At 40.7% G+C, this 137,273-nt stretch overlaps 2 protein-coding genes across 2 annotated transcripts; both read left to right on the top strand.

The window, feature by feature from the left end:
• Positions 1-54,993: 54,993 nt before the first annotated feature.
• On the top strand, positions 54,994-55,788 carry LOC126260453 (uncharacterized). Its single transcript, XM_049957782.1, has one exon. It carries the CDS (start codon positions 54,994-54,996, stop codon positions 55,786-55,788), a length of 795 nt encoding a protein of 264 aa, XP_049813739.1.
• A 4,990-nt stretch (positions 55,789-60,778) lies between these two features.
• On the top strand, positions 60,779-127,322 carry LOC126260883 (odorant receptor 43a-like). Its single transcript, XM_049958325.1, has 4 exons — positions 60,779-60,809; positions 84,369-84,470; positions 114,855-115,010; positions 127,138-127,322. Exons 1-4 carry the CDS (start codon positions 60,786-60,788, stop codon positions 127,192-127,194), a joined length of 339 nt encoding a protein of 112 aa, XP_049814282.1. The 5' UTR covers positions 60,779-60,785; the 3' UTR covers positions 127,195-127,322.
• Positions 127,323-137,273: the final 9,951 nt, after the last annotated feature.

The raw sequence follows: 137,273 nt of genomic DNA, 5'->3' as shown, positions 1-137,273 counted from the left end.
CATCCGGGAGAAAACCGGGAAAAACCCGGGAATTTTTTAGAATTCCGGGAATTTTTCATTGTTTCAGTTTTGAGTTAAATTTTTGTAACTTTGACTGGTAAGAACCAATACTCTAACAAAGAATATTACTGTATCTCGCCACTGCAGCAATAAAACACGAACGAGAGAAAAAAAAAAACGAAAATAAAACTTGAGTTGTAAAGGAAATGCACCATATACAAGAACAAAACACAGCGCTCATACAAGCGTCTGCCAACAGCAAAATTTGTTAAAGGCTTTACGAAGACTGAAATGTTTCATAACAACAAATTGCCTCCGATGAGCGTGACGTCACAACTGTTTACATTTGATTCATTTGAGCGGTTGCGAGCGAGCTTAGGCGCAAGTGCGGTTGAGTCGCGTATGAGTAGTACCGGTAACTTCTCCCGCTTCTTGCCTGGGAAGTGTGGCTGTTAGCTGTATAAGCAATTGCACAGCAAAAATCTTACTGATGCGTCTAAGCTGCCAGATTCACGTATGCGCAACAGGCCCGGAACTAGGGGGCGGAGGCAAACCGGGCTATCTGCCCCAGGCGGCAGTTTCAGGGGGGAGGGGCGCCAAATTCATATTATTGAGGAAAAAGACCTTGCTTCACAAAGCGCCTGGCATCCAGCGCACGTTGGTCTATCGATTACTTATATGATTTTGAACGCATCCCTGTTGGTTTTTGAACATTTTTGATAAAATTCTAAGTTGATTTCTGAATGCGTGCATAGTGTACGACACGTGATGTATCTGCCAGGGGAATCCCCGTAAAAAAAATTCCTGCAGACAAAAGGGGACGGGTCTATACGAGCTGAGCGAATAAAGTCGAAAGGGTGAATGACAATCAATGTTTATGTGGTTGACTGAGTTTGCAAATGATGAGCATTGTTATAATTACTAGTGAATTCCAGTAATTGAGACTCCCAGAGCGGAAATAAACGAATAACAGGAATAACAGGCAACAAAGATTACGTGTTGTCTTCTCCGTGTATCCAAGAAAATGAATTTTTGACAAAATTTTTGGCCAGATCGCTACACCACTAAGGGACAACTATTCAGTCCCCGGCTAGCAGCCGCTAAAGTTCTATTCTAGGAGTATCGCGGAAAACGCGTTGTACGAACACGTAATAACGCCTAACCGGAGAATAAATGCGGGATAACTAAACCGGTGATTGTGGCAGGGTTAGTGAAGTTAATCAGAGAATAAATTTTGACACTGGCAGGAATAGTTACAGAATTAGTGATGACAAGATTGTCTGTTAGAACGAGGAAGGAGAAGAAACGCACTCACACATATTACGGAAGCATATGACGATTTAAATTGATATAAAAATTTCGTACTACTACTTTTCGATCTCATGCTTCAGAAGCTAGAGAGTATGAATGAAATGTGGAACTATTTCCTAACATAAGACTTTTTACTTGTAGTAGGCCTAATAGGCATTTGATATTGGTACGTCGTGAATTATATTATGTAGTGTTATAAAAATGACCATTTGTGCCAAAACAGTCTCGTTTATTTGGTGTGTGTTACAACTGCTGCAGTATTAGGCTGGCCTGTTTCGTTTTATCTAGCACACAGTGACAAAATACACGTAAGCAGCTCGAGAAACCACACCAGTCTTCGTACTATTTGTATTAACAACAGTTTTCCTAGTATTAGACAACGACATTTCGTTTTTTCATGTAACAAAACGTTGACGAACTTTAATCAGGTAATAGATTCTTTCCCAAAAATGAAAATACGCCATATAAAGCTGTAGCAAGATTAGAGAGAAAAAAGCTAGGACTTAAGGATTGAAGAAATGTGTACTATCTTGCTTGTCTCTTGTCTTCACTCGTTTTATGTATCCTATATTTAATTTTATGTCACACAAAACAGCAAGTTATCAGCTAATAGGCAGTAAAGACCCCAAGTTTTCTGAAGAGTTGTTGTTCTGGAATTTTTTTTAAAGAGGGGCAGGATGTCAAACCGGCCGACTGGGAGCAGGAGAGGCACCACAGGACATTTTAACTTCCACTGGCCTGAATATAGTTTGATGGCACCCGTTACAAAATATTACAAGTTTGAATTCCACAGAGCAAAATACCGAGACTTGCAATGGAAGAATGCTGTGTGAAGAGGCGTGGTACTGCACTTCGGCACACTTAAGACCAAATGACATGTCTTACGTTCCCTCGAACATATATGTTTTATGTATCAGACTCTTCAGAAAGACGTGCGCTACAAAATGAAGATATTTTTGAAAAACGATTTTTTAAATTTTTGGCGTCCTACCTCAAACGCTCGAGGGAGGGGGAGTGCCACTATTTAATATAGCCCCGGACCGGAAATGTCGTAGATCCGAACGTGATGCACAGAGCAGTCTGAGTTGTAGTAGGGAGGTCGTAGTCTCCACGTGACCCGTGTTTACGTTAAGTGATTTTGCTGTTTCTTCTTCGTTTATTGCTCTCATGTCAAATGAAAACAAAACGGATTTCTGTGGCCGGGAGCTATCAAGTGAATTAAAATACATTCACATAATTACGGAAGGCTAAAATATGTTATTAGTTTCAGATTTTATTTAGTTTCCACCTTTCTGACAGGCAAGTGTTAATCGCCTTGCAGAACAATGAAGTTGTTTTTGTCGGTTTGTCAAAGACATTTGACTCATTAATCTTTTCTACTGAGGCAGTCAATTTATTTGAAACGAAATGTTTAATTCCACACAATTGGCTAGTTTCAACTGTTTGCTGCATTTCAAATTCACGTTTTCATCTTCTAGCACGTATGGTTATTATGCCATAATAAAGAACCAAACATCAGATAATACGGTACTGGTACTCCAAGAATATTTACATCTGAATCTGGACATACGAATGTGCACTTTAAGCCGAATTATGCATTTTAGTATGGTTCACAAAATTCCCATGCTCTTGGAGTATCCTCTAATGTCTTATGACATAATGTAAGATCTTTTAAAGTTTTACACGTGCGAACGTACAGGCTTCTTGCGTCATCGTAGCTGCGCAAGCGCGGCGACGCCTGTCATCTGGCGCAACTGCTGATACGAATCTGTTTCTAACAGGTCGCGGGAAAATATTCCGAATAGTTGTTTGAGAAGCGTACCTTTCATGTAAAGTAAATTTCCTTTGACACAAGATGAACTCTGTGCGCGGATGTCCGATGAATTTCTTAAATCACAGAGTGTTTGACTCTCCCTAAAAAATCAAATCTTTGAGGACGGCCATTTAGAATATTTTCGAGCCCAGAAGATCGGACATTTATGTCGTTGTCAAAAATTTTACTGGCGCATTTTTGTGATGTATCTTAAAGCGTAACACGCACAGAAAAGATCAACGTTATGTGTGAAAGCTTAGCTTCTCTTGCAGCTTATTAATCTTGGAGACCAATACTATACGTAAAAGCTTTTCTTTTGTTGTAGCGACACTATGTATATCAATTTAAACCATTAAGTTTTCCTATTTGTGTGTTCCCGCTACTTGACTGTGATGTTGCTATTCGCTGACTACATCACGTGTCCAATGCTCTAAATATCCGCTGTCATCGGCTGGCGAGATAGCTTGACATGAGCTACGACTGGCTTACAAAACCGCATCACAATCTCTATTTCAATCCTTCGGAAAGAAACAAGCGATGTTTGGTGGAATTCGAATTTATACTTTCGTAATATGCAGTGTACATGTTGCTGCACGTGTTTCTTTCCCTGAGTTTCGTTTTCTAAAGTGCCGGGAAATTCTGCACTGGTGTATAAAATCACAACAATTGAAAGGATTGATAAATTTTGCAGTTCCGAGGAAAAGTATACTGTTACTTAAACGGAAAAAGCATATTTTCATCAGGGAGAAAGTATATTTTAACCGGGAAATCCGGGAATTTTTTTTCCTCGTCCACGTAGACAACCTGCCATCAAATCTCGTACATACGAGGTACGGGGGCGAATAAGCTTCACTGCCATCCTTAGCCTGGCGTTCCTCCTATGGTGTGGCCAGGGAGGGGAACGACTTGGAGTCATATTTCTTAGCATTAAAGTTAGCCTTCGCTCACTTGGAGACTGCTGGCGAAGACCACCAGCAAGAGATGGCATACTAAATTTCATGGCGTGTCCTCTGCCCTGATACTACCCACTCCGACCAGGGGCCCTCTCTACTGGCGCCACCCAGCCGCAGAAAAGGTCACCTGGCAGGATGGCCATTGCCGGGAGTCTCGATGCCCCAGGGTGACAGGCATCTACTCCTTGGCATACATGGGGAGTTAGCGGCACAGGCATCAGCAGAGCGATCCCTGTGTTGTCAGGGGGCTACAACCAACAGGGTTCATGGCAGCCCCATCACAATGGACTGGCTACTGTGCTGGATATGAGGTGCAAACAAGTCCATGGTCATCGTTGGCACAGAAAGTGACGCTGCATAGTGCATGGTGGAAAACGCACCCAGGAATGTGTCCTCAACCAAGAGATGGAGAATGGGCGGGACTGCAATGCGACGATGAGAAAGTGGGCTAAAGATCTCAATGCATGATGGACAGATCCACCATGTAAGGCACCCTTCCCCAATTGGCTCGCTCTTCGGCAAAATTTTGAAGAATGTAGGTCAAACGCTACAGGGGACCATCACAAAGGCCGAAACGTGTGAGACTTCTTTTAGTCACCTCTTACAACAGGCAGGAATAGAGTGAAACTGGCACTGGGGGAGTCTGACTGTCATGTTGTAGTGTGTGCTCTGCAACAGCATATTGTGCAGTGCCTGTATACACCCTCTGCCTATGCCCATTCATCATGACTAATAACTGGGGGGTAGGCATCTTGATGCAGAAGGTGAACAGTTTTTACGTAACAGCTGGTGTATGACGTGTCATTTCACACGTGGCTCTCCCTTTGATATCATATGTTTTGGCAGTTACAGGGTTGGTATAGGTGGTGGTAGGAGGGTTCATAGAGCACGTCCTCAGTGGGCATGATCACAGGGATAGGAGCCATAGGGTAGGGAGATGGGTGATGAAGGAGCCTATGATGTGACAAACATGTTGTGGATGTTGGGAGGGTGATGAAAAGCTATACTAGATGTGGTGAGCAAAATCTCAGGGTGGATTTCATTTCAGGCCCTCCTGCCACCACCTTATTTCAGGGCACGATTTTAGTAAGCCATGGCCTTATTGAAGTAACTGATTAATATGTATGTAATACCTTTTATGTGTGTTTTCTCCTGCCACTGCTTGGTGAGTAGATTTTTTTATCTATTCAATTACATTATATTTTCAAAAACTGATTATTTTTGTTACTATAAAAAATGGAATGTACAACAAAATCTACATCTTACTGTTTGTGGCAGCTACCATACATTGGTTTTAGTATGATGTATAGTAAAAACAGATTTTATTTGCTATTCATAAATTCTTAATCCCTTTAATACTTCTGACATAATATTTACCTGAGCTGGGTGACACTATCTTTATTTTGAGATAATATTATGTTATGGCTCATAACATTGTATTTTGTTTTTCCCTATCTTCATAATTTGTCACACTGCCATTTCTGGTCAGTGTGCACTCTGCTGGCATCATTGGAACTGTTTTGCATTCTCTTTGCCTTTGTTAACAGGTAGATTTATAAAACAGTTATTTATAATATTGTGAGTTGGCAGCACAATATGCAGAAAGAGGTTGAGCATGAAATTGTCAGGTCGCTTCACGTTTCCCTCTTCGCAGGTCAGTGTGCAAAACTTGATTTGTTGCTCTTAAGCATGTGCATTTGTAAACATGTTTTGTTCATCAAAGCGATGTCTTTGGAATGATTCTGAACATATCGTTTTGTGACCAGGGGTGTGTAAGGATGAAAAATACTATGAAATATCCAGCGAAAGCAGTGAAACATATAGTAGCATCATAAGTGACTCAGTGGACAGCAAGCTCGACAAAGTAGTTTAATTGTATACATTATTTGATTGGCAGGATGTAATGGAGCTTATAATAGGTGTGTTTGGATAACATTTGTGTAGCACCAACAGGATGTTCGTTTAATGTAAATCCAGGACTGAAAGTCACAATACATAATTCAGAGGCTGTTTGGAAATCTGATTCTGAAGAACAAGCCAAATGTGGAAGATAGAGCTGGAAAGTGAGCTAGTCAAATGATGATCCTCTCTATCATATTGAAAGATATTCACCAGCATATGTAGCACTGTCAAAGTATAGGAGAATCAAATAAGAAGGCGCACTGTTTGTGCATCAGAAAATATCAATAGAATAACATTACCAATGCAAAGAGTATGATGCTGAACTGTGTGCAGCTCCCTGTTTAGAAACCTACAATACATAGTGAAAATTTTCTGACCAAGATTTTTTGTGACTGTGATGGTCTGAATCATATTTGAACAAACTGCAAAATTTCATGACTGTATATCAAATATAAAATCACTTTTTGTGTATCCATCTTTTCCTCCAGTGTATGCCCTGAGAATAAAACAAAGAGTAATGCGAGTATGTCCTTAATTGAAACAGTTGAGCGATTAATATTACATAAATTAGTGATGAAAAGAAAAGGGCTGAAGTTTGTCTTTTCCAGGGATTGTTTTTATTACAATTTTACTTTTCGTTTCATTGCTTTGAGTGAAGAAAACTCATTATAAAACTTCCTGGCAGATTAAAACTGTATGCCGGACTGCGACTCGAACTCGGGACCTTTGCCTTTCGCGGGCAAACTCATTATATCATGTAAGTCATGTTTAGCACCTGTGCCATATTGTAACAATAAAGCAGTTAAATTTGACAGTCTGCTTTTACTTATACTTGAAATTAGCAATCTCTTGTCATTAATTTGCTGAAACGGCATTTAGAATGTGGTTCCAATTATTTTGTAAACTAGGTCCTCTAGCTGCCCAGTTTTCAAGATAAGATACGCAACTGTCACTAAAAATTGTACCTGACAGGAAATTAAAGTCAGGGTGTATACGACCTGGGACAACCGGGAGATCCGGGAAAAACCTGGGAATTTTTTCATCCGGGAGAAAACCGGGAAAAGCCGGGAATTTTTTAGAATTCCGGGAATTTTTCATTGTTTTAGTTTTCAGTCAAATTTTTGTAATTTTTACTGGTAAGAATCGATACTCTGAAAAAGGATATTACTGAATCCCGCTACTGCAGAATAATGCTGCAACAATGAAACGTGCCGAGAAAAACAACAAAAATAAAGCATAAATTGCAAGGGAAATGTGCCATATACAATAACAAAACACAGTGTTCATACAAGCGTTTGCCAACAGTAAAATGTGTCAAAGGCTTTAGGAAGACTATGCAATGCCTCGTAACAACAAATTGCCTCTGTTGAGCGTGACGTCACTACGGTTTACATTTGATTCGTTTTAGCAGTTACGAGCGGGCTCATGCGCACGCGCAGTTGAGTGGCGTATGAGTAGTACCTTCTCCCGTTTCTGGCTACAGAAACAGGTCTGTTGGCTGTGTAAGCAGTCGCAGCAAGCAGCTAGACGCAACTGGGAAAAATTTTACTGCCGCGCCCAAGCTGCCAGATTCACGCATGCACAGCGGGCCCTGATCTATGAGGGTGGGGGTGGGGGGTGGGGCGCCAAATTCATATTTTTGAGGAGAAAAAACATTGTTTAACAAAGCGCCTAGCATCCAGCGCACGTTGGTCTATCGATTACTCATATGATTTTGATGCGCATCCCTGTTGGTTTTTGAACACACTCTGTAAGTTGATTTCTGAATGAATCACGATTCGCGCGGCTTCCCCGTCGGAGGTTCGAATCCTCCCTTGGGCACGGGTGTGTGTGTTGTCCTTAGCGTAAGTTAGTGTAAGGTAGATTAAGTAGTGTGTAAGCCTAGGGACCGATGACATCAGCAGTTTGGTCCCATGGGAAAAAAAATCATAAGTTGATTTTTGAATGCGTGCATAGTGTACGTGATGTCTCTGTCAGGGGAATCCTCGTCGCATCTAGAAATAAACTTTCCTGCAGGCAAAAGGGGACTGGGCTGTACAAGCTGAGCGGAGTGAAGCGGAACGAGTGAACGCCGTTCGCTGTCTGATTATGTTGTTGTTTGGGTTTGCGAATGATCAGCGTTGATATAATTATTAGGGAAATCCATAGATTCAGACTACCAGAGTGGAAATAAACGACTAACAAGAATAACAGGTAAGAAAGATTACGTATTATCTTGTCGGTGTATCCAGGAAAATGAAATTTTGTCAGAAAATTTTTGGCCAGATCGCTACACTAACAAGGGCCAGTTGTACAGTCCCCATCTAGCAGCCTCTTAAGTTCTGTTCTGGATGTAGCGCGGAAAATTGTTTGTACGAACATAACAACGCCTAACCGGAGAATAATGAGGGTTAGTGAAGTCAACCGGCGAATAAGTTTTGACAAAGGCAGGAATAGTTCCAGAATTAGTCATGACAAGATTGTTTGTTAGAACGAGGAAGGAGAAGAAACGGGGACATCACACAAATTAGGGAAGAATATGACGATTCCAAATTTATGTAAAAATCTTGTACTGCTACTTTTCGATCTCATGCTCGAGAAACTGGAGCGTATGAATGAAATGTGAAACTATTTTCTAACATAAAGCTTTTTCCTTGTAGTAGGCCTAATAGGCATTTTATGTTGGCCTTCGTGAATTATATTCTGTCGTGTTATAAAAATGACCATTTGTGCCAAAACAGTCTCGTTTATTTTGTGTGTGTTACAATTTCTGCAGTGTTAGAAACGCCTATTTTGTTTTATTTAGCAGACAGCGACAAAATAGACGTAATCAGTATTGGGTACTATTTGTATTAACAGCAGACAACGATATTTCGATTTTTCATGTAGGAAAACGTTTGACGAACTTTGATGAGGTAATAGATTCTGTCACAGAAAGGAAAGTACGCCATGTAAAGCTGTAGCAAGATTTGAGAGAAAACAATGCTAGGAGCTAAGGATTGAAGAAATGTGTACTGTATTGCTTGTCTCTTGTCTTTACTGGTTTTATGTATCCTATATTTAATATTACGTCGCCCAAAACAGAAAGTTATTAGCTAACAGGCAATAAAGAGTGCAATCCCATCCAGTATTAATTGCGAGGTTTCTTTTCTTTTTTCTTTTCTTTTTTTCCAAAATTAGGGACAGGGTGTCAAACTGGGCGACTGGGAGCAGGAGAGGCACCACAGGACATTTTAATTTCCACTGGGCTGAATATAGTTTGATGGCATCCAATACAAAATATACACGCTTCAATTCCACGGAGCGAAATACAGTGACGTGCGATAGAAGAATGCTGTGTGAAGAGGGGTCGCACTGCACTCCGGCACACTTAAGACCAAATAACTTGCCTTACATTTCCTCGAACATATATGTTTTATGTATCAGATTCTTCAGAAAGATGTGCGCTACAAAATGAATATATTTTTGAAAATTCGATTTTTTAAATTTTTTTTATGTCACTTGCACTTGCTTTGGCCGTCTGCTTCCATAGCCCATTATCACCAAATCTCAACACACTGTTCAAATGTATAGGTCTGCTGTATACCCCAAATTGAGTTCTATAGTTATTTCACACAGTTTTCATTCTCTTTTAGCATTGGCAACTCCATACAAATGCCATTGCTCTTGGTCATTAAGTAAAGGCCATCAGCCTCTGCACTGCCTGTGGTGATAGGTAATGCCTGAAGTTTGTTATTCTGGGCACACTCTTGACACTGTGGATCTTTGAATATAAATTCCATAACAATTTTCAAAAAGGAATACCCCATGCATCTGGCTTCAACTACCATTCTGCATTCAAAATCTTAATTCCGATCATGCAGCCATAATTATGTCGGAACCTTTTTACATGAATCACCTGAGAACAAATTTCATCTCTGCCAATGCACTGTCCTCTTATACCTTGTGTACATGATACCATCTGTATATGTTATCGCTATCCCATGACTTTTGTCACCTCAGTGTAGACCAGTTATAATACCCAATATTACAGGAACTTCTGAGTATATTAAGAAATATTGTGTGGAACAACACTTTAAGACATGTGCAACAGAGGTAATAACTAAATTCTATACAATAATAGTGTTAGCTGTCGCATCTTCAGGTGACATCAAAACTTTTCTACATATAATGGAACTACTGCCGACAGGCGAAATTGCAAAAGCAAAGGATATTGTAGTTTTAGGTGATTTCAATATAAACTTTATGACAGAAAATAAGAATAAAATTAACTTTGAGATTGTGATGTTGGTAATAAACTTCCCAACAAGAATTACATCCGAGTCCCAAACTATGATAGATAACATTTTTTTAGATGTAAGTAGACATCAGAATTATACTGTCAGGCGGGTTATAAGTGGGCTTTCAGATCATGATGGACAAATTCTCACTCTTTATGATGTTAATATGTTCAAGCAACAATTTCCTCAATGGAAATTCATAAGATTAATGAACGAAGAGGCAAAAGAAACTTTCAACCATAGGTTGCAGCAAATGGACTGGTCTTTAGTATGTGGCCTTGATAATGTTGATACTAAATTTAACTGTCTTATAAATGAGTTCTGTGTTCTTTTTGAAGAAATGTTTCCAAAGAAATGGGTCAGAAACAGTGCTTCCAATTCTGTAAGCAAGCCTTGCATTACAAAAGGTATAAAACAGTCATATAAAACCAAATGGGAATCTTATGCTGCAATAAGAGTATCTAAAGACGTAGAAAAATGGGAACACAATAGATTATACTGTAAAATTTTAAAGAAACTAATACAGAAATCAAAAGCCCTTTATTATGAGAAGAAAATAGGTAATTCTGATAATAAAATAAAAACAATTTGGAGCATTGTAAAAAAAGAAGCAGCAAGAGATACAACAAGCATAGAAGACGTAAATAAGATCAGATATGAAGGTACACTAGTAGATATCCCCAAACGTGTGGCTGAGATTTGTAATAAGCACTTCCTATCAGTAACTCAACAGATTGGTTGCAAGCCCAATGTTGATGAAGCTGTAACTCTTTGTCAAGCTGTATATTCAAACAAAATTTCAGAAATGCACCTTAAACCTGTCACTGTAGATGAAATTAAAAAAATCATCATGTCTCTAAAAAGTAAGAACCCTGCGGGGGTTGCTAATATTTCTAATAATTTAGTGAAATATTCTTGTGTGTGGATAAGGGACATTCTCTGTCATATTTTCAGAAAGGTGTTTTCCCCAGTAGACGTAAGTATGCCATTGTGGAACCTGTGCACAAAAGGGCGGTAAAACTAAACTAAATAACTATTGACCTATCTCTTTGCTGACAGCTTTCTCTAAAATTCTAGAAAAGCTAATATATGTAACAATTACTGATCATCTCATGAAGAATGGAGTTCTCAGCAAGAGCCAATTTGGCTTTCAAAAGGGCTGTTCATTAGAAGACACAATCTATGCCCTTACAAATGAAGTCCTAGAAACCCTTAATGAAAAAATGCTGGCACTTGGTGACTTCTGAAATTTGTTTAAAGCATTTGACTGTGTTGATCACGAGATTCTCTTGCAAAAAGCGATGTTGGTAGGGATAAGTGGTGTTGCAGGCAATTAGCTAAAGTTGTATCTCCAAGACAGAAAACAAAAAGTTGTCTTGAATAGCTTAGGTGGAGCATGTGAAGTTTCCTCACATTCTGAATGGTGTTCCACTACATGTGGAGTGCCTCAAGGCTCAATTCTTGGGCCACTATTATTCCTGGTTTTTATAAATGATCTATCATCATGCACAAGCCTGCCGTGAAAATTTACATTATTTGCTGATGATACCACAATTTTTATGAGCAGTACAACAGATCTTGAGGAATCCATTAATCATATACTCTCAGATGTGGTTAATTGGTTCAAGGTGAATGGTCTCTCATTAAATTCGAGCAAGACCAGCTTTATTCAGTTCTGTACAAAAACAGAAAGAGAGAGAGAGAGAGAGAGAGAGATAAATGTGACATGTGGTAATCAGCCAATAGAAAGAATGGAAACAACAAAATTTCTTGGAGTGCACATCGACAAGAAAATGATGTGATCTTCGCATATTATAGATCTCTGTAAGAGGCTTAGCTCTGCTATGTATGCTTTACAGGTTGTCACTATATGTGTTGAACCTAACAGTGCGAAAGTTTCTCCTATGGCTATTTTCACTCACTCATTGAATATGGCATTATTTTTTGGGACAACCAGCCATTAGCAAGGAAAGTGTTCACTGCTCAGAAGCAAGCTTTAAGAGTTATACGTGGATTCTGCCCAAGAGACTTGTGCAGAAATAGCTTTAGAAAACTCAAAATATTCACAACTACATGGCAATATATTTTTTATCTCATGTGTATTGTCCATAAAATTAGAGAGATATTTCAACCAAACAGTAATTATCATGAGCATAACACACGGAGGAAGAATGACATACACAGCAAGCATAGAAATTTGGGCTTGGCACAAAAGGGTGTCCACTACCCTGGAACAAAACTGTTCACTGCCCTTCCTCCTGAAATAAAGACAGAGATTCATAACAAGAGGACGTTTAAGAAAGCACTAAAAATATTTCTGCTAGAAAAAGCTTTTTACAGTCTAGATGAATTTTTAAGAAATAAATTGTAAAATTTTAATATTATATAATACATGCTGACATAATGCCACTAAGAATGTTATTTAACTTGAGCTCTGTATCTGTGTGTGCTCTGTATTTGTTTTTCTGTAGTGCTTTAATGATTCTAAGAAAATATGTATCGTCTTTTTTCTGTATTGCTGCTCAAAGAATTTACTGTATAAATTTTTATATAATTATGTACTCAAATGTCTGTATATGCTGTAAGATTATCATACTCTATTTGTAAAACAACGGACTCATTCCACGTCCTTGTGAACCCAACACAGATGGACCTATGGAACACGAAATAAAATTGAAATCAATCAAATCAATCATGAAATTTCTGGACTTGTTTTTGAATATGAACAAAAATATGCATGGAAATTTGACATTTTACTGTCTCTTATTTTAAATCTTTTTCAGTTAAAGTATTAACATGAATAATATTTTGGCTGTTTATGTTTTCAGTTTTAATCTTACAATTAACTTATGGAATGACAGTTTTGTCTCTGACCTCTGACTCCATTTCAGTCACTTCCAGTTCTACTGTTTCCAGGTTGGACTGTGTGTTAGCTATTCTGTCACCCATCTAACCTACTCATTTGGTGAACTTCACTAATTTTTCACTTATAGTCATTACTTGGCTTCCTAACTCATTTCTTACCTCATTAATTTTAGTACTCAGTACAGTTTTCGTTTGTACACCAATTTATTTGTTTTTGGTATCTTGGTTTCCACTTGAGCATATAGCTCCTTTCTGATTTCTGAAACTTTTTCTCTATACCTATAATCTTGATGTAATCTTACTGTATGTTTCCCAACATTCTTTCAAAAGTTTGGTATCCATTTGATTAAGTTCCTTAGAATTTTTGTATCTGAAATTTAGTGTCTATGCTTTTGAACATCTGAATCTACTACATGAGCCTTGATGACAACATGCCCTATAATTTCAACTGGTAGATAAGCCCACTGAAATACACCTGTGCGCAAAACTTACAGGTGAAAGTATCTTCCACAAGATGTTTCACTGCCAAATAATGTAATCAATGAAACTGGGCCCATACAGTTGAACAAAATACAAAAATACACTTCATGGTAAGTTTCACCAAAGTAGAAGCATTACTCTGGGCAGCAGATGTGGCAGAATGTTGTAAGACATATGATAAGTTTGAACAAACCTTTCTAGCAAATTTTGGTCTACTGGTGTTCAGAAACGATTACAGTGAGAAGTGTTTGACCTGCAATTGTTCAACAGTAAACAAGAGGTATTGAAAAATATTTCGAGAAATATATAAATAAAGAGAAATGCTGGAGTAAACCTATCTCACATGTAGATGTGCTAAAAATTTTAAATGGTAGATTTGTGTTGAATGTCTGAGAAAAATTAGTCAGTATACCAGAAATAGATCTTGAGTATTTCTTCTCTATGTTGGACTACAGTGACATAATTTATGGAAAAGGAAGAGGTCAAGGAAGCAACATGCACATACAGTCAAACTTTCAGGGCAGTGGGAACACACAGTTCAGTAGTAACAACAACAATATCAATGACTTGCACCCTTATGCCCTAAAAATTCTGGTTATTGAGGAAATAACTTTTATCAAAATAAAGGAGATTGTAGGTACAAAACTGAGTACCAGAACCAATTGAAAAATGACAATAGAGGTCAATATAACAACTGGCAAAGTGCTCTGGACAATAGGCAAGTAACCAATGAGACATATAATGAGCATAGGCCAATGAATGCTGGTCTGATAAAGAACAGAGAGGTCAGACAAAGGGATCAAGATTTCTTCAGTAATCAGGATACTAACTGGCACAATAGAGAACATGTGGTCCACATAGTTGAAGTGGGGGGCCAATAGCGATGTTACTCCGCCATTTCCAATGGAAAACACTGACTGGTCATGCAAAGTGCCCTGATGACTACTGATTGAAATACTGCGGGCACACAAAGTGAATATATACACATTTTACGGTATGACTGGTAGCAGGATATTGGAGATGAATCATATTCAGATGATGTACCCAATAATGAAGGAACTGGTAAAACTGTACAAATGTTAATTTTAAGTTTAGAGTTAAGAAAAAAGACCAAGAAGGGAAATGTGAATCATTATATACAAAAATCTGAACTGCACTATACTACAAGCTATTTAAACTTATAATATTTACAAATATGTGCACTAATGGTCACAAATAACAACTTCAGTAACTCAAAATAGCTAAATACAATGAATAATATGGAAAGAATGAGTTATGATTTTGAGACATAACAGTACATCATACTATTATGAAGCACTTACAATATAATTCAATGAGAAAAATACTGAAAATTAAATTCTACCGGTGACAAATGTAACAAATTGTGCAGATTATCCTACCAACACAAGAGTTAATGTGTGAACACATTTATGGACAGTGGAAGTCATGGAGGATAGATAACATTTCACACAAGTGGGAAATAATGCATTGTAAACTACTCTGCAAATATTGTGCTCAGATAGGAATGGCGCACTGGCTAACCTATGGGGAGTCAAGCACTTAATTATCTTGTTTCGTGGTAAATTTTATTGAATGATGCAGGTGCACATACCAATTAGTAGAAGAGGGTATGTGTAGATACGGTAGTAAGAAATGTATAATTATGTACGAACATATGAGTGTGTGTGAAGACAAACAGTATATGGAGTAGCAAAGCATGTACAGAATGAATACTCATTATTGTGGCTGTAGAAGTAATGATAATTACAATGTAAGAGGTGAAAATGTATGCTGGGTGTTCTGATATGTACAGTGAGTCATGGAAGATCATTGAAGAATTGAGTTACACAACAGTCGCTAGAGTATGTTTTCGCTGAAAATGTGAAAATGTTTCACAATATAGAGTAAATTTAACCTTTCATCCACAATCAGGATGTAACCATTTGCATTTCACAAGAAATTGATACAGAACAAGTTCAGATGGTAAAACGCCTGCATAAAATACGTATTTTAGAGCTGTGCACAACAGTTACACTAAGTAGAATACTCTGTGTTGCTTGTGCTTGAAGGGATTACATTAGTACAACAGTCATGCATTTCTGCATAAGAATGTGAAAGTGATACGGATTACTATGACTTGCTACATGGGAAAATGAGATTAATTATGTAAATATTTATAGTTACAAAAACGACTGATGAAGAAATGATTGAAGGTAGACACACATACTTACTGCTATTAAAAAGGTGAAATGACAGTTACAACGATGAACAATGTTTGCTTATGTAGAAAACATACTGAAGTTGGAAAGGTGCAAACAATACAACCAATGCAAATTTGAAATAACAAAGTGTGAATAAGATGTCGCCTCCTATTCGGAATTATCCATGTAAACATGCACATATTATAAATGCTCATTGGGTAAATGTCAGATTACTCTAAACTATCCGTTTTAATGTCTGCTTCAGCAACACATTCCGACTGCATCAGTCATGTCTTTTCTATTTGTAGAAGATTTCTGCAACAAAAAAAGGCTCCAAAGTAGATACAATAGTAAACTATTCCTTAGATGCTGTCAAATACAATTGTTGTTGTTGTGTGGATTATGGATTTTTGGTTAATATTTTCTGATAGCCAATGTGGAATTGATAACACACAGTGCAATTAATTAGCCCACTGTCCCTCAAGATTCTATGAATTAACAGGTCATGAGAAAATAGACAACAAAACAGATAACAAAAGAGAACTGTATGATGTAATTACTGTAAAGGAAATTTTTCATTGTAATGCAAAAGTAAGAACTTGAACTTTAATGTAACTTTATATGTAAAGATCACTGTATGTAACAGTATATATGAAAGCTGTACTCAGCTATCACTCTACTTAACTATGACAGTTATCAGAACATTGAGGGAGGGATAAATGAGACTTAGATAAAGCGAAGTTTGTAGAAAGGAAAAAACGTTACAATTTTCTGGTGCATATCTGTAAATGGTTCTCAATTAAATGATAAATTGACTTTTGCAGTGAAGTGTAGGGTTCAGAGTAGAATTTCAAGCATGAGTGAAGCTATGTGTGTGCTGTGCTCCTACAGAACAGCAACCAGTGCCCTAAGATGGACTACGTCAAAGTAAATTACAATTCTGTGGCAAACTTAGCAAACTGATATCTTGGCTTTATATACAGCATCTTGTGCCGTCTTTGATTTCTACCAGGCACTCACATGAACTGAAGTACTGACAACACTATGCATTCCATTGGTTGGTTCAAAACAAATCTACTTGAAAGGAAATGGTGTTAGACACAACATAACCATAAAGCTGTATGTACAATGTTGACTGACCTGAACTAATGAAAATTTATGAAGTCACTCCTTAAGAAATAACTGAAAGACATTTTTATATAGGAAATGCTCTCCTGTAAAGATACAGCAAAAAACTGTTCGAAAATGTTAACCTGTGAGTAGTATTAAGATTTTAAAAATGTTGTTTGCAAATTTTATGTTTCTGTTGAATTTTAGTTTTAACTTTCACTTGGACCCTACATGTGACAATAATGAAGAAAAGTTACAAACAATTCCTGATGCTCCATACATATCCTTTGTCTAATAATAAAGGCATTACATCCCCAGACGATGATCCTCACCTAATGGTATTCAAGAATGTAAGAAAGGCAAAATTGTACCTTGTAAATATAAAAACTAATTAGAAATCTGTGTCAGTGTTTTATGGGTTTGTGACTGTAGATGCAAGAAATTGTAATTTTTGGTTTTCAGTGAGGTATGCAACTACTGTCTACTATCATCGACGAATACTGATGTTTTTACTTACAGCAGACAGTGGAGGCATATGTGATATAATGTCCTTTGTATAGGAAAAATGACACAAAAATGTTAATGACAAATGGTACAAGGACTGATGATAAAAAGAAATTTTTATTGACAATATGTAATTATATTGAATAAAGATGTACAGGAAAGCTAGGATATAATATTGCGACCGAAATATCGGCGGTTGCTGGAAGTGTTACCTGGCTGAATTCCCGGAAGTTACTTGAAAGGAGAAACTCAGGTCTCACATTGTTTACCTCTACGGGGAGGAAATGTATCGGTTTTTACGTAAGTTCGATAAACTTCGTAGCTGTCGAGTTAGACTGCAATGTGCTTTGTCGTTTTTATTGAGGTGTTGTGATGAAAATCATGTCCCAACATTTGCTAAGGTTATTAATTCTCCTGCCGCCAATCGTATCAAGCAACGTGCTGGCTTGGCTCTTGTCCGCGAAAGGATTCGTTTTACTCGTCGACGTTTGGATTCTATTTCCAAAGAATTGTATCGTTTTCATTTAATGGTTGCATCTGAAGTGTCTGATTTCACTTGGGATTGGTTGGACGGTGCCTCATGGACCCAAGCTGACTGGGAATACAACTCCGTTACTGCCCGGCATTTGGCAAAGTTTGAACGTTTTCATCGCGCGGAGTCGGATGTTATATCTCGACGTTCTGTGGATAAATCTCACAGAGAAATCTTTTGACGACGCAACCTTATCCGTGCTAGGGAAGGGTTTAAATTTTGCACCCACTCCGAAGAATTTGCCGGTAGTTGATTTTATTAGTTCAATTGAACAGGCAGTTTGCAAACTACCTCCTGACGTTGCAGAGGAAGTTAGGAGGGAGGCATGCCGTGTTTTGACTAGGGCTCGTCCACTCAAGAGTAAAGTAACAGCAGCAGAGAGGGCTGCTTTACGCTCTCTCAAAGCTGATCCTAGTATTGTTATTTTACCTGCTGACAAGGGCAATGCCACCGTTGTTTTAAATAAACATGATTATGTACAAAAGATGCAACGTTTACTATCTGATTCAGCGTATCGCAGAATCGATGCTGAACCCAAGAAAAGTGTTGAGAGAAAGACCAACAGCCTCCTGAAGAAAAGTGGTTTGTCGCAGGACACTATCAAGAGGCTTAACAACTATAGTGCCGTTCCCCCTAAGTTATATGGCCTTCCAAAGGTTCATAAGGAAGGGGTTCCTTTCCGTCCTATAGTGAGTAACATCGGCGCTCCGACATATCGTGTATCCAAGCATCTTGCTTCTCTGAGTCCACAAGTAGGACGGTGTGAACATCATATCAGGAACTCAGCTGATTTTTCACGTCGTTTGGAGGGACTGAGGCTGAATGACTCTGATATTTTAGTGAGTTTCGATGTGGTCTCTCTCTTCACTGGTGTTCCTCTGTCTGATTCGTTGCGGTTAATTGAGGCCACGTTTGGTGCTGAATTAACTAATCTCTTTAGGCATGTGTTGACATCAACTTTTTATTTAATGACCAGTATTACGAGCAGACAGATGGAGTTGCGATGGGTAGTCCGTTGTCTCCTGTGATCGCAAATTTGTTTATGGAAGACTTCGAGGAACGTGCATTGGAGTCGGCGCCTTTGAAACCTGCCTGGTTCTTTAGATACGTTGACGATACCTTCGTTGTTTGGCCTCATGGTAGGGAGAATTTGAATGTCTTTCTAGAACATCTGAACTCGATCCACCCGAACATTCGTTTTACGATGGAGGTCGAAGAGGATGGTTGCCTTCCCTTTCTCGACGTGTTGATTAGGAGGAAGGATGATGGATCATTGGGACATGCAGTCTACAGGAAACGTACTCACACCGACTTGTACTTACAAGCTAATAGTTGTCACCATCCGGCTCAGCGTGAAGGGGTACTTCGTACCTTGGTACACAGGGCACATGTCGTTTCTGACGTTGAGACTTTGCCAGCTGAGCTGTCCCATCTTGAAGTTACATTTCGTCAAAATGGTTATAGTGATAGACAGATTGAACGTGCGTTGCGCTATCGACCAACTGTACATCGAGTGATTGATGATAATTCTGAGTCAACACCTAAGTCTACTGCCTTTTTGCCTTACGTAGGAAACACGTCCAACAAGATCGGTCGTATTTTACGGAAATACGATGTGAAATGTGTTTCCGACCTCCATCTAAAATTAGAGCACTTTTGAGTTCCGTTAAGGATGATCTTGGACTGCGTAAGGCGGGTGTATATCGTATTCCTTGTAGCTGCGGCATGGCATATATTGGTCAAACTATCAGGACCGTGGAGGACCGATGTACTGAGCATAAACGGCACACACGATTACAGCAGCCAAATAGATCTGCTATTGCCGAACATTGCTTGGATACTGGTCACCCCATGTTATATAATAACACCGAGATATTGGCATGCACGTCCAGCTATTGGGACAGTGTTATTAGGGAGGCAGTTGAGATTAAATTAGCGAGCAACCTCGTTAACAGGGATGGAGGTTTCTGTTTAAACTTTGTTTGGAATCCGGCTCTCTCCCTTGTCAAAAAACAGAGGGACAGAGTCAATGCTGCCACACCTGTGAATTCATAGTCTCACTATCGATAGCTCTGACTTTGGTCATCTTCGGTGGCACTAGTGTTCAGTGTGTGTGTGTGTGTGTGTTATCTTTCCTGCTTCTGTCCGAGAACCGAGGTATTAAATTTGCATGTACGCCGCCTGTCCGTTGCAGTTTGCCTTGAAAATGGCGGGGTGTTCTCCCGCCGAAATATCGGCGGTCGCTGAAAGTGTTACCTGGCTAAATTCCCGGAAGTTATTTGAAAGTTGAACATTGTCTGAGAGTTACTGAAAACCAGCTAACCAGTGACAGAAGAGAAGAAAGTACAGCTATTAATCTCAATGTAGTTGAGTCTCAGTCATAATTTTTTGTGAGATATTCCCATGAGAATAAAGAACATTCTGTAAAATTTTCACTTGTTTTCATTCAGTCCCTTTTTAGATATTGACCTGCAAAAATTGACGTTAGAAGGGTTTTGGCCATTTTTGAAAAGCTCTAGAAAAAACAGGAGTGCATTCTCAGGACTGCAACTTTTACTGCAGGTAGTTATGTAAGTACACAACACAGATATAACATATTATTAGTGAGTCTCTCTTCCTTCATGAAAATTGAAGCCCTTAAAAAGTGAAGATTGATAAATTTTTTCAGTCTTTACAGAAAGAGTTTGAGTGACTCTCTTGCATGATAGAAAAATTAAAAAAAATTATGCCTGAAATTCATTTCATGCTGAGCACACTGGGTTTTGAATTATTCTGATATCTTTTAAAATAACTTGGCAATTAAACTTTCCGCAAACGTCGATTTCCACTAAAATTTGCCCAACCGCCATTGTAAAAACGGCTGCCAGAAAAAAACTATGACTTACAAATATTTTTAAAACAGTGTTTTGTGAATGTCTGTCTATAGGGAAGTCATGATAAAAAAATCAAGAAAATCAAAAATGTTGAGCAACATCGCCTGGGTGATTTGAAATGGATTGACCCAGTAGTTGTCTTTGATTAAAAGCATAACTGCTGTACGTCTCACTGTGCATTTCTTTCAGTTATTTTCTGTACTATCCTGTAGCAGTTCTTTCTATACGTGGTCCAAGTTTCATCATGTTATGTCACTATGCAGTGAGGCACCATGCAAAATCTACACTGGTAGCATAAAATTATGACATAAACGTAGATATTTATTAACAACATTCCCCATACTTCCACAGCCCATAACACAATACAGAAATGTATGCTTGACAACTAAAAATGTGGGCCACTGCTCACTACAGACAACATAACATAGCTGGGTCACAGGTCCTGTAAATGCTGAAACCTGCAGGTTTTGTCGTTTGACTACACATACTGGTTACCACAAAGGACCACCAGAGAATACTGTTCATGATACCAATTAGTTCAGATGTAAATTAATACCATGCTAGAACAGGTATTCGAAAAAACATTATTAGAGATGAGACAGTCCCTAACACTTGTAGATTAAACTTTATTACAATAAATGACACTACAGAAGTCTTATCAGTCATTAAAAGATGAGTTTTTGTTCATGATCTGAATTTGAACCCACCATTAACCAGACAAAGCTTGTGTGTCTGATTGAGACTCAACTAGGCATAAAGAGATGTTAAATATCGAAGTTTTCAGCAGTATCAGTTTACAAGGCTGAATGTCTGAACCTGGAAGGAAATGACGATATGTTTAGTAACGCACTGGGAATCCTATGAAGCTTAAATTTCTCCTGAGAAGAGCCAGGAATGGTATGTAATAAAGTGCAATGCACAAGCGTGAATCACCTGAAGTTGAGGTGTGGTGATAGATGGGGAGTAGAAACTGGTATCTATATGAATTGTTAACTAAGCACAGTCAGATGCCACATATTAAGTATGTTCACCAATAGCGTGATACTGGAACCTGAAATGGTGATGCAAATAATTTTTGCCTAAGAGGAATTTGAACCTGCCACCTTTTGCTGTTGTCTTATAGCTACGAATAGACACGGAATATTTATTGTTTCTTTACCAGTACTGTGAAATGAATAGTTCTGTGCAGCCTTGGACTCCAACCCTATGCTTATCATCGTTGTTGACCTCATATATAGCAGTTGTGTGTAGTGTGCACCGAAGGCAAGATGAAAGCCAAGTCTTTCCCCAAACTGAAAACAGAGCAAGTGAATATCTATGTTATTTATTTATTTCAAGTTCCACAGATCGATATGTAAACATGTCACTGGATATAGACCGAGTCATTTTTTACCACTTAAAGTTTAGTTCGCGAGTGTATTGAGCTTATTATATTGATAATATGACGCAAATAATAGAAACTAATAAACAATTCAACATATAAGCTACCCTACACGACTTCACTTGAAATATACAGTATGCATAATTTAAGTTACTGTACACATAAGCAAAGAATGATGTACCCGCCATATAGGAAACAAAAATAGATTTAAACATACTGAGGAAATATTATGCACTGTCGCTAAGAAACTCATCTGTACAATAATGAGACCCATCTGGACGTAACTGCCTCGTTTTTTCTTGAAACTTGGGCATATTCCGAGCCAGATCTTTATGTGTGGTGAGAGGCCATTAAAAATCTTTGTGCCACTGTACGGGACCCCCTTCTGCACCCTACCTTTTTTTTAGATGACAGTGAACGTTAACTTTCCTATGGTTTTGAGCAAGTCACTATTTTAGTAACGAACACATCTGGGAAAAAAATATACTGAGCAGTAGTTGTAAACAAATTTCTTCATGAGTCCCTAGGATAGATTTCACACACAATTCTTATAGCTGACGTCTGTGCATGGAACACTTTTTTTTTTTCCTTTTTTTTTTCCTAGCGGTTGACTTTCCCAGAATATTATATCACAGATTGTAAGTGGATGAAAATAGCGGAAATATGCTCTTTTATTTTCTCATCTCCCTAGTGTCAGGTATTATTTTAAAGGCTTAATCTTTTGCAGAGATCTTGGTTATGGTAGTGACACTTCAGTTTTCTGTCGATTTGTAGATCCAACAACTTTCAGAACCCACCTTTTTAAGTCTCCAGACCACTCATTTTTAGATTTATTCCATGTATGACTTTAGTACTGTAGAAAAATTAATGTAATTTATCTTTTTGAAAGACTTCATTCGAAATCAGTTTACTACATCTCGAAATACATTATTTACTACCTCACTTAATATGTTTCCTGAAGGATTATTAACTGACATAGCGGTGTCATCAGCAGATATGCTGATTCTTCCATGTTCTGTAGAGAGAGGCAAAGCAGTGGACCCAGTACTGAGCCTTGACACACTCCAGTGGCAATAGAGACCAGCCTGAAGATACATGACCTCCTGCATTCCTTCTGTGTTCACCGCATTTGATACACAGTGATGTAAGTTGTGTCTCTGGCCTGCAGTCACTTGGAGTGAAATATGTTGTCACAGTCAATGATGATTACTCTAGATATGCGGTAATATATTTACATAAAGTAAAAAGTAAGTGTTCCATTCATTCAAGGAACACAAAGTCTATGTCGAAAATTTTCAGAAGAAAACAACAGGATTGCTACATTCGGACAATTTTTGAGACCAATATATGAGTAAAAGATTCGAAAAGTATCTGCGAAAAGAAGGAATTTGGAGGAAATTGACCACCCCTGCCACGACTTAACAAATAGGTGTCTCAGAATGATTCAACCAAAGCAGTTCAGATACTGTGCAATGTATGCTTTTGGAGAGTGAAATGTCACAAAATTTCTGGAGTGAAGCATTAGTAACGGCAAATTACTTACAAAATAGGCGCCTGACGACAGCAAACGATGGAGTAACTCTCTACAAATGATGGATGGACGAGAACCTAACAGTAATCATTTGAGATTAATCGGATGTTGTGCATGGGCAAAAATGAAAAACGAATGTGCCAAATTTGAACCAGAAAGACAACCTTATGTAATGGTTGAATATTCAGAAATCATGAAAGCTTACAGACTGGGCATCCAGAAAAAGGGAAAATAACATTGGCTAGAGATGTCTTCCCTGCAAAATTGAACAAAGTGTTTCAAAAGTGTTTTGTCTGAAGACCACACAGATTGCAGATGATGGAGCATAACAGAATTTTTTTTTATCTTATGGGACTTAACTGGTATGGTCATCAGTCCATAAGCATAACAGAATATTGATATTAAGGGAACAGGAGAAGCACCTGATGTTGAACAAAGTAAAGATTTGGAAACAATCATGGCTTCCGAACATATGTAGAAAAGGTGACTGCAAGGGTGGGTGAGAATGTTGAGAACAGTTACTCCGCAACAGATGATGATAACTGTGAACAACAAGAACCTGTAATAACGGAAACTATGGAACACATTCTGGCTGAGAAGTCAAGCCACCGAAATGGTTGGTGAACTCCTAGGAAAATGAAAAGAAGAAGGTGCAGCTGAAAAGGTGGCTATAATAAGAGAAAGAATTTCATTACAATGCTCAGCAATTTAAAGGAAATAACATTGCACAGCTCAGTACCTTTGTTTGCCAACTGTATTGTATTCTGAAATGATGAATACTCTCTTGAGGTAATGTGTCTGTGAAATTCTTTTCTTTCAGCCAATACCTGTAGGTAAATGTGTGCTTTCAAACTGTATTGGTTCCCCTAATTTACAAGATGTGTCATCAACATGTTTCTTTAACTTATCACACTGTATGCGATTTATTTCGGTACTGCTACCATTACTATTAATACTGATGTTAGATAACCTTCATCTAGTGTAATGTTTGTGCAGAATTGTGACCTTTCTTCTTTCCACTACCATTTTCACTTTGGGTCTCTATAGACTTCAAATTTTGGTTACTACTACTTAGACTGTCTTTGAAATGGTTAAAAATACTTCTGGACACTTTCTCCACCAATCTGGATACAGTTGTTTGCTTATCTCTGCCAGATTTTTCCAAAAGGACTTGATACAATGCTCTTTTCCTAATCTCGTCCAAATGTTGTAAAGAAAACTTTCATCTTTTCCCATGTCATCACCAGGGTTTATGAATAATTACTTTTGTTTAGTGTTTAAATGATCATCACTATCACTATCAGACACATGAGTAGAATTAGGTATTTTTAAGATGACCAGACTTCAGATAACTAACATCTTCACCAGGATCTTCCCTAACATCGAAAAATTTCACAATGGTCCCAGACAACAAACCACTTCAGCTGGAAATAGTTTTATTGGTTCAATCACAACTGGTTTTGTGTGATTATAAGACCAGCTTCAGGTGAACAAGGCTGCAACAGGAAAATGGAGAAACTATGACAAGATACTGTTTGTCACTTAACACTTGTTTGTTATAAGAATAGTGGGAATACACTACCCAACTATAAATATGAAACTGATGTTGTGGGGTTGGTCATAATGAAACATGGTATCACACAAGATGCTAAAAAAAATTGGTTACAGAAGTGAGCAGCCAAAGGAATAAAAAAGGGGACAAAACTAAGAGTTTCAATGAACAACGTTAGAGAACTTACACCATGAGGTGCGTGGCCACCGTACATTGGACTATAGGTTGCAGGAGGTGACAGCTGCACATGAACCTGAGATACAGTGTGTTATGATGGTAGAAAGATGTTGTTCACGAAAGCTAATTACCATCACTTGCAAGGGAAAGTAAAGCCCTCTATTGGCAAATAGCGTCTGAGCGACTAGCACGATCATTAGCAAACGGATACATAATGCGAATATGTAACTGAATGAAAGATGGTTAGACGTTCATTGTCAAAATAAAAAAAAGTAATGTAATTGGGTATAAATAGTGCCAGCGTCCAACAGTCTGTTAAAAATTATAAAAAGGTAAAATTTAAACTTAAAGAAGCCACGAACGAGCCCATAGTGGCAAGCTAGATAAACAACTAAGCATAGCGGCAAGTAAATATATACAAGGAGAAATAGCGCCAGTTGGCGACTAAAATAAAGGGATAAAAAGAAAATTACAATTCCTTTAGGAGAGAAGCTTAAGCGGAATATTGATGAGGTCTGAGCGCTATTTCAAAAAAGAATAATAAGAATGTAAAAGATACATGTGTTTCAGTGTGGTTTGCTCATTTCGGATTGTTGAAGTGTTCTGGTGTAAGCTGTGCATAATTTCTATTTCGTTTAATAAATTAATGATGTGGCCTTTGTGGTGACGATGGAGGATAGTCAAATTGGTATTTTGTCACCAATGAAATGGCCCTTGAATTTCAAATGACTGGACAAAGTGGACTTAGAATTATTATGGTCTAGATGTTCCTTGAATCATATGATAAAAGTGCACCCAATCTTCCCGATGTAGAGGCATTGGTAAGCATTGCACTTAATTTGATTAATGCCTGAGCCTATGTGGTGGTTTGGGTCTTAGCTTCATGGTAGATAGTGTCGGAAGTTCCATGCGGCTTTTCGCGGATGATGCTGTAGTATACAGAGAAGTTGCAGCATTAGAAAATTGTAGCGAAATGCAGGAAGATCTGCAGCGGATAGGCACTTGGTGCAGGGAGTGGCAACTGTCCCTTAACATAGACAAATGTAATGTATTGCGAATACATAGAAAGAAGGATCCTTTATTGTATGATTATATGATAGCGGAACAAACACTGGTAGCAGTTACTTCTGTAAAATATCTGGGAGTATGCGTGCGGAACGATTTGAAGTGGAATGATCATATAAAATTAATTGTTGGTAAGGCGGGTACCAGGTTGAGATTCATTGGGAGAGTGCTTAGAAAATGTAGTCCAGCAACAAAGGAGGTGGCTTACAAAACACTCGTTCGACCTATACTTGAGTATTGCTCATCAGTGTGGGATCCGTACCAGATCGGGTTGACGGAGGAGATAGAGAAGATCCAAAGAAGAGCGGCGCGTTTCGTCACAGGGTTATTTGGTAACCGTGATAGCGTTACGGAGATGTTTAATAAACTCAAGTGGCAGACTCTGCAAGAGAGGCGCTCTGCATCGCGGTGTGGCTTGCTCGCCAGGTTTCGAGAGGATGCGTTTCTGGATGAGGTATCGAGTATATTGCTTCCCCCTACTTATACCTCCCGAGGAGATCACGAATGTAAAATTAGAGAGATTAGAGCGCGCACGGAGACTTTCAGACAGTCGTTCTTCCCGCGAACCATACGCGACTGGAACAGGAAAGGGAGGTAATGACAGTGGCACGTAAAGTGCCCTCCGCCACACACCGTTGGGTGGCTTGCGGAGTATGAATGTAGATGTAGATGTAGATGGTGCCTATACTGAAGACCAATTCTGTTGGTATAAAAAATGCCATTGTGACCCCAGATTTTTTGTGGCATTGGCCAATCTAATTTGAAATAGTACCTAATTAGGGTATTTTAGTGTGAATTATACGTTTTTATCATATATTCCTTTTCGCTAAGGGGTACTTTGGTAGCGTGGTGTACCATTCCAATTGTGGTCTAGAACCATCTTTAGGAGAGCGAGAATTTCATTAGTTATTGGGAACTCTAAGTTAGCACGTTGCCTTAGACTGGATTCTGTAATTGGTATTACTTCTTTCGTCGGGATATTTGTATGCATTTTGGTGAGATGGATAATGGTGGTTTGATTTAAAAGTTTTACAGGTTCGTCCAAATTTGTCACAGTTTTAGAGGCTGGAAAATAATAATGCCTGCTCAGGAAATTACTTAACTCTTTAGATAAAAGATAATCAGGAGAATCGATTCCATCAGACGGGTACCATTCTTATGTATCTTAAGTGTGCCGCACAAGGTGGCTGTTCTGGGATTCAAAGGCACAATGGTCTGTTTCTGGAAAGGGGTTAAAAATTTCTTATTGTAATGACATTCTTGTTTCGCCAACGAATTTAGTAGTAGGATCAAAAGTGCAATTGAATACACTATTAGATGATAAAAATTCTTGTGCTTTTTTAATATAGTCAGTTTCCACATAACAGATGTATGGCGTGTATCATGAGAACTTCGTTAAGCTGAAGTTTTTTATTATTTCTACTTAAAGTGACTTGATCTTTTTTGAGAAAGTGATCGCAGGAGCCCTATGGAATACTGATCCTGCCCATTCAATATTTTCTTTTAATTCACTGGAAATATCATTATTAAGCTTAAGAGTCTGGGTGCGTGAAATTCATGGATGTTTACTTGTTGTCTTTTTCTTGTAACTGGTTTGGTTTAGTTTAAGGAATTGTATGTACGTATGTTAAATTTTCAATCAACAAAGAGCTGAGTATGAGCTAGGGACTGCTTGTAATTGTGCGGCCTGACACCATACGTTAAATTCATGACAAATATTGATTGGCAAGTTGCCTGATAAAAATTATGGGTGGCTTATGGCCATTTCACAGTTTTCCTCGATGTATAACTGGTTCTTCGTTTATGGGTGACAGGACGTTGCTTTCTTGACTAACCCAAGTGGGACATGAATCTTATGTCACTAGTCGTGCCCTTTACTTGAATTCTTCTGACTGTTGTCAGTAAGGGAAAGGAATAACTGTTTGTTCCATGACAAGGTCTGGAGGTCACTACTTTAACTGAATGTGAAAGAAATGTTCTCTGTTCTAAATGTTTCTGCTGTATTGCCATTTATTTAGGTTCTTGGGGAATATGAATGAATGTAAAGTTTCTGACGAACGTATAAAAACTAACGAAGTTTGCTAAAGAAAGAGACAAACGTAGCAGACTGTTACTGGAGTTTGTCTGTTCCATTTCAGTAAATGTCTAGATAAGTTTAACAGGTTATACGCTAGTTGTGTTTGGCTTGCCCCAGTGTGTTAATTGTGCTAAAGGAGCTTGGTAATTTCTGACTGAAAATTCACTTAGGGAAGGAAGTAAAGCGTTCAAATCTTGTTGGAATGTGCTAATGCTCGGATTGAAATGAATGTTTTTTAGTGTTGTCTAAATTTTGATGTATTCCCTCTCAATCCACCACTACCCGTATCAACTGGGATTCTATCCTCGTTACATATACATTCAAGACCAGCCTCCTGGATGCACACCTTACAGTCTGCTCTTCCAACAGTTTGAGGCGGTGCTGAAGCAGATCGGAGACCACAGTACCCTTAACGACTAACAGTTGGCACCATCGACGAATAATTCAATTTCGTTGCTGATTTGTATTCTCCATCATCAGTTCTGTTCTCCAGTCTTCGCAGACTTTGTTCAGCACTCCTGAACTGTAGCTGAATATGATGACCTCAGACCAGAGAGGTTTCGAACACCGCCCGAACGTATTTTTGATATGAGTCGGAAGACGTCTTCATGTAGGCTTTCATGAAGTGCTCCTACTGTGAAAAACAAATCCGTTTCTGGCACTTTATACTCTGTGGATGGTCATCCTTGTAATCTTTTGCCACCCTAGTTTTTGAATTCTGTGACTGAACGTTGTGAAATGCAGTGTAACTGTCGATGGCAACTATTGTGTCCATATTTGTACTGTAAATTTAAAAGTCATACTCAAACCAAAACTTTGTTGCAACTGCGGTCGCAACTTGCGCTAGCTTTGTAGTTAGATATTTTTCTTTTTCTTTTTTTGCGAGGCTGCAGGACGATGAACACTGTAGCATTGACTGTCTCTTGGTCTCCTGATCGTACTGCCAGCACCATGTCTCATATCCCATAATGATGGCTTCCAAAACCTGCTGATTTCGGTCTGATATGTCGACAAAACCTCCTGACGTTTCCATCAGTGTTTGCTTCTGCTCGTCTGCCAGGGTGTGTAATGCAAACCCGTGACAAACGTTCCGTTTTTTCAGATGTTCGTGAACAATAGTGCTTACACTGTCTTTGCTTATCTTTGACTCTTGTAATATCATTCTTAAAGACAGCCGTCGATCATTTGTAATGATCCGTCGCACTCGGCTGATGTCCTTCGAGACTGTGCTTGTTGACAGTCGACCCAAACGCGGCCCATCCTCGACGCCTTCATTTCCGTCTCTAAATCATTTAAACCACTCAAGAATACACTTTTTACTTGCTGTTTTAACACCGTGCACTAGCTGCCTACATGAGTCTCCGTCACCGTTTTTCCTAATTTGAACAAAACTTCACTTTAACGTGTTGCTTCATTTTGCAATGACACGAGTTCCCACACTGCCTCCGTTAGCTTGGTCGCAGCGGGCACCATTACTTCACTTCGATGATTTGTACTATGAGTATAGAAGGAGATGTGTCATGTCTCTCAGTGTGTGTTCTACCCAGGGCGGTTTTTAACAAATGAGGCCATTCATCGATTTTTGAGACGCACCTTGTATTAGCTGCACGAACAACAACAGGTGAAGAACCCCAGTTTTGACCGCCATGAACACCAATATTGGAAAGCACAACGTTTTATCAACAGCAACAGATGCACCAGCGGAGTCAGAATACGATGACACAGTCTAGAACAACTTTAATGTCTTGTATGCGATGACATCTCTGGGAGAAAAGTTTTCAAAACAGTAACTGCGTCAGTGTTATTATTAACTACTCGAACAAGTATTAGAGTCTCGGACAATATTATTACGTGGTCCTGCAGTTGTGTGTAGTATCAAGTTTGACTTCGTGCTGACCTACTGTTCTTAAGGGCGGTCAAAATTGGGCTAGTCGTATGAATAAGAATAACAGAGACGAAATTACTGCTTTGGAAAACTTTCCTCTCTGTGATGCCGTCGTTACAAGACATTAATTTTTGTTTATGACACAGCAGCAGATGAATTAGCTAAGGCTGAATACTACCACACAGCATCGCACAATTGCAGGACCACAGAATAAAGGCTGATAGGCAGCAGTGGATCTAGCAATATTATAGACTATCTCATAGTCGTAAAGTTGTTGGTAGATGGTAGAAAGCCGGTTGTACATACTATGAACACGTCGTGGAGACACCTCGGTGACTAGAACTAGAACGTGCTGAAAAGCAATGCCTCCTAAATTTTTTATGAATACTCAAAGCTTGTTAAATAAAACAAACGTTATTAACATTCTACATCTTTATTCTTCATGTGTACATACTTATTTCTGAACATAGTCACCCTCGTGGTGAAAAGATTGCTCCGAACGAGAGACTAGTTTGTTGACACGTTCACTGAAGAATGTGTGAATTTTTGTCACAGAGTCACAATCTCACCTCTGCTTGCATCGCTTCATCACGATCAAAGTGATGTCGTCGAGGGGGTTCTTAACTTTCAGAACGATGAAAATCAGATGCGGCCAAGTCGGGACTGTGTGGAGGATGATCGGCGACAGTGTACTAAAGGTGTCGGGTCGTTGCAGATATGCTGAGCTCGTGTGCTGTTTGGTATTGTCATGCCGAAGGAGAGGGTGCTTCATGTGTGGCCGAACTCCTCGAAATCGAAATTCGATTACAGAATGCTGTTTCTCACGCACCGACACAGTTATGTTACAAACCGTCATGTTATACGCTACAATTCGGAGCCCTCTAGCGGCAGACACGAATAGTAAGATGTAGAAAGTTAGTAAAGTTTGTTTTATTTTAAAAAAGCCTTCAGAGTTTGACGTAAAAAATGAGGCATTAGTTTTCAGCGCTGCCCCGCAACTACGCAACTCTGTGGTTACTTATAGTGCATTTAAAATTAGTTGCAACTTTTGATGTTTGGCTGGCCGGAGGGGGACATGACGCCGTTGCCTAGGTAACACCAATGGCGAGCCGGCTTTCCCTACCACGCCGCCAGCGGTTCGGCTGGCAAAGCGCCCCTCGGACCTTGGCGCCCCTGTTGCCAAACCATGAGTGAACAGTACCACGTGGTGTCACACTGCAGATGCATCAACGTTTGTCAGCTCTCGTAGTAAAGTCATATTTTCTGGCGTTGAAGAGATTGGTAGTCGTCAGGTATTGTGAACAAGTGTTTTGTGTTGGCATTCCATTAATGAGAACAGTGCAGTACATCTGAATCTTCGACCATAAATGTAATAGACTGGCCCTGACGTCATTTTCGTGGCTCCAACATCTCCGGGCTAAAGTCACGTGAATGTTGGCAAAACATGGTTGTTTCGTGTTGCGCTTATGGCTGTACTCACGTGTAAGTGTTTCTATGATAGTGCAGATGCATTTATTGAAATCTGCTGAAGTGACTTTTATACGTTTTTTACACTTGAAATAGAGTATCACGTAAATTAAAGTGTTGAAAGTGAAGCCTGTAAAGTCAGACTCATATTACATTTTGGAAAGTATCTGTGATAATTCGGTTACAGAAGTATTTATAATTGTTTCTCGTTCCTACCCATAGCTTCCCTACGGATGAAAACCGAAGGCAGCTTTGGATACAGCCCCAGAAACGGAAAAACTTTAAACCATCTGCACATACGCGCCTTTGCTCGAAGCACTTCGCGGAGAAGTGTTTTGATAGGTTAGTTATTATTTACAATGTATATTTATAATTTATATTTACAGTGTCTGTCATTTTTAAACCTCTGCTCCAAAATTATTTTCTGAAACTTCAGAGTCTCACCTTTCATCTAAAATATCATTTTTTCAAAACTGATAGTTTAAACTATTGTAAAAATAGTGGGAACTGAACCTTTGGAGTCCACCTAAAATTTATACTCTAAAATGGACGTGGTCCTAATATCAACAATTTCGGCACCTATAGTTGACATAATTCCCATATCCCATTTTCTTTTATAAGTGACTCGAGCTCAAAACGCGGCGAATCCAATGATTAAAGTTTTGACATGAGCCCACTCTTACTGTTTAAAAGAATTTTAACATTTTACTTTAATTGATAGTTTATAGTAATTTCGTCCCGCTGCCCACCAGAGTGGCGTTCGATGTATTTGGTAGATTTTACAAATGGTACTGTGAACAAATCCAGGTCAATTGTAGTTATGGCATAATTTATCACAAATAAAAAAGTAATTTTTGTTGGAAGCGTTTGGCAGCCAGTTGAGAAATGTGGGGAAAATACGATACAAACATAGGATGTCAGACCGCTGGTTTGAAATCCCGCCACGTTTTGCCAACAGTCACGTGGTTTATGTTGGAGCCACACCAGCCCTATAGCTTCTGCACAGCAAGGCCAGTCTACTAGTATCTATGGTCGAAGATCTGAATACGAGATTCGCAATAAAAGTGTCGTCCAAGAACACGTTCAACCGCTGGGAGATAACGTTCTGCTGCGAAACGTTCCTCGGAATTCGACAATAGTAATGAACGAAACGCCATACTACTCTGTTGTGGTGCATAAAGCTCCAAGAATGCAACGGACGAAAGCGGATATTTTGTTCTCGGTATGAAGAAATGTTCCATGAGATGAAGTTTAACCTAGCATGTATAAGGCAAAGTTAATGGAACTTCACGAGAACTGGCAAACGGTGAAGGACATAGTTTAATCAGTCTACATCCGCATCATACTCATTTAAAATCGACAGAATATACGGGCCTAGGTGAAAAGTAATGTTGCAAGAAACGCTCACTGTGATTGAAATGCTGATAAAAGAAGCTACTGCAAATGTTACACGACAAGGCTGGTCTTGAGTTGTCAGCCATAATACCATGAAAGGTAGTTGAGGAGACATTGATTCATGATGGACTGCGACGAGTTTTGAGGAATACGTAACTTCTCCTGCTGCCACTTTAAAATCTTCTCTTGTTAAAACACAGCAGGGACTAGAAATATTCATTCCGCTTACTTTGTAATGCAGTTGAAATTGCGACATAGTCCTGAAATAGTGTATTATTAAACTAACAACTGAGTGCAAGTCAGTTCAGTAGTTTATGAAACAGCAAATTCTCAGTATAAAAGTAAACGTGTAACTTCTTCACTTATATTGTTACAAAACCCACAGCAGTTCATTTCACCATTGCCCTCAATAATTAAATTATTTATTTGAAAAAATCTGCAGCCGCTTGAATATCGCAGTAGATAGGGAAATTCCGCATATTAATCATATGGCAATACAGTCTTGTAATCGTTATCATTCGCCAAAATCTTGTTTCGATAACTCAAAACATTTATGAGATACGAGGAATTTATGAATATTTCATTCTAGTTTTTTCACTGACGCACGAGTTCGTGCCGGAGTGCTCTATGTACATTCCATTTTCTCAGGATTGGAAACAGACAGCGATATCCTGGCAAGTTGAAAGGATAATTCAATATATTATCTACATTTAATACACAGCAACATGTAACCTAATACGCATCAAATCACAAATTCATAGCGACACCTATTTTTCACTGCAAACTAAATTTCTTGTAGTAATTTACCTACTAGCGAAATATCACAATAACTATGACCATTAACGAAATGATAGGTGGTTCGTCATGAAGCTGACGACTTAAACTATAGGATGTGAGGGAATGAGAGTTTATTACCGAATGGATTCTTTAAAATCGTTTCAAAAAGTTCGCAGATCTGCCAGGTGCTGTTGATGCAGTCAAGCGACCCGGCCACGTTCCGCGTGTGGTCATCTGCTGACGCGCGCTACACAAGCTGGCTCAAGTACGCTTCGCTCCACTCGCTCCGTGCTGAACTGTCAACAGTCGCAACTTATTTGAAACGCACTGTATATAGTAATCCGAAAGCAGGATGACGTCGTTAACAGATAACGGACTTAGAATATAATCCGTCCCGTGACGTGCCGCGGAATTCGGGCGGCTACACACTCTATTACGTCCGTCATTAGACACCAGAAGAGTCCTGAACTTGTCGGCGATGAGAAATAGACGCTGTAGATCAAAGCTCTAGTCCAGGTGTTTCCTTGTCCGTCTGTCTCATTCACCACAGTGCCGGAAGTTTTGTACTGTTATTCGTAATGGACGCCTAGAGGCCGCATTGATCGTGTGTAGACGGTTGCACGCTCTCTGTGACGCCACAGCCATCCTAGCTGCCTGTAAAAAAAGTCAGAGCGCATTTCCGTTGTTTTCTCCACAGAGTAATTTGAAGGTAGCGGTGATCAACTCGAGTTGTGGATCTCGAACGACCACTACGAGGCAGATTTACGCGATAGTGGTTGAACATTCGAAAGACACTGCTGGAGTGTACGGATTTCGGAGGATACATACAAATGCTGACAACCCACCTTGCCTAAAGTGAGAATGCGGGCACGGTCCAATCGGAAACTGACCCTTCGAGACACGTTGACAAGTTGAACAAGTGTACACAAGAAGCATTGTCCTATTCACGACTGGAGACAAAGCGCGCTCTGCTGAACTGCGTTGTGATTATCTGACAAGGAACCTTCTGAGTGCGAGGTCGTAAAAGACCAACGATGTTTACGGTATTCGACGCTCCACATATTGTCTACAATGCAAACACAATATTGACTACTAATGGGGGCGGGGCTGGAGGTATCCAACAGCGATCACAGTGTTACGCTGTGGAGTGTAGTTGAACTGCTTAGACGACGAGTAACACTCAACAGTGCTGCTGTGCTTGTGGCATTGATTCAGAGTTGAGCAACGGCAACGATAAACAAAGCAAACATCGTATTGTATGTACAACAACAGTTGCCGAAGTTGACATTTCGTCAGAAAGGAGTTCAAGGAATTTCGCAGAGTGAGAAAGACGTGGCAGATGAAATATTAGCTTTGCTGCAAGATGAGTCAATGCAATGTGTAGTGTATACGCTCGACTGTGCGGACAATGAACATGAGGTGCACAATAATGACAATGAGTGGTTAACAAGTGAGAGTGACATTGAAACAGGTGTAGGATAGGGAGCCACAAATCCCTTCTCCAGTGAAACTTGGCAAAGGAAAACTGTTGTCCATGGAGCGGATACTAAACGTAATTTCGCACGTGAAAGATTATCCTCAGCATAGTAAAAAGACCATTAAAAACAGATTTAGAATAAATGCACAGCAACATGACCGTGTAGTGCATAAGAAAAAACTACGGATATTGAAGGGAAGACAAGGCTGACTTGTTACAAAAACAGGTGTTTGCGCGTATCAAGGATGCCCCATACAATTTACACAATGAGCATGGTAGTGAGCTGCTACGTTATGTACATTACGTGGTGCGCGGTATAGATTACAGTGGTTTGAAGGGAAGCGGATCGTCGCGTAGCTTCAGACAGTGCTACACAAATGGAAGACGTAAGGTAACGAAATTCCGAACCAAGTGTCAAATTGAAAACCCACAGTAAACTGCGGAATCGGCCCGAAAATTTGTAAGTGGCATAAACAAACTTATCTCGTCGTCCAGTAAGGAATTGGTTTTTAACATCGACAAATCAGGTTTTGAAGAGGAAATGCGTATGAAAGGAACCCTATATATTAGAGGTACCAAGGGAGTTGTGTCAAGATCAACTAACATCAATGTCTTAACGCATTCATATACATCTACATCTACATTTATACTCCGCAAGCCACCCAACGGTGTGTGGCGGAGGGCACTTTACGTGCCACTGTCATTACCTCCCTTTCCTATTCCAGTCACGTATGGTTCGCGGGAAGAACGACTGTCTGAAAGCCTCCGTGCGCGCTCTAATCTCTCTAATTTTACATTCGTGATCTCCTCGGGAGGTATAAGCAAGGAGAAGCAGTATATACGATACCTCATCCAGAAACGCACCCTCTCGAAACCTGGCGAGCAAGCTACACCGCGATGCAGAGCGCCTCTCTTGCAGAGTCTGCCGCTTGAGTTTATTAAACATCTCCGTAACGCTATCACGGTTACCAAATAACCCTGTGACGAAACGCGCCGCTCTTCTTTGGATCTTCTCTATCTCCTCCGTCAACCCGATCTGGTACGGATCCCACACTGATGAGCAATACTCAAGTATAGGTCGAACGAGTGTTTTGTAAGCCACCTCCTTTGTTGATGGACTACATTTTCTAAGCACTCTCCCAATGAATCTCAACCTGGTGCCCGCCTTACCAACAATTAATTTTATATGATCGTTCCACTTCAAATCGTTCCGCACGCATACTCCCAGATATTTTACAGAAGTAACTGCTACCAGTGTTTGTTCCGCTATCATATAATCACACAATAAAGGATCCTTCTTTCTATGGATTCGCAATACATTACATTTGTCTATGTTAAGGGACAGTTGCCACTCCCTGCACCAAGTGCCTATCTGCTGCAGATCTTCCTGCATTTCGCTACAATTTTCTAATGCTGCAACTTCTCTGTATACTACAGCATCATCCGCGAAAAGCCGCATGGAACTTCCGACACTATCTACTAGGTCATTTATATATATTGTGAAAAGCAATGGTCCCATAACACTCCCCTGTGGCACGCCAGAGGTTACTTTAACGTCTGTAGACGTCTCTCCATTGAGAACAACATGCTGTGTTCTGTTTGCTAAAAACTCTTCAATCCAGCCACGCAGCTGGTCTGATACTCCGTAGGCTCTTACTTTGTTTATCAGGCGTCAGTGCGGAACTGTACCGAACGCCTTCCGGAAGTCAAGAAAAATAGCATCTACCTGGGAGCCTGTATCTAATATTTTCTGGGTCTCATGAACAAATAAAGCGAGTTGGGTCTCACACGATCGCTGTTTCCGGAATCCATGTTGATTCCTACATAGTAGATTCCAGGTTTCCAAAAACGACATGATACTCGAGCATAAAACATGTTCTAAAATTCCCGTCAGGTCCAGTGGACTTTCGTCTGTTGAGTGATTCCTGTTGCTTTTCTATTCCTTGGACACTTATTTCGATGTCAGCCATTTTTTCGTTTGTGCGAGGATTTAGAGAAGGAACTGCAGTGCGGTCTTCCTCTGTGAAACAGCTTTGGAAAAAGGTGTTTAGTATTTCAGCTTTACGCGTGTCATCCTCTGTTTCAATGCCATCATCATCCCGGAGTGTCTGGATATGCTGTTTCGAGCCACTTACTGATTTAACGTAAGACCAGAACTTCCTAGGATTTTCTGTCAAGTCGGTACATAGAATTTTACTTTCGAATTCACTGAACGCTTCATGCATAGCCCTCCTTACGCTAACTTTGACATCGTTTAGCTTCTGTTTGTCTGAGAGGTTTTGGCTGCGTTTAAACTTGGAGTGAAGCTCTCTTTGCTTTCGCAGTAGTTTCCTAACTTTGTTGTTGAACCACGGTGGGTTTTTCCCGTCCCTCACAGTTTTACTCGGCACGTACCTGTCTAAAACGCATTTTACGATTGCCATGAACTTTTTCCATAAACACTCAACATTGTCAGTGTCGGAACAGAAATTTTCGTTTTGATCTGTTAGGTAGTCTGAAATCTGCCTTCTATTACTCTTGCTAAACAGATAAACCTTCCTCCCTTTTCTTATATTCCTATTAACTTCCATATTCAGGGATGCTGCAACGGCCTTATGATCACTGATTCCCTGTTCTGCACATACAGAGTCGAAAAATTCGGGTCTGTTTGTTATCAGTAGGTCCAAGATGTTATCTCCACGAGTCGGTTCTCTGTTTAATTGCTCGAGGTAATTTTCGGATAGTGCACTCAGTATAATGTCACTCGATGCTCTGTCCCTACCACCCGTCCTAAACATCTGAGTGTCCCAGTCTATATCTGGTAAATTGAAATCTCCACCGAAGACTATAACATGCTGAGAAAATTTATGTGAAATGTATTCCAAATTTTCTCTCAGTTGTTCTGCCACTAATGCTGCTGAGTCGGGAGGTCGGTAAAAGGAGCCAATTATTAACCTAGCTCGGTTGTTGAGTGTAACCTCCACCCATAATAATTCACAGGAACTATCCACTTCTACTTCACTACAGGATAAACTACTACTAAGAGCGACGAACACTCCACCACCGGTTGCATGCAATCTATCCTTTCTAAACACCGTCTGTACATTTGTAAAAATTTCGGCAGAATTTATCTCTGCTGACTGTTGACCTGGATGGTAACTTGTCTGGAAAGTCATTTATTGTGCTGCGAGAAGTTGGAGTTGCTATCCTACGATTCTTCCTCGTGTGCGTGATCTTGCAATTTACGGCACAGCAAGCGAGAGTAGAAAAATGGGCTAAGAGGACTACAACTGTGGTATGAGCGCTGCTTCTTGCCAATAAATAGCTGGTCAAAATAAATTACTTTTGCTTGAATGCTGGTCTGCGTCTAAAAGTATACGTCTTTAAACTATCCCTCCTGAAAAGTGTGTGACGTAGAAATTCATACCTCCTGGAGCCCCTGGACAAATTCAGCCTCTGGATGATTGTTTTTTCAGTGCCTATAAAACAGATTACCGCACTACATCCAGCTACGCATTAAAGTATAGCCAATTATAAGATAATCTACACGACAGATTGTTCCGCATTCGGTTGCATGCCATCACATTCCATCAGCTCTGATCACCTCGTTGCAACAAAATGATTCTATATGCATTCTTTAAGAATGGATACCTAGGTGAACGTCCTGCACGCTTTATAACTCACAAGGAGTTCGGTTTTGATCTTCATGGTCCGAAGCTTTATGATCAGTATGGTGCGCCATTTTTCAATCGATGTTCATGGTGCAAGTTAACATTTCTCGAATGTCGAAGATGCCCATTTTGTGAAGTGTAATACGTACATCCAATAGAAGACTGATCTCTGCAGATCCCAGACACTCATTTTCTGTCGCCCTCTAGATACACAAGGTGATTCGTTAGCAGCTAATATTTTTCCTGTCGTAATTGTTAACACAACACTTTCAAATGAGCCTTAATAAAGACTGAACTTGCGACGTCGCACTCAAAGGATTCTTGGTAAGTTAATTTTTACCTGCAGTATAGGTGGCGTAAGCAGCGATTTCCTGTAGCCAATGAGTATTGAGATGTTTCCGGAAACAAAATGCGAGTCACTTTTTCAGTTTTTATTTGATTCATAACAACATTCATAAAGCAAAGGAACTGCCACTGAGTAGCCTGATTAATGCAATGCATTTACCATGTATAATGTATAAAATATCGAAAGGTCTGTTTCTGTGTGAGATTTGAAGGCAATAAAAATAGAATAGTCTCAAACAATGCTGTTAATTCCAAAGCGTGTTTAACAGTTTTCGAATCAACTTATCGTTCACTGTGGAGAGCCTCAAGGCCAACAACTTGGATCGACGTGTAAGATGTTGTCAGAATTATCACAGTCGACAGAAAGAAAAGTTAGACCAACGCTAACAATTACATAAGCGTCTTGTCACAGAACATTAACGACAAACTTACCTTCAGAGTCATATTACACAGAGACATAATCTGTTATCTTGCCACTTTCCGTGAATCCATACATATTACAAAAATGGAATTGTAATTAAATTTCACAGATAAGGATAAACTTAGGTTTTGCACACCAGCATACAGCATGAGATTAATTGCCACTAATGAGCATGAGTCAGTAAAGGTGCTTAAAAGCGTCAACTGCAAACTGTGAGCTGTTGTAGACGATGTACCAGTGTCACTTATTACTGACGTTGCTTCACAAATTGCACAGCCGTTTGCCCACATTGTTAATTTAGCATTCACTGAGGTTGTATTCCCTCCTTGATTAAAAATATCGAAAGTGGTATCTCCATTGAAGCCTGAAAATAGCCAAATAGTTGAAAACTACGAACCCATTTCACTACTCTCGAGATTTTTTGAAATAACTGAGTGATAAATGAAACAACGAATCGCCTAGTACTCAAACGGCCACAGTTTGCTGAATAATAATCAGCTGGGTTTTTGTACAGGCAGGAGAAACAGCGATACGGAATTACATAGATAAAACAGTTAGTAATCTGGTTGCAACAATAGTGTTGTGGGATAATTTACATATTTCTACAGCTTTCGATACGGTTAGTCATGAAGTTGTTCCAGGTAAGATGAATGCAGTGGGGATAAAAGAAATAGAAGACAAGTGGCCCGAATCATATTTGCAAAACAGATTACAGGTTGTGGAGCTCGTATCAAGACATGCTGATCACAGAATCAGAGTAGTATCTGCCGGCCGCGGTGGTCTAGCGGTTCTAGGCGCTCAGTCCGGAACCGCGCGACTGCTACGGTCGCAGGTTCGATTCCTGCCTAGGGCATGGATGTTTGTGATGTCCTTAGGTTAGTTAGGTTTAAGTGGTTCTAAGTTCTAGGGGACTGATGACCACAGATGTTAAGTCCCATAGTGCTCAGAGCCATTTGAACCATTTTTGAGAGAAGTATCTGATGAAAGGAAAGTCGAAATAGGTGTACTCCAGGGTGGTTTGTTAGGCCCCCTTCTGTTCCTTATTCATGTAAATTATTTACACACCTTAGACATTGCAGCCAGACCATGTTGTTTGCAGATAACGCTAGTGTAATAGTGAGTGATGTTAAGGATTCTCTGTCCGCTACAAGTCAGAGTCCTTATGTCCTGGGATTTATGGTTCAATGCCAACAGGCTGACCTTAAATGTGAAGAAAACAAACTGTGTGCAATTTCCGAAGACGATTCAAAACCAAGGTTTCCATCTGGCACTGGGTAGAAATGAGTTAGAAAGGGTACGATGCACAAAAGATTAGGAATGTGTGTTGACCAAGACTTGAACTATAAAGAACATGTGACTAATTTTTCCCGTTCTGCGTGTTTTGCTCTGAGAACCATTTCTAAAGTTTGTTTCTCAGATGGCTTATTTTGGTTACTTCCAATGCCTAGCAGATTTTGGAATAGTTTCCTGTGATGAAATAAATAGTCGATTAGATGAAATTTTTACATTACAGAAAAGGGCTATTCGAATCATGTCACATGGCCCGGATAGGGCTCATTGCGAGCCTCTTTCCAAAGATTTAGGCTTTGCTTGCTGCTTATTGTACCCTCTTCGTACAAGTACGAATGTGTGTTGATGACAACAGCTAGATTTGCTGATATACTAACCAACTCCGGTTTCTACACATACAACAAATTAGAACAATCCGCACTCAAAGATATGTAATCCACTTTAGTGTCATTCATTACTATGTACTGCCAACATGCATGAAGAGGTTTGGAGATGGAAACGGTATTTAGACAGAGTAAAATCATTTCTTGTTGAGAAGTGTTTCTACAATGTAAATGAATATGTTATTTTATATGATTGCTAACAGTTTAGCAAAAAAAGAATGGTTCAAATGGCTCTGAGCACTATGGGACTTAACATCTGAGGTCATCAGTCCCATAGAACTTAGAAGTACTTAAACCTAACTAACCTAAGGAAATCACACACATCCATGCCCGAGGCAGCATTCGAACCTGCGACCGTAGCGGTCGCACGGTTCCGGACTGTAGCACCTAGAACCGTTCGGCCACTCCGGCCGGCTAACAGTTTAGCAGAGTGCATCCGTGGTCTAGGGATTGCGCGACCCCTCCCGCCGGAGGTTCGAGTCCTCCCTCGGGCATGGGTGTGTGTGTTGTTCTTAACATAAGTTAGTTAAGTAGGGTGTAAGTCTAGGGACCGATGACCTCATCAGTTTGGTCCTTTAGGAATTCACGCACATTTGAACATATACATGCAAACAAAAACAAAAGTACGGTTATGTAACTTTATATAAAAAAACAGCACGCGCGGTAGCTCGGCGTGTTCAGTCAGAGGGCTACCTGCCGTCTGTAATAAAAAACTGAGTGAATGAATCAACGATGAACTTGAACGAGCGTCATGGGACGTCCGCCCAGAACAAATACAACGACCATTAACGAATGAAATGAGATCAACAAAAAAGGGGCAGTCTAATTATTAATCAAGACATTGTCAGTCCCGGGTTCGAAACCTGTCACCGCTTTAATTTTGATTAATAATCAGCATTGGCTGCCGAAGGCTTCCGGCATGAAAAGTCACCCTCATACTGCCAACGGCCTTGTCAAAGGGGGCGGAGGAGCGGACGGAGGCTCAGGACTCTCTCTTGCCCTTGGGGTGGGAAACTGCCTCTAAAGGCGAAAGAATCAGCAGTGATCAATGGCATGACGATGAAGAAGGCAATGGCAACCACTCCTTTAGAGACACATAACGTTTATCGGCAGGACATGCGGCTTGTAATTGAAAAGTTTCAGGATGATTTATCCACTGGCAAAAGATTCCGGAATAGTCCCCCATTCAGATTTCCGGAAGGGGACTGCCAAGGGGGAGGTTACCATGAGAAAAAGATTGAATAGCCAACGGAAGGACAACGATAGTTCAAGTACGCATGCCGACGTCGCAAGCTGAAGATGAAGGGATAGAGGAAGTATATGAGCATATAGAACGAGTAATTTAGAATGTACGAGTAAATGGAGATGAAGACCTAATAGTCATGGGGGAATGGAATGCAGTTGTAGGAGAGGAAGGTGAAGAAAAGGTTACAGGAGAATATGGACTTGGGATAACAAGTGGGAGAGGAGAAAGACTAATTGAGTTCTGTAATAAATTTCAGGTAGTAATAGCGAGTACTCTGTTCAAGAACCACAAGAAGAGGAGGTATACTTGGAAAAGGGACGGGTGATACGGGAAGATATGGTCAGGCAGAGATTCCGAAATCAAATACAGGATCGTAAGGCGTACTCAGTAGCAGATATAGACACAGATCGCAATGTAATGGTGATGAAGAGTAGTCTAAATTTTAAGAGACTGGTCAGGAAGAATCAGTCCGCATAGGAGTAGGATACGAAAGTAATAAGAAATGACGAGATACCCTTGGCTATAGATACAGCAATAAGGAATAGCTCAGTAGGCAGCACAGTTGATGAGGAATGGGGCACTCATGGAAGTTGGAAAGAAAAATATAGGTACAAAGAAGGTAAGAGCGAAAAAGCCTTTGATAACACCTGGCCAATGAAAGAAGGAAGTACAAAAACGTTCAGGGAAATTCAGGAATATAGAAATACAAGTCAATGAGGAATGAGATAAATAGGAGGTGCATGGAAGCTAAGACGAAATGTCTACATGAAAAATGTTAAGAAAACGAAAAAGAAATGGTTGGCGGAAGGACTGACTCAGTATATAGGAAACTCAAAACAACCTTCGGTGCAATTAAAAGCAAAAGAGCTTTGAAGGACTGAAGATCAAATAAGGCAGAAGGGATAGATAACATTCCATCAGAATTTCTAAAATCTTTGGGGGAAGTGGCAACGAAATGACTATTCACGTTGGTGTGTATAATGTACGAGTATGGTGACATACCATATGACTTTCGGAAAAATGTCATCCGCACAATTCGGAAGACTGCAAGAGCTGACTAGTGCGAGAATTATCATCAAATCAGCTTAACAGCTTATGCATACAAGTTGCTGACAATAATAACATACAGAAGAATGGAAAAGAAAACTGTGGACGTGTTAGATGACGATCAGTTTGGCTTCAGTGGTCTCGCGGTTCTAGGCGCGCAGTCCGGAACCGTGCGACTGCTACGGTCGCAGGTTCGAATCCTGCCTCGGGCATGGCTGTGTGTGATATCCTTAGGTTAGTTAGGTTTAAATAGTTCTAAGTTCTAGGGGACTGATGACCACAGCAGTTGAGTCCCATAGTGCTCAGAGCCATTTGAACCATTTTGAACCACCGCGGCCGGCGGAACAGAAGAGAATCGAAGCATTTGAGATGTGGTGCTACAGACAAATTTTGAAAATTAGGTGGGCTGCTACAGTAAGGAATGAGTAGGTTTTGCGCAGAATCGGAGAGTAAAGGAATATGTGGAAGACACTGACAAGAAGAAGTGACAGGGTGACAGGACACCTTTTAAGACATCAGGGAAAGAATTCCATGGTACTAGAGGGAGCTGTAAACGGCAAAAACTATAGAGGAAGACCACAGATAATTGGGAACGTAGGTTGCAAGTGATACTCTGAGATGAAGAGGTTGGAACAGGAGAGGAATTTGTGGCGGGCCGCATCAGACCGATCTGAAGACTGAAGGACCTCACTCATTGTCGAATTCTTTCGATTCTTGTAACTAGTACCATCTACGCTATGTATGTCTTGCAAGGAATGCTTCTGCTCTCGGTTTTCTGTTTCCTCTGTTTCAGATGCAGTGTAATACACCTCCTATGGGAAGAGATCTGGTGCTAGCCTAATTGTAATGGTTGTAGTGTCGGCAGCTTTTTGTGCGTTCGTGCATTGTACTTTTTAGCAGTGCTACATAATGTGCTCGTGTGTTTCATATTTTGATGAGTGTTTGAGATCAGAGTTTCATGATTTGCCTGCATCACTGATTGATCACTATGTATTTTGTACTATTCTGCAGTGTTATGTGAATTGTTCAAATATTTCCATTTTTCAGTAGTGTTTCTACATTCAAATTATTTGTTCATTGATTTATTTATTCTGAACGTTGTACTCAGAGTGCAGCGATGTATTTTGTGAATCATCTTCCAGGCACGTATTGAGCGAGGTGTCTACTCGTGTCGTAATGTACTTGATTCGAGTTCGGGAGGACTGGCGTTTATTCTTCGTCCGACCATCCCGACTTGGGTTTTCCATGATTTCCCCTTGTCGCTAAGGCGAATACTGGGATAGTTCCTTTGATAAAGTCATGCTCGATTTCCTGACCTATCCTCACCCTATCCTATCTTATTTTGTTAATGTTTTAAATGTACGTATATTGTTTCTGTAATGTTTCTGACATATCCGATGCTATTGTGCCAAATGTCTGTGGACGAATAAATACATAATAAATAAATAAATAAATGGATGTACGTATTTATGAATCTATCTATTCATGTATGTTCCGTATCTCCTCCTAAAACACTGGAGCGATTTCAACCAAACGTGGCACCCGTATCACCTACAATCCGGATAGAATCACTACCGGGATAAGAACCACCTACCTATGAAAAGGGCGGGGGGTGAAAAAGTATTGCATTGCACGGCGCGCTAGTATTGGTAAGTTATTCAACAAGTATTGGACAATGTGAGCACTTAGTGAGTTCCAACAAACTTTACACATAATTTTAAACCTTTACGACATTTTCTCTCGACAACAACTCCCACAAAATGATGAAAGGAAAGAAAACTATATCGCTTGCTACATTTTCCATATTTAGGCAGTAAAACTACCGCATTAGGCATGACGTTTTATTTTATAACTTCTTTACTACTAACTGTATTCGCGATACATTTTGCAGACAGTAATCACGTATACCACTGTATGAACCTGCAAAATTATATCATTGCACGTCACATAGTTCATGAGATAAGATGTCATAAACACTGAGATGCGTGAAAAACTGCCGCACCATGTATGAAGTTTAAATTTATTACTTCTTTGCCACTAACTCTATTCGCAACCTATTTCGCAGAGAGTATCTACATATACGACCGGGTGTTCTGGCAAAATTAGATTACTGTACGACACAATTGAAGTGATAAAACGTCACAAACATGGAGCTGTGTGAAAATGAAACAGCGGGGCGAAATTCGCTAGAGATACAGGTGAAATATGCGTTCTTATACTTGTCATATGTATTAAATATGTGTAAAATATATCTGACATATGAATACGTGGGCGAAGCCAAAGGTAAAAAGCTCATCCTAAAGATATGGAACGATTACAATCAAATTTAATAAACGTCAGTTAATATTTCAATCAAATTTGGTTCACCTTAGGTCACGATCAGAAGAGAAATACTGTGGGGGGAATGAATGACCAGCCACCTATTTGGGATGGGGGTGACAACGTGTTGAGAGAACGGCGGTGGAGGAGATGGATAGACAGCAGACAGAGAAGATAGGGGAAAGGAAGATATGAACAGAGAGGGGGAGAGGGCATTGGACAGAGAGATGGGAGAGGGGAGATGGACAGACAGTGGGAAAAAGAGATGGACAAGGACAGGAGGGAGGAAGAGGAGGTAGACAGAGAGGATAGGATGGAAATGGACAGAGAAAGTGGAGGAGATGGACAGAGAAAGGAAAGAGGATGAGATGGTCAGAGAAAGGAAAGAGGAGGAGATGGTCAGACAGAGAAGGAAGGACGATATGAGCAGTGAGAGGGCGGAAGAGGAGATGGATAGGAGGTGTCGGAACGAGGACTTAGAAAAAGAGAGGGGTAGCAGGAGATGGAAAGGAGAGGGAGAGGAGGTGAGGAAATAGAGGGGGTAGGAGGAGATGGAAAGGAGAGGGAGAGGAGGTGAGGGAATAGAGGGGGTAGGAGGAGATGGAGGAGGAGGAGCAGGAGATGGTCGAGGGCAAGGAGCAGATTGACAGGGTGGTTGGTGGAGGGGGGAGGAGCAGACGGACAGAGAGAGGGACAGAAAAGGAATAGCGCAGAGAGTGGAAGGGGGGGTGGGGGGAAGAGGCCAGAGAGAGGCAATGCATGAGGTGGACAGAGAACGTGGGGGAGGAACCGCTGGAAAAAAGAGGGTGAAGGAGGAGGTAGATTAATAGAACACTGGAATAGTGAAAACGAAATAAAAATCACCAGTGTATCATATTTCAGTAGCAGAAAAAGTATCTCAATATGCATGGTGGTCAGAAACAGTCTGGAAAGCTTGTAAGGGTTTGAATGAGAGACTATGCTGAAAAATAATTGTTAAGAAAAAAATTTAATCCGTTGAGCCGTTTTCGAGTTAATCAGCATTGAGGTTAGGCAATCAGGCTATCGCGCGTAAATACAAGCGGCCCGAATACGAGACTACTTAGCCTTTTGCTCAGCGGCGACGATTAGTGCCGTCCCGTGTCCAGTTTTTGTATCGCTCTCTTGTTCGATTTTAGGAAACTAAACGAAGAACGCGTTTGGCGACAGCGTCTCTGGCGGGCCGCTCAAATTTAGGGAGCGCAACGACTTGATTGGTTAACTTCTATGCTAAATAACTCTGAAACGGTGCAACGTGTCGGATTTTTTTCTTAGTAATTATTTCTCTACACAGATTATCCTGCAATATCCTTACAAGCTTTTCAGGCAATTTCTGACCATCCTGTATACGGAACAAATGCTAAATCACTACAGAAACCAAGGAACAAACTGTAATTTACTTAAGCAATCTCAGATATTTCCAGATTATTTTAAGTTGAACATACGATACAACGGCTCAACTAGATTCTTCATTGGCTTAGATTGTGTAGCCAATCGAGGTACTGAATTTAACTCTCGCAATACCAAAGGGTGGCGGGGGGGAGGTATTTTGCACCCACCTTTCGGAAATATTGTAACCTAGTCATGTAATTTACATTTTAAATAAAAATATTTATTGTTTTTAATGATTTCTTATGGCATATATTGTCTTTTTTTAATTATTCACTAAAATCAGTCAAAACATTTAAGTCTTGGTAGCATGTGTAACTTTTTGCAACTGTTATATTCGTATTTTCAAGTTCTAGATCCTTCTTACATATCTATGTACCTTTAAATAGTTGTTGTTGTTGTGGTCTTCAGTCCTGAGACTGGTTTGATGCAGCTCTCCATGCTACTCTATCCTGTGCAAGCTTCTTCATCTCCCAGTACCTACTGCAACCTACATCCTTCTGAATCTGCTTAGTGTATTGATCTCTTGGTCTCCCTCTACGATTTTTACCCTCCACGCTGCCCTCCAATGCTAAATTTGTGATCCCTTGATGCCTCAAAACATGTCCTACCAACCGATACCTTCTTCTAGTCAAGTTGTGCCACAAACTTCTCTTCTCCCCAATCCTATTCAATACCTCCTCATTAGTTACGTGATATATCCACCTTATCTTCAGCATTCTTCTGTAGCACCACATTTCGAAAGCTTCTATTCTCTTCTTGTCCAAACTGGTTATCGTCCATGTTTCACTTCCATACATGACTACACTCCATACAAATACTTTCAGAAACGACTTCCTGACACTTAAATCTATACTCGACGTTAACAAATTTCTCTTCTTCAGAAACGATTTCCTTGCCATTGCCAGTCTACATTTTATATCCTCTCTACTTCGGCCATCATCAGTTATTTTACTCCCTAAATAGCAAAACTCCTTTACTACTTTAAGTGTCTCATTTCCTAATCTAATCCCCTCAGCATCACCCGATTTAATTTGACTACATTCCATTATCCTCGTTTTGCTTTTGTTGATGTTCATCTTATATCCTCCTTTCAAGACACTGTCCATTCCGTTCAACTGCTCTTCCAAGTCCTTTGCTGTCTCTGACAGAATTACAATGTCATCGGCGAACCTCAAAGTTTTTATTTCTTCTCCGTGGATTTTAATACCTACTCCAAATTTTTCTTTTGTTTCCTTTACTGCTTGCTCAATATACAGATTGAATAACGTCGGGGAGAGGCTACAACCCTGTCTCACTCCTTTCCCAACCACTGCTTCCCTTTCATGCCCCTCGACTCTTATAACTGCCATCTGGTTTCTGTACAAATTGTAAATAGCCTTTCGCTCCTTGTATTTTACCCCTGCCACCTTCAGAATTTGAAAGAGAGTATTCCAGTTAACGTTGTCAAAAGCTTTCTCTAAGTCTACAAATGCTAGAAACGTAGGTTTGCCTTTTCTTAATCTTTCTTCTAAGATAAGTCGTAAGGTTAGTATTGCCTCACGTGTTCCAACATTTCTACGGAATCCAAACTGATCTTCCCCGAGGTCCGCTTCTACCAGTTTTTCCATTCGTCTGTAAAGAATTCGCGTTAGTATTTTGCAGCTGTGACTTATTAAACTGATAGTTCGGTAATTTTCACATCTGTCAACACCTGCTTTCTTTGGGATTGGAATTATTATATTCTTCTTGAAGTCTGTGGGTATTTCGCCTGTCTCATACATCTTACTCACCAGATGGTAGAGTTTTGTCATGACTGGCTCTCCCAAGGCCATCAGTAGTTCTAATGGAATGTTGTCTACTGCCGGGGCCTTGTTTCGACTCAGGTCTTTCAGTGCTCTGTCAAACTCTTCACGCAGTATCTTATCTCCCATTTCATCTTCATCTACATCCTCTTCCATTTCCATAATATTGTCCTCAAGTACATCGCCCTTGTATAAACCCTCTATATACTCCTTCCACCTTTCTGCCTTCCCTTCTTTGCTTAGAACTGGGTTGCCATCTGAGCTCTTGATATTCATACAAGTGGTTCTCTTCTCTCCAAAGGTCTCTTTAATTTTCCTGTAGGCAGTATCTATCTTACCCCTAGTGAGACAAGCTTCTACATCCTTACATTTGTCCTCTAGCCATCCCTGCTTAGCCATTTTGCACTTCCTGTCGATCTCATTTTTGAGCCGTTTGTATTCCCTTTTGCCTGCTTCATTTACTGCATTTTTATATTTTCTCCTTTCATCAATTAAATTCAATATTTCTTCTGTTACCCAAGGATTTCTATTAGCCCTCGTCTTTTTACCTACTTGATCCTCTGCTGCCTTCACTACTTCATCCCTCAGAGCTACCCATTCTTCTTCTACTGTATTTCTTTTCTCCCATTCCTGTCAATTCTTCCCTTATGCTCTCCCTGAAACTCTCTACAACCTCTGGTTCTTTCAGCTTATCCAGGTCCCATCTCCTTAAATTCCCACCTTTTTGCAGTTTCTTCAGTTTCAATCTGTAGTTCATAACCAATAGATTGTGGTCAGAATCCACATCTGCCCCTGGAAATGTCTTACAATTTAAAACCTGGTTCCTCTCTGTCTTACCATTATATAATCTATCTGATACCTTTTAGTATCTCCAGGATTCTTCCAGGTATACAACCTTCTTTTATGATTCTAATAGTATGCTGTGAATAAAAATCAAAAACAATTAACGAAATTTGTTTTCCTTTAATTTTTTTTGTGGTGAGCATAAAGTATCCCTCTCTTGGTAATACGTGTTATGGAAAACACTTTGGTATTGCTAAACACCATATTCGAGACGCACATCCGACTCTACCCAAATCGATCGTAAAAAAGAAAAGATGGGACGCGAGTAGATTACAAGTACAATGAAATTCAATGTACAACGGAGAAAATGGTCAGAACCTGCCAAAACAGTAATTTAGAAAACAATACGATTGTCAGTCTAATTAGGCAGCGAGTGGATCGTAGCAAAATACAACGCAAAGCTTCTGTTTAACTCACGGTGGTTGTACCGTACAATACAACTCCAAAGGAAAAATGTTATGATTAAAACTGCATACTGAGTGAAAAGCATTCTAATGGCACACATTAGATGATTTCTGCTTCAGTGGATGTAAGTAAGATAGCAAGTAGACGTGACAATGCAATAGGGAACTAGTGGTCGTACATGCACAATAATTTGCAATTTTGCTCTCTTAGTAATCCGCACCCAGTCTAGTCGTTGAACTAGTATCTTTTCTAAGTTTTAGGTAATACTTCAGGCACTGCACAGGCCAGGAATGCTGAAAACAACACGATAGGAACACCGACTCTTTTTACAGCTTTGTAGACGAACCCCAACGCAGATTATATAAAGACAATCCACATGACAAAAAGAAAAAAAAAAAAAAAACACAGTACAATAAACGTAATCAAGCATTAGTTATAAGTTCAGGCAAGTGACTGTTCTGTATGGTGTACTGTTTGAATGAACTGTGCAATGTTGATGATTAGTGAAATCAAACTCCAGAAATGATTGTTGCGTGTGTAGGACTCTTAACCTTAACTGTGTTAATGAAAACATATCCATTTTATTCTAGAAACTTGAAACGTTGGCGCCTCCATGTATCAAAATTCAACCGTTCTTTTAAAAGAATTTTGAACGTATGCTAGAATTTACCGAAAAATGTACTTGGAAGTCAGTTCTTGAAACTGTAACACCAACTACCAGCAATGGATGATCATCAAGCTGTACCAGTAGAAAAGCTGGTTGTAGATAACACCTTCTAATTTATCACAAATACCAACGAAATTTTCTAGGAGAAGACTGGTACATAAAAACACTCATACCGTTCGAGTGCCCGTTTGCCACTTCCGGCGAGATGCGTACGAAGCCGACAAAGCGGCGGCAGTTGTCGGCGACATGCGTGGGTTGCAAAGGGCCCAAGCCACAGCTTGCTCCATCTACTCCCGGGCAAGCTCCTGACTGCCGCAACTACGCGGCACAGCAGTGCTACTTCCGTGTCGACTTTCTCCAACGATTTTACGCTTTCTTCATAACTTTTCTAGTGTCTCTCACAAAAGTGCTTTCAATTTGCTTAGTTCGTTTCATCTTACTGAAACAAAGAAAAGAATGGTCACAAAGAAAATAAATTTGTTAAATGAGAACAGATATATTACAGAAAAAATTATCAGCACTAAGAACCTATTACATTACAAGCACTGCACGATTGATTTTCCCAATAACGAACGCAGCATCATATATTTCCCAAAATTCATAAGGCGTACTACCTGTATGCAAAACTTGCCAAATATGTTCAACATTCACCATAAAGGACGTTGAAAATTCCCAGTGAGAATGCTTACAACTGGTTACGTAGTAGAACTTAGCATGAGTAGTCTACTTTCTCTTAAGCATTAAAGTGAAAGATAATAAAACACGTTGAAATTAATTCTAATGTAAAAAATATGCCAAAGTATATTCAAAACTTTAGTGTTCGATTATTGTCTCATTACCGTGGCTATTTCTGCTTCGTTGGGCTTCCATTTTTAGTATCACACCACAGCAATTCTGTCACTGAAGCAGCGTACTATACGTTTTGTCCTTTCCGAATTTATGTTCCGTTTTATAGCTATATAGTTGTCGGGGGGATGTTAAAACATTGCCTTTTGATTCTCTTTGTAATCGCTGTGTCATTGAGTTATTTTATGTAACAATGCTGTCTATGATTTCTCGTTTTTAATTTGGGAAATTTAGTTCGGTGTCTTATTTGACAGCAGTGGCTATACGGCAGTTATGGATTGCATTTTCCCCTTCCCTTCCTTTGCCTTCGTATTCTTCTCCTCTACATTTCACAGACACTCGTTTCAACTATCAACTTCGTATTACATACACAAAGACAATATGAATGCATGGCGTCTGTTCTTTCAGACATGTCCGAAAGAGCAGACAGTATGCATTCATATAATTGATTCGCCTCGATGGACAATGGTAACCTTCATCGCGGATGCACATTTACTTTCGACCTCCAGCAGGATTCTAGAACTAGCAAGTATGAAGGGCGTGGACGGGAACTGCGAATAGGTGACGCTAGACGATGTGTGGGGCAGCTGGGGAGTGTGCCGAAATTATTCGCGCATTTGAGGTAAACACTGTGCACTCGTGGGGTGGTGCTTAACGCAACTGCCTAAGAGGCAGGAGATCCTGTTTTCGAGCCCCGGTCCAGCACACATTTTCACTCGTCGCCGTTGCTTCCGCATGCAGTCCCGATGCAGCCTACAAGCCTACATCATTAGTTCCTTGCCTTTCCTTTCTTTTCTCCCCCTCCACCTTCAATTTACATAATACAATAAGATGTCTCATCGTCTTTTCGGAGAAAAACAACATCGAACCATCTCCGGGATCTAGTCAAGAAAACATCATTTGATTCACGCCCTGCACACAAAGGGACTGAATATAGGGCACTGGGACCTTGAGAAACTGCTTTTAGCAGTTCACTGAAATTCATTGCCATTATCTTTTATTTACGTTCAGAATATTCCGTTAAGATATAACTGAGCTCTAGCTTAGAGTGCTCTCTTCTGCTTATAGACAAAAAAAATCTGTATTCCGTACTTCTGAACAATTTTCGAATAGCATCCGTAGGTCTTATCGCGAAATTTCCTAGTTTCAGCATGTCTAGAACTAACCAGAATATTACAGTTTTAAATTTAAGAATTTTTTGCATCGTAGTATTTACGCTCAACGTTTCGCTCAACATGCATAGTGAAAGTGGATAAGTTTTTTTTTAAATGAAAAGTGTTTGAGACTGCATGATCCACTTATAGCAACAAAGTCTTCGGACCGCCTTTCTTACAACGAACGATGTGGATAAGAGTCTGCAAGACAGAGGTCTCTTTGTATGTTTCAAGATGCAATTCTTTGAAGATCGTCGGTGTTGTGTCTGTGACGTATGAACTGCCACAGTATTGATTAGCTTAAAAAGAATTCGAGGGGCGATGAAGAACGTTGACGATTCAAGGTACCACTTCCAGATGTAAATCATTAAAGAGAGGGGTGAATTATGACTGACTTTTTGTTGTTTGGAAAATATAATAACATATTGTAAGATTTCTTAATATGCCTATACACAACTCTTATATAATACACAACCTTTAGGAAAAGAGAGGAGGAAGATGTCTGTATACTTACGTCTTATAATTAGAAAGACACAATAATAAATATACTGACTTATACGTCCATCTGCATCCCTCTTCTGTAGCTGCTGTCAATTATAGAAAGCTGTTAGTAATCTCTACGTCGAGATCAACGTTTCTTGCAACGAAGGCAAACCTCAGCAGAAACTCCCCTGGCACACTAGCGCCAGCAGCGACGTCAGTACAACAAGGTGTGCTGAGAGCAAAACTGTACTGTCAGTAGGTCCGAGTGTAGGCAGTAGTCCACATTTTAAGCATGGAAGTAAACCGATTTCTGAAATTATATATACATGTTTCTGCCTCTTCCGCCTCCCGTCTACTGTGCTGCATTCGGTCCTACGAGTAAATTACTCTGCTGAACGGGAAAGGGGAACCTCTAGTACAGTATACGTTCAGTTTACCGACACTGAGGAACGGTCCACCTCGAGCATAAATTAGAAAACAGACGCACTAAGTGATTTATTAATTAGCTTAGAAATCTGATTCCGTTCGGGGTACGCAAGCTGTGTTTACAGCTGACGTGCAATTACTCGTAGTTTTAATCGAGTCTGGTTAATTATTCGTTCGTAAATTTTCTCGTTTACACGGCGAGAAACAGAATTTGTGCTGAGTGAGGAATATTCCCTTTGAATAATATTTGTAATGATGCAAGCTGGGGCACTCCAAACCGTAATGTATTACTTATTTGTAGCGGTACTTGACTACGCTTGTCGGATTTTAGTGATAGGTTACGCAATACATTCCGTACAACCGTTGGTATAAGTTATGTACGGAGGTGTGACGTAAATCAGCGTCATGCGCATTTAATTAAGAGATTCTGTTACGCGGATTAGGAATTCTCTTTAACTTGCGGTGAGACCTATCTGAATGTCAGAAAATTTTGTAATAAAAATATTGGGCGTCCTCTGTATTGATCTCGCACTCTTCGTTTATAAGAGCAGCGATCGTGTGGGGGACGAAGCCGATGCTGGAAAAGTTTCCTCCTATTCGCGTCAGTGGTGCTCGTGCTGGGCAGAGAACGGTGGAGGCAAGGAAGGGGCTTGGTAGCGCAGCAGTCTCTGATTTTGGTCGTTGTTCGTCATGGACTGGGATCCACGGAGATCACAGCCGCTGACGTGGCACTACACTGCTAGCTCCGTTCTCAGATACAACGTGCGTTTTCTGAATATATCTGGTCTGTGGCCACTGCAAGGCTTGCAACTATTTCGCATCCTTATTGCCATCATAGTCACACTGTGCTTGGGTCACATTGCCGAAGCCGGCATCAACCTGTGCACACTGCGAGGGGAGCTGGAAGACTACACACTGGCGCTGTCCAACGTGTCGGTGATAATAGTCGGCGTGCTCAAGGTGGCGATCTTCCTCCGTAACGAGGGCAGTTTCTGTTTCCTGGTGCGCTGGTTGGACGCGCTGGTGGAGCGCCAGGGAGAGTACGTGCGCGACCAGCCGTCGCGCGAGGCAATCTTCAGGGAGGCTCGCCAACGCGCCAGTCGCATCTCCAAAGGTCTGGACGCGTACAACCTCTCCCTGCTCACCCTGTGGACCGTTGCACCACTGATCGCTTCCTCTGGCGACAAGAGACTGCCCTTCCAGCAGCTGCCCATGGCGAATACGACAACCTTCCCACTGTACGAACTGTCCTACGCCTTACAGGGCACCTCCGTCATAATCATTTGTTTAATCAACGTGCATTTGGACTGCTTCTTTACAGCAGTTATGATTCTCATCGGAGCTCAGTTGAAATTAGTGGGCTCGCGAATCGCTGATTTGCATCCGCGAAACGTAGCAGTGAAGAATGATTCGATAATTGATGGCCTCTACAAGGATTTATGTCTCTGTATCCAGACTCACCAGGATATCACAAGGTATATATAAACCTAGAATATATAATTAAAAACATTTACTCGAAAGTACCACAGGAAAATTTGCTCCAGGGCTGGGACTAGCATAATTTGCTGCCTTTCATGAGGAGTCGCCCATGCTTTAAATAGCCTGCTGGACTGATCCAATTTCTCGTTGTCTCTTGATGATTCCTTCATAGTTCCTGGAGTTTTACATGCAGAGATTCTCCCACCACGGGACTAGCACCTCTTCAGGACAAGAGCGGAAATAATTCTCTGCTAGCCAACGACCACAGAAATTCTATACCTACATCTCATACCTGTAGGCCATCTTATAATGTGTTGCAGGTGGTATTCAAGATACCACTATCATTTGCTTCCTTCCTTGTTCCATTCGCGAAGAACAACTCCATATGAGCCATAGATTATCTGGTTTTGTCTTGGTGATCATTTCGCGAGACGTGTTTTATCTGACTCTTCTTGAAACGTACACTCTGGAAATTTAAACTGAAAACCTCTCTGTAATGCACACTGCCAGTCTTCTAGCGTCTGCCATTGAAGTTCGTTGAGCAGCTTCGAAAAACTCTGGCACTTACCAAACAAACCGTGACGAAACGCACCGCTCTTCGTTAGATCTTCTCTATCTCTTATATTAATCCAGTTTGGTAACATTCCCAGACTGACGAGCAATAATGAAAAATCGGTCGAACAATTGTTACGTAAGCCATTTGGAGCTACATAGCCTTACGTCTCTTCCAATGAAGATCAGCCTGCCATATGCTTTCCCCACAATTTGTTTTTACGCAGTCATTCCATTTTACGTCGCTCCTAATGGTTGCTCCTAGGTGTTTTATGGTTGTTATTCTTTTCAGTAATTGATCACCAGTAGCCCAACAATTGTCGAACAATGGGACCCTCCTCGTCTGTTTCTATGCATTGCATTATGTTTATTTACGTTCCGGGTCAACTGCCAGTTCCCGCACCAATAAATGATATTTTGGAAATCTTCCTGCGTTTCACTACAGTGTTTTGACGATGCAGTCTTTCTGTAAAGAAGAATATTGTCCGGGAACAGTCTCACCCGTGCCTCCACGTTATCCACTGTTCATTTATATATGGGATGGTTATAATTAAACTTTCACTATTTGATAGGGCCTCCATGAAAAACAAGTGATCATAGGACAATGAAACTTTGTAGAAACATGTGTGAGGACATGCGGAAGAGAAATAACGAATAAAACAATGAAACAAACACATTTTAATTTGCACATGAGAAGGTTACATTTGTTAACTGATACCATGTTTATGTTACAGGTTACAAAAGTTGCTCAATGTCATGAAAATCTGCATCCACAACAGCCTGGAATCGCATTAGAGTTTGCTGTACTGCCGCCCGAAACATCTTAAATAGGATGTTGGCTACCTCCCTCGCTATGCTTATCTACAACCTCCAACGTGTATTTGCGTCTTGTTGATAAAACCTGTCCTCCATATATCCCCACAGCCAGAAGTCATACGGGTTAAAATCTGAAGATCTCAGTGGCCACACACTTTGGAAGGACTGGCCAATGTTTCCATTATCTCCAAGCTAAGGAGGTGTGTCCACAGACCCCGAAGTGAACAGGCGTGACGTACCAACAAATGTGTGGAGAAGAAATTACCGCAACGACAGTTTTGATGTGCAACTGAATTTGAATGTGCAACTTAATGTGAAACTGGATTTCCTATTTCTCATGAACAATCGTCCTAAACTTGAGCAGCTCTGGCTCTGGTACAAATTGTGATGTGTCACTTTAGCTATATCAGATTTTATCTGAATCACGTTGATTGACCGCTAATAGCCCAACAGCATTGTCGAACAGTGTGACTGTCCTTGCCTGTTTATTTTCATTGCTTTATATTTACATACGTTTCAAGTCAACTGAGAATTTCTGCACCAATCATCGATCTTTCGGAAATCTTCCTGCGTTTCACTACAGTGTTTTGCCGTTGCAACCTTCCTATAAAGAACAACGTTGTCCGCGAACAGTCTCGCCTGAGCTTCCACGTTATCCACTTTTCATTTATGTACGGGTAAACTTTCACTATTTGAGGGCCACGATGAAAAGTAAGAACAATGAATCAGGTATTGAATCAGGTTTTGTCTGGATCTAGAACTTCCTAGCAGATATAACAAAACATGTCATTCTTGATGGGGCGAAGTGCTTTCCAAACCCTACCTTGGCGAACAAGTTCGTCAGATCTCTCATCAGTTGAGAACGTTAGGAGAATTATGGCCAATGCCCTCCAAACATCTCGGTATTTTGACGATTTAACGCTCTAATTGGACAGAATTTGGCACGATATCCCTTTTGCATAAGATACAAATGTGGACCTACGGGTTACTGACTTGCTCAACTGTTGAAGCTCTTTCTCTTTAATGAATCATCCAATTTTTCTGAGACTGATATCATTTGTTTGTCTGTACATGTACATCACATCTACCGATTTTCGTCCCATTCGGACAACTCATTCGTGGTGCGGCAACTTTTTGTTTTCTTAGTGTGAGTATGTGTGTGTGTGTGTGTGTGTGTGTGTGTGTGTGTGTGTGTGTGTGTATGTGTGTATGAGGAAATGCGGAGGCAGATGCATACGCTACCATTCATTTTCATACCTGCAGACTCTTGTTCTTATTGTTTCTGCACATTAAGAGTCAAACGATAGTTTTTAAGAGCCCCACTTCCAACTGAGGTCAGATAAATGTTCAACAGTTTCCAACACTTGCGCTTACTCACTTTTTTTAACTCTTACTAGAAGCTAGGCAACATCTGAAATGCTAGCAGTAGGATTCTTTGCCTCGCAGTTACTCAGCTGACGGAGAAAGATATCTTACTGCTTCCGATTAAATCTTTGAAGATATACGATGCAACAAGATCAGCTAGAACGCTACGAGCACCCTTAGCAAGCTTGGAAGCTCGATCACATGGAGGCCACGTTGATGAGATGTATGAAACGCATCGGGGATGGAAACAAATATTTGGCCTGCACTGTGTTCGGATAGCGAGTGAAATTGCTCACTTAAGTAACACAGGCAGATGCGTGATTTTGACTGTGGCAGCTGCGATGTAGCCTTGAATAGCTTGTTTTCATTTTAATATCAGGAACAAGTAAGCAACAGGAATTCGGAAGTGAAAGGTCTGTTGTTGATGCTCGAGCCGAAAAAGGCCCTGATCAGATGGAATTTGTGTTAGAATGAACAAGCAGCTCAAACAAACAGATACCAATAATTTAATCTTAAATTAGTTTTCGCAAAATATGTGAAAGTACAAACATTACAAGATATAGCCGACAACCTTTAGTAAAGTGACGCTAGTCTCAACCAAGTTAAAGAGGTATATAATCAGATATCAAAATAAAATATAACTTATGAAAATACACTGCGAAAATGAGGGCCATGACCATAACTGTGTGTAATAGTTTAACGGAAAGAAAGGAGTCTATTGACAACGATCCAGCGGTACAGAGACATGTCCGGATCGAAGAAAAAAAGGAAGAAACCATATTCTTTTGAGAATGGTGGCCACAACAATTTGGATCATAATATAATTTCCTTCTCTAAAAGCCTCTATAACTTCAGCTGGCGAAGAGAATCATTTAATACCTGACCGATATAGCATTAGACAGCGATGCTAATTAACAGATGTATTTAATTTACACGTCTTTGTTCTAAAATCTCAAGGCAAATTTACAGTGTTGTTCGGAAATTCCCGTTAAAAACTTCTAGGACTTGTAGAGGGCAGTGAGTAGATAATACTTTGAATTGGAACTCATGTCTGGAAACTTACCATTTCCGTGCAACAACCACTTGAAAACATGTTGATAACGCGACCACTTTTGCAAGTAATTGGTTAGGCGTGACCGAGTACATCACTTGTTTTGAGGTTCCACTGGTTAATAGCCAAAGAAACTGCTAGTGTACTACTTGGCGGGTTCTCTTCAACGTGATGCAGTACGGCTTCTTCCAGTTTGGGTGTGCGGCATCCCCTTGGAGCACTATAGTCACGCCTGCTGACCTTCATCATCATCATCAGTGTTCTGCCAAAAGGCAGGTTTTCACATGGTAGTTCTCCAGGATGTCCGGTCTGCATAATTTCCTCTTCCCTTTATGTCTTCTATCATTTTGTACCTCCTTCTTCCTCTCGGTCTTCTCCCACAAACCGATCCTTCCAAAGCATCTGCTAGCAAGCACTCCCTCTTCAATGAATGTCCCAACCAGTTCTTTTTCTTTTCTCTTACAACCTTCAGCATACATCTTTTCTCACCAACCCTTCCCAATATTTTTTCATTACGCACTCTTTCCATCCAGGTTATTCTCTCCATTCTCCTCCACATCCACATCTGACCTTGCTGCTGACCTTGAAACTACCCTTTCTCGAAGCCGTTGCTAAACTGTGGCGAAAAGGGTATGCGATGGAGTCGGACGTTGTGGATAACGATCTTGATAAAGGCGACGAGAAGAAGTTCCATTACCGTGAGCTTCGCCATTCAGAAGTATCATGTCGGTTTATTCTGCAAATGTGAACTCAGCCACGTTGGTCTAACACTCACAGACATGTGAATAAGGCTCGAACCAGGTCATAGAAGTAGGACAGACGTCAAATGACATCACCCGATTCTATGTAACCACCGCTCACCACAGCTACCCTGTTACGTACCCGGTTAGTAAATATGATTTCAAACGGCTGTAGCACGGAAACGTTGCCTTTCTGGAAATGAGTTCATATTCAGAATATTATGTCTCATTCCCCTCTACAAGCCCTAGAATTTTGTAACGGGAATTTCCGAACACCCTGTAGAATTATGGGTCTACAAAAATGCGAATAAAATAATCCTTTGATGCAAATAACGCATAGACTACGGATTTACATTTCACATCATTATTATTTTGTTACTTACATTATTTCTTTACTTTTCAGGTTCATCAAATACCTAGAAAGGGTGATGAATCCCATCGCAATGCTGCAACTGGCCCTCGGAGTCTTCAACGGCTGCATGCTCATTTTCCCGGCAGCGTATGTAAGTAAATTCGTGTTAGAATTGTATGCGAGAAATTTCGCCCATTACCTTAATAGCATGATGGTTTGGAAATGAATAAGAATTTCAAAAACTTACACAGTCTTAAACAATATCTCTGTGACTATTCTTATCCACATCATCGTAGAAGATAGAACTCAGCCCAGGAAGCAACTTTACTACGAGTTTCCACAGCGAGTTACATCGGTATCGTTTACCTGGCGAGTCAAAATGTGAATTACGATACTTTTGTATTTACTGTTTCACTCAGAAAAATGAACAATTGGGTTTGAAGATACCACCATACACCATACGTCAATAACCTATGTGTTATACATCATAACCGATTTGCAAGGTTATGTTGACAAACAAGATTAACGTTAGTTTTACTAATCACAGAGAAGGTAGAAAATGACGAATCTGTACCATTAGGTTCGAGTTACTTGGGTCCAAGTTCCCAGTGAGGTTCCATGTGTCCCATTATTCAAACCATTAGGATTTGAACGCCCATAGACGATGGTTATAAGTACTGCACATCCTCCTCCGACAGGTGGTATTCTCTCAAGCATTGAATATTCATATCACTTTCCATGTGTGGGAGCTATTGTTCCATCGATGAGGTACTGAACCGGTTTGACAATACGACAGGAAATAGTAATATCAAACATCCTGACAGGTTAAAACTGTGTGTTGGACCGAGACTCTGAGGACTTTGTCTTACGCTGGCAAATGCTGCACCAACTGACCTACCCAAGCACAATTCGCTACCCGCCTTCACAGCTGCACTTCTGTTAGTACTAGCGGAAGTAAAGGTACGAGAACGGCTCCTGAGTCGTGCTTGAGTGTCGCAGTCGGCAGAGCACTTGCCCGCGAAAGGCGAGAGTCCTGAGTTCGATTCTCGGTCCAGCACACAGGTTTAATCTGCCACGAAGTCATATCAGCGAACCCTCCGCAGCAGGGTAAAAAATTCTTTCTGGAAACAGTAATAAGAGGGTTATTCGGATAGTAAGTAACGATTGGTCACGAAGGAAAATACAGTGAAAATCTGATGAAGCTTTGCACAGATGCGTTGGGCACTCTGTCTAGTACGAGCGTCGATCGCATCATGTCGCTCTTTTCAGTTCTGAGGTCACAGTGAGAACGTAAAGATGGCTAGAAATTAGGGTCTCCCTCCAAGTATGAGGGCGTGGCGAAAGATTTCGCCTGAAGCTATGCAATCCACATAACTGCCAGGCCGTTCGTTCTACACGACAATTCTCGGCCGCACTCTGCAGGGGCAATGAAGATGCTCCTGTTGCATTTCCGATGGGAAGTGTTTGATCACCCACAATACAGCCCTTAATTGACTACCCCTGAGGTTCATCTCTCCTGAAATGAACCGCTGGCTATGAAGACAATATTTTGACACAGACAACGAGCTGCAGTTCAGATTAGAAAATTGTCGAAAAGCACTGGCGGCTGTCTAATATAACGTGGGAATTGGAAAGTTGGTACAACGCTACGACAGATGTCTAAGTCTGAGCGGCGACTGTGTAGAGAAGTAGCTGGAAGGTGTAGCTAGCCGTTGTAAATAAAACAGTTTTGATTTTCACTGTGGATTCCATTTCGCGACCTATCGTTCCTTACTTTCCGAATAGCCCTTGTATGATTCCTCTCCTCCTCTATCTACACCAGTGTCAGCCACGGCATGCAAAACTGCTCACTTGTACAAGTTGCTACATGCATGTATACCAAGATTCTGCATGTCACAGCACTCCTTCGTACGTCTCGGCTTAGCTGGGCCCTTCTCGGAACTGTGTACGCCGCAGCGTATCATTTAGCATGTGATGTTGCACCGTTCTCCTGACTTTTCGTGTGTCGTTTTCCTCTCAAAATGACTTTCTTCAGTTCAATAGAATTGTGCTGTCTGTGCTGTTTAAACTTTGCTATTTGTTCGTTGTTAAAAGGAAGTTCACAGGTCCAGTGGCTGTTTGCACAAAAAGAGGCACACTAGCGCACTACCGCCGTAAACCTTTAAAAATGGATGGAAATCGCAGTAAGGAAAGATGAGAACTCGTAATATCTATTGTCAGTCTAATAAACAACAGGTGTCGCAGATTTTCAATGGAACGGGATTACAGCACCAAGCAGAAACAATTTAAAGGTTTAGTTGACAATGAAAGAATAAAAAATTACAACGATTGAAGATTATTTATATGGGTTTCATTGTTCTGTACATGAAGAAGCTCTATGTGCCAAATTTTAAGGCATGGAGCATTGGTGGTACGAATAGTAAATTTTCAGAAGTCAGTCGCATCATTAGACCGTCAGTTGCAAGAGTTTTAAAGGGAATTATTGAACGAAGAGTATGGAGACGTTATGTATTACCATAAAGTACTTCGGTTCAATCAAAGAGTATGCTTGTGACGATTTGTCGATTGAAGACTTGCTATTACTGAATTTCTTAAGGAGAAAAGAAAGTACAAACGAAAATTAGAACATCAGGAACGGATCGTGGATCTGGCGTTGTAAGTGCACTTGACTGACCACTGCCTACGGAAGATGTTGCAAGGTGAGAAACAACTATTTCTGACTTATGCGGATGCATTTACAAAGAAAATCGCGGTGTGGAAGGCACAAATTCTGACAAAACACCATCCGTTTCCATGAGCTCAACGGTGTTAAAGAAACGAGAATTTTTAAGAAATTATTTTGGCGTTGAAATAATTACAAGAATAGTTTTCTAAATGTTTTGAGGGTACTGCCAATAATCATTATTTTTTAAGCACCCCTGTGCTGTGCAGACGGGACTGATCGATCTCTACTGAAAATCCCGTTTACAAGACAAATTCGTTTACGTTAAAACTGTCCAGGAGTTGTATGTTGTTTTCGTCTCGAAAAGTTTCCACGTCCCCATAATGAGGTTGCAAACGTGATACAATGTTTCAATCAACATACGTACGTGAAAGGCTTTTTTCTATTATGAAACTAAGTCACGATTATGTGGTAACGTGATAGACAAAAATCTGCGGAATTTGCGTACGCCCTTATGCCGGCAATTTATGCTAGATATAAATTTTGTTGTGTCTTCAGCGCGCCAAAAACAATTAAATAACACTGAAAATTTGTTTGATTGTGATCTATGTTGTTGAGAAATATGAAATACGAAACCAAGCCGCATATAAGCTGTTCAATGTTCCGTGGCCGCTATTGATCCACACTGTTACGTCTGATGCCTCGCCTCACCATGCGAGGTATAGTTCCCAAAACTTTATTTTTACTCTTGTAGTGTGTTTTCTGCAATGCAGTATAGGCATTCTAACAAAGAATCGACGACATTTTACAAGAGTCTTACAGCTCCGATTCCCCAGACCAACAACGTGAGGTCACTTCAACTGTTCACAGTGACGACCGCCACTCTGCACTGACTCAGGGATGCGAAACACTTAGCACCATTGCATGATTACGGTTTTCTGGTAGAGATGTTGCGAGGTGCCGGGGCTAGTAGTGTATTTATCACTAAATTCTACTAGAATCCACATGTGTAAATCATGCTCTAAGCCCCCCCTATTCTAACTCCGACTTTTGCTGTTGCACAAGGATAAAACAAATACGCGAACTGACTCTAATCAACCCTGCTAGTGGAGTAGAAGAGAGTTTGGCACCTGCAATAATTTAATTTGATAAATAAGTTAAATAAACAAAGGTTTCATTAGCATAGTGAGGAATGATAGGGTTGCTCTATTGATTAACAGAAAGAAAGTTCTGTCCAAAATAACAATATGATTTATTAAGATTAAACGCAGAATAGTAAAAGAGACACAGGAAATATAAAACATCAAATTGGCTAAAATTGGAGATTCATACAAACACAGTAAAGGTGAAGTTGTCCCTAACTTAGATCGTGAGGTTTAAGACGAAGTGGTATGTGGAGCCAATTCCTTTCCACTCAAATCTCAAGAGAGACACACAGCTAACCCAATAGTAATTGCTGCTACTCGAAACTGAACAAAGTTAGAAAAGGATGAACAGGCGCGCTCTGCTGAGCTCTGATTATCACCTAGGAAAATCCCTATCTGCCGGTGCTGCGGACGTACATTACCAACAGTCTTCTTATCTCCCAGAACACGATCTGGCGTACCGCAGGCGAGGGCTGGTTGCTCCGACGTCCTCGACCGAAAGGCGACTGCCGACCTCCCAGAGCACCCGTACAGGCCGAACACCGAACATTCCCGCCCCCACGACAGTGGCCGTGGTTACGTTCCAATCAGCAACTCGAAAACCGGCGGAAATTCCACTCCATTGCCGGAGCACTACCATTCCACCAATGGAGATTCTTGGCGCCAATTTCTGTGCTGATTTTGCAGAAAGTGCGGGAATTTTCCCGCCACAACTGCGTGGGTACACAAGTCATTCCCACGCCTCGCTGGTAGCCCGCCAGAAAGTGTTTTCGCAAAGTTTCTCTGAAGTAACGGAACCTCTAGCCCAGCCGCTACTTCACACCCCAGCGGGCGTGTCTCTTGACAATGTCGGCGTCTGAAAAGCATTCACTCGACTGCCTCACACACGTCGGCTTAACTCTCTCCAGTTCCACAGAGCCCGCCTGTCACCGGCCCACCCGGGTGACGAGAGACGCTGCGTGGGAAGTACGCGTGTTAAGGAAAAGCAACCCTCCACCGCATGCAACTAGAGAGGAGAATCGTAAGATAGAAATATGAGAGGGGGCTCATGCCACCTCTCATTGCCCCTACGCCATTTTAGATTGTAATTGGTGAGCGGTTGGCTCACTTAGGAGCAAGGTAGTGAGTCAATCGCCCAAGAACAATCTTACAAAGTGACTCCACATACCGCACTCTATAAAAAAGATCATTGCAACTGAAAAATGCAACTCATAGAGGGAGGATTATTTATGATGTAGCCAACTTCACCTTCTTAATATGGAACACTAACACTCACATCACACATCCATACCCAGGGAGCCCCTTCCAAACACCGATTCACGCAGACATTCACGCTCTAAACATGGCCCGGGCATCTGAGCCAAATATGGAGCAGTTTATTCTTTACAATCAGAGTTGGAGTGCTCCGCAATTAAATGCCCAAGATGTTACAACAATTTTAATCATTAAACTAACCTGACCTCACTCACACATGATAATATTTAAGTTAACAATCTCTTTGTGAGTTTTCAGAATCTAGTTACAACCTCCGATTCATTCTGTCTCCCTGCAGCAAGAATAACCTTTACAAAATGTTCCCTGAACTGATGGTCCATTCACAATGACAGTGGTGGTATCTGCTTCAGTTTATGGGGACTTCAGGCACACTGTTAGCATACACACAACAATAAACACAAAATACAAAAAAAACATGATGTGGAGAACAATACAGTAATCTGTAATAAGAATTACAGTGTAAAACACAAACGCATACAAGGTATAACATACATTACAGAAACAACATAAGAGAAAGAAATTTAAGAAAAACAAAAAAAACAAGGTTCATGGGGCATCAAATTGTGCGTGCACATTGCACAAAGTTCACGACTGTGCTGAGAATGAGGCACTAAATCACATTGTTAGAAATATCCGTGGCACTTCACAAATTCCACCGTACTGACATCACATAAGGCTAAACGTCGGGTGTAGTTGCTACGTTGTGGCAACAGCAATAGGGAGTTCTGGAGTGTCTGCAGTACGCTGTTGAGATTGTAGTCAGACCCACGCATATGATCACGGCAGTACGGTAGGAAGACACAGTGATAGGTTCTCCTCACGTCGATTAATTGTCTCTGAGATCTCCTTGTTGGGATACATCACTAGTCTAGGTCTCTTCTCTCGCTGGACAGAACTTTACGTTTCCCAATATTGCAGTTCGACGAGGGATGATGGCACGTGGAGTGACTCCACAAGTGTGTGAGGTCATCCATACAGGATCGAACTAGGAGCGACTATTGTTAAAAACTGCTCTCTAATAGAGAGGAGAAGTAAGACATGAGACCATACATTTGTTAGTGTGGCACGATACTGCTTTGTGTATGCAGATCGGCCAATGCTAGTGAGTTGTAAAAACCCAAACAGGTGAGTATAGAGCGTCCCTTTCTGTCCTGAGGCACATGAGGCGCAGGTTCTGACACGATATGTGATCTTCTTCGTGTACTCACGACAACGTGGTCTGCCGCAGGGAATCCCTCCAGGCGGCTGCCGCGTCCGGAGAGCTAGCAGGCTGTCGCGTGTCAGGGTCAACGGCCAGCCCCACTTTCGCTTGTGGCGGGGCAAGGGTCCCGTGTAATCCCTCAGGTAGGCAGCCGGGTGACTGTCAGCGTGTAGGACGGGACGCTCGCCCTCTAGCAGGTAGCCGAAGACCTCTTGTTTTTGCGCTGGCTGGCCTCTGCATTGCCACGTTCCTCGTCATCTGTACAATTCTTACAAAAGTCTTATGCCTAACTTTTTCCCATGACCTTCTATGTTATAATAAATTTACCTAATGAAACATTAATGGTCTGTCATTTCAGACACTCTTATTTTACTTTTATAGTTATTAATCTATGGCAATCATTATAACATCTAATCTAGACATGGAAATAATTTATTTTGATATACGTGTAGAGACCGATCTCAGTAAGTACATGGTGTGTGATAACTGATGCTTTGTAATGGATGAACAACTAAATGTGCGGGCCCGCACTAATATTACTATTAATTATATAGATCGACAGTAGACATGCTTCAAGAATTAACTACCATATCCCAACGATCTACATTCTACGTCTTTTAATTAAATTATGTTGTTATGCAGGTCTAAGTTTTACTGTGCTATAAAGAACATGCAACTACGCTACTTTCGCTCGCCCGTCGTCCCTCCATCTCGGGTCTGTGGTTTGGTGACCTGAAAAATAGCAACTCAACAGGCGCGCGCCACACTTGTGGTAGAAAACCCCCACAATATTAATCTAGTTATTGTTAAATCCTACAGTTTAACTTATCCTAGTATCGTACTTTCCCTTTTATTTATTTATTTATTTATTTTATTTATTTATTTATTTATTTATTTATTTATTTATTTTTTATTTACCTTATACAATACCCTTACATAGTTCCTGTTACGCTGAGATGTCTTGCTGCTCGCCGCTATTGACGACAGTGATGTGCGCGCCGTACGACATGACCTCCGAGTTTTCATTACGCCTCACTGAAACTCCAGAGACTGGGTTAGCCATGGCTATACACGACAATAAATTTATAGTTGCAACTTCCTTCTCTATGTGAAGCGGTTTTCGCGATCGAAGTACACCTTTCCAGAAGCAATGTAATATGACCAAGCCAGGACTGGTTCCTGTTGAGGATTCAGACACCCAACACACGCCAGCTACACAGTATGTCACGAATATCCAAGTACAATTCCTTGGTGATTCATCTGTGACAAAAACGAGCAGCACGCTAAATCCCCAACCAGCACATTAGCATGGTAGGCTTTTATGCCCTCATTTCTCTCGTCTAGGGCACCATTAGAGTCAAATGCTCACAGGTTCACCCCGACTTGCAAGACAACGATACCGGCGCAGCTCTGCAAGAACTATACTGCCCATCTTCACCCTCGAAATCGCGCAATATACCACAATCGTGCAGTGCACTGACGCGTGCCTGCAAGCATTGGTATGAACGTCTCACGAACTGGTTGTGGCCGCTATGGAGCGTATCACGACCTCTCAGAACGCTTCTAAGAGCACGTTCTTGTATGCGCCCGTTTGTGCGACGTCTCGTCACTCATCCTTATCCCTTAACATGGACACCAGATAGGAAAGGACAAAAACATTGCTCATGAAAAGGTAGTGTCTCCTACTCCATCGACATTGGAGATCGCAAACATAAACAAAAAGAGGATAGCAGCAGTAAATTCTTATGCAAGACAACGCAGCGTGTTAATACTTTAGCAATCTTAATCTATTAATGTAACGATTATTGTTCCCCGAACAAAGGTTCATATATTTGCCTATTCTACTATGTACATTTCTTACACTACTACTATTCTACGAACTCCTTTATGTGAGATATGTGGTGGAGTCCTATGGACTTCTTTCCTTTCAGCGTCTCCAATTCATAAGCATTGTGGTGAGCTGCTCTCCTTATACGGTACGGGCCGTTGTAAACAGAATAGAATTTTTGGCATTTCATTTTTTGTTTGTTCGAAAGTCGGAAAGACTTAACGAGCACCTTTTGTCCAATTTGGAAGTGTCGTAGACGAGCTCCCCTGTCGGCACGTCTCTTCCTGACCTCTGCTGCAGCCCGTATCCTCTTGAGAGCCAAATCCACTATGGCTTGGTGCTGCGTTCGCGCCCTTGGTGGGAAGTTTACGACCTTGGTTATCAAGTCCTTAGGAATCCGGTTTTTCAGTACTGTAATGGGTGCCAATTTTGTTATCCCATGGGGTGCCTCATTGATCACCTCCTGGAAGTCTTTAAGGAAAACGTCCCATGTCGTGTGCTGTTTGTTACAGTACAACCGGCACAAGTTTCCGAGTTCTTTGATAACCCGTTCTGCAGCATTCGAGCTCGGATGGTGTGAAGATATAAAAATGGGATCAATTTTACATCGACGCAACATCTCCTTCCATGTTTTTGACTTAAACTGTGGCCCGTTATCAGAAATGATTCTCCTCACATGACCAACCTGTGGTAGGAAATCCCGGATGAGGGCTCGTGATACAGTTCGTCCTGTCGCCCTCTTCAGTGGCGTAAAGGTAACGTATTTGGACGTTAGTTCAACAAACACTAATACGTAAGTATATCCTCTTCTTGTTCTTGGCAAAGGTCCCATCAAATCTGTTGCTGCTAATTGTCTTAATTTGGTCGGTACGATTGGGTATAATGGTGCCTGCATGCTCACAGTAGTGTGCTTAGCCTTTTGGCAGTCTTTACACACCGACAGTACCCTCCGAATTCGACGCTCCATGTTTCGAAAGTAACACATGGTCCTTAGCTTGAGATTGCACTTGCGTGGTCCGAAGTGTCCATAGCTGAGGTGAGTATGCCATATAACCTTGTTTATTAGGTGTTCAGGGATGCATACCCCCCATTCAGTGTCATTGGTATAATTTCGGTGGAAAATTATGCCTTTCCGCAAGAGGTAGAACTGCCTGATGGTGGCGTGTCTTCTGTCTATCCATTTCTGTTTCAATAACACTAGGGCAGGGTCCTTGTCTTGCTCCTCCTTGATGTCCTGCATACTACAGGTAATAAAATTTTCAAAGGCTACTTTCTGCATATAGTAAAGGCAGTAGTGATTTTCCTCCAGATCTTCTTCCATGTTGTGCTCAAATCCGATCGGTGACCGTGATAAGGCGTCTGCAATGATGTTCTGACTGCCGGGGATATATTCTATCGAAAAATTGTACTGCTGTAGATACGATGCCCACCTAATGAGCCGCCTGTGATTAAGCTTTGCAGTCATCAAGAACTCGAGTGCCTTGTGGTCTGTGTAGACCCTCGTCTTGCGACCAAACAGAAGGTATCTGAATTTTTGAAACGCCCATACAATAGCCAGCGCCTCTAACTCGGTTACTGAGTAATTCCTCTCACTCTTGGCTAGTACTCTGCTAGCAAACGCAATTGTCTTCCACACCCTGTTTCCTTCATGTACATAGTCTTGGAACACCATGACACCCAGACCGGAGTATGAACTGTCCGTTACTATGCAAAGCTCTTCAGCTAAATTAGGGTGTGATAGGATGGGTGCTTGTAATAATGCGAATTTTAATGTTTTCCATTCGGATTCGGCCGCCTCATCCCATTCCCAAGGAATCTTCTTTCCTGTAAGTTGATGCAACCGAGGACTGCTCTGAGTTTTGACATGTATAAAGCGGTTGTAAAAATTTATGATCCCCAAGAACCCCCTTAACTGCTTCTTTGTCGTAGGAATGGGAAACTTTTCAATCGCTTCGATCTTTTCGGGATTTGGCGCAATGCCCTCACCCGTGATGATATGTCCTAGAAATTTCACAGAGGACGTCCCAAAATTCGATTTTTCGATATTGATAGTCACACCGTATTCCTTGAATGTCGCTAGGAGTTCACCGAGGACCGCATTGTGCTCTCCCCAAGATTTCTCCGCGATCAGCAAATCGTCCACATAGCTGGTGACATGACGTTTCAAATTATCGCTTAGTATGCCGTCCAGCCCCCGAATGAATGCGGCAGATGAAACGTTCAAACCAAATGGTAGACGACGAAACCGGTAACATCTTCCAAATGCTAAAAAGGCTGTGTACTGTCTGCAATTTGGATGGAGCTCGATCTGCCAGAAACTCGATTTTAGATCAACTGATGAGAAGATTGATATTCCATGGAAGTTTTGTAAGAGTTCCTCTAATCGTTCCGGTCTGTCTGTTTCGGGTTCTATTATGGTATTAATTTGTCGCGAGTCCAAGACTAAACGAATACTACCATCTGCCTTCTCGACTACTCTTAACGGGTTATTATAGGCTGAAGCCGTAGGTTCTATTATTCCTTCACTCAGCATTCGCGTAATTTCAGCTGCTACTTTCTGTCGATATGCCAAGGGGATTGGATAGGGTGGCACACGAAACTGGTTGTGCGGACGTACACGAAATTCATATTGGAAATTCTTTATTGATCCTGTCTTGGGAAGGAAGACCTCCGCATGTTCTACTAGTAATTTATGAAGTTCTTTGCGGTGTTCGCCCCTTATATTCTTTATTGCTTCCACTTTTTCTCCTATTTTCTCCTTTATTTCTCCCATTATTCCGACTTCATTCTCATCCGTGTCCTCTCCCCTATCCGCAACGTCGTCCTGTTCTTCCTTTCTGTCTTTCAGACACGCATAGTTTATCCGAACACAGTTAGACGGTAGTTGAGCTGGGATCAGCTGATCGTCGAACTTAATGTGGACGGGATTCCCTTTCCTCAAAACCACTTCACCTCGTCCTAGATCAACTATCGCTTCATGTTCATTTAGGAAGTCCGTTCCTATTATCATGTCGATCGCCAGATTTGGCACGATCCAGAAGTTAGACTCTATTTTGTGTCCTTGGCAGGAGAATTCCAGTCTTGTTTGTTGGGTGACCTCCGTACATTTACCCGCTAATGCCCCTTTTATTTTGGTTTTCTTAACCGATAGGACAGGCCAGTCCATCTCCTGAGAGCACCTCTTGTATGCTGCCTCAGATATTGCTGTTATGTAGCTTCCACTATCTATTATCGCATTCAGACTCTTTTCAGCTATTGCTACTGTGATAAGAGGCTGCCGATCATGTCGAGGAGTTGCTTTATGTTCCTCGAGCAGGATTTCTGATAAATCTTCGTAATGTATCATCCGTAGTTGGCCAGGTCCGAGATTACGTGCGAAATTCCGGCGGCCTGTGTTCGCACTAGTCTGGCGTCAATCCCTAGCTAGGCTCCCCCTCCTCTGACGTGCATTAGGATTTGCGGGTCTGGTTTCAATCTCCTGGTTCCACCGTTGTCCTTGGTTTCGCTCTCTCCAATTACGGTCGCTTTGCCGTTCGTTATTCCTTCTATCCCAGATTCCTTGTCTAGATTGACCCTGCTCCCTGACGTTCTGGTTTCCGTGTCTTTGGTTTCCATAACCTTGAATAGCGTAACCTTGACTTCCGTAACCCTGGTTTCCTAACTGACCAGTGCGATTATGCAATCTGCTGTCGTCTTCTGTTCCTGGCCGGTGGTATTTGTTACTTTGCCCCTTCTTCCTGTCCTTTGCGTCTTGTTTATCAAAGACTACTTCGAGTTCGCGCAATAGAATCTTGAATGCTTCTATGTCAGCTCCACACTTGCCGACAAGTGTCTGTTGGTACCTAACTGGCAATTTGGAAAAGCAAAATTTAATGATTTCTCCGTTACTATATGGACTATCTAAAAATTGATTCTTCTTGAGTAAATCATCAAGAAATTTGGTTGCGCTCCTATGCCCGGACACTTCCAGTTCAGGACAAAATATTATTTCCTCTTTAATCCTATCTTGCGTTTCCTTTGACCAGTAGGTCCGCAGGAATGCACCAACAAATTCCTGATAAGTCCGACACGTCACTGCCACACCCCGCATCTTTTCCGCGGCTTGGCCTTCGATGTGTCCACACATGAATTCTAATTTTGCCTGGGTTGGCCATGATGCCGGTAATGAATTTGTAAACTGCATCACCCAGCTCTTCGGATGCATCGACCCTCCATTTTCTTTGAACTTCTGGAATTTCAGTATCGACAGGAAGTGATTGTGATCAAAATCCTGTCTGATCCTCGCACTGGTGTTGTCACTCGTTTCCGATACTTGCACGTCTGCTGAGTGTCCTGTTCTATCTTGCTGATAACTGTGATGTGCAACCTCTGTATCACAGTGGAAGTGGCACTCAGAATTCACTCTCCTAAGTGGGCTATAATTATTGGAGCTATTACTTGCTGTTTCTGCGTGTGCATTGTTAGTTCCGCACTCTGTCACTGGGCTAGAGCACGGCGGGCTTTTCCTCGGAGACACAATTCTGTGTACTCCATCATGGGTATCCGAACGCGCAGTGCTCGTGTGCCCGTTTTGCTCTAGTTTTGCTATCCGACTCTCTACTTCTTCCATTCGTTTCGTGGAGTTCGCAACCGCGATATTACCTTGAGTTTTTAAGAATGCTAGGGATTTTGAGTGGGATTGTGTTGTACGTCGCAAGCGCCCTGCGAGTTTAGAAGTTGCTTCCGCGACTTTCATTGCCCCTGTTGCTGCAGTTTTGGCAAGGCCTGCTACTTTTTGTGCTACCGTTGACATTTGTTTTGCTTCTCCACATTCTTTCTTTATTGTTAATAATTCCCCACGAATTTCCCCTATATGCGAAATTATTGCCTCCGTGTCCTTCTTACGCTGTTCGTCAGCTTCTTCCTTCTCCTTCTTACGTTGTTTCTCCTCTTCTTCCTTCTCCTTCTTACGTTGTTTCTCCTCTTCTTCCTTCTCCCTCTTACGCTGTTCGTCAGCTTCTTCCTTCTCCTTCTTACGTTGTTCGTCAGCTTCTTCTTTCATTGATCGTAGGAAGCTCAGTATTGGGTTTACGTCATCTTCTTGATCCTCTTCAAACATGGGCGATGTAACTCTGGACACCTGGGCGCTAGAGCTCTGACGTGACCGAGCTGGCCTCTGTCTGCACTCGTTCGTTTGACTATAAACTTCTGCTACCGTCTCGACCTGTGTGCCTGTCTCTGTTTCATCCTCTACTTCACTATCATAATCACGGCCGCAACGCTGCTCTGAGATCGCGTCCAAATCACCTTCCTCATCAATGCCCCTGGCGTCCTGTCCTGCTAAAAATGTGCCCATCTCATCTCCGAACCTATTCCCGTCAGTAAACTGCCCCTTATCCATTATGCTATCCTCTTTTGTTTTAGCTTCGCCCGATAATAGTCGTGCCTTACTTCTCGTTATCATTCATAAAAACAAATTCATCTAAAATGCACAATAAAATTAATCTACTCCATATATTTTTTTACACATAAACATAAAATTTCAACAACGCTGTTCCAACGCTGTAATCACAAACACAATTTGATGTGGTACAGAAACCGCACACAAATCCGACAAAGTGCGATGCGGTACAGACACCACATCAGCGAAACACAAAAAAACAATGAACAAAAAATATATACACTGAAAACAAAAACTGTAGTCATGCGCCGCTACTTAAAACTAAACGCGGAACTACCAAAAAAAACTTGGGTATTAATCATTAAAAAAATAGAGAGAAAAAAATTGAATGTTCCTACTAAGAATCCTGTTTGTTTATCAGAGATTCACAGGAAAGATCCGAGGCCAAGGGTCGCCATATTATGCGAGGTGCCGGGGCTAGTAGTGTATTTATCACTAAATTCTACTAGAATCCACATGTGTAAATCATGCTCTAAGCCCCCCCTATTCTAACTCCGACTTTTGCTGTTGCACAAGGATAAAACAAATACGCGAACTGACTCTAATCAACCCTGCTAGTGGAGTAGAAGAGAGTTTGGCACCTGCAATAATTTAATTTGATAAATAAGTTAAATAAACAAAGGTTTCATTAGCATAGTGAGGAATGATAGGGTTGCTCTATTGATTAACAGAAAGAAAGTTCTGTCCAAAATAACAATATGATTTATTAAGATTAAACGCAGAATAGTAAAAGAGACACAGGAAATATAAAACATCAAATTGGCTAAAATTGGAGATTCATACAAACACAGTAAAGGTGAAGTTGTCCCTAACTTAGATCGTGAGGTTTAAGACGAAGTGGTATGTGGAGCCAATTCCTTTCCACTCAAATCTCAAGAGAGACACACAGCTAACCCAATAGTAATTGCTGCTACTCGAAACTGAACAAAGTTAGAAAAGGATGAACAGGCGCGCTCTGCTGAGCTCTGATTATCACCTAGGAAAATCCCTATCTGCCGGTGCTGCGGACGTACATTACCAACAGTCTTCTTATCTCCCAGAACACGATCTGGCGTACCGCAGGCGAGGGCTGGTTGCTCCGACGTCCTCGACCGAAAGGCGACTGCCGACCTCCCAGAGCACCCGTACAGGCCGAACACCGAACATTCCCGCCCCCACGACAGTGGCCGTGGTTACGTTCCAATCAGCAACTCGAAAACCGGCGGAAATTCCACTCCATTGCCGGAGCACTACCATTCCACCAATGGAGATTCTTGGCGCCAATTTCTGTGCTGATTTTGCAGAAAGTGCGGGAATTTTCCCGCCACAACTGCGTGGGTACACAAGTCATTCCCACGCCTCGCTGGTAGCCCGCCAGAAAGTGTTTTCGCAAAGTTTCTCTGAAGTAACGGAACCTCTAGCCCAGCCGCTACTTCACACCCCAGCGGGCGTGTCTCTTGACAATGTCGGCGTCTGAAAAGCATTCACTCGACTGCCTCACACACGTCGGCTTAACTCTCTCCAGTTCCACAGAGCCCGCCTGTCACCGGCCCACCCGGGTGACGAGAGACGCTGCGTGGGAAGTACGCGTGTTAAGGAAAAGCAACCCTCCACCGCATGCAACTAGAGAGGAGAATCGTAAGATAGAAATATGAGAGGGGGCTCATGCCACCTCTCAATGTCACTGCAGTTCCACGCTGTGTTCTTCGAAGCTGATATGTGCTTATTGATGATTTTTCTCCAACATGATCCATCATCATCGTCTCATATTCAAATGTGCAAACAATTCTTTTCCTACAGCCTGGCCCAGTCCTTATTATTTGTAGTAAGTTAATATCCATCGTTATAAACTAATTCAGCTGACATAACGAAAATACACCATCCACTGATCAACAAAATCACCTAATCCTACATTAAGCCTAATTCCGTGATTATACATCGTATACACTGAGATGACTAAAGTCATGGGTTACCCTTGTGTCGGTCCTCCATTCGCCCGGCGTAGTGCAACAGCTTGACGTGGCATGGACTGAACACCTCATTGGAAGTAGTCTGCAGAAATAATGAGCCATGTTGCCTCTATAGCCGTCTATTATTGCGGAAGTGTTGCCGTTGCTGGATTTTGTGCACGAACTGACCTGCCTATTATATCTCATAAATATTCGACTGAATTCGTGTCGGGCGATCTGAGTGACCATATCATTTGTTCGAATTTTCTTCAAACCAATCACGAACTATTGTGGCCCGGTGACATGGCGATTTGTCGTTCACAAAATTTCCATCGTTATTTCGGAACATGAAGCCCATGAATGGCTGAAAATAGTCTCGAAGTAGCCGAACAATTTCCAGCCAATGATCGCTTCAGTTGGACCAAAGGATCCAGTTCATTACTTGTAAACACAGCCAGTACCATTACGGAGCCACCACCATCTTCCACAGTGCGTTGTTGACAACTTGGGTCCATGGTTTCGTGCGGTCTGCGCCACTCTAACCCCACCAACAGCTCCTACCAACAGAAATGGGAACTCATCTGACCAGGCCACTGTTTTCCAGTCGTCTAGGGTCCAACCGATATGGCAAAGAGTCCAGGAGAGGCGCAGCAGGTGATGTCTTGGTGTTAGCAAAGGCACGCCCGTCGGTCGTTGCCACAGCTGATTAAACGCCAGATTTTGCCGCACTCTCCAAAAGGATACGTTCGTCGTACGGCTTACGTTGATCCCTGTGGTTATTTCACTCAGTGTTGCTTGTCTGTTAGCACTGACAAGTCTACGCAAATGCAGCTGCTCTCGGTCGTTAAGTGAAAGTCGTCGGTCACTGCGTTGTGCATAGTGAGAGGTAATGCGAAATTTGACACATGCTTGACATTATGGATCTCGGATTATTGAATTCCCTAACGGTTCCCGAAATGGAATGTTTCATTCGTCTAGCTCCAACTACCATTCCGCGTTCAAAGCCTGTTAATTGCCGTCGTGGTGCCATAATCACGTCGGAAACCTTTTCATATGAATCATTATCACAGCTCCTGACGATGACGCTCCATTGACGAGCTTTTCTTGCTCGGCATGTTGAGCAGTGTAAGCATAGAAATGCTGTTTCTGCTGTTCCTGTGGGGAGGGAAAGAAGAACCTTACCTGCACAAATTTTTCTAGGATGATGTGGTGATGATATTCTGTGTCTGCTGCGAGAAAATTACTCTAGCAGCAAGCCAGACCACGGACGAGCCGGTTGCGTGATTGTCCCGCCTTCTCATAGGACAGCCCCGCCAGTGCATTGCCATTTACACCTTGTGTACGCGATACTATCGCCATCTGTATACGTGCACGTCGCTATTCCATGACTTTTCGTCACCTCAGTGTACCTCGCCCTGTTAAAGACCGCAGACAAATCGGTGTAGAACACACGCCAAAAACGAATGTGGTTGTCAGATATTTGCATGAAAATTACTATAATATTTCAATGGAAAATGTGACATGCACAGATTTATTAGGAGCGACACTGTCCACTGAGTTACGTTCCAATTGCCTCAGGAAGAAATGCTAACAAGTTATAGAATGTTTATTATTGTTCTGGGCGGCGAAATTAATTTATACACTTCCGTTCATGTTGACAATGACATTTCCATATTTTGCACTCCTTCACACTAAACCTCTGATCATGGGACAACTTATTTTCTTTTGTCATTTGTGAGGAAAGAACATTTTGTAAAATGAAGAAACCGCACAAAAGTGACTTAATTCACAATCTTTTATTGAGTACATGACCCGTTTCAGAACACTTAAATTTCCATTATTTGGTGTAAATCGTAATCATGAAAATATTGTCTTACGCAAGAATGAGAGGGGATCCTCGAATCTGAAATATCAGATTAGGAGCTATGTGGCTAAAATTTCAAACCAAAATAAATTAAAAGTGAGAACAGGACGTTATTTGCAAACAAAATCACTTATCCATTTGATCAGACAGGAGGAATTTTTATACGAGATTTAAAGAACATAAAGAGCTGGCCATTTCCAGGACAATGCATTTGAGTGACAACCCGCATGAGTTGGAGCAGGTTAGCGGTAACTTAAATATCTTACACACTGCAGACTAAGGTCGGAGACTCAATGTCCTAGAAGAAATTTAAATCTTAAGAAGACTTCATTCCCGTCCTCTCGATACGATTAATGAAAACTCTAACCTGTATCATAAAAGTATTTTAGGTAATTATGACGTTATCCAAACAGATTGAGGTGTCCACATAACGTAATATTTTTCACTGTTTATTTAAATGTACAGGTCCTCTTTTCCTCTTGATCTTGTGATGGTTCCGTCTCATTTCTGCTGTTACTTTCTACTTTTCCAGTTCAAACAGGCCATCAATCGCATGTATGTTTCATATCGTGCCTACGCATGGGTCGCGTGCGGCCTATGTACTAAGGCTAGTGTGTACTATTACATAGTTTTCCTGTTCGTGTTCCCGGTACTGTAGCACAGGAGAACGGTTTTTATGAAATTTATGTGAGTAATTTCAGGCAGTGTACGATTTCTCTCCCCCTCCCTCCATTTTTATTGCATTTTACGTGTTTCAAGATTCTTGTGGCTTTTCGTGTCCGGTCGTGATGTCCGTTTTTCCTGGTTTTTTAAGTCCCTTTCATCCTTTTGGCATGGAACCTTTAGTTCCATGACAACACTGGGGTGAGGATGACTTCCGATAGTTAAGTGATTTCATTTTTAAGTAACGTCCTCTTCTCTCTTTTAATTTTAGCAGTATAGTTCGTTATCTGATACGTCAGACCTTAGGATCCCCTCTCATTCTTGTACAACACAATATTTTCATTGTTATAGTTTACACCACATAATGGAACTTCAAGTGTTGCGGAACCGGTCGTCTACACAATAAAAGATTGTGCAGTAAGCAGCTGTTGTGTGGTTTCTTCATTTTACAAAATAGGCTTATACAGTTGCAGCTGCCCCATAAAAAGAGGAGAGTAGTTTAGCCTATCCGTTAGTATATACGCACTTATCGTTAAGTAATATTTATGACTGCAGTTACGACGCAAGGACTAAGCAAATAGGGTGTAGCCCAAATATTGATAGCTGAAGCTTCTTAAAAGCTTATATAAATCCCGAATAGGGCTATATGAATTTTTGTACTATTTCTGGCAAAGTAAGTATTCCAGTTCTCTTAGAGACACTGCAGGAATGCTACTGGTTCTTAATTTTTAGAATACAGACGACTATGAATTGGTAACATTCAAACCCCGTGATCGTGGCGCTCGGCGCTGAGCGCTTATCTCACTCTTACTTCAGTAAATTAAAACCGTCTTCGACCCGAATTTTGGGTTGGACACCAGAGTGCTTAAGTAGGCATGGCCCTGTTCGAAGTGGCATGCCTTTGCCTTCGTCCAACCTTTAAACGGACTTATCCAGCCTGTTATAGAGGGACTTACAGTTTAAAGAGGACTCCGACCCACTGGGAAGCTTCGCATGTTTCATGCTGACAAATACGCAATGAACAAAAATGAGAATTTTTTGGAATAAAAGAGGGGACGGTATAATTTCGGAATATGAAGTCTCCTAATGGGAATGACGCCAACGCAGGCGAGCAAGATACTCCAGGTAGATTTGAAACTGTTGATAGAGGTGTACCACTTAACCTGGCACCGACAGTCTTTACTCCTTGAAAGTCTGTACAGACCGGTATTAGGCTCGACCTGAAAGCTGTTAGACTAGTGTACATGATGCCATTTACTGCTCCAACATACAAATATAATATAGCGCTATCAAAGCTAACGTCTTTGTATAAGCGACAGACAGGCACATCATTTTTTTTCTTTTGACTTTAAGTATTACAGAAACATATTACATACAGAAAATTTTAATAAACGGCTAAGCCGGTTCATACCTAGGTTTTCTATCTGACTGCTTCCGGGGACAACAAAGATCTGGTTTCCAATTTTTCATGTAATTACTGACTGAATTTAAAAAATTTAAAACGCTGTAATAATCTAGTCATTAAGAGGTATAATCTTATGTTAAAGGTTTAACACAGTAAGGCAAGTATTACACTTACAAAGAGTGTACATGTCCCGTCTGTAATGACCTCGATGTCGACGGGACGTTAAACCCAATCTTCCTTGAGTGTATGTGCCGTGGAGCAGCGTAACTCACCGCGTTCAAACAGCAAAAACATATTCACGCAGTTATTGAAAATGATAGCACTTAGCGACTTCCAACAAATTTTACACATAATTTCATAACCTGTACGAACCTTTTTCTCGCAGACACATTCCAAAAAAAATGAAAGGGCAAAACTTTATTGCTCACTACATTTTCGCAGTTCAAGCAGTAAAACTTTATCACCAGGCATGACACTTCAATTTATTATCTCTATGCTACAGACGCCATTCGCAACAGATTTTGCAGACACTAGTCACGTATACCACTGAAAGTACCCGAAAATTTGTGTCACTGTACGATACAGAGTTCAGGAGATATGACGTTATAAACATTCAGAAGCATGAAAAACTAGCTTTTGCTTAAAACGGGGCTCATATTACCCAGACTTACCTTTAGGAAGCTTGTGCTCCGACTTTTATGACCTCTTCGTCCACGACTTGCTAAAACGCTTCACAGGAATGTGACTATTAGTCAGTTGAAAGTAGTCTACGTTCTTGAGCCCGAGACTCTAGCAGTCAGTCGAATGAACGCTGATGTAGCTCGTAAACGTTCAGCGTGTTAACATGAATACAGGTATGAATGTTTTTAGTCATCAGATGCACCACGCATGTAATACGTCGTCGGTGTTCAATACGGTGGTTATTAGTTCCTTTACTCTTAGAATCAGGAAAAAGTCATGGGCCCCCTGGAAAGAGAAAGGGGGGGGGGGGGAGGAATAGTAACTATCGTACCGAAACAAACAATCTTCCTGGAAGAACATCTGCAACTGAGCATTATACCAGAGTTGAAAATACCGCTTCAGTTGTAAATTTCTTTCATTACCACATGACCGGTTTCGGGCTGTTATAAGCCCATCTTCAGGTGTCGTAGCTGTGCTGTGGCCCCCGAACGCCGCAGTGGGCGTGTACTACTCGCGGTGTGCTAGCTATGAGGGGAGAACAGGGAGTTCTGTCCATGTGTACGTCATTATGGTGAGAGAGATCATCAGAAGTCAGCAGGAAGACAGCCATGTTAACCTGCACACTGGTCGGTACCATGTTCGTGGCGGCTTCCACTGGTTGCCCACCCGGCAAAACGTGCTGATCACCGTTAGAGCCGTCCGACGACACCTACATGGGACTGTTTGCTGGTTGAGCTGCGTCTCCATTGTCTTGGGTAGGAGCGTCGTGAGGACCTATGAGCGAGCGGCGACGACGTTGGTTGTTCACATGTTCCTCAGCATCTGAGGATGGCAAGGAGGAGCATCGGCCTGATTCGAAGACTATTATTGATTCAGTGAAGGAGTTATGCGGGTATTTTGGAGAGGTATCCGTCTGTGGCGATCGCCGCCGGTGTCCTGATGCCGGCCATATCGTCAGGTGGAGCGACTGCACCGTCCGAAGGGTGGTGGGGTGGAAGGACGTGCCGTTCGGAGAGACCATGCGGCGTGCTGGGCGAAGCTGTGGGCGTGGCGAGGCGCGCCGCGCAAGTTACTGGTAGGGCGGTCAGTGTGGGGTGGCACGGACGCTTCTGACAATAGGAGCTGTGCGACACATCGTCGAAAATGGCCCTCCTGGCCGCAAGTGGAACAGTGCAAGGCTGACCGTTATGCATTATAAAGGCACGGCAGCCTTCGCTAAGAAAGTACGACAAGTGACTCTGCAGATCGATCCGAGCGTGCCTGATCCCATTGCAGTAGGGTCGGAGCGCCGCAATGACGGCGTCTGCGAGTAATTCGAACGGCAGCTAGTACATCCCTATCGTTCGCACGCCGAGACCGGCTTGATCGACGGTAACGGGCCCTAAGTTGCTCGGAATGACGGAAACATAATCCACGTTTGGCGTCCTGTAGAATCCTGTCGCACGCCACGTGGTTAATCATCTTGACGTACACGGTTCTACTAACCATGGACGGGTGGCCGTTTGGCCATCCGTACACGGCCCGCAGCCAGACCCAGACTTCCATATATTGTCGTCCCTCTATCAAAGCCTATACTTGTACACGCATTATGTAATTCCCGTACAGGTGAGAACATTTTAATTGAAAGTCGGTGCCTGGGATCATGCATGTGTGTGCGAAGGAACACTGCATCGTTATTCTTAACAACTTTCTTTTCTTTTCTTTTGCTTGTGCCTTTTTCCCGCAATGAAGCAGGGTCGGCATGGTTAATCGGATTAGGCAAGGTTATCGTAATCGGTGGCCGGATGCCCTTCCTGCCGTCACCCCCCCCCCCCCCCCCCTGGGACGGAATTAGTGTATCCCAACTGTCTGTGTCTAGTGTAATCCATGGAATAGTGCGAATGTGTTCAGATGTCTGTGAGCCGTGTAACTGAGGCGGGACGTGAGGACCAGCCCGGTATTCACCTAGTGGGATGTGGAAAACCGCCTAAAAGCCACATCCAGGTTGGCCGGCACACCGGCCTCCGTCGTTAAGCCGCCGGGCGGATTCGATCCGGGGCCGGCGCGCCTACTCGAGTCCAGCAAGCAGCGCATTAGCGGTCTCGGCTAACCTGGCGGGTATCGTTATTCTTAACAACACGGGCACTGAACTAACGTATTTATCCGCCGATACAATCAAGTGACTTTCAACTAAAATGTCCTCCCCTGTACAGGTATCACATAGTGTGTGAACAAGTACAGGTTGCGACGCAGAAACGACGACATATGGAAGTTTGGGGGTGGCTGTGAGTTGTGCACGAATAGCACAAGCAGTTAAGGCAACTGCTTGTGTAAAGCGAGAAATCCGGTTTCGAGACCCGGACCAGCACAAATTTTCACTGTCGTCATCCCCTTATACAACTGATTGTTGTTCGTAATGGGAGCTGCAAATACATTTCGTGTATACGAGTACTTGTACAGTGTTCGTGAAAATAAATCTTTTCAATAAGGAAACTATAGAATTTTTTCAATATGATGAAACTCTACGCGCTTGTGCTGGCAGTGGCATGAACTACCGGCACAAATCGGATGACGTGGACTGCTATTTCCTTGTTCCCGGTTTTTCATTAGCTAAAAAACATGCCGCATGGGACATAACTACAGTAGCCTTTGTGTGTTTATGATGTACAGCGTTGCGTCGTTTTTTCGTATTTTGACCTCGTGTATTGAACCCGGGACCTAGAAACGACGGAGAGGCTTCGATCCGCCTCAGCCCTCAGTGGTTTACAACCCCGCAACAGACCACAGCAGTCCACCCACCCTACCGCCGCCCAACACCGAACCCAGGGTAATTGTGCGGTTCGGCCCCCAGTGGTCCTGGCTCAATTTCGATATTCTTGGAGTCTTACAGCAAGCGACGTGTGATATTATTCTTTGATCCTCATCCACCGATTACAGCTCTGAATAATATTACGGAGCTGCTGTAGGCGTGTAGTCAACAACATATTCTAGCTGATTTCATTACAAAGTATTAACTATCCATTTCGTTCTACCCCAACGCGGATAGAGAAGTTCGTAATGTTGTTATATAAATCGCTTTTTTCAACAGAAGTATTACTCGTTTTTTTTCTGCGTATAGATCTACGTAAGCACTTCTCAAACAACTGTGAAGTGCATGATAGAGCCGGATGGCGGGCATAGTCGGGTTGTATAGCGGCGCTATCTGTGGCGTCTCCAGACACGTCTTCGGCCTGGAATCTCATTGACTAGCGTATAATTGTCTTCAGTGATGAGTACCGCTTTGAACTGAGCCCCGATGAACAGGCTACATGTACGTCACATCTACTAATTTCCGTACCATTGGGATGATTCCTTTGTGGTGTGTCGCTTTTTTGCCTTGCAGTGAATAACCGACAGCTCCGCTGAACTATTGTGACTTACACTGGATAGACTTCGCTCGTCCGCAGTGTCGTTCGCTGGACAGGAAACACGAAGTGACAACTTAGTTCCTAAGCTATGCAATAATTGGTAAACATATAAAGCACACAGCTTTTGCTCTCGTTACCTCGTGTTGCCGAAGTTGGAGAAATTCAAGCGTCGTAATCCAGATTGTGTGTAAAACATCGATGAAGAAATGAGGGGAATATCGTTTGTTTACAGAACGCCGAGAGCGGGTCGCTGATCAAGGTGTTGGTAACGGCACCAGCAGTGAGCATGCAGCTGCTGGTCTACTGTCTCGGAGCTCACAGCGTGCAGGAACAGGTGAAGACAATTTTTTTCGTTTCTTCCCCTCTTTCACGACTCAAATAATTTATACCTACAACGACACTTTTACACTTTGGTTTAACATAAAAGCTGTTCTATTTATACAACTAACATTAGGGGAAACACACATACTACCAAAAAATCTTTTTCGACAGTAAAATATTCACAGTATGGGATTCCACAAAACTAATTCCAAGACCTACCACGCACCCACGCTTCAGTCCCACCAAAGAATATATTTTTAACACTAAATTTTCTCTCTATCGCCGCTCCAGTGATTCTGCTTAACGTTAAATTTCATGCACCACCAACAAAACAACTGAATACTGAGTGCTGTTTGCATTATGAAGTGACATAAAATCCTCTTACTATGGCTCTTCTCCTTCAAGAGCAGGCAAGTAAATGTATGAAAAGGCCATTGCCCTCATGAGATAAGTAAATAAAAGTAAATCGCTGTAAAGAACTACAACTAAAAGTTCCTCCAGGCCTGTGACTGGCAACATGAGAAACACCGCACATGTAATGATCCCAGGAGTCCTCAACATAACATATCCATCACTGGGATTCTGGCAGTAGATACATCTCAAGTTTTTACTTTCTACCGATCTATTAAAGGTACACCCAACTATACTCCCTCGGACATATAAATGCCTTCCTAAGGGCTAATAGGAACACATCTCATGTCTTAAATATTTAGTGCCCTATACAATTACTCCTCCTCTTAAATATCAACCAAAATACTAATTTTCATTACATTCTACCATTCCCTCGAATAATTTCACAATAGCAGCTGAGCGTAGGTTGCCCGCTGAATCATCATCAATCCACCTAGGTAGTACACATTCATCGTTACTCGCTGAATCCCTCTTACACACCAGTCTAACATATGTACAGTCGTGCTCAAAAGTATCCGAACGACCTGAATTGCATTTCCCCTGATTCGCATGCAACCCACATAACGCAGCTGTCTATCAGGTCCTCTAATCGCTCCTTGGTACAGTCGTTTGACTATTGAAAATGGTTCCAACAAGTCGCCACTAGAAAACACTGCTCGCATCGCAATAACTCAAGATGTAAAGTAATACTAAGATACTACAAGTATCAGGGAACACCTTATCACAGATAAGACTATCCTTAAGGCTTGTAAGCTCACATTTATTACAATAAATGACATACCTGAAATGTTACCACTCTCATTATTACGTCAGATGGGTAATGCACGTAGTAAGTTCGTCGTATTTATGATTTCCTCTTCAAAGTAACATACCGTACTTATTATTTAACACAAAATGACATTCACGAGCAGCTAGTTGAGAATATGTATGAACTACAAATGACACGACGAACCGTATCGTTCTGCATATGGATTCAAATCCAGGTCATGCAGACTAAGCAAAGATTTCGTGACTGACGGAAACTGACAGTCGTTCCTGATTAGGCATACGGAGAGTGATATAACTCGATTTTAGACAATATCAATTAGCAAATATCAACTTTAAATTACATAACGCAAACATTTTTAACGGACGCGAATTCCTACCCAGCACCTATTGTCCCTGTTAACGAACTACGAGAGATGTTAAATATTGCTTCTTAACAAGTAACTAACTTGAAATGCCGTGAGGTAAAGCTTTGTGTTGGACAGGGATTCAAACCCATAACCTAATAAGATAGATATCGAAGCACAATCAACTGTGACATATCGCTTTTTCTCGGCAGTAGCTAGATGTTTTAACTGAAATGACGATACGAAACATTAATTATTTCCTTCCCAGGACTCCAACCCAGCACCTATCACTGTTTTATTCTAGAGAAAACGAACGTTAAATATGGGTTTGTTGCACCAGCAGCGACATGTGAGCATGTTTGAACTAGAAATAATATGACGAAGAGTTCAGTGCAGACTGGGAATAGAGCCCCACACATATCGTTGTTGACTAAACACAAAGAGATGTCAGCTACCGAATTTTTCTCCACCAGCAGCTCGGAATAACATCTTTAACTTAAGGTGATCACGCAAATAGTTCTGTGTCTCACTGGGAGTCAAAAACGTCAAATATCGTTAGTGTTGACAACGAATGAAAATACATTAAAAATCGAAATGATTATCCACCAGCAGATAGGTGTTCTCATGCTAGATCTTGATAATACATAATGAAATCCTTAGGTCTGGGCCAGGATTCGAATCCATTCACGCGCAGTATGTGGAGATGTTGAGGAATCTGCAGTTTTGAACAAACAACAAATTGTAGCCGAGCTGTATTGTCACGAAGAGATCAAATTCCGCTTTAAGGGGGTCTGAGTTGCATTCCCAGTTCAGAACCAATTTTATCGACATACAGAAGCTCAGATAAAAGATGGAATACGTGTCCTGTGATCCTACATAGCGTTTGTTTCGTCACTAGAAACAAGTAACTAGTATAAGAAAGGTTATTGGTGATAGAGTATCTACATGTCGCCACTCCAGACTTTATTGTGGCTCAACCTAACGTCTCTTTGGAAGAGAAGGAATATAATTTTTCATGTGAATTTCAGACCACAATGCTATTATATCTTCTTCACTTGGTGTAGCCAGAAGAGAATGGACTCTGTCTTTCCCTACCTAAAATCACAGACCGAAGTTGGAACCGAACCCAGACCATATATATATATATGAACCTATCATCAATCCAACAGACCACCAAATCCCCCTTTCAGTTGCTCATTTTTCTATCATAAAGCCGTTGTGCCACAATGGCTGAGAATTCTGACACACATGCTCCCTGTATCAATTTGTAGCATGTTCAGTAAATTGATTTACTTGGTTGAACGAATCACCATGAACTAGCTGCCTCGGCTACCCAGTGCATAAATTCAACTTTATTTTGTAAACACTAAAATAAAATCACGTAACTGCCACCAACACAGAACTGCCAACAGTGTAGGATGCAGAAATTTAAACAGGAAGTGTTCATTTCCACTTGAGCTACTCTATTGGGCTATCTGTTTGTTGAAAACGTCGTGCAGTGCAAAAGGAAAGGTATAACTGTTTGTCGTTGATGATTAATTTCTCTCTCATGTTTACTATTGTTTTAACAACATTAAAGGAAACCTTACGAAAATTGTGAACTGTATTGTAAAAAATGAAATAAAACCACCCACGATAACCTTACGACGAAAGTCTGCTTTAATAAAACTGAGTATCTGTACACAAGCGTGCCTCTATCGTCACCAATTGGTAAAATACTACTCACTTAGATTTTGATTGGGTCTGTGTTTAATTGGTATGTTGTGTCATACTCAAGAGGTATGCAAATGTGGCATTTCATAAATAAAGTTATCTATTCCTAAAAACCCAAAATTTGCTTGTCAGCAGCGGAAAGAGGCGTTACCTGTTGTGCAGCATTGTGAGTTTTTCACCATTGCACTATGAGCTGAAAGTATTTTCTTGCGATTTCCTTATCGATGTTTAATCTGACTGCTTGTAGCTCTTTCACAGAAGGGATAAAAAAGCTACACTCACTGAGACTGGAACTGCGAACCATAACAAACGCTTTTTCACACGTGAGCACGTTACCACACAGCTGGCGAAGAAGTATCTGTCTTAGCTTCCTCTTACGAGACCAATAGTGGCTAGAACTCGTTAACCGCTATTTAAAAGACGAGATTAGTTGCGATTTCCACCTGCAACGACTTTCCTGGGCTGAAAACCGCAAATTTACAATGTTTTGTTACACCTCAAGCGATAATAACTCAGATTATTCAATGGAAATGACAGGTAAAATCAAGTGAACTTTGAGGCTTAATTCCGTGCGCATCAGGAAGTAACTCGTCGATCACAGAGTTGCCAAACATACATTGCCTTGTTGCCAAATCTCAGTTACAATACCATCAGGAAGAAGACGAACCGATGTGATGTTACAGCGGGCTGGGAAGTGACCATAGCGGGTGTCTCCAAGTCGCGACTGCAACGGCTTGGAATACGTAATGCGTCTGATTCGCATTTCTGTAACTAGGTTTAGGGACTGGAGCGTAGTTACTAATAATACTCAGAACTGACTGCAAACTAAGCATCATAAATCAGGAACTGTCACAGTTGTTTTTATATTTCTTTCGTAAGTGTACTCAAAACTAAGATATTCATTCACAGACTTTTTCGTACCTCGCCGATAGTCGAGCACAACAAACAAATAAAAATTAAAAAAGAATGTGTGTGTGTGTGTGTGTGTGTGTGTGTGTGTGTGTGTGTGTTTGTGTGTGTGACAGAGAGAGAGAGAGAGTGAGAGAGAGACAGAGATAAAAATCTAAAAGAATGAGAGGGAGAGAGAGAGTAAAAAATTGTAAAGAAATTGAATCATGGTATGTAAAGAAATCTTTCATTAAAACGACACGTTCCATTACGAAATGTCGTATTCATGATCTATGAAATAAGAATTAATGTAATATAATCTAATCTAATCATATCATATTGGTGACTAGCCATGAAGAGTCATGAATTATCGAAGTTTTTGCGAATACCAGTAACCAAACTTTAACTTGAAAATAAAATACGACAATTTTTGTAATAAACCAAAACTTCTGTCAAGCCCCTTTCGTCCCTGTTAATTAACCACGAAAGATGTCTCATATACCTCTAATCTGAAGTAACAAAGTGAGCAAGCATTTAAAGATGAAGTGCATGATGTGAAGTTCTGTGATAGAGATACGAACGCAGCACGTAATCGGATTGTTAACTAAGTAAAATCAAATGTTTCGTATCGGTTTTTCTTACCAGCTGCTAGGTGTCTGAATCTAAAATAAGGATACAAACTTTTGTGCCTAAGCGACAATAGAACTGCACACCTACCGTGCATCCACGAATATAGCTCAAGTATCAGTTTCTTACTCACACATAGTAAGATGTGTGCGTGTTTGACCAGAAATAACGACGCCTATTGCGATTGTTGGCAACACAGGAACAGACATTTAAAATGGACGTTAATTTACACTAACATGCCGGTGTGCACGTGATAGGGCTTGAAATGAAATTATGAATATTTTTGTACCGGATCAGGATTCGGACCCACATACTTACCTTTGGAGGAGACCTGGAGAAGATTGCAGTCTTGAGAAAAGGAACGAAATGATTGAACTATACTGTTCCGAGAGATTCAGATCCTCGAAAGAGGAGATACGAATTCGAATCACAGTCCAGCACCAAATTTTTCAACGTCTCTAATTCAATGAAGTACAAGTAAAGCAAGAGCCCTGTTCCTTTAAATGGCTATCGGTTTATCAAATAAAATAAAATTTTCTAATGTAAGTATGTTTACTGGCGACTGTATTTCTGTTTGCCATGACTTCCGCTATGTCATTTCCCAACGTAAACCGGCTCTGCCCAGTTGGTAATGAAGGAACGTGATGTTTAATGCGGATTCTGAATTATAACGTCTTTCTCTTGATGTTACCAGGGGTAAAGTAAATCTGTTTGTGCCTCTTAAAAGTAAATGCCTGAACCCACGCATTGCACCTGTGATAGTTCGTTCCGCCAGACCATTGTGGCCACATTTCCCAGCCCCAGCAGTGTGCTGTAACAGATGATGTGCTTAGTTTACAAAATTAGTCACCGTGGAAAAAACGCGAGTCTATTAAATGGTTAAGTAGAAGAAAGCTTCTGAAGCGGAGATTATGCTACTCTCATGTCAGCAGCATGTAATGACTCTTGTAGGCATCATAGGCTCGCTGTGAAGCCATTTTGAAATTTTCACAAATTCAGCAAATTTCTTAGTTCGAGAAAATCCACTGGGAAGTGTGAAGTTACCGGATAATTCGATTTTTACCGTCATTATTACTATCATTTTCTTCATACCGCTGCTGGAACACTGTACTTGAAGATCATTTGATGCCTTTTGGTCACTACAGAAGTAGTTTCCCAAGAACAGGTTCTTTCCCTGTCTACGAAATCCTTTTAATGTTAATATCAAACATCAGTAATTAGTCGTAGATTTCATTAAAACTAAAGTAATTGATCAAGACGTTACTTGATAACAAAAAACGCGCTGCCTTTCTTCATTTACTTGCGCCTAGAAATGGCTATCGAGTACTGCCAAACCAAAAGGCAAGAGGTTTTACTGCCTTCCGATATACGTCGCTGTCAGTTCTTCCATATGATTTGGTCGACATGACCTGTTTCAAGTTGTGTATGACAGACAATGTTTTAGAAAATCAATTGTTTTCCTTTGCAATAAACAGAAAGATTTTCATTCTAGGCTATCCAAGTACAAAATTTTCGCCATATTAGTTCATATTTAATATTCGCTTCTATCATGTAGGAAAGTATTTCACAGTTGCAAAACTCGCATCCGACTCATTGACCTTACACTTAGTCGCTGACCATAAATTCTAGCTCTGAGTGACACCAGAGTTTTCCAGTGCTCTTTCTCACCGGAAAATACGCAATTCACTCATTGGGCTCCATAAGTACACTGTAACAGTAATTTGTGTGTGTATGCAATGCATACGGATTAGAATTTAGTGGTGCTCTCTCTTCCACTTCTGTATACAATATGCCTGACCTAAACGGGCCGATTATCATTACAGGCCCTGGGCAGTGCAACATCATACTGACAACAGTAATGTGCTTATACTGACTACCTGACTGTTCGTTTTACCTGCTTTTGTAATCATTTAAATAAAAGAACATTACCTTCCAGTGGGAGACATTTCGTCCCCTTTTTCCTTCTTTGAAATTTGTCAGTATGCTTTTTGCTTTCCAACCAGTGAAATGCGGCAGAGTACGGCCGGTAAATGATTGACAAACCACGATTTAGTGCCGTTAAGACGATTTATTTAAACGTCACAAGACTGCACATAGGTGCAATCGATTTCGAGGTGCAAAGTATTTGTTATCTTACTTTTGTGACAGGTTGGCATAAGTGATTTCCAAAGACTTTTTATTGTACTGAAATAATCTTTTGTCACAAAATAACAAGGTAAGAGTTTTATTCGTATTTATTTTGTAGGAAACTGTAATCGTGATGGAAGATTATACACCTGAATGTTTGACACAACTGGTAGGAGAAAACGCTGCATATTAACAAAACCCCGCGCCTCCTCTCCATATCCTCCTATGACACGAGCACGGGATTCTCCTCGCATACCGCTACAGAGCTGTTCCTAGCACAGCTGAGAATTGGCAACATCGTCACAAACATTAGGCAACACCGTGACAGTGCAATCACTTCCGCATATGGTACTGAATTGACTCGCTAAATTCACTTGATATTCCCTTTCCATTTGAATGACTCGTGCTATATAATCCTCATGTAAACTAAGACACTGAGACAGAAAATTCAGTTTTTTGCTAAAGAAATGCTATTCTTCACATAAGTGACAACTTTTATTACCTTTCACGATGCTTTATGAGGCTGAGCGTACAGGCAGCGGTGTGTCCGTAGCCCGGTAGTACCGCCCATGTCTCGGGTCAGAACGGCTCAATCAGTTGTCAGTTCCAACCGTGGTAGGGGCCAGCGTATGTGAGCTTTTCTTCTGATATATTTTATGGAGCTGCGAATTTCCAGAAAAAATTCTATATTGAAATCGGAAGAAAACCTTTAGACATCAAATCCTCTTGGTAGCTCGACTCAGTAAGTTGTGTTAATGATCATAGATCTTGGCTTTCTGACTGCCAAGCTGCTTCGCAACACCAGCGTCTCTGAAGAAATTCGAATCGACCATCAGTGATACGAATTTCAATAATGTTCTTCACTTCAGACTCACAAATGGTTCAAATGGCTCTGAGCACTATGCGACTTAACTTCTGAGGTCATCAGTCGCCTAGAACTTAGAACTAATTAAACCTAACTAACCTAAGGACATCACACACATCCATGCCCGAGGCAGGATTCGAACCTGCGAACGTAGCGGTCACGCGGTTCCAGACTGAAGCGCCTGTAGCCGCACGGCCACACCGGCCGGCCTCAGACTCACATGCCAGGGTGATAAGTATGAAGGAAATGAACCTCTTGATTACTATAGGGCCTCTATGCTAAATTTCCACAGTAGCAATTAGGAACTCCCTGCAGACATTTGCTAACAGCGGCTCTAGCAACTTATTTTTTCTCTGGGTAGCTTCAAATATGGGCGATTTTGTCGCTTTAAATCCAATTGAATATTTTAAATATTACTTGTGAACAGCGTTAACTTCTCCATTAATTAAGGTATAGACCTCAAAACAAGCAATTTGCCTGAGTAGCTATAGAGCAGGTTCTGATAGGTATTGACACAATCCTTACCATAGAGAATCAAAGAAAGAAATCAGACACATTACATTGCATTTACTCTCTGTGCCTTCACTAACACATATGCATCAATGAAAATAATAAATTATATGAGGAACCTCCCGTGAAAGGAAAAAGAACAGAATGTGATACTTTAATTGTAGTGCACTGGATCAGAAACAATGAAATTAATTCTGTGCCACATTGATGTATTGCATTCTAGTGTAATAAAATAATCATCAAATAAAAACGGTTTTGTGCCTCCTTTGCTATCAAGAGTGAAACACAAATCGTAGACAGATTTTATGGGTCACCACTCAACAACATTAAAGCATTTTACATGGTCGAGAGTGCGGAGTGGAGCAGACGTTGTTGGCAGAAGGCGAGACAATGCAGTGCCTCAGCCCCCGCCGGTAGGTAGTAAACGGGTCCCAGAGAACTCAGACGCATGCGGTGTTCAGTGGCAGATGGTCGGCAAAGAAATCTTTCGCTAAAACATTATTGTACCAAACTGCTATTACCAGTGTGACAGAAAGCGAAATCTATTGTAGATTCGCTTGAATTACACTCATAGCTTCAGCACCGAGAGGAAAGGGGCGATAAAAACTTTGTCGACGTGTGCTTTTAGTTACCAGACGTCGTATTAGCTAGTCTCGCGTTTTACCTCAAGACTACGGTCATAGTCAAGAATAAAGTACTAAGACTGAAGTCAAGACTTCCTCTGGGAAGTGCCGCTGTCTACAATGTTGCCAGATCGAGCATATTGCTGGACATAGGATTCTGAGAGGAGCACGACTGTATTGCGTGAACGACTCGGCGGTCAATCTTTTGCTCTAAGACTGTATCTACAACACATATTGCACGCTGAAGACCCAGAAGAATTAAAAAACAAAAGTAGTTTATGAGAGCAACGTTAACTATAGTGTTCGAAGTATTCATAGTATTGTATACGTGTGTGTAATCGCCTTCCAATGCCCACTCAAGGAAGACAAAGATACACAGTCTAGCTTCAATATTATAAATTCGCCTCAGTTTGCGGATGAACTCAGACTTAGGTTGATAATCATTTTGAATATTTAGCAGTGCTGTACCCATTGGTGTTAAACTCGTTTTCAATCAACGATTCCCACAGCTACAGGAACACTACTTGTGATACCTCATAGACAAAATACTTACGCAGTGCTATCAGACGAAGAGATCAACCTGACACATACTGTGGGAAGTTTGTTTTACAACCTTCGTACCTGGATAATGAGCTTTTTCCTATTTGAGATGTCTGTGAACATTGCTGCTTGAGACGATTTAAGACGAAACTAAATTCCTTCAGCTACGACAATGTTTAAACAAATCGTCTTAACGGCACTAAATCGTGGTTTGGGAATCGTTTACCGGCCGTATTCTGCCGCATTACGCTGGCTGGAAAGCAAAAAGCATACTGACAAATTTCAAAGAAGGAAAAAGGGGACGAAATATCTCCCACTGGAAGGTAATGTTCTTTTATTTAAATGATTACAAAAGCAGGTAAAACGAACAGTCAGGTAGTCAGTATAAGCACATTACTGTTGTCAGTATGATGTTGCACTGCCCAGGGCCTGTAATGATAATCGGCCCGTTTAGGTCAGGCATATTGTATACAGAAGTGGAAGAGAGAGCACCACTAAATTCTAATCCGTATGCATTGCATACACACACAAATTACTGTTACAGTGTACTTATGGAGCCCAATGAGTGAATTGCGTATTTTCCGGTGAGAAAGAGCACTGGAAAACTCTGGTGTCACTCAGAGCTAGAATTTATGGTCAGCGACTAAGTGTAAGGTCAATGAGTCGGATGCGTTCTCTGTCACAGAACTTCACATCATGCATTTCAACTTTAAACGCATGCACACTTTGTTACTTCAGATTAGAGGTATATGAGACATCTTTCGTGGTTAATTAACAGGGACGAAAGGGTCTTGACAGAAGTTTGGGTTTATTACAAAAATTGTCGTATTTTATTTTCAAGTTTAGGTTTGGTTACTGGTATTCGCAAAAACTTCGATAATTCATGACTCTTCATGGCTAGTCATCAATATGATATGGTTAGATTAGATTATATTAGATTAATTCTTGTTTCATAGATCATGAATACGATATTTCGTAATGGAACGTGTCAATTTAATGAAAGATTTCTTTACATACCATGATTCAATTTCTTTACAATTTTTTACTCTTTCTCTCCCTCTCATTCTTATCTCTGTCTCTCTCTCACTCTCTCTCTCTATCACACACACACACACACACACGCACACACACACACACACACACACACACACACATTCTTTTTTTATTTTTATTTTTTTGTTGTGCTCGTCTATCGGCGAGGTACGAAAAAGTCTGTGAATGAATATCTTAGTCTTGAGTACACTTACGAAAGAAAAATAAAAACAACTGTGGCAGTTACTGATTTATGATGCTTAGTTTGCAGTCAGTTCTGAGTATTATTAGTAACTACGCTCCAGTCCCTAAACCTAGTTACAGAAATGCGAATCAGACGCATTACGTATTCCAAGCCGTTGCAGCCGCGACTTGGAGACACCCGCTATGGTCACTTCCCAGCCCGCTGTAACATCACATCGGTTCGTCTTCTTCCTGATGGTATTGTAACTGAGATTTGGCAACAAGGCAATGTATGTTTGGCAACTCTGTGATCGACGAGTTACTTCCTGGTGTGCACGGAATTAAGCCTCAAAGTTCACTTGATTTTACCTGTCATTTCCATTGAATAATCTGAGTTATTATCGCTTGAGGTGTAACAAAACATTGTAAATTTGCGGTTTTCAGCCCAGGAAAGTCGTTGCAGGTGGAAATCGCAACTAATCTCGTCTTTTAAATAGCGGTTAACGAGTTCTAGCCACTATTGGTCTCGTAAGAGGAAGCTAAGACAGATACTTCTTCGCCAGCTGTGTGGTAACGTGCTCACGTGTGAAAAAGCGTCTGTTATGGTTCGCAGTTCCAGTCTCAGTGAGTGTAGCGTTTTTATCCCTTCTGTGAAAGAGCTACAAGCAGTCAGATTAAACATCGATAAGGAAATCGCAAGAAAATACTTTCAGCTCATAGTGCAATGGTGAAAAACTCACAATGCTGCACAACAGGTAACGCCTCTTTCCGCTGCTGACAAGCAAATTTTGGGTTTTTAGGAATAGATAACTTTATTTATGAAATGCCACATTTGCATACCTCTTGAGTATGACACAACATACCAATTAAACACAGACCCAATCAAAATCTAAGTGAGTAGTATTTTACCAATTGGTGACGATAGAGGCACGCTTGTGTACAGATACTCAGTTTTATTAAAGCAGACTTTCGTCGTAAGGTTATCGTGGGTGGTTTTATTTCATTTTTTACAATACAGTTCACAATTTTCGTAAGGTTTCCTTTAATGTTGTTAAAACAATAGTAAACATGAGAGACAAATTAATCATCAACGATATATGCGAATTCTCTGATGTTATCTATAACAGTCTGAAAATGCATATGCAGTTTATTGATAACATGCATGTAGAAAACTTGTTCTGAGTTAAAGCTCTCAAATAAGGTTTGAAGAAGAATAAAATGCCATTACCAGACGACAGCTAATGTAGAAAATACTTTTCCGACGTATTTTGGCACGATGTGTTCTACCCATACATAATACAAAAGTTTCGAGATGCATCTACTGTCTGGCTGTCTGTTAAACCTGAAATGAACAAAATGTCGCAGAAGTTAGCCCTTTTTCCACATACGACTATTTTGGTTTGAGAAGTGGAGGGAATTATGTTAAAAGTTCCATTACATTGATAACTTCAGCAGACAGCAGAATTGCGTTTTAAGAAATATAGCAGTGAATGTACTCGAACTCGCGACATCTTATCTACCGTGCGCGGTACTTACCATTACGCTACTAGCTGACACGTCGCTATAATAGCTCCTGAAGTCAACAACAAGTCCTCCAGAACTTCTGCATTCCACAGCGCTGTGGGATAATGCATATGGCTAGGTCAATACTTATGAGAGACAATCAGTTATACCTTTCCTTTTGCACTGCACGACGTTTTCAACAAACAGATAGCCCAATAGAGTAGCTCAAGTGGAAATGAACACTTCCTATTTAAATTTCTGCATCCTACACTGTTGGCAGTTCTGTGTTGGTGGCAGTTTCGTGATTTTATTTTAGTGTTTACAAAATAAAGTTGAATTTATGCACTGGGTAGCCGAGGCAGCTAGTTCATGGTGATTCGTTCAACCAAGTAAATCAATTTACTGAACATGCTACAAATTGATACAGGGAGCATGTGTGTCAGAATTCTCAGCCATTGTGGCACAACGGCTTTATGATAGAAAAATGAGCAACTGAAAGGGGGATTTGGTGGTCTGTTGGATTGATGATAGGTTCATATATATATATATATATATATATATATATATGGTCTGGGTTCGGTTCCAACTTCGGTCTGTGATTTTAGGTAGGGAGAGACAGATTCCATTCTCTTCTGGCTACACCAAGTGAAGAAGATATAATAGCATTGTGGTCTGATATTCACATGAAAAATGATATTCCTTCTCTACCAAAGAGACGTTAGGTTGAGCCACAATAAAGTCTGGAGTGGCGACATGTAGATACTCTATCACCAATAACCTTTCTTATACTAGTTACTTGTTTCTAGTGACGAAACAAACGCTATGTAGGATCACAGGACACGTATTCCATCTTTTATCTGAGCTTCTGTATGTCGATAAAATTGGTTCTGAACTCAGTTTTATTAAAACAGACTTTCGTCGTAAGGTTATCGTGGGTAGTTTTATTTCATTTTTTACAATACAGTTCACAATTTTCGTAAGGTTTCCTTTACTGTTGTTAAAACAATAGTAAACATGAGAGAGAAATTAATCGAAACTTCCTGGCAGATTAAAACTGTGGGCCGGACCGAGACTCGAACTCGGGACCTTTGCCTTTCGCGGGCAAGTCTCTTTGTGTGTAGTCAACAACGATATGTGTGGGGCTCTATTCCCAGTCTGCACTGAATTCTTCGTCATATTATTTCTAGTTCAAACATGCTCACATGTCGCTGCTGGGGCAACAAACCCATATTTAACGTTCGGTTTCTCTATAATAAAACAGCGATAGGTGCTGGGTTGCAGTCCTGGGAAGGAAAATATTAATGTTTCGACTCGCCATTTCAGTTAAAACATCTAGCTACTGCCGAAGAAATGCGATATGTCACAGTTGATTGTGCTTCGATATCTATCTTATTAGGTTATGGGTTTGAATCCCTGTCCAACACAAAGCTTTACCTCACGGCATTTCAAGTTAGTTACTTGTTAAGAAGTAATATTTAACATCTCTCGTTGTTTGTTAACAGGGACAATAGGTGCTGGGTAGGAATTCGCGTCCGTTAAAAATGTTTGCGTTATGTAATTTAAAGTTGGTATTTGCTAATTGATACTGTCTAAAATCGAGTTATATCACTCTCCGTATGCTTTATCAGGAATGACTGTTAGTTTCCGTCAGTCACGAAATCTTTGCTTAGTCTGCATGACCTGGGTTTGAATCCATATGCAGAACGAGACGGTTCGTCGTGTCATTTGTAGTTCATACATATTCTCAACTAGCTGCTCGTGAATGTCATTTTGTGTTAAATAATAAGTACGGTATGTTACTTTGAAGAGGAAATGATGAATACGACGAACGTACTGCGTGCATTACCCATCTGACGTAATAATGAGAGTGGTAACATTTCAGGTATGTCATTTATTGTAATAAATGTGAGCTTACAAGTCTTAAGGACAGTCTTATCTGTGATAAGGTGTTCCCTGATATTTGTAGTATCTTAGTATTACTTTACACCTTGAGTTATTGCGATAAAGAGTAGTGTTTTCTAGTTTTGACTTGTTGGAACCATTTTCAATAGTCAAACTACTGTACCAAGGAGCGATTAGAGGACCTGCTAGACAGCTGTGTAATGTGGGTTGCATGCGAATCAGCGGAAATACAATTCAGGTCGTTCGGATACTTTTGAGCATGACTGTACATACATTAGATTTCGGTTGGCTTGATTTATAGATTTTCGACACCAGATTTAAGCACCTTAGTTAGTGCCGCCACCTGTTGTGTTACATCAGATTTCATCTTATATCAGTGGATAATGTTTCAATTATCTCGGCTTTGTTCTTAATGCTAGTTCACAAAAATTTGTTATTTCAGTGACTTCAGTGTTACTGGCACCAGTGGTGTCTGACATCTGTTCCTTCCTCAACCTGTCAGTGCCGTGGTTTCAGCGCTCAAATTATGTACTTCCTCAGAGACTCCCTGTTTAAATATTGAAAAATTCTCGTGGTATCTATTCAATTCTTACTGCACAGTCATTTCCATTGCATGTTACATTAAACTGAAGTCAACCTAAAAAAAACCCTTCTTAGTTCACTTGTTTAGGTTAAAATCCGATTTGAAGTTTTAATTGGACTAGACTTTGTACAGATCAGACTTAAATACCTTATAATAATCATCTGTTTTACCCTCCAGTTTGACACTATTAGAATTTGATTTGATAGTATTAGAGCCTAGCTTATATCTTAATTCTTGACTATCAAATCTCATACCCTTATAACTGACATCCGTCTTACTATTTAACTCTCTTACATTAGAGTCTAATTCTAATAACATAGCCTATACAATGCTAAATAGATTTAATTTCCTTTCTTTTATTCTCGAGACACGCTACTCTCTTCACTGTCCTCCTCCTCTTTTGATGCTATCAGGACCTTATCACTCATGGCAAAATCACTCTAACTAGTAACGGTATTTTATCTGTTTCACCACATACATCAGACAAGTCCTTTTATATTCATCTTTCCCTTCCATTGTCCCACAGTCTAATTATCAGAAGAAAATCGTTAAGACTTATCTTAAATATCGTCAATAACATCAATGTGGCCAGTGAGTTAATCAGCTGTCTAAGTAATGCATGTAATCAATTACACTCCCAAATAATACCGTTCAAGCTACAAGGCTTCAAGCAATGATCAAATTGCGATATTATCGCTCAAAAACCTTCACTTCCACCAAGTTCGTGTCCGCCAGCCGTGAAAGCGCATGTTCTGCGACATAATTCTTCGTGTATTTTTCCGGAATACATTACAAGCTATGCGCCGGAAAATCAGTGACTAAGCTTCACTTCAGTATGAAACACATTCAACACTACGTTTAATCCTGGGCTGGAGCATCCACCGTTCCAAATTACAATACAATGGAGAACTGCGTGTAACTTCTTCTCTGATGTGCCCAAACTTGCATAACGTCGTAATATGACATCTTCTTTACACTTTTGACAAAATTCTGAAAACTGTTTATTTCTTGATGATTACATAAGTTCACGGCAAGGTGGTTTCGGCGTAAATGCCATTCTGAATGACGTCCTGAACGAACGGACGGATCTCAAACACAGAAATTACAGGGACAACTTCATTGACATAACAGAGAAAAGGATTGAACACAATACGATAAACAAAAAACCATAAAATACATTGTAACTGCACATATACAAATGCACAATATCTTTGGCAAAAAACATATCCGACTACCTAAGAAATAATTTACTTGTAAACATAAAACATCATTTGAACGATTTGTCATTTTACAAATGTCAAAAAATAGCACGAAATATTTATAGATTATTAATAACAAAGTACATAAAATAACTTACGTTCTAAAATGATTTATGGACGTCACTTCACCTAGACGTGAGTAACTATAATATAAGATAAAATCTCGTAGTACTGTCACACTGACATTGGAATGACCTACAAATTTGTAATTGTCAAAAGATAATACGAAATTTCGCTATTATTCTTATATAGAAAGTAAATAGGTGATTTATGTTAACAACGTAGTACACAAAACAAATTATGTTCCAAGCTGATTTACGGACGTCACTTCATCTCGACGTATATATAAGATAAAATTTCATACAAAATTGCATAGTACTGTTATACTGACGTAGAGTAAAATGATATGTAAAGGTAATGTCAACAGGAACACTTGTTCATGGCACGTACGTCGAACGTGAACATATGTAATCAACAAGAAATTTATAGTTTGCAGCTAATTTTGTCAAGAGTACAAAGAAGAGGTCTGAATTGAGGCCTGCCGTCGTTGCTCGGACATTTTGGCATGAGATACTGATTTTTAGATACGCCAGCAAATCAGGGTTCTTCGAGACCCGTTATAATTTATTGCTTCTATAACAAATTTGTGCAAATATTAGCATAAACACATTTTTCTATTAGTGTTTCGCCTGGTTGCTCAGCAGTAATCATCGATAAAATTCTCCCATCTTTACAGTTTACTAGAGGCTTAAAGTAAATGTTGACGGTCACCCTAGGCAAAATTTTCACAATGCCAGAGCTTCCTGTCAGTAACACAATCATAGACTCTATAGACATAGCTTCCTCTTAATACATTGCAGCGTGTACGGTTCATGTCTTGGATCAGATGTTTATTTGTTAGTTGTTAGTTCTCTAGGAAAAAGACGAAATGGTTCAAATGGCTCTGAGCACTATGGGACTTAACTTCTGAGGTCATCAGTTCCCTAGAACTTAGAACTACTTAAACCTAACTAACCTAATGACATCACACACATCCATGCCCGAGGCAGGATTCGAACCTGCGACCGTAGCAGTCGCACGGTTCCAGAGTGAAGCGCCTAGAACCGCTCGTCCACCGCGGCCGGCGCAAAAAGACGTTTCAGTGTACTGTTACATCCATATCAGAAGTTTTGGTATGTCAGAGAAAGATCTATCTGATAATTCGTGTAGCACTAATTATCTGCCATTCTTGTTTTCACATCACACACAGGAAGTGCAGCAGCACGTCACCAAAAAAAGAAAAAAAAAGATTATTTCAGGACTATCATCTCTATCATATCCAGTAAGTCGATCAATATGCCTGAACTATTTAGTCGACACACAAACGTTACTTTGTAAGATTTCAGTTTCAATATATACTCAGCTCTGCGAACAGAAGTTAATAACACACCAGTTGAAGGGATGCATAAAGCAACGATTTTCTCTGAGGTCGCTCCCCCCCGTAAAATATTCCATACCTTCACTACGAGATCCTTAACTCCTTCCCATAATTTTAAAACTTCTTACAGAGTACACTCTTATTGCCGCTTCCATGCTCGCCAAACCATTGGTGAACGTTCTACACTGAAGCCAACAAATTAGCAAACTAGCAATGATCATTAAATTCGTTGTTACATTCTATGAATCTACTGTGGCAAGGTTAAGGAAAGCGTAATTTTTGGCCTTTTGGGTATTGTTACAAAATATCCTTCAACAAAAAACTGAAATGTATATCCTTTTGCAGAAATGAGTTATCAGATTTGAAGTGAAGGTGGCACATATCCGATCGAAACTGGATTAATAAAAATATAGAAACTTTAAGATGGAAGTTTTAATGCTTCAGGTGTTCTATGTAGTACCCCGCACTTGCGTACAGCCCACAGAATGTTCACACAACCATGTGAAACTGCAAGAAAAGTCCTTCTTTGTGGTGTTGTTCAAATCTCACGCCACATTGCCTTGAATGTCCGTTGTATCATCAGAGCGGTGACCCTTTAAGTGAATTTCTCCAGTTTGTCGTTTTGTGGTAGGTTCGTATTGATAACACCATGTCTCGTCACCTGGGATGAGCTTGCCAAATGTCTTACTAGTTGTCCAAGCTTCGCTGGTTTTGTGCAGAAGTCAAGGTAGGTGGGGAAAAAATTGCACACTTTTTTCCCTTCTTCAAAACGGTCATAAGAATGTGTTGCACGTTTGATTTAGAGGTGTTCAGTTCGTTACTCCACTGCGGTTTGTGGCAGAACAGCTTTGACACAGAACGGTCGCATGTCCATCACTTAACACTGCCTGTCACAACTGACTGGTCAAATGGATATCTATGATTTACAGTTCTTAGTTCAGACTGCTTTCGAAGTTACTGCGCTGACGTCGCTTAAAAGTCTCTCTTGTAACTTTTCGGATTGAGAGATATCTTTATTTCTTTACTTAAATGAAGCTGACTGATTTCTGCAGGCCGTGGCGTACTCCACTCCACTGTGCTTTGGCCATTTACTGACACATACCCCTGTCTCTATCATAACACACAATAATCACAATGTAATATTTCAGTAACACTTATTTTATAGAAATGTTACAAATTTTAACATCTGAGGCGTATGAAAACACATAGCTGAGAGACGGTTGACTTTACATAACTGATAGCCTATAACTCGCTTATGAGACGACAAAATAGGGAGTAAAAATAAATGAAAGAAAAAATCTGGCTTAGTTAGCCAGTTTTTGGCAGAGTTCAAGCATAATCTTTTAAGGACGGACCCCAAGTTTTAGTCCTCTTGCCGACACTGTAACAATATGCAATTACTGAGCAACTTTTGTTTTAATTTAATCAAAAAGGAAGTCATTTTCCAGAAAAAAATGAACTATTTTTTGGCAAAATCGTATACAGTGAAGTAAATAAAAAACATATTAATAAAGTAGATTTACTATGCCAAGTGACATGATTGCTCAATAACTAATTTATGTTTCGAATCATGTTGTGCTAATGTTCACATTTAATATCAACTATTTTCAAGAATGGATGACGTTATAGGTTTTTCTGTAGGATGTTAGTAAAAAACTGTTTTTAATAATTAAGTTGTGTTGTATAACATGACAGTTATGTATTATCGCAGTAAAACTGAATTCCATTCAGTTGGTCACGTTCTCTAAAACTGGTGTCATTTTTGTGAACTGTGTACGGTGATATAACAGCATAAACAACATTATCCACTAAATTAAGGCCTATATCATTAACGTCGATATGCAGCAGGATTTTAGAGCATATATTGTGTTCAAACATTAGGAATTACCTCGAAGAGAGCGGTGTATTGACAGGCAGCCAACACGGATTTAGAAAACGTCTTTCTTGTGAAACATAACTAGCTCTTTAATCACACAAAGCGCTGAGTGAAAATCACAAGGGATTTCAAACTGATTCCGCATTTCTAGTTTCCAGAGGGCTTTTGACACTGTACCACAGAAGTGGAATGTAGTGAAATTGCGTGCTTATGGAATGTCGTCTCAGTTATGTGACTGGGTTCATGATTTCATGTCAGACAGGTCACAGTTCGTAGTAATTGATGGAAAGTCGTCGAGTAAAATAGAAGTTATTTCTGGCGTGCCCCAAGGTAGTATTATGGGCCCTCTGCTGATATTTATCTACATAAACGATTTAGAAAACAATTTCTGCAGCCATCTTATGTTGTCTGCAGTTGATGCTGTCGTTTATAGTCTAGTTAAGTCATTAGCACACTAAAACAAATTGCAAAGCGCTTTAGAAAAGGTATCTGTATGGTGTGAAAACTCGCAAATGACGCTAAATAATGAAAAATGCAAAAAGGAATCCGTTAAACTCTGGTTGGACGAAAAATCAATCAAACATAAAGGCCGTAAATTCAACTAAATACTTAGGAATTACAATTACAATTAACATAAATTTGAAAGTATACATAGAAAATGTTGTGGGGTCGGCAAACCGAAGACTGCGTTTTATTGGCAGAACACTAAGAAAATGTAACAGACTGCTTACACTACGCTGCTGGGCGGTTTGTGATCCTTATCACACGGGAATAACGGAGTACATTGAGAAGGTTCAAAAAGAGCTGTACGTTTTGCATTATCGCGAAACAAGGAAGAAAGTATCACTAAAATAATACAGGATTTGGGGTGGACATCATTAAAAAATAAGCGTTTCTCGTTGCGGCGGAATCTTCTCACGGAATTTCAATCACCAACTTTCTCCTCCGAATGCGAAAATATTTTGTTGACGCCGATCCACATAGGAAGGAACGATCATCGTAATAAAATAAGGGAAATCAGAGTTCGAACGGAAAGATATAGGTGTTCGTTTCTTCCGCACTCTGTTAGAGACTGGAATAATAGAGAATTATTGTGAAGGTGGTTCGATGAACTCTCTGCCAGGCACTTAAGTGTGATCTGCGGAGTATCCAAGTAGATGTAGATGTTGATTACTCCATTACGAGGTCATGTACAAAAGGAATCAACAAAATTCTGGGGTATACTGTATCAACAAAATTCTGCAAATATTTTTCTGTAATTCTGTATATATTCCACCGAAGTTTTGTAAATTTCACGTAAGAATGCACTATAACTCCTGCAGACTCGCATTTTCGCGTGCTGACATCGCAGTGAAGGTCCTTACATAACCAATGAAATGGGTAGACTAGGGCACATTGGCCGCTTTTTTATTGTTGTTTCTTTGCATCTTGTGTTTTCAAATTTTACATAGATCTTTTTATGTGGAATCATTGGTACATTATTCCAGCAACTTTATAACTAATTATGGCTTCGTACTATTTGTCAATTCATAAAAAGATATTTAATACAGTAATGAAACCGGGGCCAAACTACAGGGCAAGTTGACTCAGCAGCTTGGACAAGATGGCCCATAAGATTTTTATCATATAATTTAGTTAGAGATCGGTTATTAACTGAAAATATATCTAGTTTATACTCAGGTTGTTGTAATACAAATTACTAAAGCCTTATGACAAAAACTATTCTCATAAATCATGTATCATTGTTGTAATAAGTCTGATAAAAAATATGTACAAAATTTTAATCATTCATTGTCCGAATGCCCGATAGGATCTTCACAGGTTAATCATCAATAAGAAAGTCCTTTCACGTTATTTTTAACAAATGACAGATATATCTACCTCTTAAAACTTGAATATTGAATGAATTCATCATACGGATTGCTTTGAGAAAATGGTTTAAGATATCTAAGACGAATCATCCTATTCTTCTTCATCTTGAAGAACTTTCTCAGGAATGCTTACTTTCTTTCTGCGTTTTATTTGAGGCTTTCTATAATGTGATTTACGTTTACCATTGTCACTTTTTGAGGAAACATATATTTACGCCAACCATAAATATTTCTCTTTACGGAGTTCTCTTTTCTTCTGTGTGGAGGTTTGCTGGTTCGCATGGTGACATGTCTTTCGCTCGAGTGTCTGTCAGTATCGTTCAAGTTCTCTTTCGTTTGTTTGCTGTGTCTTTTCTTTTTCAGAATTCCGCAAATGGCCTGACCTCTTCAGATGTTGAGATGGACTTTTGGCCAGGTGATGTGATGTTTAATGTAACAGGCGTTGTTACTGACCGAATAGACCTAGAATTGTGTTCTTGAGCATTCGAAACGCTAGCTCCAGCAGTTAAATCACAACCAACAGCAGGATCAGGCATATCTCTTATGTATGAAGACAAACAGTCACTATTCGTGATAATCTACCTTTTTACCTGTTTAAGGATACAGGCTACTTTTCCAGCTGAATATTATGTAAAAATCAACACCTATTTCTTTCAGGCACTGTTTATAAGGTGTATGTTTTACAGATTTTTTGTTGATGTCAGGTAATGCAGCACACTTTCTAAACAAATTAGAAGAATTTTGAATATTTCTGAACCTGCTTAGGGTTATTAAAAATTACAAAAAAATTGACGCAATTTTTTTCCAAAATACTTCCTCAAATTGAGGTACCATTTAATCCAATGTTATACATTTGACTTCCCCCATGAACCATGGACCTTGCCGTTGGTGGGGAAGCTTGCGTGTCTCAGCGATACAGATGGCCGTACCGTCGATGCAACCACAACGGAGGGGTATCTGTTGAGAGGCCAGACAAACATGTGGTTCCTGAAGAGGGGCAGCAGCCTTTTCAGTAGTTGCAGGGGCAACAGTCTGGATGATTGACTGATCTGGCCTTGTAACATTAACCAAAACGGCCTTGCTGTGCTGGTACTGCGAACGGCTGAAAGCAAGGGGAAACTACAGCCGTAATTTTTCCCGAGGACATGCAGCTTTACTGTATGATTAAATGATGATGGCGTCCTCTTGGGTAAAATATTCCGGAGGTAAAATAGTCCCCCATTCGGATCTCCGGGCGGGGACTACTCAAGAGGACGTCGTTATCAGGAGAAAGAAAACTGGCATTCTACGGATCGGAGCGTGGAATGTCAGATCCCTTAATCGGGCAGGTAGGTTAGAAAATTTAAAAAGGGAAATGGATAGGTTAAAGTTAGATATAGTGGGAATTAGTGAAGTTCGGTGGCAGGAGGAACAAGACTTTTGGTCAGGTGATTACAGGGTTATAAATACAAAATCAAATAGGGGTAATGCAGGAGTAGGTTTAATAATGAATAAAAAATAGGAGTGCGGGTTAGCTACTACAAACAGCATAGTGAACGCATTATTGTGGCCAAGATAGACACAAAGCCCATGCCTACTACAGTAGTACAAGTTTATATGCCATCTAGCTCTGCAGATGATGAAGAAATTGATGAAATGTATGACGAGATAAAAGAAATTATTCAGGTAGTGAAGGGAGATGAAAATTTAATAGTCATGGGTGACTGGAATTCGTCAGTAGGAAAAGGGAGAGAAGGAAACATAGTAGGTGAATATGGATTGGGAGGAAGAAATGAAAGAGGAAGCCGCCTTGTGGAATTTTGCACAGAGCATAACCTAATCATAGCTAACACTTGGTTCAAGAATCATAAAAGAAGGTTGTATACCTGGAAGAATCCTGGAGATACTAATAGGTATCAGATAGATTATATAATGGTAAGACAGAGATTTAGGAACCAGGTTTTAAATTGTAAGACATTTCCAGGGGCAGATGTGGATTCTGACCACAATCTATTGGTTATGAACTGCAGATTGAAACTGAAGAAACTGCAAAAAGGTGGGAATTTAAGGAGATGGGACCTGGATAAACTGAAAGAACCAGAGGTTGTAGAGAGTTTCAGGGAGAGCATAAGGGAACAATTGACAGGAATGGGGGAAAGAAATACAGTAGAAGAAGAATGGGTAGCTCTGAGGGATGAAGTAGTGAAGGCAGCAGAGGATCAAGTAGCCAAAAAGACGAGGGCTAATAGAAATCCTTGGGTAACAGAAGAAATATTGAATTTAATTGATGAAAGGAGAAAATATAAAAATGCAGTAAATGAAGCAGGCAAAACGGAATACAAACGTCTCAAAAATGAGATCGACAGAAAGTGCAAAATGGCTAAGCAGGGATGGCTAGAGGACAAATGTAAGGATGTAGAGGCTTGTCTCACTAGGGGTAAGATAGATACTGCCTACAGGAAAATTAAAGAGACCTTTGGAGAGAAGAGAACCACTTGTATGAATATCAAGAGCTCAGATGGCAACCCAGTTCTAAGCAAAGAAGGGAAGGCAGAAAGGTGGAAGGAGTATATAGAGGGTTTATACAAGGGCGATGTACTTGAGGACAGTATTATGGAAATGGAAGAGGATGTAGATGAAGATGAAATGGGAGATAAGATACTGCGTGAAGAGTTTGACAGAGCACTGAAAGACCTGAGTCGAAACAAGGCCCCAGGAGTAGACAACATTCCATTAGAACTACTGATGGCCTTGGGAGAGCCAGTCACGACAAAACTCTACCATCTGGTGAGAAAGATGTATGAGACAGGCGAAATACCCACAGACTTCAAGAAGAATATAATAATTCCAATTCCAAAGAAAGCAGGTGTTGACAGATGTGAAAATTACCAAACTATCAGTTTAATAAGTCACAGCTGCAAAATACTAACGCAAATTCTTTACAGACGAATGGAAAAACTGGTAGAAGCGGACCTCGGGGAAGATCAGTTTGGATTCCGTAGAAATGTTGGAACACGTGAGGCAATACTAACCTTACGACTTATCTCAGAAGAAAGATTAAGGAAAGGCAAACCTACGTTTCTAGCATTTGTAGACTTAGAGAAAGCTTTTGACAACGTTAACTGGAATACTCTCTTTCAAATTCTGAAGGTGGCAGGGGTAAAATACAGGGAGCGAAAGGCTATTTACAATTTGTACAGAAACCAGATGGCAGTTATAAGAGTCGAGGGGCATGAAAGGGAAGCAGTGGTTGGGAAAGGAGTGAGACAGGGTTATAGCCTCACCCCGATGTTATTCAATATGTATATTGAGCAAGCAGTAAAGGAAACAAAAGTAAAATTCGGAGTAGGTATTAAAATTCATGGAGAAGAAGTAAAAACTTTGAGGTTCGCCGATGACATTGTAATTCTGTCAGAGACTGCAAAGGACTTGGAAGGGCAGTTCAACGGAATGGACAGTGTCTTGAAAGGAGGATATAAGATGAACATCAACAAAAGCAAAACGAGCACCTCTTGCTTCTTTGGTAACTTTAAGAGCGAATCGTTCAGCTTCATTCACCCATTGTCTGTCACAGGCAAGCAACTGATCTTCCATATTAGAGCCACATATTCTGCCTAAATTTCTCAGGACTTCCATCACTGAAACATATCACTGCATTTAGTACACCAACGTTTAATGTATTTAGTCCTACAAAAACATTCTTGGGTAATCTTTCCCATATGCAATGGTTGAAACTTACGTTTGTATTCTGAGTGCCCTCATGTAGACATTTACTAAGCAAAACAGGGTCACTCAGGTCTCTAAAAATTGGTTTTATTTCTTCATAACAGGCTCAGGAAGAGAATGCTTATGATGGTATATTTGACCACTTTTTTTTTTTGCTTTTTGGTAACCACACCAAGAATCTGTTCCTTTAGGGCAATATCCGGGGACAAGGTGGTCATCTGTAGACAACTTATGAAAGTTGGTGGCCCATACAGCTTTTCTCATTGCTGTAACATCATTCAGAGTTGCAGTTCGTCTAATGGCCAGTCCATAGTAGCTCTGAAGAAAGTCTCTTTCAGTTTCTGTCAATTTGCCTCGGTCAGACAGAAATTTTCTGTCAGATAGCAAGTTTCCTTTCATTTCTCTTCGTAGCTTTGTCAATCTAGCATCCATCCTATTTTGCACATGTCCACAACACTCCAGTTTTGTTCCCAAGGTATCAGCATAAACATTGAACTCATTAATTTTATTGAAAGCTTTAGAGTCCACTTCGTATATCTAATGTTATAAACCTCTGAAAGGTTTTTAGTGCTCCATCACACTCCATACCTCCACTGTAACCATTATAATTCTTAGAACATTGGTGTTCAATTTGTCCTTCGGTGTTACCATGGCAGGTGTGGCAGTACTTAGATAAGCATTCAACATTAACAACTTTTCCATTCTCCGGAGAAGTAGCACTTACAACACCATTCAAGGAACGATGTCCTAGACATTGCCATATCCCATCAAGTGCAGCAGCAATATCCCTGGTTCGACTAATATTTACAGTTTCTTCTACTGCGCGAGCAGAGTATCAGCAATTGACACACACACACATTCATAGACCAACCAGCGTGGAAACTGTGGTCAGAAGAAGAACCTAACGTATGGAGACTGGCGAAGAACTTCCTACACAGTAATCAACAAACAATTTGCAAATTAGTAAATTTAAGCAAACGGTCAATGCCCAATGAATGACCGCTTTCAATGGTTTAAGAACCTACGTTAAAAGCCTCATTAAATTACTATTTGAAGCATAAACGTCTAGAAGAGACAATTTCAAAGACATATGCAATAAACTAAGCTCCACGAATGGTCAAGGCTGCACAAACACATTTCTACATTTATGTCCGCACTCTGTAAATCGCTGTGAACTGCATGCTACAGAGTACTACACATAGTACCAGTTATTAGGGCTCCTTTCTTTTCCATTAACGTATGGAACACGGGAGAGAGTTGTTTAAACGCTTCGATGTGCGCTTTAATAAGTCTAAACTTGTCCTCGCGATCCCTACGAGAGCGAACTTTGGGACTCATAGTATATTCTTAGATTCATCACTTAAAACTGGTTCTAGAAACTCACTCACTAAGCTTTCAACGGATAGCGTCTTCCAGTTTAGTTCTTTTAGCATCTCTGCGACGGTCTGTTATGGATGAAAAGAACCTTTGATCATTCGTGCTGCCCTCTTTCTATTCGTAGAAATCCCCCGCTAGTCCTATTTGGTACGGATCCCACACACTTGAGCAATGTTCTAGGATGGGTCACACGTGTGTTATGTAAGTAATCTCCTTTGCAGACTGATTACATTTTCCTGGTATATTCTGTTTGTAAAAAGTAGTCTACTACCGGCTTGACCAAAGATGAAAGTGACAGAATTGGGAGCTCTAGATGGCCAAGCGTTTAGAACAGTATAGCATATTTGGCGCGGATAAAGCGAGGCATGAGATATTTAAGTTAACGTAATTTTGAAGCAGTGGTTATCGCAGCGAAAAGAGTACAGATTGGTACTCGGACGGTCCTGGGTTCCAGACACTATTCAGTATTTTTTCTATTTTTGTTTTCAATTTTTACGTTATTTCCACTGTAAATAAAACGAAATAATGCTCAATATATTGTATTTATTAATATTTTGATAAAAACGGGTGCAAAGGGGAGGTCAAAGAAAATTTGGGTTTGCAAATAAATTTCCAGGAAAACATTGTAAGGCGTACACGAGAATGTCGTACATAAAATTACATACTTTTATTGTTTTGCAACTTATGATTCACAATTTCTGCCGTGATTTTCATCTTAAAAACAGAGGAACCAGTAATTTTGTTGGCTTCTTGCACAGCTATAAACGTCACAGTTTTACAATTACGTGGTGGTTTTAAAGTTTCTGTAGGAAAACAGCTTTAGTTTGCATTCATAAAAGGTCTCTCTCGCCGTACAATATGGTAGTGAACCACGCGTAACGCATGATTTCGCCAAAGATTGTCAACTGAATATATTTTTATCCACTGTTGTAGGGATGTGATGTCTTTTTCTCCTTCGATGAGATAAGAGAAGTTTTGAAGCTTTTTGATCAAGTATTTAAATTGACGATAAAAACAGATATCGCAGGGCTGCAGCACGAGTGCATTTGGGGCTGTGGATTCACTTTAACACTGCATGATGGCACTCCTTACTCATCTTGGAAAATCTCGTTGTAAAATTTTGGATTTGCTTGTCCTCCCCACGAGCCAATTAACAAAAGAATTTTGTTCTGCTGCACGTAAAGCTTCTTCACTTCAGTCACAAATTTTTTGTAGATGATTGATGTAAGTTTCCCAGATTTTGATGAAGTAATGACGACGTTCCTATATTTTGCCACGTACTCATCCACCAAATTTTCTTTTGTCTATCCTTTCATGCCTTTTATGAAAATATTAATAAATACAATGTATTGAGCATTATTTCGGTTTATTTGCAGTACAACTAACGTAAAAATTGAAGATAAAAGCAGTTCCGTATAGAAGCTCGACTACAGGACTTTCAGATTACCGTTACGCATTTTTCCCGCGGCGCCAACCGCTGCTTGCATCACGCCTCACCAGACCCGCTACAAATATGCTACTTACTTCTAAACGCTTGGCTATCTGGAACTCCCCCTTCTGTGACTTTCGTTTCCGGCTAAGCCCTGCATACACGGTAGATTAGGACGAAATCGGTGATGTTACCTTTTCAGCCTATATGATGGTTGCATTTGATATCCCTGCAGTAACTTGGAAGTACTTGTATGAGCGGATCGACTCCAGTTGCGTCTTTGATACTCAGTCACATGACACTAAACCACTTTTAAATCTTATGGAGATACAACTGAATACGTGTGCAGTTTTTTTCAGACAGTATACATTATTATACCGGTAGATAACTGCATCATCTACGAGAGGTCTGAGTTATTATTAACATTGTCTGCAAGATCGTTAATACTCATATGCAACATGAACAGCGATGGCCCCAGCAAAATTCCATGGGCGCGCCTAAAGTTAATTAGGCCGAGGACCGTCCAACTAAGGTAAAATGCTGCGTGCCCCCTACCGAAAATCCAGTTACAAATGTCTCCTTTCACTACGTACGACCGTGCTTTTTATTGTAAACGTAGGATAGGTATTGAGCCAAATGGTTTCCTGATGTCAAGAAACACGTCGTCTACCTGACTGTCTTGATCAGGGGCGGGCAGGAATCCTGCACATGTGCGGTGCACTTGCACGCGTGCAGTTAACAGGTGTTCCGCGTGCACACAGGGGCAAGCAGGCCACCCGCTTATCTCCCATCCCCACCATACCTTCTGTCCGCTCCTTCCTCTGTAATGCGTTTTGTTTCCTAGCTTGCTTTATTGAGTGAATCAATAAGGTTAGTAGGAGTGTTTGAAGGAAATCATGGTTTGAAAGAGTACCTATTACCTACGATACGTTTTATTTAATTATCACAGGTGGAGTTTACAATACGTTTAATATCTGGAACAAAATTTCTACATACAGACAAACACAAACAGTGACGTAAATTTTCATCACTGATGTTTGCTCTTAACCGAGACTTATTAATTCAGCAAATGGTTTTCCAGCTCTCGCTATATTAAGCGCAGTCTTATAACTTGCACATACCGCTGGGCTATTATTGTTGTCGTCCTGAAAACTTGAAAACAGTGCTCCATAAAATGTTAGATCAGTTAGATGAGAGACATGACGAGAGAAAGTCGCAGATCTCTCGTGACAACAGCAACTACGACAAATTCATATGGCTCTGAGCACTATGGGACTTAACTGCTGTGGTCATCAGTCCCCTAGAACTTAGAACTACTTAAACCTAACTAACCTAAGGGCATCACACACATCCATGCCCGAGGCAGGATTCGAACCTGCGACCATAGCAGTCGCGCGGTTCCAGACTGTAGTGCCTAGAACCGCTCGGCCACTCCGGCCGGCCAACTAAGACAGATTCATCTGGTATCGTCAGATCGGTCTTCTTAAGCTCAGTCAATTCCCCATCCGCTCAGAATCCGACAGTAAATTGTACTCGTCCTTGTGAAATTTATTATAATGGCCTTCAATACTAAACTTCCGTTGACCAGCGAGAATACTGCCACATATTAAACATTTCGAATTTTCACGTTTTTGCACAAAGAAAAAATGATTCTCCCATTACTTTTTAAAAGATAGCAAATCTCCACTTCTCCGTTTCTTGAAATACAACGTTCACTACATAGTGCTCGCTTCGCATCAACGTCCGCAGCTTAGCCTGGCACTACACTGCCGCAACCTGCCGGATGTCGCCACAGCCCCGGTCGACGCCTGCACGCGAGCAGCACACGTGCAGCGCTGTGCGCTCATGAGCCGCGTGTAACGTTTACCCGCCCCTGGTCTTGATCCATGGCATTCCAAAACAATGTCTCACATGAGAAATTCCTGGTAGATGCCCCCACCCTCTGACCGGTCGACAACCGCACACACATCTTCAATCAGCGGGTGGCCAGTCTTCAGGCGTCGTCTGCAACCAGCAAAGGCGCCTGTTAGCCAGCCACGTATTGCTATCGAAGCCATAACGTGCAGCTATCGCTTGACTATTTACCTCTGCAAAGATCACGTGGGGTCATTCGCCAAGGGAGTAGTTAGGGCGGCTTACGGTCTTCGACAGCCAGTCTTCGTCGGTAGTAAACCCTGGGCACGTGAAGACACCGATCCCTCATTCGCAGCACATGTGCTCCCAACCACCGACGACAGTCGAAGTTGGAGTATTCGTCGACCATTTACTCCGATTATTAAAAGGTCCCTCATTCGCAGCACACATGCTCCCAACTACCGCCGACTGTGGCTGGACACTCCCCTCTCGGCGAACACGCTTGCTTCACTGTCTTAGGGCTTCATCACGAACTCTCAAAGGAGTTGCTTGCCAAATGTCATCTGTTTTTGTAATTCACACAGAACCAGATGGTTACCTCGTTTTGTTACTGTTCCAAAATAAAAGCGTTGTCATTCCCAGTCCACTTGACTGCTGTTATTCTGTCTGTACTGTACCCTGGTCATAACAAAATTAGTTCGTAGAACACCAGGGAACAACTAAATTGTCGGATTTACAGATAATATATAGGATCATCTCAGAGAGTAGATAGACGGAAACAACAGGAATCTATGTGATCTCCCAAAGTCACAGAAGTGTCTCGACGAAGTAGGCTCATATTAGTCTGTACTACAGAAATGTAATTAGGGTATACCTTTCATAACGAATTAACTCTCATTCGCTCCAAAAGTGAACAATTCCCGTGAACCTTCAGATAATGAGTTGTTTGCAGTTTTCATAGTTAAATATTGGTCTGTTTCGTGATTTTAGGGTGAGCTGGTGTCCGTGGCTGCATACAGTTGTGGCTGGCCAGATACCGACATCAGATTCCAGAGAGCACTGCTGGTGGTCATGGCGAGGGCACAGAAGCCTCTGAGTCTCACTGCTGGTGGGGTCTACCCCATACAGAGGGCCACCTTCCTTTCGGTAAGCATGTAATGACTGTTCATACTGTTTGTTGTGGACATTACAACATTAATTCTCTGGACTATTTCGAGATGGTGGCACCACCTGACGATAATGGTGTTCTTGTAGATGGACCACGAGAGCACTGGGCATGGACTAGACATCTATCACAAAGTAATCCTATTAAAGCTCTCATCCGAGCACTTAATTTAGTGAGTTTGAGGAAATACATAAGATACATATTAGACGACCCAAGCGGAAACGGTTCACGAGTCTTCCAAAATTCTGGTCTAGTGTTTTATCGTGCCTCTTCCTTTTTCGGCAACAGAATTGTTAATTTAGATTAGCGAATTTTTCTCTTTATGATATTTCTTTCGTCCACTGCACTCTCCATTTGTCTACAATGACGGTTCCACTTTCGAAGGAATCTGTTACAACCACGGTTATTGTCTTCTTTCAAATTTCGATATTTTTAAGTATATTCGATATGTATTTATGGGTGACACTCTTCCTTCAGCAGACAGCCGGTCATTATGTACTTTACGTTCTGCTAAATGAAAGCGAACTGATCATTCATTTACCCGGAAAGCAACTACATGTAATATTGCGAAATGTAAAAAAACAGCTGCACATGCTGTAATGCAATGGGCTTCTACCACTCTCATACGTACGTCTAATTAGATCTGCATTCGTAACTGAAATCGATTTCTGACCTACTTACCTGCAAACATCTGAATTTTAGCGTATTCACCCTAGGCTGACTGCTGTTTCTCAATTCCTCGTTTCCATGTTTTGGACATTCTTCAGATTTTACACAGTCCATTCGGACCTTCAGTATCCATTTTCAGATATCCCATGAAAGCAATTGCTCTAATGATACGGCTTTTTCTCGTACCCTGTTCATTAACATTTTTCAACATTCGTCGCAGAATACCACTAGATGCCTTCCGCCTGTCATATCGAACAATTTATCTGTCATTAATTGCTTATTACAGTATGAAACTGCGTTAAATGAACTCGTGACTAGATCACTCTTTTTCTTCATATTTCGTCCAGGAATGGTAGGAAAGTCTCACGTTTTCATTTTTTAAAGAGTTTTGTTTGATCACTTTCTTTTGCTAGCGAGAACACTTTTCCAGCAATTTCGGTAATTTCTTCGCCTACCTTCTCTTCGAATCGTTAGCCTCTCTTAGTTGTTTCCTTGCTAACATCATCTGGACTCACCCGAACTTCCTGAACTTCTTTCAGACTTCTGTGATGAGCTTCATGACTCTGTTTTGTTTCTACGCTGCAATCATTCTTTACTTGTCGAGGCCATGTCTTTTGATATTGCATTCGTTGTTGACTTTCCCTCAAATTAACGAAACTTTGCGGTAAAGCTCTGAGCGCATTTTGTCATTGTTGACTTCATGTCATTATTCATTGAGCTCATGTAAGTTTTCGTATTTTCCATACCCTTATTCATGTCCTACATTTTCATCCTGCTCTCATTCATGCATCCTGTAATTTTCTTCGTCATGTTACTTATGTCATGTACTTCTGTTTCTAGACGCAGCAAATGTCTCAACCGTCTCGTCCATTATCTCTTTCAGTTTGCCCTGGAGCTAACATGTATCCTGCTCCTATCGCTTTTTCTGACTGTTAAGTAGTTCTGTTCTCATCTCTTTCAGTTCTTAAATTTATAACTAATTTCTTGAAATACTCGTTAATAATATCCTCTTTCGTATCTACGATAATGCAGTGCCGGTGTTGCAGGTGTTCTCCCGAATAACACAGGCATTGCAATATCACAAGGCAATCAGCTTTAAAGTAAAATGTCTCCCCCGCACGAGAGTATACCAGTATAGGTTGTAGACACATGGTTGACGACATATGGATGTTTGGGTGTGGCCGTGCGCCATACGCGGATAGCCAAATGGTAAAGAGGGCTGCTTGCTCTCTGTAATAAAAAAAAAAATTAAAAAAAACGGGGTGAAGGAATCAACGATCAATTTGAACAGAAGTCTCGTGACGTCCGCCCAGACCAAACGCAGCGAACTATATCGAACAAAATAAAATAAAAAAAATGGTAAGGCGACCGATCGCGATAAGTGAGAAATCCGGGTTCCAATCCCGATCCGGCAAAATTTTTCATTGTCGTCTTTCCATTATACAGCTGATGGTTATGCATATTCCCAACTGCGAATACATTTAATATCTTTCGCGTCTGGTCCCTCATCATTATCGGATACATCCTCCTTTTCTTTTTCTAAGCCTACTATCCTCGTATTGTCCCATTATTTTTGTGTGCCACGTTTGTTTGATATTTGTGCCTTTAATATCTGTCATTGCTTTGACCTTGGGGTGCCCCATATTATTTAGCGTACTTCTCTTCAACTCCACTCTGTTCGCAGTTCTAAAATCCAAAAATTGCATCCAAACACGGTTGGTTCTTAATACGACAGATTTTCTCAGATTTATTCTGTCATGTTGTTGATAATTCTTCCGGGTTATATGGCCGTGGTCCATCGACCACGGCCATATAACCAGGAACAATTATCAACAACAGTACCATCCGGTCGTGAAAGCCTTCATTGTATGATTATTCTGTCATGCTCTGCACCACATGTAACATCACTGCTTGATTGTATTAATGTTCTGGTTCTATTGAACATTGATATTTTTTCATGACTCTTCTCGCTTTACAAACTGATAACACCTCATAATCCTACATGAAATGTATTCCCTATTGCGAATATGGACAACCATCAACTGTGTAATCGATTGACGACAGTGAAAATTTGTGCCTGACCGGGACTCGAAACCGGATTTCCCGCTTATCGCGAGCGAACGCCTTACCATTAAGCCACCCTTTTTTATATACTATAAACCAATAATACAGCTTTAATGTTTTGTGTTTTGACACTATTAGACACACAATCTGACTGTCACATAAGTTCTTTACATTAGCTTATAAAATTTCAAAAACTACTTTCTGAAGTAGAAAAAGCACACACCAAAAATTTGCAGCAAAAATTTAAATAATATCCTTAAGGTAACTACAATACATTACTGTCAACACAGCCTTCTTTTTTATATTAATCAATGCCCATTCTTTCAAGTATAATTTTTAATAACATATTACCGAACGTTATCTTGTGATTCGAATAACTTCTAATGTTGTGGTATTCACGCAGCATGTGTACCTTGAACTCTATGGTGCTGTCGGATACTAGTTTGTTAATGACGTAATTAACAAAATTTCCGAGCAACCAGTACACAGCGTTATTTTTTGCCTTCTGGGAAATAGCATGCTCAAGGCCTGTGTATCAATGACAGTGATAAATTCTCAGGGGATGTCCTCGTAATCAGAACTATTTCCTCAGCCGGCCGCGGTGGTCTCGCGGTTCTAGGCGCGCAGTCCGGAACCGTGCGACTGCTACGGTCGCAGGTTCGAATCCTGCCTCGGGCATGGATGTGTTTGATGTCCTTAGGTTAGTTAGGTTTAAGTAGTTGTAAGTTCTAGGGGACTGATGTCCACAGCAATTGAGTCCCATAGTGCTCAGAGCCATTTGAACTATTTCCTCTCGGATCCATTTCCAACTATTCATATGACCCCTACAAGTGTATCTATGAATTCTTGTGCCAACTAGATGGCATTGTTGACACAAATTTGTTTCAGAGACCGACTGCGTACAGTCTTTCATTGGTGCTAACTATGTTGTTAACTGTCTTGTACCATGACTGTTTTATATAAGACGTGAGCACACTGGAACTAATGTTTTTTCAAATCTCAGTCCAATCAATGTTTGGAAACTGTTGTTCTATTTTGTTCCTTCCTCCGCTTTTCTTTCGTTCCCACATTATGGCTCTTGAAGCTAAGTGTCGTGACTGTCTGATTTCGGCACTTATATAACTGAATTCAACATAGAAAACGCTCACATGCTCTAAACGACTGTTAGTATTCTGCACGTCAATCGGGGGAAGCAGGCTTCTAGGTTTAATTATCTCGAAAAGTTGGCTGGTTATGCTTTCTCTCGGGTCTCTTATTAAATTAACTTGCCTTTTGATAAAAGTGTAGAGGCCTTATCCGTTATATCAGTTAATCCTAGTCCACCATTTTTAGGATCTAAAGTGGCTACTTTAGCAGGTACTCTGAACACTTCATCTTTCCACAAAAAGTTGGTGATTTTGGACATTATTCTCCTTGCTATCATTCTCGCTATTGAATACAACTGGGCAGTATAATAAGCTTTAGCACGGATGAATGAGTTGTTATACTTTGTTCTTTGAACTTGGTTCATACATCGAGTTAGATTATGCATAATTGCTCCTTGCACTTTATCTGCTGCAACTTTCCAATTTAAAGCCGTCATTATCATGAGGAATGCTGTCAGGGTGTTCCAAGTGTTTTATGTTGTCGGACTAATTTTGCCCATTCGACACTGATATTATCAAAACCTCTGAGATTTATCATCTTACTTTTTTCGTTTGCATTGGCTCCAGATGCTCTACAGTACGTATGAATCACTGTTGCTAGCGTGGTTACCTCTTCACTATTCCTTATAATGACCCCTATATCGTCAGTATAGGCTTTTATAAATGTTTTATTTCCTGATCATGTTAAGCCTTTTAATCTAGCATGGACATGTCGGCGGAAAGGTTCCAGTGGAATGGCGAAGAGCGACATGGACAGAGGACTTCCTTGAGGAATACCTCGTTTTATTTGTATAGGCCTGGATTGTTGACAATTCACCGCTATTTTTGCATTTATTCCAATTGCTATGTTCTTTATCAGCTGTATGACCTATCGTTGAAACCTATTTTCTGCAACCTGTAGAAGATATTCATGATTTACTACATCGTATGCCGTATAAAAATGTAAAAAAAAATAAATAAAAATAAAGCACACTTTATGTTTGTTACAGAAGTTATTGCAATGATATCCCTGAATTCTGCTTGATTTTGAAAACTGGTTCTGCCTTGTCTACAGTTCTGATGTCTACTAATAATTTTATCTGTAAGGCATGAAATTCTCTTGTTTACTATTCTAGCTATTAATTCATAATCAAAATTCAGCAGTGAAATTGGGCGAAAACTATTTAAATCTTTGTTTCCATAATTTTTTGGCACAAGAACAATTTTACCCTCCTTAAACTCAGCCGGAATCATTTTACCCTGAATAACCTCATTTACAACGTCCGTGATTTTCGCACCCACTATTGGCCAGTAACGGATGAAAAACTTTGCTGGCAGACCATCTAGTCCCGGGGATTTTTTTGGTGATGAGGCTCACAGAGTCTCATACACGTCCTCTTCACTGACAACCTTGAGAAAATTTTCGTTGTCATCTTCTGTCAGCTGTGGGGCTAGGATGTCCAGGAATTCTTCCAAGGATGCATGCTTCACTAAATGATACAGGGAAGTAGTTTCCTCTTCTGACACCGAATTTGCCTTCGATTTTATTTTCAACCCTTCCATTTGATTTCTCTTGACATTAAGTAACTTTGACTTTTTTTATGTCTGCTATCCGAAATGAGGAACCTACTGAGACCTGATCATAGAGATCTCCCAAAACGGAAGAGTAATATTCCATAGTGCATTTCATTTCTCTTGCGCTCTGGGCACTGTATTGAATAAGAACCTTCCTTAACTTTGGCTTCGCCATTTTAACCCACCAGTCGACAGAAGTGGCATATCTACTACGAGTACGCAGGCATATTGCCCATGCTTCTTTAATTAGGTTTTCTAAATCATGATTTACTAACAAGGAAATGTTCAAATTCCACTGATTCTTGAATCGGCGAACTGGCTGTCTTGTTAGATTTATGCAAGCTAAGGCACTTGAATGGTCTGAAAACTACGCAAGCATGGTTTCTACTTGTGTCACGGAAGTTCCAAGATTTGTAGAAATAGATAATCTATCAGTCCTGCTACGAGATGTTGCCGTGACATAAATGAACTCAACAATGGAGGGGTATTTGATTTCCCATATATCCTTTAACTCTAAACCAGTAACTAGTTGTCTTAGTTCACTTGAGAAATTAAAATTAGGTAACTGATCTTTTCGATGAAAAACACAATTAAAATAACCTCTAAGTAATAACTATCTTGGATTTTTCCTTAACAAGTATATCATTTCATCTTTGAAGAAACGTGCCCTGTCAGCTCGGTGAGAACTTCCGGCAGGGGCATACAAGTTGATGATAGCCACATCGTAGATATTTAGTCCTATTCCCCTTCCGGATTCCAGTAGTTGCATCTCACTTTCTGGAATCTTTTCACTTACCAAAACAGCTGTTCCAGCACTTGTTTCGTGAATCACATTTATGTAACTGACATAACCGGGAATTACTAAATCCGGCATTAAAACTTCTTGTAACAGGCCAATATCAGTGGCGGATTCGTACAAAAAATTCCTTAAGTGCTGATAATTTCAAACCGGACGTAATTTTATTTATGTTTATAGTGGTGACAGAATACGATTGCGTCATTGCGCTGTCACTATGTAGTTGTTCTGATGAACTAATTTAGTTTCCTGTGGTTCAGGGTTCACTTAAACTATTAACAGGTTTCTCGGAACGCTGAAAATGGAATAACACTTCAATCAGTTTATTAGTTACTGTCGTGTTTTTTTTTCAACTTCTGAGGTTTTATCTTGTACCGCTAGCAGACATTTCATTGTAAGCTTTCTGTTTTTTCTCCAGTGATTCGTGTGGGACCGTCTGGTACCGAACATTCTTTGGGATTGGGTCGCCCTTTCCAGATTTCCCGTTCCCCTGGTTACGAGCTACATTCCCATTTGGTTGCGTCGGTATTTTACTTCGCGGCTCATCTGGAGCACCAGCAGACGCTTTCGCAATTTCTGTTGCTGGCGCCTGCCCTGCGGTGCTGACCGTGATTTCCTTTTGGCCACCACTTCATTGTTCTTTACTAATATCTCTTACTTCCTGATCGAGGGAAACAAATGGAGACGGCAGTTTTGCAACCTCTCCCTGAATTTATTTACTAACAGATAGCTGCTGATCTTTGCTATCAGCTATTTCACCTGTTGTTTCTTGCAAATTAAGACTGACTACACCCCCCTTCATTTTCTAGTTCCGCTTGTTTTTTATCTTTCTGTTCACAAGTTTCCATTCGCATTCTACCTTCCGGTTCCTCTGCCTCCGCATCACACTGTTTTTGGTTGCGAACTGAGGGAGTTGTACAGGACAGATCGTCCTCTGAGCAACTATCAGCTGTCTCCAGAGGTCGTTTTTTCGGTTGCATTTCAGTTTCACGAGTAGTGCTAACAGTGTTTCCCTTTATTGTTAACGGGGGAAATTGACTGTTATTGTGAAGGGGGACATCAGCTTGGCCCGCTGCGTTAATATCCGCAACCAGTTGATCCGGGTTATTCTTTGGTAACAGATCGTTTAAGGAAAGTCTCAGACGCTGTATCAAAGTACTTTCAAGAACAGCAGTTCGCCGCGGACATTCCTGTCTGAAGTCGACGGTTTCGTTACATACATGACATGTAGCTTCCTGACCTGTATAAACAATTTGAATAAACAAACAGTTATGTGAGACGGAATATTCGTCTTAGCGTCCATCTCTACACAGCGGACCCCGTTGAAACATTGCAGTGTTAACCGAGGCGACCATCTTTCATTTGCAATTGATTTAACGTGCGAGTAGTTTGAAAGAGCTCCCCTAATCTTATCATTTTTAATTTCATGTGGAAGATTTAAGACACGAACGGTTTTGTAATTAATGTCAGCTCTATAGATGGAAACCTTATTTTTATAACCATTTCTATACAGAAAATCTACTTCATAGCCCCACTTTCGTAACACTGTATCAACAGTCGCACCACTGAATAACTTGACAAAAACACAGTATCTTTGGGTTGGGTTGTTTGGGGGAAGAGACCAAACAGCGAGGTCATCGGTCTCATCGGATTAGGGAAGGAAGTCGGCCGTGCTCTTTCAAAGGAACCATCCCGGCATTTGCCTGGAGCGATTTTAGGGAAATCACGGAAAACCTAAATCAGGATGGCCGGACGCGGGATTGAACCGTCGTCCTCCCGCATGCGAGTCCAGTGTGCTAACCACTACCCCACCTCGCTCGGTACAGTATTTTTCCTGGTCCAGTTGCCAGGTATGGACGGTTTCAGAACTGAGACCAAATACCTGTGTAATCCAGTCATTTATTTCCAGGGATGTCGGCTGAACAGGACGGGATTCCTTGTAAAAAGCAAATACTAGAGAATTCTTCCTCAGGTTTGTAGCCATGGTTAATCCAGCGACGAAATTTAGGTTAAACAACCGTAATTCCAATTAGCAGCAGCACGACCAGAAGGAGCGATCAGATCACAAGGAATGTGAACGAACACGGAGATTAGCGGACGGAAAGCACTCGGCGAAGCACAAGGACAGCGATGTAAACACGGGGGTGCAGCGCAGCAGTAAACAACGTCCACTATCTAGCGCGGCTGAAACGGAACTATGTTCGAGCACGACGTCGTCGTCAACCGCGTGTCTGCAACCTGCAGTGGTATATTCATTATGTGTACTGCCGTACAGGGAGGGCAATTTCGTTGTATGTCGCCTGCTCGGTGTCTGTGGGTACATACGATACTGCAGTGCTTGTTCTGAACAGCACAGACACTGCAATACCGTCTCTCAATAAATTGTTTTTTTTTCCTAATTTTATGACAATAATTTGATTGTCAGAATTCTTTTTGTTATGGTATTCCGACAGATACACTAACGCCCCCACAGTCGTAATTGAAAAGTTCTTGATTATTATTACTTATCTGAACTGTATCAGTGTCCTTAAATCCCGCCAGTCTCTGTCGCTCAACAGTAAGGCTAATGGCCGCTACAAAACTCTGCACTACTGCCTAGGCTTCACTTTCTAAAGACCAAAGCGCTGGGGTGAGTTTTTAACGGCAGTTGCTCCAGCGCTCGCGGTCGAATGTTGTTTATAAAACGGACTCGTCAAAATGGTAAAACTTAATAATTATTCCACTATTCCCTATTAGACTGGGCATTGGGCGGAACACCTTGGACAATAATGCTGGAAGACTCTTAACTTCTCGGAAACGTTAAGCCCACCTGACATTAGCACTAGAGACAATAAGTATTATCTATGCGTCTTATTAATTATTATTTATGCCAAAAGTTGCAAATAACCGTGTCCCAGAGGTGGGTTAAAATGTTAATTCTGTAGGTAACTAATCAAAGGAAAAAGGAATCAATAGTGGAACACTACTTTGAGTTCATTCACTCACTTCGCTGGTCATAGTTCTCTATAGAGTATAGCCGGCCGCGGTGGTCTAGCGGTTCTAGGCGCTCAGTCCGGAGCCGCGCGACTGCTACGGTCGCAGGTTCGAATCCTGCCTTGGGCATGGATGTGTGTGATGTCCTTAGGTTAGTTAGGTTTAAGTAGTTCTAAGTTCTAGGGGACTGATGACCATAGATGTTAAGTCCCATAGTGCTCAGAGCCATTTGAACCATCTATAGAGTATAGATGTTCCACTTCCTTTGCAACGTCTTCCTAGCACTGTGTTCTGCGACTCGACTTCCCGCCGTACCTGTTAGTTGGTGTTATCACTTATTCAGAAAGAAATTTCAGAGAATGGGGGTATCAGTGGGTCTTGTCCTATAATGTTAGGAGGCAGAAGGCACCATAGGACTGAGTGACTTGCATGCCAACGTGTATTTCTTTCCGTACGCATGTTTACTTTTTCTTTTAGCTTTTTGCCCAGTATTGTCTTCTGTTGGAATATGAGACAGCTTTTTCCAGCATTCTGTATGAATGATTTGTGTTTCTTACAGCTGGATATTCACAACCGCTACTGGATACGGTGTCGTCTACCTATGCAAAGAAGAGACTATAGTTTATGATTTTTTTGAGAAGGAAGTTGAGAGGCTGATGGATGACATTGAAGACGTACGTTAAAGTTGTGGACCACATGTTCGGAAGCGGTATGATTCGTACGCCATTTTACTACAGTCGCAGAAATACACCAGTTTCCAATAGGTATGTGAAAATGGTACAACGTCCCAGAGGATTGACACCTGAAAGCAAAGGCAGTAACATGCGTTAGCTATAGAGCCTACCTTAGTAACATTACCGAATGCAAGTTATTCCACTTTCCCGAAGCTTATACGAAATATGTAGACTGGTTCTCTAATGCTTCCTTGAAAACTGTACGATGCATTGTGTGAGAGTTGGCATTCCACATAGCTCACAACCGCCTATTTTTGTATGGAATGATAATAGGATATCATGGGGTAACATGATAAAACAACGTGGTCATACAACGAATTCAACCCTTCATGAGCGGAGAAAGTAAAGGAAGGTAGTGGAAATCGGGTGACAGTTCAGATGAATAAGAGCAGTGAATGAATTTGACCGTGGCCTTCTTGGTAGGATCATCCCACAATCGCATGAAATGATTTTAGGAACCTACAAAGGCCCAAAATCCGAATTTTCGCACATGTCGATCAGTGACTTCAGTTCCATGAGAATAAGTCTGTATGAACAAGATTGACAGTGGTTGTTCAAATCCTTCACCCTTAATACTGAATGAGATTAAGGCCTCGAAACAGAGTTCATATCCATAGGGTCAACTACTTCCAAATTTCTTCCTCTTTTCTAGAATGGTGAGACGACGAAATACAAGTATTCATCTACATCATCATCGTACTCCACAAACCACCTAATGATCTCCCACGCGGTTTAGGGAATCACCATTTAAACACTCAGTTTTTTTATTGTCAATGATTTTGAAATCTTATAAGTGGTTTCTATCTTATCACTAAAGGCAAGAGCACACAGCCATGCTGCTTTCTCGCAGACTTGAAAGAGTAATAATGAGTGAAATTTCTAATACTGTTTATCCCGTGCAATTGGCACTACTTGAATCTTATTAATGATCTGTTATCCCATCAACTGATGAGAGATTAGCGGATGATGGAGGAAAGAAACAGATGTTATTCTGAAACTTCCTGGCAGATTAAAAGTATACGCCAGACCGGGTCTTGAACTCGGGACTTTCGCCTTTCGCGGGCAAGTGCTCCACCGACTGAGCTACCTAATCACGACTCACGCCCCCCCCCCCCCCTCACAGCCGTACTTCCGCCAGTACCTTGTCTCCTACCTTCCAAACTTCACAGAAGCTCTCCTGCTCAAAATGGTTCAAATGGCTCTAAGCACTTTGAGACTTAACATCTGAGATCATCAGTCCCCTAGACTTAGAACAACTCAAACCTAACTAACCTAAGGACATCACACAAATCCATGCCCGAGGCAGGATTCGAACCTGCGACCGTAGCAGCAGCGCGGTTCCGGACTGAAGCGCCTAGAACCGCTCGGTCACAACGGCTGGCAGCTCTCCTGTGAGCCTTGCAAGGCTAACACTCCTGGAAGAAAGATATGTGGAGACATGGCTTAGCTACAGCCTGGCGGATGTTCCCAGAATGAAATTTTCACTCTGCCGCGGAATGTGCGCTGATACGAAGCTTCCTGTCAGATTAAAACCGTATGCTAGACGTGAAGGCGAATGCGGGATCTTTGCCTTTCGCAGGCAGGTGCTCTACCGACTGAACTAGTCAGGGACGGCTCAGTGGTCGTCCTCACAGCTTTACTTTCGCCATTACCTCGTCTCCTGTCTTCCAAACTTCACAGAAGCTCTCCTGCGAAACTTACAAGACTAGCGCTCCGGGAAGAAAGGATATTGCGGAGATATGCTTAGCCACAGGCTGGGGGATGTTTCCAGAAAGTTGTAAGAATGAGTAGCGAATCGTGCTTTGGTAGCCCAGTCGGTAGAGCACTTACCCTTAATGGCAAAGGTCCTGAGTTCGAGACTCGGCCCAGCAGACAGTTTTTCTCTGCCAGGATCAGGTCACACTCCGCAGCAGACCTAAAATTTCATTCTGGAGGTGTTATCCTATTAGTTGACTGCCAGAGATTCAATAAAAACAATTTACAAGATTATTAAGTAAAGGAGAATCGGATACGAATATGGCTTCACCCCAACAGAATCTTACTCTTTTTTCTATACGTAGATCACAGGTAGTAGGCCTCTCATTTCAGTGTTTTACGCAACTACTTGTTTCGATATCTTAACCATTTTTCTGCTTTCTGCTGCCAGTGTCTTACTTTGACCGAAATGTTGCAGCTGCTGAACGCTGGCTACTCGTACTACGCTGTTCTTCAGAACTTCACTGGTCGCTGAAGGCGCGCCGGCCGACATCTACCAGCATCGCACACACCCTGCTTGTCCCGAGGAGGGCAGTCGCCAGTAACTGATAACCTACCCCCATTCGTAAGCACCAACGCGTTCCTGACAACACCAGTGGACGAAGCTTGGACATGAGAAATAAATGGACACACCACACTACTAATAATTGGTCAACAATATGAACTGTCACTCACCTAATAAATCCTGAAAACTGATGTTGTACAGTCCAAAATGGCACTGCACAGTGTAACAACTAAGACGTCATTAATATAGAATGAATCTGCAATAAATAAACAATACAGCAATATCAAAATATTTCCTGTTGTATTACCTTTTTCTTCGATTGAAATGTAATGTACGTTTAGGTCATTCAATGAAACTCTTATGTTGTGGTTCTTCTACTTATCTCATCACTTCTACAGTCATTTACACATACATACTGGCATAATTGCGCTCTCAGCATTTCACACAATCAACTTCCCTCACACATTCATTGTTTGCCAGAAACACTTCGACAAGCTGCTGCGTACGTGATTGCTCAGAAACAATTAAACAGGAAAGCAGCAATAGTAAACTTCCAGAATAATTTTTCACTCTGGAGCGGAGTGGGTGCTGATATGAAACTTCCTGGCAGATTAAAACTGAGTGCCGGATCGGGACTCGAATTCGTGACATCTGTCTTTCCCACGAAAGCCTCAAAAAGCCATGAATTTTTTGTATCTTGACCTCTAATTTTGCACGGGTTAACTTTATAACAAACAACTCTGAAAAAATTCATTGAAATTGGAGAAAAGTTTCGTACGACTCCCTATTTAACAGACCTTTTATTATCTTTATTGGAATTCAATTGATTGTTTTGCGATACGTGAATTTTTCTAGAATATCACACCATGACCTGAAAAAAATGTGCGAATTATTACAGTAAGCTCAAAGTAACTGATCAATGCTATATCTGAATCAGAACTGTAAACAACAATAACTTTTACTGAATCTTTTGTTCAGTAGTTCAACATGTTTTCCCACCTCAGCTGCCCATACCCTAGACACTTTCTGAAAAGCGTCTGTTCAGTGATATATCCTTCTAATTTTAGCACTATATTGCCATGGCTTCAGTTCTTAAAACTCTAAAGCTTATCTGTTTCGTTTTGTTCTCATTGTCCGCCATAGAATTAACTCCAATCTATATTTACACCGCTTTTGTTGTCACAGGGAACTGCCACTGCAAATCTGTTTCAGTAAGTCCTTCAATAAAAAGGCTAGTCATTAATAACAGATGACCTAACACAGAGCCAAGGGAACTCCTTAACTAAATCTCCACACCTTAAAAAGTAATTTCTGCTCTCATGAGATATATCTACCACGTTCTGCGTGCCAGAAAAATAGGACTTCAGCAGTTGCAGGAAACTCGATGAATACCACATCCACATTTTACGTCAAGTAGCAGATCATGGGTAATCTGATCAAAGTCTAGAAACAGCCTGCAGCTTAGTTCATCTTGTTCTGCAAAGTTAAGTACTTGCTTCATCAAAGACAGCTGGTTCAGCAGTTTGGTTTCTCAGAAAAATCTCCGAACGTTTACAAATCTTTTATTTCTATTCAAAATTATACAACATTTTAAGTAAAACTCTTTCAAGTATTTAGACGTGGTAGAGATACTGAGTCAGGGCTTTATTTTTGTGTCGATTTGTGATGTACATTTACTGTTGGAAACAGTGGTACCCAACCTATTGGTAATTACCCCCTGAGGGATAAAATAAAATTTTTTTGTGGGCTAAAAACAAAAGGCTTCCATTCTGCTTTGGCCATGAAATTAAATTATTTTTAAAATGCGGTTAGTGTTATCTCTATTTCGTAAGACTGCAGTACTGATAATTGACAGCACCATACGGCAGTGACAATGTAATCGCTACTACATTGCTTAGAGCTTACACGGTATTATTCTTGTTATTGTTGTTACTTAATGTGCCACTAACTGCATTTACAGTACTAGCATTAACATGTGACACGGTTTGGTGGCGGTTACAGACTGTGAAAAGAATTTATGAACTTCTTCTTCCTCACATAGTCACCGACTGCACACGTAGTTTATACTTTGTACCATGCATCTATGACAGTGAGATGCAGGCATATTCGTAACATAAGTTTAAATGTGTAATGAAAATATCTTCTGACAGTTATAGGAAGTTCTTGCAATAAATCATAAATTTCTTCATGATTCACTTCGAAACTAGTAAAGGAACTAAGTGACAGCACAACACAACAGTAAATTTGTCATGGTCATGGCTACTACTAATAAGTGGTCAGAAATAAACCACTGACAGCCCAAAGTCTTTCACATTTCAAAAGTAGGGAGTCCAGGGATCAAGTGATATACAAACAATAAGTATTGTGCACATATTTTAAATTAGGGTGCCAAGTCTGGACGAGGAAAACGTCGCTAGAGAGAAGAGTGATGCAGAGAAAGCATGTTTTGTAACAAGTGTCTACCATCAATGTGGGTACTTAGCTTTCTTTTCTGAGAAGGAGTTGTAGGTAGCAGTTGCGAATCACAGGGAATTGCTTGACAGTTCTACAAAAAAAGGTTGTTAGAAATAAGCAGTACCAATTTTCTGACTGACTCATTAGTTCTGGGCTCAATAAAACAGTTCAAAGCCTGTGTACCATTTCCCAACTCTCATTTAATAATACGTGCCCAAGGAAAATATTTGTTCATTCTAAATTTTAGTTTTACGCAAATGTTGATTATGCTGTGGGGAGGGGTGGGGATGACAGCAGTGGCATGTACTAGCTTGTATGCTAGCGCTTTCAGGGATATTGGACTCAGAAAGGTTGGAAGTATCTCTCTACTACATAAAACATAAATGTTATCAGTTAACTGATAGTCTATGTTGCCTGTAGTTTGCTTAACGACCTTATCAGATGACCGCTCCTGGACCACAGGATGTTTAATTCTTTAAATGAATGTTAGTATTCCTTTCTTCTGTGACAGTCATTGGTTAAATAAATGTGATATTTGGGTGACCTCAGCAATATTATTTGGATAACAGTTCCAAGATGTTACTCCAGGCGGGCGTAAAAATGAATGTGCGCAACGGAAAATACTGATCGCAAAAATGAAGATTTGGCCCTATCTGACTGCCCCCTGAAGCAGATCTTAGGATCTCCTAACGGTGATATTATCTCCTCCTGCTTGCTTTTTAACCAATAAATTACAACATAAATGAATGTTTAGGGGAACTAATAACAACAAAATGATAAATGCTGTTTCTGCGTATACACATATTGTAGATTAAAAACTCCTTTTTATTACAAATGTTTATAGTTCCTAACTAATATTTCTGATCAATTGCCCAAATCTGCCCCTTTTTATGACTACGTCATCTAATAAATAAAACGCGAGATGACTGACATCAGCTATGTACCAAACACTAGAAGACAATACTTTCAAAGATGATCTACAGTGGTGTGCAACCTCAGTGGAAATAAAATTTACTGATCACAGCTGCTTAGCTTTATAGCCCTAGTAAGCTGAAGCAGTTAGCAATATCACCGTATGTACTGTGTCCGATGCGTCGGATTGATGGTTCTCGTGCACGTCTGCAAAGACGGAAGAACTCAAGCCACAAAATATTGAAAAAAAAAACACCATTCAAACACTATGACGGCAGAAGAGGGTTCTCTGACTAGTATAATCTAATACTGTCTTCTCCTCTCTGTGTAAAAAAAAAAAAAAAAAAAAAAAAAACCACGCGAACTTCCAGCCACAAGGACGGAATTCAGATAACGTCTCTACATGAGTATAGACAGATGAAATGCTCTCAATCACTGAGCGGTGCATACTCAACGATGACACCCTACCTGGAGGCGAAGTCCAGAATCATATAGGTTCGCAACAGTACAGTGCCTAACCGTTCATACTATAAAATCTCCGAGAGCAAAGACAGCAAGTCCGTCTGTACCAACAGACTGAGCGACTGTCAAACACGGGCGCTCAAAACGGACGACCTCTTTGTCACCACCGCTGGCTTCCCAACAAAGCTCGGCTCCCCTCCCTCGTAACTGCAGAAGGCGAAACATATTCTCGAAACCACGGAATATTCTTTCTCTCTACAGATTCTTCCGAACGCTGACCAATCATATTTTAGTCTTTTGTCGTCCAGCGCGGAAAGTTTGCCAGGAAATATCTATCCTCGTTAATTAGAATACATAGAATGGTACACTTCTTAGAGTAAAAATCCTTAGAAATAACCCAGCCTGCGTGATTTCCGAGGTAAGGCTTCCTCGTTCTTCTCTGCTGTGTCCAAGATTTTCAGAGTTTCCGAAGTATTATCTGGTTATTCTTCCGGCCCCGCTGCAAGACTGGCCGGCCGCCACTCTATTGTGCTTCAGCGCTCAGGTGCCCCGACCGTCCGTCTTGGCTACTTCCTGTGTTAAGCAGACCAACACACCTGTCCGGGCTTTTCCACCCAGGGCTTGAGTTACGCCTGTCGTTTCATTTCCACTTGTGTTCCAACCTCTTCTAGTATAGGCAATCATTCATTACACCATTTTGATAAAATGACACTCCATCACCTTTCATTCAATAAGCGTTAACAGCTATTTACAAATTGTACGTGACAATGTGAGTCTTCTTTAAATATTCATGTATATGATGTACAACCTATCAAATGATACGTAATTCTGGTTGTAAATCATGGCAAAGTATGTAGATGAGTGCTTGTAAGGTGTGAAATTATAGCCACCTGACAATACACCCACCTAATGAACTATTTTGTACTAAGATGGGGTAATTCTTTTCGTATTATCTCATCTAGTACAAAATAATATAACCTTCAATTGTCTGTACAAGCGAACTAATAAGAATACGAGAGCAGAGGAACAATTGAATCATGATATGTTCTTCTACAGTCATTCTGCGTTCATTCACAGGTTTACTGCCTTAAATTTATTTACTATATGTTTATTATTTAATCTGTCTGCTCCTTATGTCTGGAACATTTTCTGAGACATGACAGTTGGAATCACAAAATTTTTATGCTCTTTCAAAAATGGCAGTTCCTATCTTTCTTTTAGACTTACAGCCCATGCTCTCTGTCATTCATCCATCCCTAAGATATAGGTTGAGGGAAGAAATATTAAAGTATTCTAATCTTTTCAAGTTGGTCGTCCAATAAATTAATGTGCTTCATTTAGCCATTAATATGCAAAACAAGTCGTTATGTCGATTATTCTAGAGGTTATCTATTGGTTATTATACAATTTTATAAAACTCTATGAAACATCTTGTGTAAATTTCACTTGGTCATATTTATGCTCTTGGCTTGCATTAAAAAAAATCATTTCATAAACTGATTGTCCAAGTGTAGTGTTTCCCTAACGTGTATACTCTTTAAACAGTTCACAAATCTTATGTTCTAAAGCGTTCTTTGACAGACTGTATTTACATTTTCTGTGACAACTAATATCTACAATAAGAGACCGGACTGACTACCAATTTTAACTAACGTTCTTGTTCACAGTGTATAAACATGTATACATTAAAAGCGTTAAAACCCATAGCATCATTATCAAAGAAAGTGCCAAACAATAATTTTACATAAATAAATACAAAAATATTTAAAAACGTTGAAGCATGTAGTACCATTATCAAAGAGAATACCAAACAATAATACACAAATATTTTCTTAAGACTGCCCTGAAAAATGAGTACAAGATGTTTACAAAAATGATAAATATATTGAAACAGTTTGTGGGTGTAACTGTTCAGTAATCATCAAATTATACGGCTTTCTTTTATCAAGAGGCACATACTGATTCAGATTTCACAACACACTTTCAACTTCATTTGTGTTGAGGGATGGAAGCTACAGTTTTTTTTTGTGAGGTATAGGAAGCAAAGACTGGTTCCACAACTGTTCGAGATCGGTCATGGTGGCTTTGCAAGTCCATCTTTGGACCCTCAGGTTGGATCCCGTCAGGTTACGAGTCTCTTGCAGAGTTGATGATGTGGAAGTATCCTCTGAATATACAGCAAGGTAAGTGGATGTATGTTTTGATACAGTCAAGTTTTCATCGAATTTGCACACATTATGAGGGAGGTACAATCAGGTAGGATCTTAATAGCTCACCTAAAATTCTTCTGTGTCAGCAAAGAGAAGTGTAATGGTATCTAGTCTTCAGTCTTTGTGTTTCCTCTTTTTACTATGTTTGTGTTCCTAGTCTTCCGTTCCTCATGTCACTTCTTTGTCTTGATATAAATACTGTATTTTGGATAAGGATATCGGCAATTGAGGACAGGTAGGTTATCTGTTTGATGACATTATACATGGAACTTGAGTCGTTGTGTGTGACTCAGATTCATCAGAAGTCAGTGCCATTGACTGCTACAGATTATGATGTTTATCAGTCTCTGTCTGGCAGAGAACAGCAGAAGGAAAAGCAAATAAAGTTTACAGGTCCGTACAGCTATTAGTAGTTGCTGTAGGATTAACTGACTGTATAATGTGTGCAATTTGCTTATCTCGTCTCCATCGAATACAACAGTGGAGACAAGTCATTAGTAGCCGTTTAAACACCCATCTTGACCTGACCCAGTAGGGCTGCTGCGGAACGCCGTTTGCTACCTGCTCTGTCGTTACCGGCCGCCCGAGGTCTCCAGGCAGCCACATTAGAACAGGCCTGCTGTTTGCCCACATCTGCGACATGGCTTTGGCTTACCGACGGTGTCCCTTGCTTCCGCTTCCCTCTGCAGCTGTGCCATTAGCCTCCTGTTCTATCCACATATCACACTGTTGCTTCCAATGCCTCTTGCAAAGCTTCTTGTGGATCCTGTACCCACTCATACAATTAGTTTCCGATTTACACAAATACTACACAACGCATAACACAAAATCATTGACATGTTTCTGTTACGAAATGTAATTTTTTTTAAAGATGCACTCACCAGTGAGATCATTTATCTTTACATTGATTATTGTTCGAGTTGTACAATCAGCCAAGATGCTCGCTTATTTACTCTTATTATTTTGATCAAAATTTCATGTACAAATTTAATGTTAATTATAAAAGAACATATTCTTCAACCTATGTAATTTAATTATTAAATATCTGTTGGCACCTGTATACCTATGAAAAATACACATAACAGTAGAATTATGATCATCACCAGATCCCAATGTTAATAACTGCAAATACTACTTGTTAAACTACTGGCCAGTAGGATGATTATACTAGTCTAACTACAACCGTATTCGAAGTACTACACTGTCTTTGGGTATCACAAGATGGTCAGATCTCATGGCTCTTGGTTTTGTCGTGGATGTTGTGATGAATATCTGTGAACAAGAAAGTGCATGTCTGCACAAACATACACGAATGAGTGAATGGCGGGACTCCTCTTCATTTCATGCTTCAGCTTGCTTCCTGTGGACAATCATAAAGTACATAGCAAGTTTAGTACAAAATTACCGATGCTTTCTTTAATAATACTGTCACGGTTCTTCTTTCATGTTTTCACTCAGTAATACCTTCTCTGTCACTGTCCCTCTATCGGAGCTGGTGCTATTACCTTTAACTGTAGTTAACTCTTCCTTTTATGTTAATAAAGTTACATTTTATTTTACTAGTGGCACCTGAAAATATAAAGATTTTAGTGACTTTTATAAAATCACTGCTCATCAACATGACTGCCATGCCATTATGCATTACCAACAATGTCATGTGCTTTGAATGTATAGCATTTCTTACTTTCTTTTATTAATTTTTACATGCCTGTCCCCTTATTATTTCCATTTCATGTCGCTATAACACTCAAACAATATTTCGGTGCTCTCATACCGTGTTCCACAGAACTGGCCACCATGTACACAATTCTTCTGTCTCTCTGAACAGACATAAATGCAGCACTTCCACATACAAATAATGGTGCAATCTCATGAAGCCGTGTGGAGAAGGCCAGCTAGAAAACTCTCGTTTCTCAGAATGGACGACACACCTGCGTGTCACTGCAAACCACTACTGGCAAGTCACTCATTTGTGATGCCATTGCTAAACATGGAAAATAGACACTCATTTCATCAAGTAATTCTAAAATTTTTTCAAAATGCTGACGTTCTCTGCTAATACGTTCCACATCAACTGGGTAACAAACTTATCTATTCACATGTCTTTACAACATTTTTGCAGTACCACACGTTTCTCAATTTTAGTTTATTCCTTCATGGACAGATAGCACATCTTAAACCCCAAACACCTTTTAAATTGTACGCTCAGCTTGCTTTGCACACACCCTAATTTTTTCAGTCTCGACATCCTGCCCTTTTTATGCACTGTAGTACCTCTTTTAACACGATAATAGCACAGAAAATATTGATAAATCTACATATCCCTTCAGTGCAATAACTTCAATTAATTGCTAACTATATACAATGTACTTTACTTTAGCCATACAAGCTCACTTTAAGTCTTCCTACTTATTTTATAAATGGCTTGAGATGGCTCACATGATGGAGTCCCAAAGATTATCCTGGTGTCACAGACTGAATTTCAACCGCATTTGCGTGCGCTAGTTTCCTTATACGTACAGGGCCCCTGTATCTCTTGAAGAACTTTTGACATAGCTCCATTTGTTTGACAACCTATAAACTTAACTTAGACATTTTGTCCAACCAGAAATTCCTTTAGTTGCACCTTTTGGTCTGCGCGTACCTTGCACTTCTCTCCAGCGACTCGAATATTGCGCAAAGCCTCCTCCAGTATGACTTTATGTTGTCGGCGCGTCCTTTGTGGAAAATCGATCAGTCCTCGAATTTTATCTGGCGGGTCCCTATTCTTCAGAAACATCATAGGTGGCATCAATGTAGTACTGTGGGGGAGCTCCTTTATCCTATCCTGAAAATCTTTAAGAAATACATCCCAGCTAGCATGATTCTTTCCACAGTATAGTCTACATAAATTACCCAAATCTTTCATCGTTCTCTCTGCAGGGTTCGAACTCAGATGCAATCTACTAATAAATATGGTCTTTTTTATAGCTTCTTAGTGTTCTTTTCCATACTTAAGGTTTATATTGAGGTCCATTATTTGAGATAATACAATCTACAGTTTCCACTTGGTTTATGAAGTCTCTGCGCGAGGCCCTACTCACAGTTGCACCAGTCGCCCATTTTAGTGGTGTCAACATCACAAATTTGGATGTCAGCTATAAAACAGAATCGCTTTTCTCAAGAGGTAATGCTGTGTTATGCGGGCCTGTGTCTGATCCTTCCATTTCTCCTTTATTTTGACTAGATCTGGGTCCATGTCCTGGTCATTCTGGAAATTCCGCATCGTTTCAGTGACGAAGTTTTCAAAAGCAGCCCTTTTGAGCTAGAACAACGAAAAGTGCTCTTGATTTAATGCTTCAGCCGTATTTCTGTTATACCAACAGGTGATCGGGACAGGGCGTTAGCAATGACGTTTGTCGGACCTGGCACATAGACCGTTGAAAACTGGTATTTTTTAAGCACAGTTACCCATCTCGCTAGTCTTCCATGTGGACTTTTGGCGGTTAGGAGAAATTCTAGGGATGCATGGTCTGTATAGACTTCTGTTTTTGTACCGTACAGAAAGTATCTAAACTTTTTAAATCCCCATACTATTTCAGGGGCTTCAAGTTCGGTAACAGAGCAATTCCTTTTACTTTTAGATAGTACCCTGCTACCAAAGGCTATTGTTCTGTGTACTAATCTGATATCTTATTCAAACTCCTGCAATAACATAACTCCCAAACCGGTCTTCGCGCTGTCAGTGGCCATACAAAAATCCTGTGATAAGTCAGGATGTGATAAAATAGGAGCATTGACGGGTGTCGCCTTCAAATTATTGAATTTTCGTTCTGCACACTCATCCCACACCCAGGTGTTCCTTTTCCCCTCAATTGGCAGAGTCGGGGACTACCTAATGTTTCCTCATAGATAAACATTTTATAAATATTTATTACCCATAGAAACCCTCTTAGTTGTTTTCTGGTTGTAGGACTGGCGAACTTTGCAATTGCTGCCATCCTCTCTAGGTCGGTACTAATCGCTTCTCCT

Source organism: Schistocerca nitens, chromosome 5 (assembly GCF_023898315.1).
Source record: "Schistocerca nitens isolate TAMUIC-IGC-003100 chromosome 5, iqSchNite1.1, whole genome shotgun sequence".
NCBI classification, from domain to species: Eukaryota; Metazoa; Arthropoda; class Insecta; order Orthoptera; family Acrididae; genus Schistocerca; species Schistocerca nitens.
Note: the sequence above shows the minus strand (reverse complement) of the source record. Positions and strands in the feature narration are given on the sequence as shown.

What these genes read in the sequence shown, in the direction of transcription:
- LOC126260453 (XM_049957782.1), top strand. Translation starts at nt 54,994, where the DNA reads ATGGACTGGGATCCACGGAGATCACAGCCGCTGACGTGGCACTACACT.
- LOC126260883 (XM_049958325.1), top strand. Translation starts at nt 60,786, where the DNA reads ATGCTCATTTTCCCGGCAGCGTAT. An exon ending in TCATTTTCCCGGCAGCGTAT is followed by an intron (nt 60,810 to 84,368) that starts GTAAGTAAATTC and finishes GTTTGTTTACAG; the next exon opens with AACGCCGAGAGCGGGTCGCT. An exon ending in AGAGGGCCACCTTCCTTTCG is followed by an intron (nt 115,011 to 127,137) that starts GTAAGCATGTAA and finishes GAAATGTTGCAG; the next exon opens with CTGCTGAACGCTGGCTACTC.